The sequence below is a fragment of the Microchirus variegatus genome (genome assembly GCF_963457635.1).
Source record: "Microchirus variegatus genome assembly, chromosome: 19".
In the NCBI taxonomy this organism is placed as follows: Eukaryota; Metazoa; Chordata; class Actinopteri; order Pleuronectiformes; family Soleidae; genus Microchirus; species Microchirus variegatus.
The window spans coordinates 3,533,865-3,678,043 of NC_139820.1; the positions used below are offsets into that span (position 1 = coordinate 3,533,865).

At 42.7% G+C, this 144,179-nt stretch overlaps 4 protein-coding genes across 7 annotated transcripts; 1 reads left to right on the forward strand and 3 right to left on the reverse strand.

Annotated features, from left to right (window-relative positions):
* Nucleotides 1-24,556: 24,556 nt before the first annotated feature.
* Nucleotides 24,557-38,871, reverse strand: tab1 (TGF-beta activated kinase 1/MAP3K7 binding protein 1). Of its 3 annotated transcripts, none has more exons than XM_083906363.1 (11): nucleotides 38,825-38,871; nucleotides 37,291-37,421; nucleotides 36,807-36,960; nucleotides 36,155-36,250; nucleotides 35,483-35,591; nucleotides 31,850-31,966; nucleotides 30,963-31,074; nucleotides 29,555-29,699; nucleotides 29,100-29,313; nucleotides 27,799-27,952; nucleotides 24,557-25,027 (listed from the first exon to the last, which is right to left on the reverse strand). In XM_083906363.1, exons 1-11 carry the CDS (start codon nucleotides 38,855-38,857, stop codon nucleotides 24,799-24,801), a joined length of 1,494 nt encoding a protein of 497 aa, XP_083762489.1. In that variant the 5' UTR covers nucleotides 38,858-38,871; the 3' UTR covers nucleotides 24,557-24,798. The 3 variants fall into 3 exon arrangements, with proteins under 3 accessions (XP_083762489.1, XP_083762488.1, XP_083762487.1); XM_083906362.1 differs by having other exon boundaries at nucleotides 24,557-25,024; nucleotides 35,483-35,603; XM_083906361.1 differs by having other exon boundaries at nucleotides 35,483-35,603.
* Nucleotides 38,872-41,457: 2,586 nt separating this feature from the next.
* Nucleotides 41,458-56,479, reverse strand: syngr1b (synaptogyrin 1b; the record flags this gene model as incomplete). 2 transcript variants are annotated; one of them, XM_083906359.1, is made up of 4 exons in its annotated part: nucleotides 41,458-41,694; nucleotides 43,297-43,442; nucleotides 44,961-45,198; nucleotides 56,378-56,479. In XM_083906359.1, 4 exons carry the CDS (start codon nucleotides 56,477-56,479, stop codon nucleotides 41,458-41,460), a joined length of 723 nt encoding a protein of 240 aa, XP_083762485.1. The 2 variants fall into 2 exon arrangements, with proteins under 2 accessions (XP_083762485.1, XP_083762486.1); XM_083906360.1 differs by lacking the exon at nucleotides 41,458-41,694 and adding an exon at nucleotides 43,072-43,173.
* Nucleotides 56,480-57,408: 929 nt separating this feature from the next.
* On the forward strand, nucleotides 57,409-65,368 carry ift27 (intraflagellar transport 27 homolog (Chlamydomonas)). Its single transcript, XM_083905517.1, has 7 exons — nucleotides 57,409-57,536; nucleotides 58,022-58,095; nucleotides 63,063-63,122; nucleotides 63,375-63,434; nucleotides 63,578-63,695; nucleotides 64,613-64,722; nucleotides 64,858-65,368. The coding sequence occupies exons 1-7, from the start codon at nucleotides 57,503-57,505 to the stop codon at nucleotides 64,960-64,962; spliced, it is 561 nt and encodes a 186-aa protein (XP_083761643.1). The 5' UTR covers nucleotides 57,409-57,502; the 3' UTR covers nucleotides 64,963-65,368.
* An 8,467-nt stretch (nucleotides 65,369-73,835) lies between these two features.
* Nucleotides 73,836-133,650, reverse strand: cacng2b (calcium channel, voltage-dependent, gamma subunit 2b; the record flags this gene model as incomplete). Its single annotated transcript, XM_083905568.1, has 4 exons — nucleotides 133,434-133,650; nucleotides 91,318-91,401; nucleotides 76,569-76,709; nucleotides 73,836-74,359 (listed from the first exon to the last, which is right to left on the reverse strand). Exons 1-4 carry the CDS (start codon nucleotides 133,642-133,644, stop codon nucleotides 73,836-73,838), a joined length of 960 nt encoding a protein of 319 aa, XP_083761694.1. The 5' UTR covers nucleotides 133,645-133,650.
* Nucleotides 133,651-144,179: the final 10,529 nt, after the last annotated feature.

Here is a 144,179-nt window from a genome sequence, read left to right on the forward strand (position 1 = left end):
GGATCATATCTTGATTTTCCAAAAAAATTATTAAAATTATTCCTTAAGAGATATGCAAATATTTTCAACAGATCCTTGTTCAGGGCGATGCCGACTATTAATGTGTAAAATTTCAAGTCATTCCAAGATACTTTTTGTTTTTGAGACTAAACTCAGCTCACTGTCAAAGTGTATCAGGGCAAATGGATAATTTACCTGATTTCAAAAATTCATGAAAATTATTCCTTAAGAGATTTGCGATTTTTATCAACAGATCCTTGTTCAGGGCGACGCCGACTATTACTGTGTAAAATTTCAAGACATTCCGAGATACTTTTTGTTTTTGAGACTAAACTCAGCTCACTGTCAAAAGTGTATCGGGGTAAATGGATAATTTCCTGATATTCAAAAAATCATGAAAATTATTCCTTAAGAGATATGTGATTTTTATCAACGGATCCTTGTTCAGGGCAATGTTGACTATTACTGTGTAAAATTTCAAGTCATTCCGAGATTACTTTTTGATTTTAAGACTAAAGTCAGCTCAAAATGCATCGGGGTAAATGGATCATATCTTGATATTCAAAATAAATCATTAAAATTATTCCTTAAGAGACATGCAAATATTTTCAACAGATCCTTGTTCAGGGCGATGTCGACTATTAATGTGTAAAATTTCAAGTCATTCCGAGATACTTTTTGTTTTTGAGCCGAAACTCAGCTCACTGTCAAAGTGTATCGGGGTAAATGGATAATTTCCTGATTTTCAAAAATTCATGAAAATTTTTCCTTAAGAGATATACAAATTTTTTCAACAGATCCTTGTTCAGGGCGACGCCGACTATTACTGTGTAAAATTTCAAGACATTCCGAGATACTTTTTGTTTTTGAGACTAAACTCAGCTCACTGTCAAAGTGTATCGGGGCAAATGGATAATTTCCTGATTTTCAAAAAATCATGAAAATTATTACTGTGAATACCGCGATATTTTCTTGAATCATGCTCTTTTGCTCAACGCTGGGTCAAGCACAGGTCAGACTCATATTCTCTCGCGGCTAGATTGCGTCTCCCGGGGGGGTGTTGACACCAGGACACGACTGTAAGGTGATGCCAAGGGTGGCCGAGAGAGAGAGAGAGTGCAGGGTATACTCTCTGGAGAAAGAGACGTCCTCAAGGACAGACATCTATTTTGGTCTGGTGGTGAACTCGGCTTTGGCCGCCTGACAAGACCACGACACAGTGCCTTATTTAGAAGAAAGAAAAAAAAAAGGGGGGGGAGCACCCTCCGAAGAGGGAGGAGAAAGAGAGGGGGGAAGGGGGAGGGAAACGGAGACAGAAAAACAGAGGGATGTCGGTCCATTCAAACAACAGGGAGAGAGCTCTTCATCCAATACCCCACATACAACTCACTTTGACCTCCCACAGTAGAAATCCATACTTCATCATCACAACGTCTGCCCTCTAAAGACCCCGAGAGAGAGAGAGACTGAATGTGAACATGTGTGTGAGACTGGAGCTGCTACTGACTGACTGACAAAATACAATCTCAACAGGGCCACAGTATCTCCGCAGTGCACAAGAGTGACAACGTTACGATTGCGTCACTTCCCGTTTCGCTGCAGCTCGACCGATCCATTGTCCGCCCGTCCGCGGCAGCGCAAAACAAACAGAGACGGGACAAGCGTCTTCGTTCACACACTCCCACCGACAGGCAATTTACTGTGTCCAATTAACCCCTGTGTGCTTTGTGGAGGAAACTGGTTATCCACATGCCTGGAATATTGATTTACTGTATTGCACGAGGAAGGTTATATATACATATACAGATATACACATATATACAAATATATACACACACATATATATATATATGTATATATATATGTATATATATATATACACAAATATATATACACATACATACATACACATATATATATAATATATATATATGTGTATATATATTATATATACACATATATACAAATATATATATATATATATATACACAAATATATACACATACATACATATATATATATACAAATATATACACATACATACACATATATATACATATATATATATATATATACATACATACATACATATACACATATATATATATATATATATATATACATATACACACACATATATATATACACACACACATATACATATATATATATATACATACATACATATATATACATACATACACACATATATATATACACATATACACACACACACATATATATATATATATATATATATATATAACCACACACATACACACATATACATATACATATGTATACACACATATATATACACACATATACATATATACACACACATACACATATATATACACACACACGTATATATATATATATATATATATATATATATAAATATAAAAATATATCACCAAATCTGGCAGAAAATGTAAATAAAGACCAATCCAATTTTGTCGTTCTCTGAAAAGGCGAAAAATAATCTTTGAATTATCATGAATTTTTAATGTAGAGTTTGGGAACTTGTTAAGCAAATTAAAAAATGAGGCCCCGACAATTAAAAACTTCTTGCTATCACTGAGGACGAATACATCTGACAGCAAAGGAAATACCAACTCTGTACAAAAAAATTATTATAATTATAAATAAACGATTATAAGTCTCGCTTCAGTAAGTTGGATCATGAATAATTTTTTTAATTATTATTACTTTGTAGCATAATTCGGGGCATAATAGCTAATTTAAATAATAATAATATAATAGTAGGAATATAGCTGCAGCTTTAATGGCAATAACCAAACCGCAAACGTCAGACCGACTGACATGCGATGCGCTTTTATTTTGAAAACAAAACAAAAATCATTGACGCGACTGAATCGCAACGCTTGGTAGAATCATGGTCGATCGTTTTCTCGATTAACCGAGCGATCGTTTGATCACACCTGGAAATGACGATGCTCTCGAATGTCTCGTTTTGTCCACAAACCAAAAATGATTCAGATTTTAATAATTTCTTAGTCAAACAATCGGAAATCGAGTTTTAATCATGAAATAAAAAAGCTTCAAGCACACTTTCAAAAACGTTTGTTAACTCGCGCCGACACAAATCAAATTCACCATCGGCGCAATCGACGGGCGACAGGTCTATAAATATCTACGAAGCGTCGGGGTGGAACGCGGCTGCAGACGCCCAACCGCGCCGTCGCGCATCAACACTTCAGTCGTCAGTCAAAATAGAAGAAGAAGAAGAAAAAAAACTTTATTGTAACCCTGAAATCTGGTTCGTATTAAGCAGAAATAACTGAAGCCACCATTGGGGGGGGGGGGGGGGGAACGCGTGAGCTTTCCGAGTCAAAACGGATCGCCGGAGAGTGCCCTTTCAGTGTTTTCGTCTCGGGCAGCTTGTCAAGCGACAGCAGGTTACCGAGTGGGAAAACTCGAGACTTGTTCATGCACGGTGCCATCAAACGCACCATGGTGCACCCCCACCCCCCCCCCCCAGGCAAGATGGTGGTGGAGGGGTTTTACCAAAACGCGGAAACGTGCATGCGCATGCTCTTTTACCCTTCCCTTCCTACACCGGATGCTTTCAGGTGAGCGTCAAAACTTCTGGGAGGCCAAGGAGTGAAAATATATATAAAGTCGCACAGGTGTTACCGACTCTGACTCGCTCTCCGGGATCTTCACACTGCGCGCAGTTACGAGGGCGCGTCCACGGATGAAAGATCAGAGGTGGAACACGGCTTCATTGCGTCGGGGTTTGGTACGTGCTGCAGTTTTTTTGGGACATCCTGGAGGTCCGGGGGGTGTCCAAAAAAAAATGGTCTGCACTGCAGAGATTAAAAAAGGCATGCTCTTTTCTCTGTATCCAGTGTTTTTTTTTTAATATCTTGTAATTACTGCAGCACTCGCCGGGAGTTTTTATTCGCCTCCCCCCCCCCGTCTCTGCAGCGAGAGCATCTCCCCCCTCTTCCGATCGCCGATTTCCATCGCAATAAAAACGCAATATCGACACCGAGGACATAGAGACGCAGGTACAACGTCATTACCTCTATAGCTGCAAAAAAAAGTGGTGATGGCGTACCACTTTTGTGCGTCCGATACGGACACCGAAGAAATAAATAGCACAACACGACTCAGTCTGACATCCGATCCGGTGATTTTAGACCAGTATCGGGCCGATAACGACACCTCTGATTGGCCAAAGTCTGAATTTTCCCAAAACCTTTACAGTTACAGCTCACAACAATTAACCAGTATCTATACTTGTGTTCCTCTACAGCTGCTGCTGCTGCTGCTGACAGTGAGACCACAACCTTTCGACATCGAGAACCCGACAGGAAGCAAACTATGAGTAAATACCCAGTTTCAGTTGCTCTTTGGTAAAGCAACAGAAAAATCCACCTGCAGTCAACGACCGGTGCTTGGACTTCTGCCGCAGTTTTTAACCGTTTTCTGCGACAACAACAACAATCTCCGCATTGTTAAACGCTCCAACGTGGAACCTCTATCACCCCCCCCTGTGGACTTGTGAGGAACTACCAAAACACTGTCGTCTCTCCCCAATCACACGCACGCTTACATGACAGAAGTAGTACTTTACGAGACAATAGAAAAAGTTTGGGCTCACTTAGAAATGTCCTTATTTTTGAAGGAAAAGCACTTTTTTCGATGTAAATCACTTTAAATGAATCATAAACACACTCTATACATTGTTAATGTGGTAAACGACTATTCTAGCTGCAAACGTCTGGTTTTTAATGGAATACGTACATAGGTGTATAGAGGCCCATTTCCAGTGTTCTAATGCTACATTGTGTTTGCTAATGGCGTTTTGCAACTCTTTTGATGAATAAAAGTGTGACTTTTAACGGAAAACACGAAAAAAATCGCATAGGTGACGCCAAACTTTTGAACGGTAGTGTATGCGGATGTCTTAAAGGGATGGCGTACCACTTTCGAGTGTCCGATACAGCTACCGATATCACAAACTTTGGTCCGAAACGGTCATTTTTAGAGGTTTTTAAACCACGACATGTGAAATCTCCACCTGTGAAACAAATACTCTTCTCCCTTTAAAAGAAGAAATACAACGCGACGCCGTGTGCGATCCGATCCGGTTGATTTTAGACCAGTGTCGGGCCGATACCGACACTGTGTCCTCTCTCTCCCTGTCACAAGTCAGATTTTTCCCAAAGCAAGAAACAAACCCCCCCCCCCCCGGTCCACACACACAATGGCTGGATTCACAAAGTGGTCCGGGCTTTTTTTCAGTGTTGGGAGTTTGGAGTCCTCATCCGCGTTCAGGTGCGTAGGGTTTTCTCTCCGGGTTTTCCTCCAACAAGTCCATAAACATGCAGAGGTGGATTGGACATTCTAAATGAACCATAATGTGAGAATGGTTGTTCCTGGCCAAGGTTGTACCCCCCCGCGGCCTTTCACCCTATGTCAACTTGGGATAGCCTCTTGCGCCCCCCTACGACCCTCAGGAAGTGGGTCAAACCGGTAGATAATGAATAAATGAATGCCTACCTCAGCGTTTTGGACAACACAAGTCCTTTTCTCAATCGTTTTGCGCAAAGCAAATACATCGAACGATCCAAATATAACATTGTAAACTATGTTAATGGAGTAAACGTTTGTTTTTTTTAGTGGGGTTTTGTTTGCATTCGGCTTAACCACGGTGTAAAATCAACAAGTCTGTGATTCTCAGGTATTGCTTTTTCCCAATCTGATAAATTTACATTGGGTATGCGAAAATGTTTTCTTCTCGTCTTGGCCGCCCTGCAGTGGTGTCCACACACACACACACACACACACACACACACACACACATACTGCAGGATATCAGATGCCAGCATCCATCTGCTTATCACAACAAGCTCGGTTTGTGGTCATTTCCTGCCGACTTTTTTTTTTTCCCCCACATTCGCACTTCTGCGCTTCGACCTCGGCGAAAAACACAATTTTCACCTCGCGGGGAAGGCAAAAGTTTGACGGAGCACATTCTGCAGTCGGCAAATAAGCAAAATCACTGCGTTTGACTCGCAAAAGAATATCTAATTTCCTTGTAGGAGGGAGAGAGAGACAGAGAGAAAAAGTCTACAAAACAGGACGTTGTGACAGAGGAAGCAGCAGCGAAACGAGAGAGGAAGAAGGTGCAGAGCTGCATGTGACAGATTGTAATGAGATAACAGTGGTACGGCATTAATCGCTTTTTTTCCACATGAATTAGAATAATCATCGTCTTATTATCGCCCGACTCGAGTGAAAGTGCAAACGCAACCTTCTGCACTTCCTCAAAAAGGTAAAAAAAAAAACAAAGACGAGACAGATACCAACGGTATTACATAACTTCACGAGTACTTCACTTCCTTTCTGGCGAGCTACGCGATTAGAATCGGACAAACTCGTATCTGTGCACGCAAAAACCTCGAGTCTTAAAATATCACGACACCAGATCGCGTTCTTGCTAGGACTCCCAGAAGGTCACAGGGCCCCCGGACGAGGTACTTAAAAGTCTGGACAGATTAAAGACGAGGTCATAGTAAATCGTCTTCCAGATCCTCGGACGCAAAATCGGAAAAACTCTACGAACGCTACGAGGTGAGGGCGGTTAGCAGGGATGTGAATCACGATTCGATTCCGATTCTTAGGCTCATGATTCGATTCAAAATCGATTCTCGGTTCAAAAATTGATACAATGCATAGTGTGTTAAGGCAAATTATGGCATCAAAACAATAGAGTTTGTATAAGATAATGTGATCACACAAAGGCAAACTTAAGACAAAAGTTAACATTTATTAATTCAAAACAAACTAGATAGATAGTGTAAATTCGCCAAAAACGCCTCCGTTTTCGCGTTCAATCCAAAATGGCGGCCTTCCTGTAGGATTCACGGGACACTTGTCATCGACTTTTATTTAGGGCCCAACCTAATGAACGTGTGTATCGAGTTTCGTTCATGTACGTTAAACCGATCAGGAGATGACCTACTAGCACTTTTTTGCATCAGTTTTTAGCCCCTCCCACTTCCAATTTTCAACACTTTTACCCCAAACGACTCTAACACGCAATCGTGTAATAATAATAATAATAAAAAATTCATTAATATAAATAAATAAAAAGTTACTTACTGTACAAAAAAAATTACTTGCATAAATAAAAGCTAAGGCTAGCTGCCTTTTTCTCCCAGAAGTTACAAAAATAAGTCGATTTTTGAAGTTTATGAATCGATTCAGAATCGTGGACGATTAGAATCGCGATACCTAAGTGAATCGATTTCCCCCCCCCACCCCTAGTGGTTAGAACCTACAACATCGCGCCATTTCCCCGCATCCCTTCTCGCGCGCTAGCGGCAGGGCTACTATGTACCACCTGTCATCAGGCCGTCATGTTTTACAGGTGATGATGGCTACGATCTGCCGCCTTCACACAGATTGAGGTAAGCAAGTTGTTTGCGTTTCCACGAGGCAACAAAATCACTCCTCCTCAAACAAACGTCTTGACGTCTTGACAAACAGGAAGAGCGGGAAAACGGGCGAGGCCGTCTGTTGTTTTTGTCGTCGCACCGGTACAAAGTCACCTTAATACGTGGCCATCGCGCCTACCAAGCTACCGCTACAAGCACACACACACACACACACTCTTTCAGACAGATGACTAACTATGACTGGGGGGGCATGGAAACCTGCAAACTCATCCGTTAGCTTAGCAGTTAGCTCCACCCAAGCTATAGATAATGCTTAGTGCATCGCGTAATATTCATTCAAACTTGATTTTTTTCCGGGTTTGAGCGCTCTGTAAACTCGGCGTTTGTGGCCGTCCCTTAAAACACCTTCACGTCATTTTCAAACCTGCGTTTTGTCCTGAGGGAGGAGAGAACGAGCTAGCGCTCGTCGGCCGACTTCCCCCCCCCTCCCGCTTCACTCACTCGCACCTGGTAACCCGGGCCCGGGTGCAGCTACAGTTGCACCGTTGAGCCGCTCTAATGGAGTTATGGCTGATTAATTGCCCTACTCCAGGGCAACATGTCGAGGGAGACACAGAGGCGTGTGTTTACTGTCCTCAGACGGATTCTTTCTTAAGTGTTTATCCACAGTCACAATCTTAATGCGTTTCTCTACAGCCACTGGGCTACAACCCCCCCCCCCCCCATTCATTTGCACTTAACTGCCCATCAATGACCAGCTTACTCAATACACTCACAACCCATCTGGAGTTCAGGATCAATACCTGACCCCGTAGCAGCAGGTCCAGCCCCGTCCGGGGCCAACGCTCTCGTGGGAAATCAAGAAAACGGATTATGCAGGAGGCGGTGCCGGGTTTTGGTTCGACTGTAGGAAAACAGGTTCGGCAGGCAGAAGAAACGAGCCCAGAATCCTGGATCCCGTCACTGCTACGTTAAAACGCTGAACTGCGCAAAACTGTCGGTTGAGTCATGGGCAAAAGATGACTAGCGTCAAAGAATCGTGGTTTGCGTCAAATACCATGACCACAACTCTGTATTTTTTTAACTATATCAGTCCAAGTCGGTGTTTTTCCACCAAGCCACAACCTTCCAATCATGTAGCGGCGCTAACTCACATCTCACGTTGCCTGTGCTAGCATCATAAAGGGGCGCAAAAGGTGGCAAGGACGCAACAACATCGAAATTTTTTTCACATTCACAAGTCACTTTCACACCTATGGTCGTTTTTTTTTAAAAACTTTCCACAAAGTTATAACCTTCCAATTGTGTGGCGGACATTTGCGGCGCTAACTCACATCTCTCGTTGACTGTGCTAGCATCATACAGTGGCGCAAAAGGTGCCACATTGCTCAACACAGATGCTTCCATGGTTCTTCGGATTACCACACATTCACTCAAGGATCGGCAGGCAAAAGAAACGAGCCCAGAATCCAGGATCTGCCTAGCGTACCTAGCCGCACGCTTGCATTCTTACCTACCTCACGTTGCCTGTGCTAGCATCCAAAAAGGGCGGCAAAAGGTGGCAAGGACGCAACAACATCGACATTTTTTCACATTCACAAGTCACGTTCACACCTATGGTCGTTTTTTTTGATAATACGCAAAACTGTCGGTCGAGTCTTGGGCAAAAGATGACTAGCGTCAAAGAATCGTGGCTTGTGTCAAATATTATGACCATTGCCTGTGCTAGCATGAAAAAGTGGCGCAAAAGGTGCCTGCACGCTCAACATGAACAGATGCTACCATGGAACTTCGGTTTACCACACATTCACTCAAGGACTGGGCAGGCAAACGAAACGAGCCCAGAATCCTGGATCCTGTCCGTTCCTAACCGCACGCATTCTTGTATTCTTGCCTGTGCTAGCATCAAAAAAGGCGGCAAAAAACATTCACAAGTCACGTTCAGACCTACGGTTTTATCGTTTCTTTCGAGAACACGAAAAACTCCGTACAGGAAGACCCTAGTTCCGACGGGGGGGTCGCGAACCCCCCGTTCTACGCAAAAGCGCTAACCGAGTCGTATTTAGGCTTTTAAAGACCATATCTTTAGCCCTAACTGTACATGCATGACGGGGTCTGGCGACCCAAGACATGTTTTCAGGCCGCTACGTCGTATCTTCGATGTACTCCGATTTAACGGCCGTCGTAGTCGCAGATCTACTGTAACTGTAACGTCAGAGGCCCCCCCCCCCCCCAAAACAACACAATCTGAACTCTGTAAGGAGACGACAAACCACACACACACACACACACATAATATGTCAATCAACTGACCAGTAGCAAGAGGCCATCTGTTCATTTAAACCCAATCTGCTTTGAAGAGCAACTTCATCATCATCATCATCACACACACACACCCTTGCATTGCAATGGCAAGGGTCCTTCCTGGTCTCCTTTACTCCTCCTCCTCCTCCTCCTCCCTCACCTCCGTATCCCGGAATAGGAGACAACAAAATAATAATAATAAATACACAAACACAAGCACAGGAGCGTCTCCTCTTACCCATCTGTGCTTGTGCGAGATGTTTTCAGAGGTCCATGGTGGATGAGAGAGCCGAGTGTGGTGCAGCGTTATGCCATCGCGTCGGTGATGCTCGGTAATAACCGGTGTCCCCTCTCTCTCTCTCTTCCCCTCTCTCTCTCACTCAGTCATCTTGTAGCGTTTCACCTCCTTCTCCTTCACCTCCTCCTCCTCCTCTTTTCATCAGACGATCGCGGAGGATCCGTGTCCTCCACCTCCTCCACCTCCTCCTTCCTTCTCCTCGCCCCCAGGTTTGATTCTGCAGTTTGTCAACAAAAGCAATCCAATCCACCGGTGCGCAAAAAGAAAAGGATGATGGAGAGAGGAGGTGGTGGTGGTGGTGGTGGTGGTGGGTGTGGGGGGGCTCGATCGCCGCTGTCTGACGTTCCTATTCGCCGTTCCCCCGTCGTGTTTATAAGCCGTTGTCGCCTCCTCCTCCTCCTCCTCCTCCTCCTCCCTCTATCTCTCGCTCTCTGATGCGTCTAGCGCCGTCGCTTCCGTCCTCGCGCTGCATCCGTTCGCTGGGAAATCAAAATAAGACTCTTTTTTTTTTTTACTCCTTTTTCATCCTCCTCCTTCTTCTTCTTCTTCTCGCGATCGGGCTGCACGAAGGAGTAGGACACGAGCGTGTGTGTGTGTGTGTGTGTGTGTGTGTGTGTGTTGGGGAGGGGGGAGGAGCCCCGGGAGAAGAGAGCTCCTCCCCTTTTATGTTGCTTTATCAGAGGCGGAATCAGAGGGGGGTGCGGTGGTTGCAGGGGTGAGGAAGGGGTGGGTGGGGTGGGGGGGGAGGCTCATACACAGAGAGGATTGGTGTTATTATTGCTGCCACTTCACTGACACACTGCTGCTGCTGCTGCTGTTTCTCCCCCCCATTACGCTAAATTTATCCAAACCCCGTTGTGCAGAAGTGAAAACCATGCCGCAACAGAACAAGAACAGCGCCCCCGTGAGGCTGTGGAGCTCACTGCACGGAATCAAATACTAAGAAATGACAAACTGGCACTTGCTGGAAAGAAGCCAGGTAGCAATTAAAGGACCAGCGTATGCACCACATACATATACATATATATATATATATATATATATATATATATATATATATATATATATATATATATATACACACATATGTATATGTGTATATATATACATATATATATATATATATATATATATATATATATATATATATATATATATATATATATATATATATCTATATACACACATATGTATATGTGTATATATACACATATATATACACATACATACATACATACATACATACATATATATATATATATATATATATATATACACATAAATATATATATATATACACATACATACATACATACATATGTATATATACATATATATATATATATATATATATACATATACACACACACACACACACATACATATACATATACATATACATAGATAGAAGGGAACTGCAAGTTTTGCCTAACATGTTCTTCTTCAATTTTGCATCAGAAACATGCTAGGTCTGGCCATTCTTGCGGCACAAGATGGCGGTCTTGTGCCTAAAGTACAAATAAAATGGCTTATTTTACTGCACCAGAAACCGTAAAGTAAACGTAACACACGTTTCTGTAAAATAACCGCCCAATAAATAAATGACACACCTTTAAAATACAAAACCCAATGGTTTTTGAACAGGCTAAGCTAACGTAACCAACGCCAACTCTTAAATCGGCGCGTAACCCCGACAGTTTGTCGACGACGACGTAGCAACAACAGAAACCAAAGTAAACGTAACACAAAACGTACTTGTTATGTTCCATTTCTGTAAAATAACCGCCCAATAAATAAATTACACACTGCACCTTTAAAATACAAACACAATGGTTTTTGAACATGCTAAGCTAACATTCAGACTACGCTAACGTTACCAACACCAACTCTTAAATCTGCGCGCAACCTCATTCTTAGTGGTTTCGTAAGGCCACCATACAGTACGTAGTTCTCTGAAGCGTTCCATTTGTAGTCGGAAATCAGAATTTCCGAGGTCACGCGGCAAAAATTTACAACTCGGTAACTCGTAGCAACCTCGCGCGCCTCAGCGTTTTTGTCTCACAGTAAATCTACGCCGTTTGCGTGCTCCAAATATCGCGGCGAGCTTCGCTAATCGACTGTTTTTTTAGCTAACAATACGAAGTCACTCCCAGCTCCTACTTCCGAGTTCCGACGTATGCACACAGACAACACAGCATGAGCGCAATCTACAGATTCACCATTAGATGTCATTATTTCCCACACACTGGACCCTTTATGCTGTGCACTGGGTGTGGCTCTAACTCTTTTATTCTCAGAACTGCCTCAGTGTGGTCGCTTCTAATGTGTGAACATGTGTGCGGCTAAATGAAAAAAAAAAAGCGAGATGTTTCATGCATTGTGGCCTCGGGCTAAGTTTGGTGAGCAGGAAGGAACAAGAAATTAGAGACTAAAGCTTTGCATCAGATAGTTGAGAAACGTGTATACAAAAGGTCGACTGTGTTTCACTACCTGATCAAGAGCTGCAGTGCTGAGTGTTAGACGGGTATTATTAGCTTAGTTAATAATGTTGAATTAGTGGTTGTGCATGTCGTAATATGGTAATATTTGAAAAACAAACAATGTAATAATAAAAAATAGAGAGATAAAAATGTTTTGGACGACTAAGTATCGTATCATGTTTTTGTCAAAGTTTGGACCAAAAAAATTTGTATCAAAAAAAAATTCAAATTTTGGACGACAAAGTATAGTATGATGTTTTTGTCAAATTTTGAACCAAAAAAATTGTATAAAGAAATTGTCAAATTTTGGACGACATAGTATAGAAATGTCGTTTTTGTCATATTTTGGACGACATATGATGTTTTTGCCAAATTTTGGACCAAAAAATTTGTATCAAAAAAAGCGTCATATTTTGGGCGACATAGTATAATATGTTGTTTTTGTCAAAGTTTGGAACAAAAAATTTGTATAAAAAAAATTGACAAAACAACATAGTATGATGTTTTGTCAAATTTTGGACGACAAAGTATAGTATCATGTTTTTGTCAAAGTTTGGACCAAAAAAATTTGTATCAAATTTTTTTTCAAATTTTGGACGACATAGTATAGAAATGTCGTTTTTGTCATATTTTGGACGACATATGATGTTTTTGCCAAATTTTGGACCAAAAAATTTGTATCAAAAAAAGCGTCATATTTTGGGCGACATAGTATAATATGTTGTTTTTGTCAAAGTTTGGAACAAAAAATTTGTATCAAAAAAATTGTCAAATTTTGGACGACATAGTATAGTATGATGTTTTGTCAAATTTTGGACGACAAAGTATAGTATCATGTTTTTGTCAAAGTTTGGACCAAAAAAATTTGTATCAAATTTTTTTTCAAATTTTGGACAACATAGTATAGTATGATGTTTTTGTCATATTTTGGACACAGTATAGTATGATATTTTTGTCACATTTTGGAGCAAAAAAATGTTCCAAAAAATTTTGGACGACATAGTATATTATGTTGTTTTTATCAAAGTTTGAAACAAAAATGTGTATAAAAATGTTTACGATTTTGGACGACATAGTATAGTATGTCGTTTTTGTAAAATTTTGGACCCAATTTTTTTTTTTTTAAATTGTCACATTTTGTCGTCGGATATGATCAAACAAAGAATAACACCGACGGTTTTAATCCACCCGATTGTCAGACTTGGTTTAACCTTCCTCGATCTTCATAACACAACACATGATACTGATTTAAAACCCCGGCTTAGATCTGTTAACCGAGGAGGAATTATCGGACGGTTAATTGTTTAAGGTCATTAACTTTAAGCTCATTAAGACGAACTGCGATCCCTAAAGCTGCCCATGTGAAACCACACGGACAGTTGGTCAAATCCTCAGTAAGTCGTGAAAATAACTGACAGAAGAGAAAAAAAGTGTGAACATTTGTGTTGTTTTGATGCCCAACGACGCTGTCAAACAACAGACACGAGAGTCGGACAAGGACGTACCGCATAAGAATCAAAACTGAATTAACTAGTTATGTTTTCTGAAGTTAAAAAGGTAGAGCGTTGACATTTCATTTTGCAGAAGTTGAGGATAAAATAATAAGTACGTTACCCGAGAATAAGCGTCTTGTATTTAGACCAGGAGCCTTCAGAGGCCGCCATGTGTTTACAACAGCCCACAATGGACAAGCTAAACATATTTGATGCTAACTGAACGCTACATAGGGTTGTTTGACACACTTGCAAGCACCAAGAAGCTACTGCAGTGTGAAATAACACACCACTGCACACCTGACTCGTTCCGAGAGGCAAACGGGACCAAAACGACCCACTTTTCCAACACACAGTTAAGTCAAGCTAAGGCTGTTGCTCAACTATGACGTTCAACTGGACTACTGTCCTTGTCCTCGGGTACAAGCACTAGTGGGCAGGCGATTTATTGACTTCCTTAATACTCCGCTATGCCCGTATCGGGTGCTAATAGCTCGTTATTAGCCATTCGAGCGCCGTTCCGTGTCTTCCTACCATCCGTGAACTGTAAAATATTCAATTCTTTCAGCTCACGGAGCATAAAATCGGTCTCATCATCAGTCAACCGGGCGTTTTTGTACATTTTTTACGAAGCGATGGACGCGATTGCGTAAACAGAAGTCCAAACATTTTGCACGCTCTGTTGTGGAAACGTCTGCATAGAAGAAACCGTAGTTTTGTTTTTCCCGTAGCTCGTAGAGTAAGACTTAAAATCACCTGAGAAATCATGCACACGTGGAATGAGCTGTATGTGCCTGGACAAGCTCGACTACACACCCCATTCCCTCACATTTTTGCATGAGCATCTACTTTTTTTTTTCTTTTTTTTTTACATTTAAAGCTGCAGCGTGTCTCAGCAAATGTCTGTTACCTGCAAATCATTGTCAAACCACTTCATAAAATTGCAGATTAAGGCTATCAGGAGTACAGTATGTTCACATTGGAGCTTTTAAGACGGTCATCAAACTTTACTAGCTTTTATGCGTCTGTATGAGCCATGAATGTTGATGCTAGGAAATTATGAGCATTATAAGTCGCGCAGTGGCCTCTTTTATGGAGTGTTTACATTTTCATTTTCATAATTAAATACATCATTTGCCTAGATAAATACTGGCATGACACGCAGTTGTTTGAAATAACCGTATGACAAGAGCCTTCAGTAGCCACCTGTGTGAAGCTTGTGCTAGCAGGGGGAAGGCTAACGTGCTAAAAACGGCAACGCTAGCAAGGCAAATTTGAGGATATTTTCGCCGCGTGTCGTCTTTGTTTTGAACGTTAGCGCGCAGCAAACATGTGCGCGTTGGCGTTTTGTGGATGAGGCTTTGTGGAATTTGTCAGCTTATGTTTGTGGTGAGACTGAAGCAAAGCAAACACGTTGCAATGCTAACACGTCAGTGTTTAACTCTATCTCCTGGTCACATCGTAGCTTAGAACGTTGCCTTATGCTAATATTTACTGGCATGACAGGCGTTTGACAAGAGCCTTTAGTAGCCACCTGTGTGAAGCTTGTGCTAGCAGGGGGAAGGCTAACGTGCTAAAAACAGCAACGCTAGCATGGCAAATTTGAGGATATTCGCCGCGTGTCGTCTTTGTTTTGAATGTTTGCGCGCAAACATTTGCTCGTTGGCGTTATGTGGCTGAGGCTTTGTGGAATTTGTCAGCTCACGTTTGTGGTGAGACTGAAGCAAAGCAAACACGTTGCAACGCTAACACGTCAGTGTTTAACTCTTTCTCCTGGTCACATCGTAGCTTAGAACGTTGCCTTATGCTAATATTTACTGACATGACACGCGTTTGTTTGAAATAACCGTATGACAAGAGCCTTCAGTAGCCACCTGTGTGAAGCTTGTGCTAGCAGGGGGAAGGCTAACGTGCTATCGGTAGTATCGGTAGCGCGCAACGCGGATGTAAAAGGGGGTTATTTTCCCACTCTTGCATGAAAATATTCAGTGGGGTGGGGGGATTGGCTTCTCAGATGGCACTGGAGATAAAAAAGTTATACGCGACTTTGATTTGAGTCCAGGGCTCCGGTGACTCGATTTACCTCCGCGGCGGCTACCGAGTCGCCTCGCGAGATAAAATTCCTCACTGACAGATTGACAGGAAATATGGGGGGGGAGGGGGGCGCCGGACATGGACGGTGCGACTGAACTCAAGCTAACCTCGAGAAAGACAGAAGGGACACAATCATATAAGACATTTAAAACATTTTGTTGTGAAATTGTGTCAATTAAAAAACCCGTCATGAACGGGTCAAGGAGCGAGAAATCAAATGCAGAGTGAATGATTGGAAAGGTCATGTGATATTCTGTACTGCACATCTGGTCACAATAGAGTTGTCGCAGCTGTAATTTTACACATTTTTACGTAATTTACACTTTTTTAAAGGACTTATTGTAAAAATCTTTCTACATTGTAAATTGTAATTATCTTTATCTTTACCGTCTGTGACAATGTCAATTTCTGGATCTTATCGTCTGAGCCCTCCAATAAAGTAGTAAAAACGTGCCAAGCAAGTGTGATATGATCTATCGTAGTTTATTGGCTCACTTGAGCGTAAACTCCATTATACGGAAGAGGATTAGGGCCAAATGTCAAACTTTTTTTCCTCAGAATTCTGGCGATTTTTTCATTCTTTTTTTTTGTCCATTAAAAAAGTGCAAATACTAATTAAACAATAATTAGGACCAAACTTAACACTTTTTAATCTGGTTAAATCATCAGAACTAATATTAATCCCAAACATAATCAATTATAAACTGGATCTGCTATGAATTACATAAATTATTAATATGGCATTTCCATTTAAAACAGCTGTTTTGGTGTTTTCAGGGCCGGCCCAAGCCTACATAGGGCCCGAAGCTAATTTAGATTTTGGGCCCCATATGGTTCATGAATGGTAAATAAAATAAATGTATTCAAATATTCAAATAAAATAAACAATTAGTTAAACAATAATGTAACAAGATAAAGATATGAACTTTGCAAATAACTATTATCGTCGCACAAATATCAAATGCTCTAGGGGGCCCCCTGGTGGCTCTGGGTATATTTAATAATATGCCGCTTCAGGCAGATTCCTCCAATGTGTGGCAACGTGTGCCAAAAATGTTTTTGTATGGGAGGCAAATTAGCAAGACAAACACAAAAACAATCATCGAAACAACTTTGAACCTGTTTTGCAGGCGTTAGCGCTGGCTAATAGGGCATTTTTAAATAAATAAATAAATAAATTCACATCAGCAGGGAAATTACTTCTATTTCGGGGACACTTTAAAGGTTTAAAAATCACACGGACGTCGAAATTGCAGAAACAAACAACCCCCATGTTCGTCTCAGATGTCTCACGGTGAACGACTTCATTACACGCTACAGTGAAAATGAACAGAAAGTTGCAGATTAAAGGTCTCAGCCGCGCTAATCCGTCAACTCCCAGAATATCAGTGTCTTGCCTCCTTACACACACACACACACAGCTCTGTGAGAGTAAACGGTAAAACTTCCGTTGCTTACCTTACTTCTTTTGTTTCCTTTTTCCCCCGCGTCTTGTTTTTGTTTTTAAATTCCTCGTGGTAGTCGCGGGGAGTCCAAGTTCCAGCTCCGGTGCTCCTGCTCCCAGGTGACACTAACAAGCTCTACCATCAGAGGTGAGAAGAATCAGGTGAGCATGCAAGCAGAAAAAAAAAAAAATGTGTCCAATTTCCTTGGTGGCAAACTGAACCTGCCTCACCGGTTGTGTGCACCCTAAACACGCCCACAAAGCAAGAGGCAGTGCTGTCAGGGAGTAGGCTTCGTTACCTCTTATCTCACAGTGCAGAACATATATTTTTTAATAGGAATACAAGGAGTTACTTTCACTTTATTATCTCATTCTGATGACTCGGCAGAAAAATAAATAAAAAAACAACCCTTTTTTTTTTTTTTTTTAATGATAAAGGTGACCAAGCCGTTAAAAGCATCAGATTACAAGACCCCCGTTGCCAAGATCAAATGCACTGCCCTGAAACCTGAAGGCACGTGGTGTCGTAAAGGAACTTCATATGGTCCTGTCCTGTCTGTGTCTGTGTCTGTGACAGATCTGGATAATGTGGCACCACATTGCCATCTGATGGACTGGCTAATCCAAGCAGCTGAACTCAAGTCAGCGAAGCAGTGGTAGAATCCATGATGGGCATAAAAATGTTTTTTTTTTCTTCTTTATAGATAACTCTGACAAAATGTGCCCCATTTACACCTGGCATTCAAGGGATAGTTTGAAATGAAATTTGACCCATCATTGGGAGGCCTGCGACGCTCAACACTGTGTGCAGTGCAGGTGCAGTACCAGATGGCAAAAAGTAAGGTCATGCGACTCGAAAGTTGATGAAAATCAGCAAGGAAAACACGGTTCTAGAAGGTTCTAAAATAACGTTCCTTGACTTTATTTGTCTTTTTATTATATATTCTTAGACGTACATGGGCAAGGAACCATGCACGGTACTTTCATTGAAAGGAAAAGGGTCTCTCAGACTCTGGTTCATAAAGGTAACGCAAATGGATCATTTCCACGAATTTCAAAAATTCATAAAAATTATTCGTTAAGAGGTTTGCAAATATTTTCAACGCATCCTTGTTCAGGGCGATGCCGACTATTATGATGGTAAATTTCAAGTCATTCCGAGATACTTTAAATTTCAAAAATTCATTAAAAAATTTAAAAAATCATTAAAAAAATTTAAAAAATCATTAAAAAAAATTAAAAAATCAATAAAAAAATTTAAAAAATCATTAAAAAATTTAAAAAAAAATTCCTTTAAAAATAATAATTTTTTCCGAGATACTTTAAATTTCAAAAATTTGCAAATATTTTCAACGGATCCTTGTTCAAGGCGATGCCGACTATTATGATGGTAATTTTCAAGTCATTCCGAGATACTTTAAATTAAAAAAATTCATAAAAAAATTTAAAAAAACATTAAAAAATTTAAAGAAATTCATTAAAAAATAAAGAAATTAATTCCGAGATACTTTAAATTTCAAAATATTGCAAATATTTTCAACTGATCCTTGTTCAAGGCAATGCCGACTATTATGATGGTAAATTTCAAGTCATTCCGAGATACTTTTTGTTTTCTTGAAGAAAGTCAGCTCACTGTCAAATGCATCAGGGCAAATAGATCATTTCCTGAATTTCAAAAATTCATTAAAATTATTCCTTAATGTTGCGGAGATTTGATTATTAAGTGAGTCGACCAAAGAAGGAGTTTCCTGGAGTCAGAGATTAGTTTAGTTGAAAAGCTTTATTGGAAGCAGCTCAGATCTGAGGAGAACTGAGACCAGAGTTAGGATACTTAAAGGTGCTTCCTCTGCTGATACATGGAGCTGACCTTGGGGAGGACTGCAGTAGCATCTGCCCCATTCCGGTCAGGCTCAGCGAAAACACGAAGAGACGAATTCTGTAGACAACAGTGCTATACCGAGGTCGCTGTGACAACAACAGTTTCAGCAGGCGCCGTCCTGAATTGTTTAGGCTTGTGCTTAGGACTGGGAGCTGATAACTTTAGAGAAGGCCGAATAATGTTTTTCCCTTACACTTGAGAGGTTTGCAAATATTTTCAACGCACCCTTGTTCAAGGTGATGCAGACTATTATGACGGTACATTTCAAGTCATTTTGAGATACTTTTTGTTTTTTTTGAAGAAAGTCAGTTCACTGTCAAAGTGCATCAGGGCAAAAGGATCATTTCCCAAATTTCGAAAATTCATTAAAATTATTCCTTAAGAGGTTTGCAAATATTTTCAAGGCATCCTTGTTCAAGGTGATGCAGACTATTATGACGGTAAATTTCAAGTCATTCCGAGATACTTTTTGTTTTTGAGACTAAAGTCAGCTCACTGTCAAAGTGCATCAGGGCAAATGGATCATTTCCTGAATTTCAAAAATTCATTAAAATTATTCCTTAAGAGGTTTGCAAATATTTTCAACAGATCCTTGTTCAGGGCGATACTGACTATTATTGTGGTAAATTTCAAGTTATCTTTTGCTGCCCATTTATTCTGTAGACCGTTTATGGCTCACAATCTCTCGCTGGATGGGGGTTGAGGTCGGGCCTCTGTGAGGGTTCAGTCAAGTTCTTCCACACCAAACTCAAAACCATAAGTCAAACCACGCCTTTATAGTCGTCTTGTTTTGTTCGCTAGGACGCAGTCATGTTGGAATAGAAAAGAGCCGTTCTCCAAAAAAAAAGTTGGAAGCATTGTCCAAAAGGTCCAATGCTAAGACGAAGCGTTAAGGATGTCCTTCATTGGAGATAAAGAGGTTGAGCCCAAAGCACTGATCAAACACCTGAATTCAATACTTCGCAGGTGTGGCCAAGTACTTTTGTCCATATTGTGCAAGTCTCTGTGTGAGGGAAGGGTTTTTCCTCTCCTTGTAAATGACAAACTGATTCATTCATTTAATGGTTGCGTGGGGTGCTGACATAGGGCGATAGGCGGGGGTACATTCACTCTCAATCTCACGCCTACGGTCAATTTAGAGCGTCCAATTGACCCCATATTGGATGTTTCTGGACTGTGGGAGGAAGCCAGAGAACCCGGAGTGAGGTGTTAAGTACTCCACTTTACCTCTACCAAGGACCTGTGGTGGATTTGCGTACCAGAAATGATTCAAACACTCCTTGTCAACGGCCTCTTTTGTCTTCATAGCCTCATGCGTCAGCTTTATGTTAGCTGAGCTATGTTTGTCTTTATTTGCATAGTAGGTTTGCACTTCAAAGCAAAGCAAGGTATGTCAAGTGCATACACTACTATAAAAAGGCTTATACTCAGGCTATGAAACACAAAATGACGCCTGTGTCTCCGCCTACAAGCGTTTTTAGGGCCCAAAAGCTAAGTTTCAAACTCAATGTACTGCATGTGTCAAATCATTGGAGCGCAGCTGTCAACACATCCAAGGCCTCACGGCAGCCTCACACCCCGAGACCATCCATCACAACGGCAACAACAACAACACAGGGAGGTGGGGTGTGTGTTCTCCTTAACGCCACTTCACTCCAACTCAAGAACTACTCTTTACCTTCCAGCACAAACAGATTCATATCAAATCAGACTTTTCTGTCACGCCGTGCCTTAGCTGCGAGGGCAAGGGATCGCTATAGGTCGCGTTGAGAAACACGACCCCGCCCCCCCCCCGCCCTCTGGGATGTTTGCGAGCGAGCGAGTCAGCCGGGTTTTCCCATTGTGATGATGACCAAAGGAGGTGACATTTCAGAGCTGTCATCGCACAACAATGACACTGTGATACCTTGGTATTTATCATATGTCGGCCCTTAGAGGATATACAAACAGCTTGACGGCGTGCGTGGTTTCTAACCAGGTGACAAAGCAGGTGTAAAGTAGCAGCTAGGGCCACATGGCGTCCAATAGTGTTTCCTTTTTCCACAAACAACCAGGCCACAATAACAATTTTACAGGGCCTTTCTAAGTTTCCTGCCACAGGATCATATTCAAAAGCTGAAATGTGGGTTCTGCTGCCACACTTTGACACGGGAATCACCAGAGGATAAGTGATCACAGACTCTCTGAACGTGCGATTTTTCCCTGAATCCTGCGAGCGCTCGCTTTCGTCGGGGAAGGAAATCCCTCAGCATCTGCTGCCAACTGACACAGAGCCCAAAATGCTCCGAATACTCAACCACGTGTGTTTATTTTCTTCACTTTTTTCTAAAAGGAACCATCAAAGTGTACCCGAAAACCCACTTTACAAGTAGTACAGGTCTAAGCGGGGGGTGGGGGGGTGGAGGGGAGGCACTTAGCAGCATTCCTTGTGTCTGCTTTAGCGGCCGTCGCAATGATGGGAATGTTCCCCGCAGTGCGTAAAAGTGGATTAACGGCGCAATTTGTGGTATTTTTGCACACGCCTACTATTGTGCTAATGTACTTACAGATTAGCGTTAAGATCAGTGAAGCAGGTTAAGCTAGTTCTGGTTAGTAATCATCACCTATATCTGTATTTATATAGCACTTTTCTAGTCTTGGTGACCGCTCAAAGGTGCTAGTAATCTGTAATTCTAAAAAATGTCCTGTCTTCTTCCTTCGTGAACTGATTTTGTGGTTCAAAAGCTACTGTGACATTATAAATAGCAGGAGCAAGCATTCTTCTCTTAGACGGAAGGATGTACGTATGTATGTATTACAACTTAGAGGTCAAAGGACAAAGGGTGAAGGTGACGGTGACCTCCCAAATCACACGTAAAACCATATTCTTGGAATCTTCTAAACACCTCGGAAGAATCCAAAGTTTTGACGTTGACGGATCGCTTCCTTCGCGCCAACAATCGCTCACGTTCTTCCAGCGAGTCCGCACGACCCCCCCCAATTATAGTTTTTCTTGTACTCTGTATTATGAACACAATCTGTCGGAGCTCAAAGTCCTCATGTTCGCCCCATCTGTCAATACCGCGCCACTGTGGTGTCACCGAAAAAACCTCCTCAGTGGTTCTTTCTCGTCATTTACAGCGTTTTCTTATTAGTCAGCAACACGTGTTGTATTAGGCCGACACTTAATAATAGCTTGTTGCCGATAAGTTGCTAGGATTAGACTTTTGTTGTTTTCTTTGCGAAAATAATGAAATAAAACTGTGCAGAAGTACAGCTTGATCATTCTTAAGCCTCATGTAGACATTGTGAATTGTTTGCCATCGACGGTAAATGGAGATGTACTAGAACCCGCGTTATCTGTATGTGATGTTTGAGTCAGACCTCCGCAAACGGGAAGTCTGCGGAATCCTCGCGGTTACATCGGAACAGGTACGACGAGTCACCGTTTAGTCAGAAAAATTCCCAAAAATCGTGCGACTTTTCATGCCCTCACACCCACTCGCCAGTGGACATGAGGTAATTTCTGAAATATGGCACCCTCACACTCCGGAGAGAGGGGATTCTCGCTGTGAAAAGCAAGAGCATGACACTGCGAGGACATAATATGTCTGAGCTGAGCGTGTCATGAGGAAGTTTTAATATTATTAAAACTTCCTCATGACACGCTCAGCCACGTGGACATGAGCTGTTTGGAAGGCAAATAGGTTGTTTGTTTTTCCCCCAAGGACAGGACGAGGCCTCCGCACCTTTAGTAAAATTTAAGTGAGTCACTTATTGGGTCATTGAAAATGGGTCAAGTCAACAGACTGCATATAAAAGTAGACGGACGTAGTCTTTTTGAAAACTAATTCCAGTGAAAACTTGACCAGCGCCTAGTCAAAACTTCACGTCGCGTACAACCAGGACGATATGGCGCTAGCCGTCAATACAGTGCCGTGCTTTATTGTCTATTTTCGTCTAAACGGGAAGAATTTATACGACGGACATCATATTGGATTGAGACCATGAACCCTGTCAGGAAAATAATAATAATGGGAAAGTAAATGGAGTTCTGTTTGCGACCAGCAGAGGCGCTATCTGGTGACATCTGAAGGCCCACGTATTCTCAACAAAAAAAATGGAGCAATACCACCGGAAATTGTGGGGGCGGTATAGCGTCAACGACGATTTGATGATTTCGGATCAAGCACAAAAAGATAACCTCTTCGATCCGAGTATCGCGCAAAGGTCCGTACCAACGGGAAAGACACGCAGATGTATGTAGGGTAGGGATGGAAATAAGATTCGGGACGGACGTAAAACAAACGAAATGAGCCTTTGGACCTAAATTTCAAACTGGAAGTTGGTCGTATTGTCATTACAATTTGGCGGGCGATGATTCTTGACTAATCTTTGACCCATTTCGCCCATTTAGCTTAGCAAAAAAAAACGGTTTGTGGACAAAACAAGGCATTCGAGAACATCGTCATTTCCAGGTTTGACAAACACTGATCTGACTTTTTTGCTGACATTTTACGGACCAAACCAATAATTGACCGATTAATTGATTATGAAAATAATCGTGAGTTGCAGCTTTAGTCAAGTCCACAGAGTACAAAATATTGCCGTACCAACGCGAAAGACACGCAGAGGTATGTTGGGTAGTGATGGAAACGACACTCCCGGGACGGACGTAAAACAAACCAAAATACCGGAGTTTAAATGAGCCTTTGGACCTCAATTTCAAACTGGAAAGTTGAGATTCTTGACTAACCACTTACCCATTTCGCCCGCTTAGCTTAGCTTAGCAAAAAAAAACCCTAAGGCATGCCAAGTTAGAGTGGATTTTGCCGCCAAAAGGCGACGGCATAAATACTCAGCATTCCCCCCCGTACAGTGGAATGTCTCTTAATGTGAACAAAACAAATGACAGGGTGCTTTAAGAAAAAATACCTGTCACTGAGTCTAGACTCTTAGATGACCACCTGTCACCACAGTAGACGTCAAAAACCAGTCTTAGTTTAGTCAAAAATGTTGAGTCATTTTAAGCGATATATTTCATAACATATAAAAAATACTTTCAAAGACATTATTTTATCCCGTTACATGGCCTTACAGGACGTCATTTTTCCTCACCTCTACAAATCGTTAATCTTGATGAGATTCCTACATTTATATATATATATATATATGTATATTTTTTACATGTGACAGAAAAAGGGGCTACAGTCAGGATTACATATATATTCACAACCACCAGCATTTATTACAGAAGATCATTTTCGTGGCCAAGTAGCCACGTCCGTCCCCACGTGTCCTTTGGGTCACTAAGCTCTCGTTATGATACATTAAAAGCCCCCGACCACCTCTTAGAGTCTCTGTTCCCATCACAGTTCCACATCCTCCCTATCACTGGGGTCCCAGTCCTCCTCCCTGGGTGCTCTGGCCGTCGCAGTGGTCACCGCCCCACAGCTGGTAAAACTGAGTGAAGTCCACGTAGGGCGGAACTCTGCCCGTCTCGTCGGGCTGCGCCGCCTGACTGCCTCTCTGGCGGAACAGGCTTCCGTCTCCCGAGCTGGAGCTGGAGCTCTGCGTCTGGGTGTTGGTGGACTGCAGCGTCGCCGTCGGGCTCTGGCTGCTAGAGTAGAGGGTGGAGGGGGAGGAGGAGAAGGGCGGGTGGAGGGGGAGGGCGGAGGGCGGGGAGGACACGGGCATGAGGGTCGGAATCGACGGGCAGACGCCCACGTCCCGGGCGGACAGGCAAAGGAGAGAGGCGGAGAGGGGGGGAGGACGCGGAGGAGCCGGGGTGGTGGTGGAAAGGGAGAAGAGGGAGGTGGAGACGGAGAGAGGAGGAAGAAGAGGGGAAGAAGGGAGTTCAATGACGGGCTGCGGGATGTCACCGGAGCTTAGACAGGAAGCAGGCTGATACATGCTAAAGGAAGACAGCGTATAGGACACGGGACGGATATTGGGGAGGGGGGGGGGACCATGAGGAAGAGAAATGACGATTTGAGTTCTGACAGTGAGTGACAGACAGAAACAGAGCGACAAGAGTCCTTCAGGAAGACGACGAGAGAGTGGAAAGTAATCCTTTGCCGACTGAGTGAAATGTGCACAACTCTGCAGCTACGTTGAAATGACGCCACGTTAGGCTAGCTTGCGCAGTCATATTACGATCACACCACAGCGGTTTACGTCGACTGTGGGCTGTGTGTAAACTAGTGCTGGGCACTAGGTCAACGCACGTTAACGCATGCCGCGTTACCATTTAGCTCCGTTAGCTGCATTAGCTTGTTGAGCGACGCTTATCTGCCTACAGTCGAACTGGAGCGGTCTGTTTATGAAACGAAAAGAGCAGCGCTTACAAATAAACCAGCGTACCTGTGCACTGCGTATGTGTGCCTCTGTTTTTAAAGTTTAGCGTTACTTTAGAGACTCATTTTAACAATAGGGAGTCACGTAAAGATGACGTCACACGCGTTTTTTTCCGGTCAGGGAAACGCATCATGCATTAACGCAGCACTAGTGTAAACACAAACGTTGAATTAATTTTAGTAATGCATGAATGACCACGATAGAAAGGGGAAAAGAAAATCAGGAAGCGCCAAACTACTACAAAAGCACTACTCGCGCTGCCGTAACATGAAATAAATGGACTTAGGCTGATAACCGATGCTAATATCTATGTAAACTATCATTCAAAAGTTGGGGTTCCCTGAGAAATGTCCTTATTACAACAATACAACATTAAATTATACATTGCTAATGTGGTAAACGACTATTCTAGCTGCAAACGTCTGGTTTTTAATGGAATATGTACATAGGTGTATAGAGGCCCATTTCCAGTGTTCTAATGGTACGTTGTGTTTGCTAATGGCGCTAGAAGGCTATTGGATGATTAGAAGACCCTTGTGCAATGATGTTAGCACAGCTGAAAACAGTTTTGCTGGTTCTTTGACAAAATAAAAATCATTATTTCTAATCTTGTCAATGTCTTGACTATATTTTCTATTCATTTTGCAACTCTTTTGATGAATAAAAGTGTGACTTTTAATGGAAAACACAAACAAATTGTATAGGTGAGCCCAAACTTTTCAACGGTAGTGTACATATTTCCCTGCATTTAGCTTCTTTTCCGCAGTGAAACTGACATAGTATTTCGGAGAGGGCGCTAGCATAAATGTCAAGAAGAAGAACGATGCGTTTACGTGTGTTCAGACCCGTCCACATAACGTAACTGGATCACTTAGGAAAAGCATTTGAATGCCATGACAGAACGGGGTCATGGACTCCCCTCGCCGTGACCACACCCTTCCTCCGAATAAAATAACGTGGTTGAGGTCAGGTGTAACGTTTCACGACAACCTGTGCTGTGACGCGCCGTAGCACAACAACAGGAAAATGGGGCTAGTTATTCTTTTCTTTTACGTAAAAGGACGCAGCTGTCATTACATCTCTGTATATGGATATGATACTAGCTAGCTAGCTACTGTGCTAAAGGGGAAAATTCGATACTGACACACTTTTCCAGCTGTCCTAGATCAATTGTGCCGAGTCAATACGGTGAAATTAATCCACAGTTTGTGTGTGTCGAACAATGGGGAAGCAAAGCAAAGTTCACAGAGGAGGAAGTGAAAAATCAAATAAACAAAATAAAACAAATAGCAAGCGTGGAATGGGAGCAGCTAGCTAAAATACCCCCAACAATTAGCTTATCAGTAAGGGAGGAAAGAGGCATGTACACTATATGGACAAAAGTATATGTTATCAAATACATGTACGGTACTTTAACATGGGATTGGTCCCACTTTTGCAGCTTCCACAAGACTTTATTTTAAGATTTTAAAGTGTTTTTAATGGAAATTTGTGTTTAAAGGTGCCATATGTAAGAATGTGGCCAAAAACGGTTACTACATTCAAATTACAGAGGTCTTTTAGGTTTTGTTTTCAGACGCAACTGAAAACAAAAACCTCGGCAGCTGAGACTCTACTGACTGCAATGATTGGTAGACAGGGCTAGGTGGCGCCACATGCCAAAACATGATTTGCAGTCTGCAAAATATTTATTTTTATGCAAATATTTTGGCTGTACTGTTGTTGTTGGCGAGTTCAGTTTGTTATATGAACATTATTCCTGAGTCTCTGTGACATATTAGGAGGATTTTATGGCCAGTTGATTTAGATTTATTACATAATGCACCTTTAATTCATTCTGAAGAGCATCTATGAGGTCAAATACTTTAGTCCATATAGTGTATGTTGGACAGAGGGGAGAGCACGGACGAGTGAAAATGTTCAAGTTGACGACGATGTGTGCACAATGGCATGAGCGTGAAAGTCCAGAACAAACTGAAGAACCGAAGTAAAAGGTGGGAGGAGGAAAAACAAAAACAAACAAATCAGACTCACCCCGGCGTGGGAGTGCCTTCCTCTAAGGTGGAGGCAGTGTTGGTCCCGTTGGTGAGCGTACCTTGGGAGGGCATGACCAGCGAGAGGGTGACGCTGGTTTTACTGGTGCTCTGGCTGTTGGAGTACGGCACAGACACCGGGTAGATACGACCACCTGAGAGGAGAACATGTCATTTATAAAAAGGTATAAAATTAGAAATCACAGCACTCTTGTATTTCCTCTCTCTACAGTATACGTTTAACTGAACTTCATCGGAAATTTTACTATAAATAAGTAAAATTTACTATAACTATAAATGTCAAACCCCTGATTTTCTCAAATAAAAATGACAATTTCACTCAGAATTCAAAGCTTTTATTCTGAAAAGTAAAAGAGGACCTCTTAACTTAGATCTTGCCATGATATCGTATCGTGACTTAGATATTGTGAGGATATTGTATCATGACTTAGATATCACGACGATATCGTATCGTGACTTAGATATCGCAATTATATCGTATCGTGACTTAGATATCGCAATGATATCGTATCGTGACTTGGATATCGCGATGATATCATATCGTGATTTAGATATCAGGACAATATCGTATCTTTACTTAGATATTGTGATGATATCGTATTGCGACTTAGATATCGTGGCGATATCATATCGTGACTTAGATATCGTGGCGATATCGTATCGTGACTTGATATCGTAACTTAGATATAGTAATGATATCGTATCGTGACTTGGACATCGTGACGATATCGCATTGTGACTTAGATATCGTGATGATATCATTGTGACTTAGATATCGTATCATGACTTAGATATCGTGATGATAGCGTATTATGACTTAGATATCGTAATGATATTGTATCGCGACTTAGATAGTGAGATGATAGTGACTTAGATATCACAATGATATCGTATCCTGACTTAGATCGAGATGATATGGTATCGTGACTTAAATATCGTGATATCTTATTGTGACTTAAATACCGTGATGATATCGTATCGTGACTTAGATATCACACGATGATATCGTATATATCATGATGATACCGCATTGTGACTTAGATATCGTGATGATATCGCATTGTGGCTTAGATATTGCGATATCTTATCGTGACTTAGATATCACGATGATATCGTATATATCATGATGATAACGCATTGTGACTTAGATATCGTGATGATATCGTATTATGGCTTAGATATCGCGATGATATCTTATCGTGACTTAAATATCACGATATCGTATATATCCTGATGATATCGTATCGTGACTTAGATATATTGTGTGATGCGTGATCTTACCCTGTGTGGGCGTGAGCGCTCCGTCAGCCAGCGGGTAGTTGAGCGTGCGGATGAGCAGAGTCATGTCCTCGTGCCGGGAACAGTAGGTCGCCCTCTGACGGCCGGACACGTAGACGTCGTGGTGCAGCCTCTTGACGCGCTCCACCACCGACTGAGCCACCGCCTCCAGGCTGGTCTGCAGGGCCAGCTCTGCCGCTACCATGGCAACGATTTCCTACAGTGACAGAAGAGGAGAGCCAGAGGAAAAGCTACATTACCGATGTCAGCGGGCGAGAAGAAGAAACCCCTGCACTTGTATAGTGATATCATGGACCGTGTATATATATATATATATATATGATTCCCACCCATATATATATTGTTTTTTTTGCCTCATGTGGAAAAGAAAAAAGAAAAAATCTGAAGAATGAGTGCTGGGAATGCGGTTGGGCTGCCCTGGACGAATGTGGGCTAACCTGATTGGCCTGTTCGGGGCCGTGGGCGGACTCCAGGGCATTGATGAGACCTTCTGACATGAGCAGCAGGAAGCCCGACACGCTGTCCAAAGACTGGCTGCCGTGAATCTCCGGCTCCGCGATGATTGGTTTGGCCTTGGCCGCGCTGACGGTGGAGGAAGACAAGACGAGACGATTAGATGAGGAGATAAACGAGATAAACATCACCTGACTCATGGATCTGAAGAATTTCCTGCACTCTCTTTGACGGCGTCGAGGATGAAATTGTATATATTCTGCAGTATTGTGTTTCATTAAGCGTCGTCATACGAGGAATAACTATTAGATATACGAGATGGATTCACTTGGCTTAAACAACAGACAGGAAATGAAGACATTGGAGAGAAGGCAGTGGGGGGGGGGGGGGGGGTGGCGGTTCCTAGGATTTCATGAGACTCAGCTGTGGTTAATGTGAGAGCTGGAACAGAGTCACATCTGATATTATGGCCTGCATTCATTGTCCCTGGGCGCACACACACACACAGGTCTAGAGAGATTTGTAATAAATGTGTTTCATTAGCTGCCCCTGAAACACTGCTCTTAAAGCTGCAGTATGTAAGAGCGCTCGGCTGAACAGACAGAACACTTGATTGTTGAGTTTCGTCAACGGTGCGTTCCATTTACATCGGGAGTCGGGGGTTGGAACTAAGAAAAACGGATGCAAATCTATCTCGGGTCAAGCCACGCAGATTTTGTACACAGTTGCAGTGTAGCAACATGTCCACTAGGGGTGGGGGGGTGGGGTGGGCGAAATAATCGATACAGCGGAATATCGCGATATTTTGCGTGCCGATTTTATGATATGATATCGTATCGTGACTGAGACATCTTGATGATATCGTATCGTGACTTAGACATCGTGATGATATCTTTTCGTGACTTAGATATCGTGATGATATCGTATTGTGACTTTGACATTGTAATGACATCGTATCGTGACTTGGACCTTGCGACGATATCCTATCGTAACTTAGATATCATGGCCATAACGTGACTTTGATATCGCAATGATATTGTATCATGACTCAGATATCGTGACTTGAACATCGTGACGATATCCTATCATGACTTAGGTATCGTGACTTGGATATCGCAAATGATATCGTATCATGACTTAGATATCGTGACTTAGATATTGTGATGATATTATATCGTGACTTAGATATCGTGACGATATCATAGATATCGTGATATCGCATCGTGACTTAGATATCGTGACGGTATCATACCGCCGGTGATTCCCACCTCTAAGCCCTTAGTCGTACGTCAAATAAAACAAAGCAAAATTAACAATAACATAGAGGAGGAGGAGTTTCAGGTATTGGGGGAGTGGCTGTATGACGCTTATTTGCGTGAACTGTGGCGTCACCTGAGCAGGTCGATTTCACTGTAGTTGAACTTGACCCGGTAGTCCCCGAGTCTCCTGGTGCTACTCTGTGCCGCGACCTGCCCCGCCTGCCTCACACGAGCCGAATCCACACCTGGAAGAGATAGGGGGGGATGAAACATCATAAAGCGAACAGACCAAACCATCTACAGAGGAAGACGACAGCGAAGATAAGCGACGGAAAAACGCCACTTCCATGTGGATAGCATGCATATGATATCATTAGAAAATAAATGTTTTGGTGTGGGCAGAGTGACGGGGTAGAGGGGAAGACGAGTGCAATAAGTAGAAGAAGGAAGGGGGTGGGGGTGGGTGGATGAAAATATGGGGGGGGGTGGGTCACCTTGTGCTCGGTTAATGGAATTTCATTTCATTTAAATCATTCAGACGGAGAGAGAGAGAGGGCCTGGAAAACCCAAACTGGCGCAGCATCAAGTTTGCTAGAAAAATCAATGCGGCCAATTCCACTTTCTATTTATTGCGGGGGGGGGGGCAAATCACAATGTATGTATTTTCTGCTGCGTACCCCACCCTTCATTACTGGACCATTAGCTCACACTGGCTATTTACCGTGGACAAATCACCCAAAGAGAGAGAGAGGGAGTCTGTGGCAGCTAATCTGCACTAATGGTCGTCTCTCTCTGCTGCCAGGTATAAGGTGTGTGTCTAAATATACTTAAATTTGTCCACTTTAATAAATGGATTTGTACCGGTGTGTATTTATTAGTTAGATTTAAGGTTGCGCATTGGCAAGAATCTGGTCGCTAACAGGAGCTTTGTGCTCTCGGTTACCTTTAAAAAAAATAACGTTTTAATACATAATGAATCGATATTCGTCACTCTTTATAAACCACGGATCTGCGTCTCACCCAGGGCGGCGAGTCTCTGCAGCTCGTCCTCGTTGTCGGTGCTGTGCGGTCGCCCGATCTGGAGAACCTGGTTCTGGCCGTCGCTGCTGGACTTGCACAGCAGCACCCGGTTGGTGCCTGCACAGGAAACAGGAAACAGGAAATGAGAGCATAAGAGCTCAAAAAGGTGTCCATGGGTTTATTTCAAATACATATAAATAAAGAAAAGAAAAAAACATATATACAAGCAAAAATATATAACTTTGATAGGATAAATGTGAAAATAACAAAATTGTTCTTACAGTTTTTGTGCCTTTTAAACTTTTTTTCAAAATAAAAGACTCTGAATTCCGAATGTATTTTGTATTTGTGAAAATAAGCAAATAATGTCATGTATTTTTTTTTATCATTATTATTAATATTATTATAAGTAGTAGTATTATCTGTTTTTTGAATTCATCTACAGGGCCGGATATAAATGCTGGGAGGCCAGTTTTGGCCCCCAGGCCACCAGTTGCTGACCACTGGTTTAAGGAGTTGTACGGTCCTTAATCTGGGGATAATAAGCATCATTATTATAATTATTATTATTATTATTATTATGACAAGAACTAATGACGCTATCAAACAGCCAAAGTGTCTTCCTGTAAAATTCTACTGACATTTTATTGTGAAAAGACGCAAAACGTAGGACTTAAACAGCCATAAACAGCTGTTCAACGATGTCACCTCAGTGATACGTTTAAAAGCCAAATTGGTCCTGATAACCACAGGAAGACACACACGCACATGCTAACGCTAACACACGCACACACACACATATGAAATTATGGCTTGTACGACCTTCACTGTCAAATCCATTTCACATCAGCGCTCGGCTTGCCAGGGCTTTTTTTTTTCTTTCCCAGAGCACACTGATGTTTAAACCTCTATGGGATTCATGTTCTGTCAACTTTGAACTCTTGACCCCCCCCCCCGCCCCCTACAGAGTGTAGAGAACAGTCCCACTTTCTACCTCTATTACTAATTGCTATACACCCCCCCCCCCCCCCCCAACCCTGTTTTATCTCCAGGTCCACGTCCTTGGAAATGAAAAGAAAGGGTGAAGGGAGGATATTTGACCAAAACACTACCTCACATATAGAGCGTGTGGATATAAAAATAATAAATATATATCCAAATGTTCTTGTTTTAAAAGTGCCATATGTAAGAATGTGGCCAAAAACGGTTACTACATTCAAATTCAAAACACCGAGGTCTTTTAGGTTTCGTTTTTTGACGTGACTGGCAACCCGTGGTTGCTCGGCAGCTGAGACTCTACTGACTGCAATGATTGGTAGACGGCGCGGTAGGTGGCGCCACATGCCAAAAACATGATTTCAAAACATAAACGTGATTTGCAGTCTGCAAAATATATTTGTACCACCTACCGCCGTCTACCAATAATTGCAGTCAGTAGAGTCTCAGCTGCCGAGCAGCCACGGGTTGCCAGATACGTCGGAAAACCAAACCTAAAAGACCTCTGTATTTTGAATTTGAATGTAGTAACCGTTTTTGGCCACATTCTTACATATGGTGCCTTTAACACAACCTAAGGAGCACAATTAAGCACAGTTAAGTTGTTACTGGTAAATACAGCTAAAAGTAAGCTATAATATCTTGATTTTAGGGCAAATATAAAGGTTCTTTTTACTTGCCTGTGAACGTTTCTTATCTACAGCAGCTGCGGTCCGGTCAACTTTGATGATTCCTAAGAAGCGATGCCTAAAAATGACTGACTGTGACTCCTCCGGGGGGCGTTTTCTGTCTCCCACGCTCTTATTTTGATGTTCCTCATTTTGAATTGTCCTAGAGGCGAAGGCTGTCGTGTGAAATTCTAAATGACGGATGCATTTTTTGTTTTTCCATTTCAAGTGGGAACATGGAACATAATATACACAGTAACTGTGTTTATGTGGGATTAACAGGGTGAATGTGGTATTTTATGTCATTAAAGCAGAACTACGCAGGATTTTGACCCTAATTTTAGAGCTGGAAATCATGATTATTTTTATTATCGATTAATCAAGTAATCGTTTGGTCCAAAAAATGGCCAAAAAATGCTGAAAAACGTCGATCGGTGTTCGTCAAACCTGGAAATGACAATGTTCTCGGGTTATTTGGAGCATAGGAACCCGAAAATATTCACACTTAAGAAGCAAAATTTTGTTTTAATCCTGAAAAAAAGCTTCAAACTGATTAGTTCAGTAAAAAGTAAAGTTTACTACTCAAAAAAGTATGCATGGATATTTAAATGCCTTCATCTTTCTTTCCTCTGGAAGTGATTCTGCAGGAATTAGCGTTAGCTGCCAAAAAAACAAAACAATGAAACAACGAAATGAGCGGGCTGATCGCCAACGCTGCACCTGTTTTTGGTCTGGGAACGCAGTAATATATGCATAGCACACGTTACACTCGGCGCGAGTCATCGCACCGCTAACGCCCTGCAGCTAGCTAGGGAGGGTAAAAAAAAAAACAATGACTAACGCTGTTACGGTTTGTTTTGAATCGAGACGAGACTCAAACATCTGTCTCTGGAAACCTCAGAAAACAGGACTTTCTGCATAAAAGGGCGGGGGGGGGGGGAGGGAGGGGTGTAAAACATGTGTTTTCTGGTGAGGGCATTTCGTCGTGTGTGTGGTTTAGGCTCAACATCTGAACCATGGCTAATCGTCATTTTGTGGTAACGTCTGGCAAAATAACGAAAAGATTATAGTGCAAAATATTTTTTATTTCACTTGTATTGAGCTGAATAAAACTGTCCAGACGCAGTCATTCCAACAATCCTCCTGATTTTAGGCTGATTTGAACAGATTATCTTTTTCGCCAAATTATCCTGTAGCGTGAGGGTGCTAACGGACGCAATTTTAACGTCATCAAACGCATCAGAGTCTAATAGTGCTGGGCACGTTGATGTGTTAATGGCGCATTAAAGCATTAGTTTCCGTGACGACTGACTGGAAAAAGACGTGTGCGACGTCATGTTTACATGACCGCCCGATTGTTAAAATGAGTGAGAATTCTGGGTTTAAAGTCAGAATTCGGAGTTTAAAGTCAGAATTCTGAGAATAAAGTCAGAATTTGGAGTTTAAAAGTCAGAATTCTGAGAATAAAGTCAGAATTCGGAGTTTAAAGTCAGAATTCTGAGAATAAAGTCAGACTTCTGAGAATAAAGTCAGAATTCTAAGTTTAAAAATCAGAATTCCGAGTTTTAAAATTAGAATTCTGAGAATAAAGTCAGAATTCAGAGGATAAAGTCAGAATTTTGAGTTTAAAGTGAGGATTTTGAGAATAAAGTCAGAATTCTGAGTTTTAAAGTCAGAATCCTGAGTTTTAAAGTCAGAATTAAGTTTAAAGACAGAATTCTGACTTTAAACTCCGTTTTAAAGTCAGAATTCTGAGTTTAATTCTAAGTTTAAAGTCAGAATTCTAAGAATAAAGTCAATATTGAGTTTAAAGACAGAATTCCTCTTCCGTAAAAGCAAGTACTGAAGTGACCACAACTATTTTGGAGCAAACCACTTAAAATAGGGAGCTTAGGCTGAGGAAGTGTCACGTCAATCTCATTATTAACTGGGTAGATTTGACTCTGAACTCTGGTGTGTGTTTTCATACCCAGATTAGCAATGTAGAGCTTGTTGTTGAGGATGAGCGCCACCGCAGCCGTGGCTCCTCCCGACACCTCCTGCTCCAGCTCCTTCAGCCGCTCCTGCACCTTCTGGTTCTGGGGAGAAAGCTGGTGGAATGACACATTCTGAGCAGGCCCGGAAGTTGAGGAAAAGACAACGGGAGGAGAGAAAGTGGGAGTAAGGTGAGTAAGATTAGTCGGTGGATGAGGAGGACGGAGGAGGAGACTCAATTGGAGCGCGGAAAAAGGAAACGAGAGGAAAGATAAAAGAGGAAATGTGAAAGAATAGAGCAACAAAACCAGAGAAAGTGTGCAAAGAGAGGGGAAAACGTGTTCCTAATGAATGCTGCATAGAGAGCGGTTTGTTTTTGGCAGAGCGCCACGATATCAACGCTAGAAAACACTCGGGAGGGAAAAGGATGGAGGGAGGAGGAGGAGAGAAAGAAGAGAGCTGGATCCAACCGAGAGAAGCTTATCTAATGGAACCATATGAACCACTTTGCATGTAACACGCCCGTTCTCCAGTGGTTAAGAATTAGCCCAGGGCGATGCCCAAATCTAACGGTTGCTATGGAAACCAACGGCGAAATCCCAAGTCTTCATTTTCAGCTAAAATTGAGCACGTGTGTGTGTGTGTGTGTGTGTTTGTGTGTGTTTACCTCATTGTGCGGCAGGACGTAGTTGGACAGGTGAGCCTTTTCCGCCAGAGCGTCGTCAATCGTCTCAAAGTAGCTTTTCTCCACCACGTCGAAGGCCTGCGACGACAACGATAGCACGCGTTAGCGCTAATGCTAGTCACTGATTTAAAATGTCATGTTTACATGACCCCCCCGATTGTTAAAATGAGTGAGAATTCTGAGTTTAAAGTCAGAATTTGGAGTTTAAAGTCAGAATTCTGGGTTTTAAAGTCAGAATTCTGAGAATAAAGTCAGAATTGGGAGTTTAAAGTCAGAATTCTGAGAATAAAGTCAGTATTTGTGGTTTAAAGTCAGAATTCGGAGAATAGCCAGAATTCTGAGAATAGCCAGAATTCTGAGAATTAAGTCAGAATTCGGAGTTTTAAAGTCAGAATTTGGAGATTAAAATCAGAATTTGGAGTTTAAAGTCAGAATTCTGAAAATAAAGTCAGAATTCTGAGAATAAAGTCAGAATTGAGTTTAATACCAGAATTCTGACTTTAAACTCAGTTTTAATAGCACGCGTTAGCTAGTGCTAATGCTAGTTACTGATTTAAAATGCTGACGATGCGGTACCGATATCTAGACTTTCAGCTAGCACTGAATTACACAGGAATATAGAATAAACGCAGACCTGAGTAAGGATCCGACGGACGTCGTTGTCCGTGTGACTGGGTTTGAGCTGCCCCAGCAGCAGCTCAGCCGTCAGACACTGGGAGGCAAAGCTGGCCACCCGGTTGCCGTCGTAGCCGTTGAAGACGCCATACAGGAAACAGCCGTCCTCGCTTCTGATTGGTGGGGGGGAAAAAAACACAAGGAAGTTGTTTTTTTATATAGGTCACAGGAGAAAGTAACAGGATTAAGTAATTTAATTCAACCCCTTAATATACTGCCACTTGTACAGTATGCGTCATAATGAATGGAATGAACGTCTGCCGCTACCTGAGCTGTACTTGCAGCAACACGAAGGATAGGATTAGGATAATATATATTTCAGGTAGGTGAGCTACGCCACGTGGACTCAAGGGAGTCATTAATCACCTTCTTACGCAGGAAGACGGAAAAGAAAAACCGGTGATAAATGAGACGCAGCTGTTGATAATAAGTCACTGGCTCACCTGAACCTGAGGTGAGCGTCCTCGTTGGGGTGACCCTGGGTTCCTTTGCCGTCGGGGCTGTACACACAGTTGGGGGCTGTGCCGACCCCACACATCTGGCACAGTGGCAGGTCATCTGTCCAACTCTGATGCTGTCGTGGGTGAGAAACAATAACACGTGTGTGGTGATCTGCAGAGGTGCAGTTTGTGAGGCAGGCAAGGCAGGCAACTGCTTAGATGGGCCCCCTGAGAATTTTTGCTTAGGGCCCCTACAGACTCTAGAATCGCCTCTGCTGCCTATCTGGTAATAACCATAGAATAATTCACTACAAAGCTGCTTTCTTAACCTCTAATAGCAAGAGAATTCCATGTACTTTGAGATAATACACCACTTATCGATTGACCTCTGCTGCCACCCACTGGCTATATTCCACACTGCAGCCTAGGTGTCGATTCTGAATAGATACAAGCACTGGCAAGTAATAATCCATGACTAGTGCACAATTAATGTATTTATTAATTAATTTACATATGCTTGAAGTTCCACTATATCAACATAAATAAAAATTAAGACCATATTTAGTAATTAATTGTACATCCACATATAAATAATGCCAAAAAAAAGCATGAAGAATAAAGTAAAAGTATCAAAAATGACCACTGGGGTTATAATTTAAAGACAGGGCATCTCCACGGGTTGCGAGTGGCAACAAAAAACAGCCAAATTAATATAAAATCCCTTAAAGTATTAACATAAGCACAAATAACAATGTGACAGGAACAATTTAGGGGAAACAAAACACTAGGTGCCAGATAGGCCTCAGACAGGGACACAAAAATGCACAAATTTAATTGATTAACTCTAATATTTTGTTTTTTGTTAAGGAAAACAAATGTGTATCATCAAAATATGATGTCTCGGGTCACATTATAATGATACATGTTATCTTCATATGGCCCAAACTTGCAGTTATAACTTCTTCTTTTTTTGAGATAATGATGATTTATAAAGAATAAGTGCAGCATCTTGTTTTTTTAATTCAACGTTATGAATGTTTTGTTACATTCTTGCTTATAAACGAACATGAATATGGGCCTCGGAAGTGTTGAATTGTGGAGTTTTAATTTACAAACTTAATCATATGCAACCACAGTGTTTGTTTACTATGTGGCTAGTTAGCTAGCAAGTTAGACACTCACACTAACGCACACACGGCTCACACCAGGTGCCAAAGACACGCCGATCAGTGTAAAACGGGTGCTGATTACACTCTCCACTTCATTTTTCTTAAACAATTCTACTTCCTTTGAGAGACAGATCACTGATGAACCGCATCCCTTTGACAGAGCTAACTGCTAGCACTCCTATTGACAAGCTCCACCAAATTAGCATGCAGTGGCATCACAGAAGCGACACGAAACAATAAGTGAAAGACAATAAAACAAGGACGACAAACAAAGCGGAAGACGACGAAAACAACGCCACGCACCGCTTATTGTTTACTTATAACATAGCGTGTTTAGAAAAGTGATAAATTGTTGAGTTTTCACTTACGCTCTGCATTAAATTCCTGCGCTGGGCCGCCATGTTGGACGGGTGCTGCTGCGTTCACTGACTCATCGTAAAGTCCAGCGTCTTGTCCTGCTCTCTCACAGTTCGTTGTTACTCGGGTGGAATTAATGAGAATAACTAAATAATTAGGGAAGTAGCTTTAGCTATTATAAAAGCTGGCGTAATATTCTCGCGCTCCCGTCTAAACGTGTTATCTACTTTATATGTTCTGTGGCGTAGCTCTACAGATGATTCAAAGCGGTCAATGAAGTTTCCTACAGCACTTGAACGCAGCCTCCGTTTTGACTGAAACCGTACTTTTTTCACCGGAAATCGACAAATGTGTGTTCAATTAATTATTTAAGATATTTATAATATACGTTGCATACATATGAATTCACCAATATTCACAAACAGTAAATTAAAGAAAAATAACAACACTTCCGGTGTTTTGCTGCGCTGTCTTTACAGTGGATTTTCTTTGACAACACCGCCACCCTATGGATGTGTTGTGAACTACAATTACAAGCTGATAAAAAGTAATAGAATTTACTGCACACTTTTTATTGAAACAAGAAAACTTAAGAACAAAAACAAAACACACCAATTTTAACTTTATCAGTAGCTTCTTTATTTTTTTTTATTGGTTACAATCGAACACATCAAAAACATACATTTGTACACAATCCTATCGTTTGAATACCGTACCGTAACGTTTTGAAAAACATATATCACAGAACACCCACACGTCTACGCCTACACAGTATAAAGTATATATGTGTGCATATATACTTTCATATTTTGGTCACAATTTTTGTTGCTGTATTTTTATTTCATTTTTTTTCAATAGTAAGTATTATTATTCCAAAATAAAAACATCTCCTGACCCTGAAAGCAACATAACAGATGAGGTGTGGACGACCTCACCATAGATCTTATCACAATAACACTTAATAACAGACCACAGATTTTCTTTCTTTTGTCTTTTTTTTTTTCTTTTATACAGAACTGGCGTAATGCCCTAAAATAAAGCGTAATCTTTTTGTTTAACACTATAATATACTGAATTATAGATTTACATATATTTATAGAGAGATAGATATCATTTACTCTTTAAGAAAATGGAGCGACGCGTTCTTCGATGCCCTAATATGTAAAACGAATGAAATAAGTTGGGGAAATCACAATAGCTAAATAAAGTTGGAGAAGTAGTTTGACCTGATTTCAATTGGAATGCTCCGTTACGATGTCAAATGCTTGGTTTTTAACGTGCTGGGGGGTCGAAATGAGACAAAATTCAATTTCAATATACAGTCATTTCATTCCAGAGATGCCCGTAAAAGAACTGTGATGCTGTGTGTGTGTACATTTTTGCCCTGTGTTCGTTGGATTTCGCTTGGCAGTCAGCACTAAGGCAACATTTGAGGAGAGAAAACAAAGATGGTAGTGGCGGGTAGGGAGGGGGGGGGGGGGGGGGCGGTGGGTTGTGTTCGGGAAAACAACAAAACGATAGACTTCCACACGGCGATAAAAACAAAAATCAGCAACACACTCCCGTTTCACGGTCGAGGGGGATGAGTTGCCCGCGTTGTAATGCGATACTGAAATCCTTTAATGCGCCTCGGAGGGATTCCGTCAGCAAAAAACTTGCGCCTTGTATCTGTTCGCGATCGATATACGATATACGCTTATGTTGTTTAGTCCAATGGATGTTTTAAATAAAGTCCAATAAATTAACTCTGTAGGTATGAGGTGTACCGTCTACACTGGCGTTTCTCAATCCTGGTCCCGGAGACCTCCAACACACTCCCAGGCTCCCCAGGATCAGGATTGGGAAACCCCCCCCCCCGGTCTACACTTGATCAAGGGCATCTGTTGACATCACCGGGTCAAAACTGACACAATACTGCTCCGTTTTAACCCAATGCTAGGCTATGCTAGCTTCAGAAAACACCACGTCCGTGAGACCAATTGGTATTTGCTAGATATGTCAGACATGCTCTAGCTTGATTTAGCTCCGGTAGGGATAACGTCGTCCTACATTTGTGGGTTGGCTTTTGTCGTTAGTGTAATTTCCTTCTTTACACTCTTAGAAATAAGGGGTTCCAAAAGGGTTCTTCTACAAGGGCTGAGGTTCTACTTGGAACCATTTGCTTCTGAAAAACCCTTTCCCGAAAAAAAAAGGGTTTTGCAAGGGTTCCAGTACATATGTTTCCAGTAAGAACCATTTTGATCCAGAGAACCCTTTAAAACCCCTTCTTGGTGGAACCCTCCAAAAGGGTTCTCCTACGAGGACAAGCCGAAGAACCTCATATGGTTCTACTTAGCACTTTTATTTCTCATGAATATACCTTAAAGCGGCACAATGTAGGATTTCAAACCTTCAAATCGCGATTGTTTTCGATGATACGTCAACTTGCGACTGAACTCACGATTGAAGCGCACCCTTTACAGTCTGCAATACATAGACACCAGTGTTTAATGATCCATTTGTAACCGTTTTTTGGGGTAAAAAAAGCAACTGATGACTTGGTTGAGCCAAAGAAACAATAAAAACTGATCGAGATGAAAAAAAAACTTTAGGCAACATCATCCAGAACCCTAACCCAATAGAGATTTCTAACCCCGCCGACATCTCAGTAGTCCTGGCGCTGGTAGCCTCCAGTGCCGTCGAAGCCACCGTCACTGTTGGCCTGGCCTCCTCCTCCTCCTCCTCCTCCTCCTCCTCCTCCTGGGCTTTCCAGGTCATCCCCACCAAAGGCGGTGTAGGGAGCTCCAGCTGCGTCCTGGCTGGGGTCCATGTATTCCTGGGAGAAAAGGGCCGAGTCGGCGCCCAGCTTGTACCTCTGGAAGGCCAGGAAGGACTGGGCCGCCTTGGGTGGATAATCGTCAGGGATGGAGGAAGGCAAAAAAACAAGGGGTTGCATAGATGGTGATGGGAAAAGTGTGGAAGTGGAGATGCAGTGATGTTAAAGCAGGTCGAGAGAAGAGGGAAACAAGAAGGGAAACACTGATTAGTCAAGTCGGAAAAGCTCCTGAAGCATATTAGGCAGCCAAAGTGAGTCACTTAGTCAGAGCAGGTTAGTTCTTTGGAAAGCAGTGCAAAAATATAGGCTATTTTGAGGCTTAACTGCTGAAAAATAAACATGAACCCAAGAAAGTACCCATTATATTTTTTTTGCTTTATTTAACAACGTATGATGAGGCATTTAGGTATTTATGGTGGTCGTACAAAAGATATCGATGGACAGACTTTGTGAGAACAATTTTGATTTGACCTCAGAGTTCTGGGAAGTTTCATGAGTTCGACTCTGTTGCCGACAAATGGACAGATCTACCAGAAGACGCACTTCTGATCGTTTTTATGGAATGAATATTGTATATGGACAAGGAAAATCCAATAAATCCAATAAATAGGTCAGAAACAAGGTTCACCCTTAGAAATAAGGGTGCTTCTACAAGGGCTGAGGTTCTACCTGGAACCATTTGCTTCTGAAAAATCATTTCCTAAAGAAAGGGGTTTTCAAGGGTTCTTGGTAACACTAATGGTTCCAGTAAGAACAATTTTGATCCAGAGAACCCTTTAAAACCCCTTTCCTGAATAAAGGGTTTTAAAAGAGTTCTTGGTGGAACCTTCCAAAAGGCTTCCAAAAAGGGTTCTCCTATGAGGACAAGCCGAAGAACCTGATATGGTTCGACTTTTTTCTTCTAAGAGTGTAGGGCATGTATAGTTGGATGAGAAAATTGTTAGCCAGTAGCAAATTTAGCCTTACATAGCATAATGCTTTTTAAAAGTCAGTCTTTAAATCATTAACAACACTACATACTGTACATGATAGTCACAGTTTAAGGCCAAGAACTCATTGAGCGCATAGCTGTTTTTCCAGTTGTTTGGCTAAGCTATGCTATGCTAACAACCAGCTTCAAACGCACGTAGCTAAATCAATAAATACTCACAAGGTATTGAAACGACATTAAAACAGAGACAACGCCTCCCATCTCAATAAATATGAGCCACAAAGACCAACTGCGATGTAAATCTTCACCTTAATAAACGATAAAGCGGTAGCATGTCATGTAAATACGGACTCTACTCGTTAAAGGGGGTCATGAATTGGAGGGAAAGTTTAAAAACGTAAGAAACAAATATTCCATGGGTGTAATCACAGTGACGAAGTGTCGAGGACCAGCTGTGGAGGTTTTAAAGGCAACGGGGGGGGAGGGTTGGGGGTGATAAGACAGAGTCAGAGTCAGACAAGAGGTTGATGAGGCTGCGGCGGAAACAGCTTGATGTATTCCTCTTCAAATGACACATTCTTAAACTTCTCCATAGAGAAGAGAGCCAGCGCGGCCTGTTGGAACAACATCCACACACTTCATGAGTTGCACGGAACTGCATCCGGATACTGACAGATGCTGCGGCTCCGCTCGATAAATGATGAAATGATTTAAAAAAAAAAAAAAAAAAGGCTTACCCAGGTGAAGATGGAGAAGAAGGAGAAGGTGATGGCTGCCCGGGCGGCGTCGCCTCCCTCCCTCAGTGGGTTCTCGTCGTGATTGGTCACCTGCCACTGGTTGGTCAGGAAGCAGAATCCCACGAACCACATGAAAGACCAGAAAGCTGGAGACAAAATGTCCAAGGAATCGTGTTAAAATAATGCAAGACGACACCTCAAGTGTCGTCTTTTCGCCAACATTGTTTGCCTTCAATTTTTAGGGAATTGGGGCATCTACAATATCTCTAAATCAGAGATTACTGTATGTACACTGTATTAATCATTAAGCACACTGAGATAATATTGATTTTGGGGCTCAATGATATGAAAAGATAGAGCAAGATATACAAGACTGGAGGCAATCCGTTCAAAAAAACAACGGGCCCAGGGTTGACCCCTGTGGAACACCACATGTAATATGAATAGACATCTGTACCTATGTGCTTACTAATTATAAAATAATAATAATAATGGTAATACACTATAGGAGCAGTCTCAAACTGGCGGCCCCCCAATCAATTACATACGGCCCCCCACTTAATATCATGTTATAATGTGTGTAGTGAGGTGATAGAATATAATATGTTTGCTAGCAATGTTTATTATAACCGTAATAATAAGACATTTGGTCAATTATCACATTATTAAATGTATCGTATACAAAATTCAATTACACATATAAATACACTTGTTATAGTCCGAGCCACGAAGATATCTAAGACTGGAGGTAATCCATTCAAAATAACAAAGGGGCCCAGGGTTGACCCCTGTGGAACACCACATGTAAAATGAATAGACATCTGTACCTACACATACGGCCCCCCACTTAATATCATGTTATAATGAAAACATGGCCCACGACCTCACCGTCTATTAAAGACAGTGTGTAGCGAGGTGATAGAATATAATATGTTTGCTAGCAATGTTTATTATAACCGTAATAATAAGACATTTGGTCAATTATCACATTATTAAATGTATCGTATACAAAATTCAATTACACATATAAATACACTTGTTAGGGTCCGAGCCACGAAGATATCTAAGACTGGAGGTAATCCATTCAAAATAACAAAGGGGCCCAGGGTTGACCCCTGTGGAACACCACATGTAAAATGAATAGACATCTGTACCTATGTGCTCACTAATGATAAAATAATAACAATGGTGATACACTATAGGGTTTATACTCTAATTCAACAGCTTCAGAGTCATTGTGATGGTTATATTGCGAGTAACTGATGTTGTTGTAGATAGAGCAAAGCTATAGGAGGTGGTACGAAAACACTGACGGAGAACCTTGTCGGGGGCCCTCATTAAACGGCTCGACATTTCAGCGTCTCGTCGTTATTATGTCTTCACCGCAGTAGCGACGCGGCACTGTCAAAAGAGACACCAAAGCAGTATCTCATCGCCTTGTTAGCCTTAGAAGAAGTCCTCCTCCGCCTATTATCCCTCTCGCCTTCTTTTTGTCGAAACGGTAACCTAATGATGTGCCGTCACTTCGCACAGACTTGAAAAATAAGAGTGTATTAGAGGCTTTTGGATCAACTCGACAACCTGTACGGGATTCAAGTGGAACAGAAATACTCTCGTACAAGTTCCCCAGAAAAAAAAAAAGTAGGTAAAGATCACGGGATTACCCGACACGCCGATGTCTGCGAGCACGGCCCTCTTGCGGTCTTTGACGCTGCTGATCTGCGGGAAGTAGACGTCCAGAGCCAGGAAGGCCATGCAGCAGAGGAAGGCCATGGAGCCCATGAAGACGCCGTAGTTGCAGGCGTTGGGGTTGCTGTTGAAGATGCAGAACTCCTCTTTGCCGCTGGGCCGGTTGATGTAGCCCTCGTTGGCGATGCAGCCGAAGATCACGATGGAGAAGAGCTAGAGAAGGCAAGAAGAAGATAATAATGCACGTTTGATGAATGATTTCTTCGTTATATTGAGCAATTGAACCAGAAAATACTCAGGTTTAAGAAGCTGATAAATCTGATTGAATTTAAAGCGGACCTAGACCGGAAGTTCCAATTAACGCTGTTTTTTTAGTGTGTATCTGCGTCATTACCTTGTTTACGAAGCCCTGAAGGTTCTAAACAAACAGTTCAGCCACTGCTGAGAACGCTGTGTTGTATTGTAATCTCTGGCTCAGCGAGCTCTCTGAAAAAACCCGGTCCGGTTGCGTAAAACAACGGTTCTCCGGAACAGCAGATCGTCCTGCTCCGGGCACTAGTCCGGGAACATCCGTTTGCGTACATTGAACCGCAGAAGAAGAATAACGTCCGTTGGGGAGGTGTTTCACGAGCGACAGTGTCTTCAGACTCTGGGTCTGACTCCGAGTCAAAGTCATACAAGGGACTGCGGCGGGGAGTCGTGACGAAGCTACTTTTAAACACTGTTAAAACAATGTTTTGATAATGAGGAGCAGTGCATCCACCGTTCCAGAGGGGGGAGCTGCGCTTCTGAGAGCGGGTGTGCTGAATATGTCACTTCCGGGTACTGGCCAATCACAAGACTCTGTCTTCTGGGTGTGAGAAAAGAGAGAGATTTCTATCGGCTCGTTTACAGCAACTAGGAGGTTTTTGACCATAAAAACAAGTTAATGTATGTAAGTAGACCTCCATAACTAACATATATGTGCAACAGGACCACTCTGTGTGACCTTTTGTGATAAAATATTGGAGGGACAATTCACCCTCATCACATCTGCATTTGTCTTTTGTTAACAGTCGGTGGCGCCAACGCTCCACTCACGACACAGCGAAGAGGAAGTCATTAAACCACGGGGAGAAAATTGACATTCATTTATCTAAATTTAATGAATTATGCAAAAAAAAAAAAAAATTAAATTATAACAAATGACTGTGATCTAACGATAATGCAATAAAGGTGACAGGCTAATAGTTGTCAGTCAAAAACAGCATCACCCTGGTAATATTCATGACGTGAAGTCACTTGAGCAGATGCTTTCATCCGAAGTGACTCACGAGTGATCGACATATTGAGGTTACAGGAAGCGTTCGGCGTTAACACGACGACAACACAGTGAGACCAGAGATATATGTGTCACATGTGCTTTAACCCAGTTAATGAGTGATTGAAGCGGTCAGAAACCGATTAAGTCTTTGTTGTTTGACTCCATCACATGCTTTGTGCTGTCGTCTTCCATTGCCGTGTGTCGTCACGCCACGGTAGTTGAACTGTTTACGCTGTACTTGTCAATAATTCATCATCTAATTACAAATTACCAGTGTTTTTTTTCCAATAATTCAAACAAACTTTCTGATTTTTCAGCTTCTCAAGTGCGAAAATTTGCTGGTTTCTTTGCTCCGTACACTCTTAGAAATAAGGGTTCCACAGGGATCCTTCTACAAGGGTAGAAGAAAGGGTTTTTCATGGGGTTTCCCAAAGAAAGGGGTTTTTCAAGGGTTCTTGGTAGCACAAATGGTCCGAGTAAGAACCATTTTGATCTTGAGAACCCCTTTAAAACCCGAATCAAAATGGTTCTTGGTGGAACCCTCCAAAAGGGTTCCAGGTGGAACCTTTATAAAAAAGGTTCTACCTGGAGCCAAAAAGAGTTCTCCTATGAGGACAAGCCAAAGAACCTTATATGGTTCTACTTTTTAGCACTTTTATTTCTAAGAATGTACAACAAAGTACAAATCATTAAAAATGGAAAATTTTTCTGGAAATCATTTCCAGGTTTGGTAAACACCAAACAACGTTCTTAAAAATAAGGGTTCCAAACGGGTCCTTCTACAAGGGTAGAAGAAAGGGTTTTTCATGGGGTTTCCCAAAGAAAGGGTTTTTCAAGGGTTCTTGGTAGCACAAATGGTCCGAGTAAGAACCATTTTTGATCTAGAGAACCCCTTTAAAACCCAATCAAAATGGTCCTTGGTGGAACCCTCCAAAGGCCAAAAAGAGTTCTCCTATGAGGACAAGCCAAAGAACCTTATATGGTTCTACTTTTTAGCACTTTTATTTCTAAGAATGTACAACGAAAGTACAAATCATTAAAAATTTAACATTTTGCGGTTGCAGACGTCATTTCCAGGTTTGGTAAACACCAAACAACGTTTTTTTCAACATTTTCTGACATTTTTCGTACTCGATTAATCAAAAAAACAAAAACCCTCTCTACCTCCTTAAGCACCTCCCGCTGCAGTCTGATGGTATATTTAGCCCGACGTGGCTGATTTATGAATAAGAAAACACTTCAGCGGCAACAAAATGTCACGTCTAAACCCCTGCAGGCGAGTTTTCTCATGTCTATTATTTCAAACACTCTGGCCCAGTGGTGCCTTCTGGGAGAAAAAATGATCCTGCTGGCTACCATGTAGTGTGATATCATCCACAGGTTGGTGCTCTATGTTTGTTCGGACGCCGCGGCGGTGAGTGACGGACACACGTGTGTGTGTGTTTGTGTGTGTGTCGACGCACTTCAGAGAGAGTGGATGCTACTAGTGAAGCCTTGGGCTACGGTGAGAGAGAGAGTTTATTCAGCTGCAGTCTCTTTATTTGTGTGACAAAACGACAGAGCCAGAGCCAGACAAAGGAGGGGCAAAAACACACAGCGCCGTATACTTCCACTGACAGCACAGACGGAAGCGTCAGTCATGCGGACGCCGGCGACGGCGTTGGATTTTCCTTTCTTTATTTCACTTCCAAGCCCTTTCGCCGTCTGCTCCGACACATCGTCGTCGCTCGTAAAGTGAGAGCTCGGCGTCGGGGGAGAAGATGCAGGATCGACGCGGAATGGCTGGGATTTTTGAGATTCAACGCGTTCCGAGTTGAAAATCAAGTCATTTTGATGATACGTCTGATCAAATATAAGCAAAAATGCACTTCAGTAACTAGTTTTTGAATGGTGTGTCACTCTGATCTACAGTTTGTCTCTCTCTTCCCAGTGGTATTACATCATATAGTATTTATAATCAAATAAATAATCAATATATTTAATATCAAATGCATGAAACGGGTCACGAAAAAGCAAAACGGAAAAAAACGTTTGGGTGAAAGAAATACGTTTTACTGACTACACTTCAGCATTCGGCATTTCCGAGGTTCAATGAATGCACCTCTAAGCTCAACACGTCGCAAAACATCAATGCAACATGATAATCGATATGCCAGCGCAAATATGGATATGTTAATCATCAAATTAACAAAAATGCATAAATCGCCGACTAATTAGTAATAAATAATCGCGATAAAGCAGAACTATGCAGGATTTTTCCCCCCTAATTTAACAGCGTCTGAGTCAATGTGATGGTTAAATGAACCAGAAGGTCTCACGATGGTCTCTGGACGCCCCCTAGCTAGGTACCCGACTATAATAAAAAGTCAGCGATAGTGTTGTTTTAGACGTTCGTCATGGCAGAATTGGGGGAAGAGGAAATGACCGTCGTACCGTAAGAATTTAAGAATAAGACCTAGAGTTTAAAAACACAAGAGCGTGAAAAACGGTAGGGGGTGGGAACTAAACGAAAGTGGCGAAACTCAACCAGAGTTAACGCTAGGAGTTGGAAAACAAAGTAGGCGCCTTATAGTCCAACTGCAACCACGAGGGACATGAACGTTATTCTCATTATCAATAACTGATTAACGTGTATTTAGTCAGCAATGGCACATACATGCTTATTTTTTATGCTTTTTGATTCGTTTCCCCTTGAGGCGAGATCTTCATCCGCTGTTGACATTTAAAGTCTGAACGGCACACGTTGCACGGCCTTTATGCTCCTTCTTCTTCTTCTTCTTCTTCTTCTGCGGGTTTACGTGGTTAACCACTCCTCAGATAGTAACACCTGCAGTCTTTTTCATTAATCTGGGAGACGATGAAGAGATGGAGGGACGGTGGTCGGAGGGGGACGAGCAGAAGAGCAAAGCGTTGGGGGGGCAGAAAGGGGAATGGAGGCGGTGCTATTTTTAAACCGCCTGCATCATCATCCGCCTGCTCTTTCGTTCTCCCCCCCCCCTCGTCTTCTCCCATCTCCCCTCGTTACCGGGCCCTGCCTCTGCCCACGAGTGTTCTTGAGAAAAATGAATTATACTCTGACACTACACACACACACACACACACACACACAGAGAGTCATCCTCATACAGCTCAAGCACATGAACACACCCCATACTTGGTCCACTGAAGATTCAGGTCAGGAAACGCAGCGTCAATCACGCGTGGGACGCGGGTGGGATGTCGGGACGTTTTACGCCGCTGAACGAAAGCTACGCTAAACGCACACAAACAGTGCACTGAAAGGAAAAGTGGCCCCGAGGGCTTAGAACTAATAATCCTTCCACTTTAGAAAGCACTCCCATTTTCTTTATTTAATTTCATACTTCCAGATATTCTGGACGCGTAGTTCTGTTAGTCGTTCGCGCTCTTGCCTTTGCAGCAAGAAGACCCGAGGGTTTGAGTGTTCCGGTTGGAACAAGGCCCTTTCTTGCAAGGAGTTTGCATGTTCTCCGCCGTGTGTGCTTGGGTTTTCTCCGGGGTTCTCCGGCTTCCTCGGTCCAAAAAACATCCAATATGGGGATTAGGACTGGTGGAACTGTCCAGGGCGTGACCGATCACCCTATATTAGCAACCCCCGCGACCCTCCTGCGAAGGATAAAGTGGTAGAAAATTGGTAGATGGTGTCCTTTTGTTTTGCCAGTTGAGGACAACCCCGAAGTACGGATGGATGTCGGTGTTTTCCGGTATGCTGGTCCAAGCCAAAACAGAAAGTTGGGATATATCCAATAGCCGATGGGAAAACGAGCTTACTTGTCACTTGACAACCCTTAGAGGGACATAGACCATAAAGTACGGCCCACTTGAGTGGACACCAGTGCGAATGACGGACCGATACCTTAGAAAAGAAGCCTGATTCCAAGTGACGTCTAACCCCAACCCCAACCCTAACATGGCCAAATCTCAAAGTATTGTCTCATTGTCTGTATAGAGCAGGTTTACCATCCTGCCAATGTCCAGACATGATAAGACAGTTTCACATGTAGACATCACCGAGTTGTCTTTGGATCCAGAAGGCACGCTGGTAGATTCTGTAACAAGGGCACAGCAGGACCTGCGGGGACGACTAGTTTTAAGTGGCGTGACATACTTTGGTTTTTGGTGATTCTCCCCTGAGAAATAATCTCACCGCTGGGGACTCTCTCGCTCCCTCTACGGTCTGTGCCTCCGATTCCCACCGCTTCCTCCGCACACAAACATCTGCGCTTGAACTAAGGATTGGCTTCGGCGTGACCTGGTTCATTAGGTTTGCGAGCAAAACGTCGTCTTCAGGGTCAGAATAATTGCTGTCACAAGGCGAGGCGGGGAGGCGGGGGCGGGGGGGTAAGCAGATTGAATTACTGACGGTGGAAATCCAGTCGGGTTTGCGAGGAACGTGGAGCTGGTGCTTCACATCCAATGCAACAGTCGTCGATCGAGAATCGAGAAAAACGGCAAAAGCTCACGCAGGAAAAAAAAACTGGTGAACTCTTAAACCCGTTGCACCTAAACATTCCTCACTTGCTTATCAGAGGCATGAAAAGTGAAGCATGTGATACGTTTCACTTTAGAGCCGGCTTCACACCGACCACCATCCACCCACCCCCCCCTCGTCTCGCTGTCGGTACATATGACTTCTTTGGGTGTGTGTGTGTGTGTTTACCGCTCACCCTGGGATCTGCAGACAGATCACAAGGTTCCCAGAGGTGATGAAAGCCAGCACTGTGATGAACACCACGCGGGTTTTCTGATCTTGTGATCGTCAAGAGGGTCACTTAGGAATTCCACGTTGGAAAAAAGCCAATAGCCAGGATTGTGTGCGTGTGTATTGCTTGTGAAAACTAGGTTCATCCATGTGTAAATTTGCAGCATTTTGCCTTATATTTGGGTTTGGGAAACACCGCTCTAGACCAAATGACGTGGGGGCCACACAAGCTTCAATTTTGGGCATCAACAACGCAAAATCTTGAATATTGCACCCGGGCAATTGTCTGCGTTGCCCAACTTGTGGCGACACACCACTCAATGCACAGCAAACAGCCACTAAATGAACCATATCAGTCCAGTCTGGCTCTTTGTGAATGATGTAGCGCGACTGTTGCGTTGTCTCCAAAGCCTTTTGGATCCACAGGTACCACTGCTGCCATTTTTTTTCCTACGTAGAGGCGACGACTGCAGCCTTTATCACAACTCTTTGCATAACCTCAAATTGACTTGAGCAAATTGGGAGCATGTGCGGTCTGCGTTGGTCGAAAAAACGTGTAGGCGCTCGAACGAATCTGCAAAAAAGGTCCACATGGAAGCGAAAAGGTGCAGAGACCCAACAAAGTGATGTTCAATACAAGTCACCAGTGAGTTAACTGGACTTCTTCATAATACAAGACCACTGTGTGTGTGTGTGGGCTTGTCTGCTGCAGAGCTTTGGCCTAGACTGGGGGATACCTGATTGCTACTGTCACCATGGCAGCAGCTGCTCACGTAATAAGTGCGAGAGAGAGAGAGATCTTGATCTTTTCGAAAAAATACATTTCAAGGAGAGACATCGCACCACCAAGGGTATTAATAATAGTGACCTTGAATAATATCTATCCTTGTTGCTGTATAGGCAACAAGTCCAATCGGTGGAAAGGGATTTCTGCCATTTGCAAGCCAAAATGTGATTGATTTACAGGGCTTAATCTGGGCCAGACTTGCTTAAATATTTACCACAGATAACGATAACAGTGGCCGTTTCTCACTTTTCTGTGTCCCGGAACGCAGTTTTAGGATAATTTGAGGCGAGAAATTAGCCGTTTAGAGTCTAAACATGTGCTGCTGTGTGTATATTAAGATATGACGTATTTATAGTTTGACAGCGATGTTGTGGGCGGTGATCAGCTCGGCCTCTGTGGACGCTCGGTGCCCAAAACAATATTTTGTGCAGCTGGAGACGACGCAGAGGCTCTCGATCGATATTTTAATCATCAAATTAGGCCATTGTCGCCGTCAGTTTCACTCGCCGGGCTTCGCTACTCCCTCTTCCACCCTCTTCATCGCACACTGCAACCAGACGGACTGCAAAATCGGAGATAACCCCCCCCCCCCCCCCCCAGACGACCACAAGCACACAAAAGCTGCATTGCACAATGCAAACATGCAGCTCGAGTCTTAAAATAGCGAGCAAACGGCGTCTGAATTCTGACACGTAGGCCCGAAAACAAACTTTTGCTCTCTGTGTGTGTGTGTGTGTAAGTGTTTCACGTGAAGACGACAAGAATGGGCCACACTGCAATCTGTGTGTGTTTGTGTTTGCTCATATCATATAGTTCCAGCTACAGACTCAAACCATGACCCCTTGAATGCTAATCACCGTCATCAGAGCTGACTTTAATACGGTGGACCTACATTACTTATATAAGAGCATTTCAGTAGCGGCTCACGGTAAAATGTCAAGAATCCTGCGGGAAAAGAAAGATCTTATGACCAGAAGGGTGCAGACGAACCTTCTTATCAGGTGGTTGTTTTTAGCATTTTAGCATTTTAGCACTGGTTAGCAAAAGTACAATTTAGGGCTGTAATAATACTGAGGTCATTTTATCCTTTTATCCTTAAATCGCATTCTGCGATTGTCAACTCCTGCTCTAGCACATGAGAGCAAGTGAGATTAATGCAGGGCTGTTATCTGGTGATGCATTCCTTCCTCGTACAATGCGATATTCGATACGCCAGGGGGCAAATATCGATATTTTCATTAACAAATGATAGGGCGATCCAAAGTTAAACAGTTCTTGACAGGAATGAATAATCGGTGCAGGCGAATCTTCGTATCACGACGCACATGTAGCTTAGCGGTGGCTGTTTTTTTGCATGTTAGCATTTAGCACTTTGGAGGGTAGGCAGACACACTGGTTAGCAAAAGTACAATTTAGGGCTGTAATAATACTGAGGTCATTTTATCCTTTTATCCTTAAATCGCATTCTGTGATTGTCAACTCCTTCTCTAGCACATGAGAGCAAGTGAGAGTAATGCAGGGCTGTTATTTGGTGATGCATTCCTTCCTCGTACAATGCGATATATTCGATACGCCAGGGGGCAAACATCGATATTTTCATCAACAAATGATAGGGCGATCCAAAGTTAAACAGTTCTTGCCAGGAATGAATAATCGGTGCAGGCGAACCTTCTTATCACAACGCACATGTAGCTTAACGTTGGCTGTTTTTTTGCATTTTAGCATTTTAGCATTTAGCACTTTGGAGGGTAGGCAGATACACTGGTTAGCAAAAGTACAATTTAGGGCTGTAATAATACTGAGGTCATTTTATCCTTTTTATCCTTAAATCGCATTCTGCGATTGTCAACTCCTTCTCTAGCACATGAGAGCAAGTGAGATTAATGCAGGGCTGTTATTTGGTGATGCATTCCTTCCTCGCACAATGCGATATTCGATACGCCAGGGGGCAAATATCGATATTTTCAATCACAAATGATAGCGCGTTCTAAAGTAAACAGTTCTAGCTAGGAATGAGGGGACATTTGGGTGAGCGTTACCTGGGATACTGTTTTGAGAAAGCTAAATTAAGAGATGCTCCATTCACGTATGTTGTCGGACAGACATCGTGACGCATCGCTATATGATCGTCTTGCAATGTTTTGATAATCACAGAATGAAATAAGCGGTATCGCGGGCAATGTATCGCATATTGTATCGTATCATATCGCGACGGATACCCTGTGATTTCCACCTCTAATAGATGCATAGATAGAAACCTAAAGTTCAATCGCTCCATCTGTCACCGCTATCCTCTCCTAACACACACACACACACACACACACACACACACACACACACACACACACACACACACACACACACACACACACACACACATTATGCTCATTATCACTTCGACATGAAGCCCTCCCTCAGAGGAAGTGGTAGCTGGAGAGTGAGAACCATCCACCACCATTCAGAAACTATTATCTCTCTCTCTCTCTCTCTCTTTCCAAGAATGGCCAATCTCCCTTTCTAACACACACACACACACACACACACACACACACACACACACACACACACACACACACACACACACACACACACACACACACACACACACACACACACACAGAGGGAGAGAGAGCAGACTGAGTATTAGCGCCATCACACAAAACATCACAACTCGGGGCTGTGGCTGTTACTATGGAGACCTGTTGTTGCTCTGGTGACGCCGAAAAGGGCAGGGCATCCGACTTTGGCCCACAAAGACTCATACGTGTGTTAGCGTGGTCACTTTTTAGAGGCTACATTCCTACAAAAGTCTGATTTCATATACAACGATCGACCGTTAAATCAAACGCGTGATGTTTAAGGCGACGGGCGAAACATAAACGCCGAAACAATTGAGCTAATTAAAAAAAATAGCATGTTTTTGAGCATGTGCGATATGTTCATTTCTCAAAAAAAACATGGCTGAGCGTGTGTTCTCATGCACAGGTTGTATTGTAAATAAAAAAGACAGTCGCACGGAATCCCGACAGTCTCCGAATACTACAATTTAGTTTCAAAGCTGCCGGAGCTTCCTCCTGTTGTCAGTGAAACAGTTATTAACGATTAAAGGGTAGATTTTGATGCCGGTGTTTGTTCCTCTAACAGAATAACACGGCGTCAGAAGTCAGGAATCTACCTCCAGCTCATGACTGTGAAGTCTTTCATGGTTCATCGACTTAACCGCATGACTTGTTCTGTGCTAAGAACAGCTACAGGGCGGGGGGGGGGGGTGTTGGGGGGGTTGAACACATTCACTGTTTCACTTCTTTCCGTGATTATGATTTGAGTGAGATTTTTAAGGTTTTAACATTACGTTCGGCACCTACAGCTAATTTGTTTTTTACTGATATGAAGAAGCTTACGTCTTTACCGCCAAATAGTATACGTTTACTCATTAGCAATGACTTTAAGGCGTATGTGGGACCAGTTAGACTTCCCAGTTTAACCAGTGTTGTCACAGGAATCCACCGGCCTCTTAATCTGCTCGGGTTGTTATTTAGGGACACGCACAGATAATCCCAGTGGTACGATGGTACGAAGTGGGTGGATTAAAAAGACCAATTCTCCTTTTGATATTTAACAATGTGAGTTATAGACTATGGTTGTTAGCAGGATTCCAAAGAGAACTGGATGATTTCCCGCTAGCTTGCCCGCTAGCCCGCTAGTTGACTAAATATGCACACGCACCATGCGACTACAGTGTAAACGGAGGCGATCGTGTCGTGAATAATTCAATAATCACGGCACAATTTGCTTTTGCAGTTTCCTGTCCGTAATTTATCTTTAATATTAACAATAAAATCATTTTAAAACCAATATGCGGTTATAAATTGGGATTCGCCAATGCGAAAGTATCGGTATCGATCCGCTACTGGCTTGGGGCCCCCGAGCCTATAGGGGGCCCCAAGCCAGTCGGAGCCTGAGGGCTGTTTTTACTGAAATGTGCAGTGACCAGCCGACCTCCCCGTCCCCCTCAAACAACAATGGGCGATTTGCGATGACATCTCAGTAGGAAACCCCCCCTAAAGGGGCCCCACCTCACGTTAACCTGTGTGAAATGACCAGTATGTATGTTTTTTCAGTTATTTACAGTATTTTTTTATTTTTTTTTAATATATTTATATTGTTTTATAACGTGGGTTCTTTACAGTGTAATGTAATTTTTTTACTACGTTTATATAGTTTTTTTTTAAAGCTATTTACAGTATTTTATTGTTAATTACATGTACATTTTCCCCATACTTTTTAATTACAATCATTTAGAAAAAAAAAATAACATTTTGAAATCATACAGTTTTCATTGGTGTCGGATTATTTCTAACATAATGGTGATGAACACTGGTTGGAAAGGAAGGGCCCCCTGGGAATGTTTTGCTTAGGGCCCCTGCAGACTCTAGAATCGCCCCTGTGCGTCAGACGGTTTTCCTTAGTTGTTACTTAGGGCCCTGATGATGAGGTTCCCTCTCCATCGGCTCGAGAGTGTTTACAAGCATATGCAAATGAGATTGCAATATTGAAATTGAACCATTTGTGCGTCACTCACCCAAGACACTATGCGGAGAATGGTCTGAGGCTGCTGGACGAAGGTGACAGGGTCGAAGGCTCCTCCGGCTTTCCCGGCCCCGTATGCCTGCATCCCCTCCATGGTCCTCCGCCTTCTTCTCCTCTCTCTGGTCCTCCTCTCCTCTCCGCTCCGCTCTTCACTGGATCTGGATCTGCCTCCTCCTCCTCCTGCTGCTGCTGCTGCTGCAACCGATGGATGTCTCCGTGGTCCTGTAGTCTCGCCTCCCGGTTCTTGCTGGTTCCAATTTAACCTCTAAATCAACCCCCCTCTCCGCTTCACGGTCCGGGGCCGAGGAAGCAGCGCTAGCTCGACAGTGTTTTTGGTGATGCCCTCTCTCTCTCCAGCGCAGTAGCCGGTGGTGGTGGAGGCGAACACGTGAACGCGCCGCTGTTGTCACGCCTCAGACAAACAGCGGGGGCGCGCACGCTAAGTAGACGCGCGTGTATAAGACGTAGTCACGCGGCGCTTTCAGGAGGGATTTTGCTCCCCCTTGTTGACAAAAAATCACTCATAATCGCTAAAAACGTGACATGTTTTCGCTAAAACCGCTGTAACAATCCGGTTACACGTTTAAAAAGGCGACACAACAACGATTTTAACGCCACAAAACATGTAAATAAAACGAGCCGGTTTTGAGACGCTAAAGGAGGAAATGCCGCCCTCTGCTGGCATCACCAGGTTGCGGTTATACAATTTGTACCCTCTGTTGTTATTATTATTATATCATGTATCACTACAAACAAACACGCCTCACAAAACGTCACAAAAAGTCGTGTTCCGTGTTATTTTTCCTTATATATCCCACAGGTTGGACAATTCACACGGCGCCTGTCAGACAAACTCTGAGGGGTTAAAACCCCCCCATCTTTTACGTTTACGTCATATCCAAGAGCCAATGGCAGCCCAGCTCTGCGCAGTACGTCGCCGCTGATTGGCCCAATGACACTGCCTCTGCGGCTGGTTGCTAGGAGACGCGATGTGTCCATGTTGCTGAGGCTCAGAAGAAGAAGAAGAAGACGCTGTTTGTTATGGAGCGTATTTAAAGCTTTAATCTTTAATGGAACACGAGAGTTCACGCGTAGTGTGTGGAAGTTAGCGGCCGTGATGGTGAAGCTGAGGGCGAGATGTCTGCTCGTCGGTGAGTTGTTTTTTTTGTGTTTTTGTTTAAAACTTTACTTCTTCCTTTTGCGCCACTTGAGGCTAGCAGTACAGGGATGCTAAAGCTAGCACTTCTGCTACTCCCGTACAGCCTATCGCGACAACTTCATATTAGTTTACGTTGACGTATCGCGAGATTTCATAGTATTCATGATAACAAACTACTGTATGTATTTGCAGGCTCATCGTAGCTTCGTTTTACACCAAACTAATGCTTGTAAACAACGCTGTTGTTACAAGATTGTCTTTTTTTAACCACTATCACTACCGGAAGTGACAATGTAATGAAATTAATTGTTAAGTTTATATAGAATTCACTCTAATCTGACTATGTATTGACCTTATTTAAAATTAGCCATTTTTACATGTAGCATCATCTACTCATAGCTGCATTTCCTGACTTTGTTAATGCTGTTATGGAATTGTCTCTTCCTGTTTTTATGTTTTTTGTGTGTGTGTGTGTAGGAGATGCTGCCGTGGGGAAAAGTGCTCTCTGTCATGTGTTCTCTGGTGCTCTCTTCCAGAAGAACTACAGCATGGTGAGACGGCGCACGTTTAAACACTCTGGTGCAATGCGGGGACAATGCAATCCCAAATCCACTGACGTGCGTGTGCGCAACAATACACGTGCACCACTTTACTTGTAATAAAAACATCCGTAGTCGCATCACACGGCCATCATAACAGAGTCAGAGTCAAAAACACCTGCTTGAGTGAGATGTAGCCACAGGCTTATGCAGTACATTTGCACATTCAGGCGCGAGTAACGGAGGACTGGGATTTAAGCGGCAACTCCTGAAGCTTAAAGGTCACATAGAGTGGTCCTGTTGCACATAAATGTTAGTTATGGAGGTCTACTTACATATATTAACTTGTTTTTATGGTCAAAAACCTCCTAGTTGCTGTAACCTAGCCGATAGAAATCCTCTTTTCTGACAGTGTTTTTCTGCTGCGAGATTTCAGAGTGAACTTTCACCCCCAGAAGACAGAGTCTTGTGATTGGCCAGTACTATCCAGCACATCCGTTCTCAGAAGCGCAGCGCCCCCCTCTGGAACGGCGGATGCACTGCTCCTCATTATCAAAACATTGTTTTAACAGTGTTTAATAATAGCTTCTTCACGACTCCCCGCCGCAGTCCCTTTTATGACTTTAAACCGGAGTCAGACCCAGAGTCAGAAGACACTGTTGCTCGTGAAACACCTCCACAACGGACGTTATTCTTCTTCTGCGGTTCAATGTACCTAACCGGATGTGCCCGGACTAGCGCCCGGAGGAGGACGATCGGTTGTTCAGGAGAACCGCTGCTTACGTAACTATTACGGGATTTTCAGTGATCTCGTTGAGCCCCGAGATTACAATAAAACACAACGTTCTCAGCAATGGCTGAACTGTTTGTTTCGAACCGTCAGGGCTTCATAAACAAGGTAATGACGCAGATACACACCAAAAAAAACAGCGCTAATAGGAACGTCCGGTCTAGTTCCGCTTTAAGTCTGGCTCACTGCCTGCCTGGAATACACAGCAGCATGTCTGGGTGGTAAAAAATCTTGATGAACTTGCAGCGCAGCGTTTATCCAGCATTCAGCTGACAGGTGACAGCAGCGCGTAAATCAGCGAAAAACATGCCGCCTCACTTTGCACATTTTTACCCACTTAGTATTCAGTATTTCAATTACCGTTTGACCCCCAGAGAAGTCAAAGCACTCGGGAGCTCAGCAGCAGGTTCCGTATATCTTTAAGGAATAACGCAGTGCTGGATCAAGGTAAAACAATCATTTTAGAATTCGGTAGCTATTAATGCTAATTTAAAGGTGCATGGTGCAACTTTTGGTGATTGTTGTCGTTGGGTTGTGATTCTGCCTCTGTTTTGTTTGCAAGAACAGAAATAACAGATATAACATTTGTTGTTGTTTATCTGAAAACACGCAAAACTATCAGACCCATCTGAGAGGGAGCGTTTCTGTGTATACACCTGTAGAGCAGGGGTGGGTGGGAGCAAGAAGCAACAGCAAATTGTGCAAAGTGTCTTTGCGTTTTCAGTCTTAGTGTTTTCTGTCACTTCCTGTGTGCAGCAGGGCTCTTGAGCTATGCTTAATCAGGAATGGTGTGCTGGTTTGAGTCCCTGCCAGGTCAAACGGCAGCAGGGTTTCCCAATTTAGAGTGTCCGATTGTTAAGTGGACATCCAGTGTGCTCCTCGTGTTGGTCCCGAGCCTGGATAAATGACAGGCTTGTGTCAAAAATCAGACACCCTAGAGAGGCAGAAGCCAAAAGACGTTAAAAATAATCCTCCTGAGGTCACGACCTTTAGCTTATTCACGATTTTTTTAACTATGCATTAGCTGTTAATCGTCGCTGAATGTCACGACCGTGCGGTGTAGCTGCTTCTCAAGGACCTGCAGAGGTCTCTTTCAGTGAATCCGCCACAGAGAATCACCGAAGTGCAGAACGGCAGAACGTACACCAATTAATGCTGACGCAGAGGAGGCTAATCTGCATTATTTATGCTAATCTGCGTTAGGGAGGGGAACCGTGTCATTAACCCTGACTCTGTGATGTATGGCCCGTGAGTCGATGGGGGCGGGCGTGCACTCGCCGACTGTGTGCGCGTGCATTTTCGTTTTTGCGAGCGGTCGATATATGGACTTGCGAGCAGCTTGTTTTGTTCGTTACATGTACTCCGTTTACTACAAAGCCTTGCAGCTGGTTAGAGTACAGCGCCGGCTGCGGTGAGTACATTGCTGGACAGGAGCCAGGAGAGTGTGTGAGTGTGTGTGTGTGTGTGTGTGTTGTTCCCGCTGTGTCAGCAGTATCGGGGGGGGGGGGGCTTCTGAGGTGACAGCAATGTCGATAATTAATACAGCAGGATTCTGGAAAGCCACCAGAACAGGTACTTAACAAGTGCACACAAGCGCCCGCGGCTCCGGTTTCCACACCCGCAACTCTGTATGTATTCAAAAAATGTAAATAATGCAATTATTACACGCGTAGATCGCGGCTCTGCGTCCGCCAAACACTGCGCTGAAGCTCATTGGAAAGTGCCGGTCATGGTCTCTGCTGTTACCAGGCAACCGCTTCAACACACCTACCTGCAGCTCGCTTCATATTAGCCAAAATATTCCTTCTTTTATAGCCCGATTGACTCACGAGGAAGTCTTTAAACGGCAGCGAGAGCTATAAATTTACGATTTATGTATTATGTAATGAAGCAAGTTGATTGCACATGCTTCTAATGTGATCAGGTAGTGATTATGCAATGAACATTTACCTTATACTGTTAGAAATAAACGTGCTAAGTAGAACCTTATAAGGTTCTTTGGTTTCTCCTCATAGGAGAACCCCTTTTGGCTCCAGGTAGAACCTTTTTATAAACCCCTTTTGGTGGGTTTCACCTTTAAAAGGGGTTTTAAAGGTGTTCCCTGGGTCAAAACGGTTCTTACTGGAACCATTTCTTCGGGAAAGGGGTTTTTCAGAAGCGAATGGTTCCCAGGTAGAACCTCAGCCCTCATAGAAGGAACCCTTATTTCTAAGAGTGTAGAATCACACGACCAGATTCAATGGGTAACGCTGCAATTTTATGAGTTATTGTCAATGCAACCAAATGCACCAAAAGCTATCGTTTTATTTGGAATTAGCCTTGAAGGTGCATTGCTTAGCAATATCTAAGCGGCATAGGCTGAATTTCAGCTCCATCCCACTGCTGCGACGAGAGAAAGTCGCGATGTTTACAGAGTTTACGGTCTTCGTCGCCACTGCTGTTCTTCAACTTTTGATTTTGAAGGCTTTGGGGGGAGGGGGGACGGGTCGATTCCGCTCACGTCCTCCTTTTGAAAATGTCAGACGGCCCGTTAGCGATATTCCGAGCTTATTTGTTACTAATAGGCCCCTCATTGACATTCCAGCGAGACGCTTCCTACGCAGCACACTCGGCTCGTTAGGTCCGCTCAAGCTGAGCGAGACCCCCGACGCAAGCATCCGTTGCACGCGACGAACAATCCGCGTTTGTCAAGTGCTTGTCGAAGTGTGTGTGTGTGTGTGTGTGTGTGTTCAAAATTCATAGGAGCAGTTTCTGTTGCTTTCAAGGTTTTTTTTTTTAAGTCTCTGGCATTTAGCGCGAGCTCGGGAGATCAGATCAATTTAGAGTTTGTTGCTGACGGAGGAAGGAATCTTCTTCAAGGTCACCACTGATCTCGTAGCGCCGGGTGCGGCGCGCGGTGGCTAAAAGGCAGCCTCGCCGCAACCGATCCTGTCCACTTTGGACGTCTTAAGATCTCGTCCTTTGTGGAGGAGGCGCGTCGGGCGACGAGCCCAGATTTAAGCCGTCATCGCTGCCTGACGTCTATCTCTTTTGACGGCTGCATCCTCTGTTTTTTACGCTTCAGTAACGACTCGGCTAAACTTGCGATCTGACTTCCAACACTGACTGTATAGGACGAACGGACGCCTCGAGTCCATTGTTGGCGCCTGAAATCTGCATTCTGCAGCCTACACTACTGTTTTAAAGTTCGGGGTCACTTAGAAATGTCCTTATTTTTGAAGGAAAAGCCATTTTTTTCAATGAATATAACATTAAATGAGTCAGAAATACACTCTTTACATTGTTAAATTGGCAAACTTCTGGTTTTTTAATGCAATATGTACATAGGTGTATAGAGGCCCATTTCCAGTGTTCTAATGCTACATTGTGTTTGCTAATCGTGTTAGAAGGCTATTGGATGATTAGAAAACCCTTGTGCAATCATGCTAGCATAGCTGAAAATCATTATTTCTAATCTTGTCAATGTCTTGACTATATTCTCTATTCGTTTTGCAACTATTTTGAGGAATAAAAGTCTGACTTTTAATGGAAAACACAACAAAAATTGTATAGGTGAGCTCAAACTTTTGAACGGTAGTGTACACCTTTCGGAGTTTAGATCGTCCTCAATGGAGCAAGATTTGTTAAAGGATGTCCCATTAGGTGTATAAATAAACAATAAAGCAGGCTTTAGATTGGTTGATTTATTGTTTCCATGGTTGATCCCTTCCCTTGGTATGACAGGAACACCACAACAACATATCATGTCCTTGAATGCTTCAATTCACGGTCAATGGAGCGCCAACTCGGCAACCAACCACAGCCATATTTTCCATCTCAACATCAGTGTAAACAGAAAATATCCATCGACTCTTTTGATGGACGGACTCAACGGGAAATCGGGGTCTTCGACGTCCTAGAAAGAGCCGGCGATCAAAACAAGATTTCTGCTCGTTTTAGCTTCTTAAATGTGAATATTTCCTTCGTTTCTTTGCTCCGCGTAACAAAGAAATCGTCAAAAATGAATCATTTCGGTTCGTGGACAAAACGAGAACATCGTCATTTCCAGGTTTGACAAACACTGATCATCGTTTTTTTAACATTTTTTGACATTTTATGGACCAAACGTTTCATCGATTGATGTGTAACAATATCAAATATGGAGTTTTGTGATCATTTCACAACGTCTATTTTCGTCTCTGTTTGCCAGACGACTGGAGCGGAGCTGCTGTTGAAATGCGTGAACGTCCCGGAGACCGGCGACAGCGTGGTGAGTCCAAGCCTTTTTCGTTGTTTTTTTTCCCACCACGTCATGTCGATTGTGAGGGTAAATTATGCAACCGACCGCGGCGCAAAGATCGACCAAATCTTGGACGTCTTCACGTTTGACGCCGTTAGCGTCTCATCTGTATTCTGTCGGGGGGGGGGGGGGGGAACGTTCCTGGTCTTCTCCAGAAAAGAGAGAGTTTCAAACCTGTAACTGGACCAAATCTCCATGTGTAACACCGCTTTCACCCCTCAGGAGCTCTACATCATTGACTCTGCGGGGAAGGAGACATTAGCGGAGGCCTGCGAGAAGACGGTGAGACGAGTGAATTTGCACCGTCCAGGGTGGTCCGTCGTCAACGTTTTTAAAGTGCAAAATTTGCTGATGTAATAGGGAAGTTTTGTCAGAGAAGTTTAAAAAAAAAAAAAAAAAAAAAAAGTGTTCTCTCTATTCCACAGTGGGGCGAGCCGTCGCTCGTGTGCCTGGTTTTCGACCTGACCAGCGAGCAGTCGTTTGCCAACTGCGGCCGATGGATGGAGCGAGTGCAAGCCCACTGTCGGGGGCTCCATGTTCCAGGTAAAACACAGTTTTATTGACCCGTTTGGTCCAGAAAATGTCCAGAAAGTGGTTTCTGAAACCAAAAACTCGTCTTTTTGACACGGTGGAGAGCAAAGAAAACCAGAAAGAAACAGCTACACGCTAAAGCTAGCACTTTTTTTTTCAATGAATATAACATTAAATGAATCAGAAATGCACTCTATACATCGTTAATGTGGTAAACTGTCTATTCAAGCTGCAAACGTCTGTTTTTTAATGGAATATGTACATAGGTGTATAGAGGCCCATTTCCAGTGTTCTAATGGTACATTGTGTTCGCTAAATGCGCTAGCAGGCTATTGGATGATTAGAAAATCATTGTGCAATGACGTTAGCACAGCTGAAAACAGTTTTATTTTGAATAATAATCATTATTTCCAATCTTGTCAATGTCTCGACTATATTTGCTATTCATTTTGCAACTCTTTTGATGAATAAAAGTGTGACTTTTAATGGAAAACAAACAAAAATGTTACGGGTGACCCCAAATTTTTGAACGGTGGCGTAGGAAAAAGAAATCTTTTTGATAAAAAGAACCTTTTTTTTCCCCCCATTAAAACGAACCATAAACCAATAATTTATAATTTATGTAAAAATCCGATACACACACACACACACACACACACACACACACACACACTGTAAAAGTGTCAATAATAAAAAAAAATCATCAGCAGCAGTGTTTCACCTGAGTCATGTTGTGGGCAGTTTATTTCCTTCCTTTATGTTACACAGTTGGATAATTGTGTCTTTCTCGAAATAGCTGGAGAAAAAAAATGACTCAGCACAAAACGTGTTGCTAACGCCGTCATCGTTTTTTTTTGAAAAGTCTAAAAACAACAAACGCTTTCCCTGGATCTCGATTATTGTGTTTTTAACGCCAATGTGTGTTTCAGGCGTCCTGGTGGGCAACAAGTCCGACCTGTCCCCCAGGAGAGAAGTGGAAGCATCCGTGGCCCAGGAATGGGCCCAGAGCCACGGGCTGGACTACCACGAGACATCGGCCGTGAGTTCGATTTTTCGTCGTCGCGCTGTCCCCGAGACGAGAGATCGCGGACGGTTACCCGTTTCCACATTGGCAGGAGCAGCTACGGCCACATTAATCATTCACGTGTGTGTGTTCTTGTTTGTCTCCTCGCAGAGGGAGATGGAAAACTGCGACGCGCCGCTCGTTAGCTTAGCGCGGGCCTTCCAGTCGCTCTATCACGAACGCCGGGAGGCCGTCCAGAACCTGAGTCCAGCCTGAACCTCTGCTCACACACACAAACACTGATTTATTAACCAGTAGGATATAGGCACAGTGTTATATTCAGGAATCATTTTTGGAGTCAGTAGCTACACTAGCGTTCAAAAGTTTGGGCTCACCTGTACACTTTTTTGTTGTGTTTTCCGTCAAAACTCACACTTTTATTCATGAAAAGAGTTGAAAAATTAATAGAAAATATAGTCGAGACAATTTTCAAGGGTTTTCTAATCGTCCAATAGCCTTCTAACGCCATTAGCAAACACAACGTAGCATTAGCATATGGAAATTTATACACCTATGTACATATTCCATTAAAAACCAGACGTTTGCAGCTAGAATAGTAACGTTTACTATGAATAAAAGCCTGTACGAAACCTACTATAGGCCTACGATCTATAAGTAACCTTATGGATGATACATTTAAGATATTTTTTTTTTACTTCCTGCGACAGAGACTGATGAATAAAGCTGGTTTTCTTCGACAGTCGACGCTTTGGTTGTCTTTTTTCTTTCTCTGTGCCGCGGTTCGTCCGCTGACTCCAGGTCAGTGGGATGAAACCTCCTCTCCTTCTCCATCGGCTCCAGTCAGACGCAACGGGGATTTAAAATCTCATTAAAAGCATCACATTCAATGTGACAAAGCCTTTTGTGTTATCTGAGGATATATGTAGAACACGACAAAGAAGGAACTTAGTCGGCAAACTTTCAAATGTAATGAGCATCTTTGCAGAATCTGTATTTAACAACTTGTAACTGTTATTGCGGCGGCGGTTTTTCTACTCCTTGAGTGGGTGATCATAATTATAGCAATTAAGAACTCTGTTGTTCCGGTTCTCTGTGTCCGTATTGTTATTATCTTTGTACTGCGTGTGTGTGTGTGTGTGTGTGTGTGTTATTCCCTCCGGCATAAGGAAACAGAATCCGAAATAATAATAACAGTATTGTCTGTCACATTGTGTGTGCGGCTCGCTTTGTTTTTTTTTTTTTTACATCTGTTCCCTTTATTCCTGCATTTTAAATGCGTGTAATGAACGTGTCGTCGTTAAATATATCGGTTTCCCGTCTTAGCGCTAAATCAAAAGCTGGAGGATATTTCCTGAGCAGCCACAACTTAAAAAAAAACCCCAGTGTGACGTCAGTAAAATTGCCATTTTGAAGCTTGGAGTTAGCTTGTTCGCTACTAGCCCGCTATGCTACTGCTGTATACACGCAGACGCTCCCTCAGTTCATGAAGACGGTGAAAACAGAGGCAGAAACGTCATTAAAATATATTTAAAAAACCACTGTGACGTCAGTAAAACTGCCATTTTGAAGCTTAGCGTTAGCATTTCCGCTACTAGCCCGCTGTGCTACTGCTGTATACACACAGACGCTCCCTCAGTTCATGAAGACGGTGAAAACAGAGGCAGAAACATCATTAAAACATTAAAAAACCACACTGTGAAGTCAGTAAAACTGCCATTTTGAGGCTTAGAGCTAGCTTGTCCGCTACTAGCCCGCTGTGCTACAGCGGTATACACACAAACGCTCCCTTAGTTCATGAAGACGGTGAAAACAGAGGCAGAAACATCACATTTTCTGCTTTAATTATGTATTTTTATATGATTAATTGTGCTGGTATTCATATTTAAAGGGCCAGTGCGTAGGATTTACTAGCATCTAGGGGGCAGTGTATTCAGTATCACCACCGAAATCCCAATTTTAATTGGATTCCTATTTATTATTGAACTCCTTTTGTTACTTAATCAATTCATTTTTGGAATATTTTCACTTAAAACACACATTTTGCCCTGATTTAAAGGAGATTTTCAAGGTTTTGTGTTTGCAGGGTTACTATTTTCTTATTTATGAGGGGAAAAAAGCATAATGAATTGTTATTACATCATTCAAATACGAGTTTTATTACAGTTTTAATCAGAAAATCCTGGTAGCTCTATAAGGAAAACAGTTTTTGTTCTTTTCGTAATAAAAACCATGGACGTGTGTGACACAAGTGCTGGAAAATGACACTTTCTATGCTTTCTATTCGTCTGAAATGGAGGATCCAGCCTCGGGAATATCACTTAATAATAACACCACAGGATCTAGACAGAGAGAGTGTGTGTGTGTGTGTGTGTGTGTGTGTGTGTGTGTGTGTGTGTGTGTGTGTGTGTGTGTGTGTGGGCTGCTGCTTATTGCTTTGCAGGGTACTTTTTTATTTTAATTTCCACAGATATTGAAACTGGCCATATCTGATATGACAAAGATGATATATTATATAATGTTTCAGTGGCTTTTCTGATATGCTCAGTCATTGGTACGGTCTGAAAACACATAAATCTCAGGCTTTTCCTACTTATTAGTCATATTATTCATTAGTTTAGACCTGTCGCACCGACGTCTGCTGTTCACCTTTCAGCCACAAGAGAGGGCACAAGTGGTCAACCAACTTAGGAGTGTTACATGCTCTCACTGGTCACTTTATTAGGTACACAAAATAATAAAGTGTCAGAAGTGGGGTCTTCTTCTCCTATGCCGTGCATTCAGACGAGATGTCCAATATCCATACTGTGCCCTTGTATCTCTTATATAATAGTGTGTTTTTGTTGTACTGTACAATGAAGTAAGTAATAGTTCTATTTTAGACACCTGCAATATCACTTTGAGCCACAGATTATCCTCTGAAACTGGCAGTTTGAAGGTTGATTCTTATTAGTTTGGTACATTTGCAGGCTGGAGCTGCTGCATTGAAATTCTCCTCACGTGACAGCAGCAATCCTGAAATACTAATTATAAACGCTTGGATGAAGCAGATTAATTCACACTGGATTATTTATGAATGTCACGCAGTCGTATGTAGAAAAAAAAAAAATACACATTTTAGTGTGTGTGGTGATCAGCCAGCGACTTCAATTTAACCATATTTTACTGCAGTGCTCCTCCGAACACTGTACTTGGACCAATCCAACTTTATTGATAAAGCACTTTAAAGACAACACAGGCTGTGAACCTGGTCCAAATGAGGCAGAACCTCCATTATGGATAAAAATTTTCCAGAATGAATGGAAGTCAATGGAATGTCCTTGAAAGGATAGCGACACAAACCTGTGTGTGTGATTGTGTGTGAATGTGTGTGTGTACACATTGCTTGTCCCATAGCCCCTAACTGTCCGTGACCCAAAAAGCTTCGCTAATTGCAGGTGAGGGAGAACACAGCAGCTGTTCCACCCCCTCCCAAAAAAAAAATCCCACCCCCTTGTGTTTGGAATGTAGCGTGACACAAATCAGCCAAAATGCCCTCAAGCTAACCGACACAACAAACAAACAAGAGCTATGTTCGCTAAATTGTAATTGTTATATATGCATCTGAAAACAGCCTCTGTCAAGCAATACTATCAGACCTGACTGAGAGCATTTCCTTGCAAGATATTGTCCAAAAAAAAGACGGTGCGTCACGAAGCGCAAAAACTAAAACATCAGCAATCACGACCATCACTCCACCATCATAATCCTGCATTAAACATGAGACTCTACCTCCAGCAGTTGCCTAGCTTAGCTTTGGGAAAACAGCTAGCCTGGCTTCGTCCATGAGAAAAAGAACCATTTAATAAAATTTGCTGACTCGCGCCATTAAAGCTCATGAATTAACATATCCAATTAGTTTAATCAATACATAAGCAAAAAGTGCAAAAAGGACACTTTGTTGTTTTATGGGAGGGGGGTTTTATGTGCCAGACTATTTCTTGGCCCGCTTTCGGGAGCAGAAACATCCTTCAGTCACTGCACGTCGACGAAACGGCGACTCCTCCGAGCCAAAGGAAGTAGCAGCTTCTCCTCGTTTTTTCTTCTCCAGTTCTTCTCTCATCTCCACATGGTGTGCATCATCTATTTACAACTCCCTCCTTCAACTTCCTTTCAAAAAACTGATGTTTGAGTCTCAAAATGCGGATTTTTCTCAACATATTTTGGTGCAGAGTCACAAACTGTGGATAGTATTCGTATTTTTGTCGGTTTTTTTTGGAGGTTTCGGTTCCCTCAAATGTGAGGGAAGTTGTTAAAGCAGTAGTCGGTTTGTTGTTTGTACACGGGAGAGTACATGGATTAGCAAAAAACAACAAGTAAGCACTAGCGTAAACAAGGTTTTTCAGTCGAGTGACTGCAGGACCAGGAAGTATATATAGGCTGAGGCTGAGTTGATGGGTGAATTGGGTGCAGGTGTGCTACCAACGCAGGTGATCTGACTGCATGCTGGAGGTGGAAGGAGGAAGAGGAGGGGGCGATAAGCCAGAGGCAATGACAATAGATTTGTTTTTACATGTCGTTTAAATGCCGATTAGCATGGAAATAGATTTGTGTCACAGATAAAATAAAACATAGATTTAACACTGGAGAAAATTGTATTTTATATTTCTTGAAATGATTTGTTGTCTGCGCCATTGTTTTTTTTGCGATTCTGACCATGCATCGGCGGGACCTTAGGAAGCTGCCTGCTGATTGGCTACTGTTTTGGAGCGACAGCTCAATGGACCAGGAAGTAGTCACGGTATTGGTGTCGCGCTGTCCGTCCAAAGAACAAATGAGGGAGCACAGAGAACAAATGAGGGAGCGCAAAGAACAAGTGAGAGAGCGTAAAGAACAAATGAGGGAGCGAAAAGAACAAATGAGGGAGTGAAAAGAACAAATGAGGGAGCAAAGAGAACAAATAAGGAAGCGCAAAGAACAAGTGAGAGAGCGTGAAGAACAAATAAGGGAGTGAAAAGAACAAATGAGGGAGTGCAGAAAAAAGTGAGGGAGCACAAAGAACAAATGAGGGAGCGCAGAGAACAAATAAGGGAGCGCAAATAACAAGTGAGGGAGCGTAAAGAAAAAATGAGGGAGCAAAGAGAACAAATAAGGGAGCGCAAAGAACAAATAAGGGAGCGCAAATAACAAATGAGGGAGCACAGAGAACAAATAAGGGAGCGCAAAGAACAAATTAGGGAGCACAAATAACAAGTGAGGGAGCGCAGAGAAGAAATAAGAGAGCGCAAAGAAAGAGTGAGGGAGCGCAAAAAAAATCAGGGAGCGCAAAGAACAAATAAGGGAGCTCAAATAACAAATGAGGGAGCACAGAGAACAAATAAGAGAGCGCAAAAAAGAGTGAGGGAGCGTAAAGAACAGGAGTGAAAAGAACAAATTCCTTTGTCTTTGTCCCTTTTAGTCATGAGTCCATTTCATGTTTTACACAAAGCACTAAAAAAAACCAAATGCGCCTTTATCTAAACTGTCTCAGATTGGCCAGGGTTTGGCGTTATGATGTAATGATGCATCATTTTAAGTGTCAACTTTCAGTGTTTTCTCAATCCTGCTCCTCAGGGGATTAGACAAAGACTGATTTCAATGTAAATTTAAAGTTACCACATGTACGATTTACGGCGCTAACGCAGATTGCTGTGGACGATTTATGAACGTCGGTGACCTCTCGATAGATACTGCAATACCTCCACGCCAGAAGAGGGCGATGTCATACTTTTGAATCAGGCTGAACGACTCCTCCTCCTCTTCTTCCCTCCCTCACTCGCCTCTCTTCAGTGATCACAGCAGCACTGCAGAGAGACATGCCAGCCACTTTGATCATTGCACCAGGGGAGGAGAGAGAGCGAGAGGAAGGGAGGGAAGGAAGGAAGGAAGGAAGGATAGAAGGAGAGACAGAGCATCATGCAGCAGATGTTGAAGAATTTAGCTCTTTTATTCCTCGGCTGATGGAACGTCAGGTCAGGGGCTGAGACACAGGTGGAGAGAGAGAGAGGTCAATATTAATAATGACCAATAATGACTTATTTAATGAGTAAATAAAGGAGTGAATGAATGACAATAAATATCCACCACCACAGATAAGACACCGACATGTGTACGACACACAGCGTTCGCACCCTGAGGAAAATCCTGCCCGTGCTGCAACGAAGTGGTGCATTTTTAACCACTATTAACCCCTGGAAGATGAAGCAGTCGTGGTGCATGGGTCACGCCAAAAAAAAACATACCTGTGTGCTGTCGTCGTTAGCGCCTTGCTTCTTTTCCAACCGAGTTTTGGGTCCAAAGAGAGAGAGGAAACGGTAACCATGGAAACGCACTTTACAGGTTATAGGATGAAGAAACTGGAACTGTGGATGTAAAATCCATTTATTACAGCGCTAGAGACGACGAGCTAGCGAAATTAGCCCGCAAAGCTAACGAAAAGGGTGGAACTTACCTCCAATACGTCTTTCTCTTCTGTGGACGTGTGAGTACTTCTCACATTTGGCATGAAGTTAATGCTATTTGTCGTCCCTTATGTTAAAATATACCACATTTTAGCACAGGTTCATGGTGCATTCTCACCGAAAACAAAGTGGAATTTGCATGTCGTTTACATGCGGATTAGCATGGAATTAGATGTGTCGGTATTTTCCACACAACACTTTTTAAGAAGCAAATAAACTGCACTCCCTGATTTGCTCTTTACACAGTGTTTTTTTTTGTTTGTTTGTGATTCTGACCAAGCATGGGCGGGCCTTAGGAAGCTGCCTTCTGATTGGCTACTGAGTTAGTACTGAGTAGTCACGTCCGGAATCCCCGTCCGTCCAAAGAACAAATGAGGGAGTGCAGAGAAGAAGTGAATGAGTGCAAAGAACAAGTGAGGAAGCGCAGAGAACAAACAAGGGAGTGCAGAGAACAAATGAGGGAGCGCAAAAAAACAATCAGGGAGTGCAAAAAACTAATGATAGAGCGCAAAAAACAAATCAGGGAGGACAAAAAACAAATGAGGGAGCGCAAAGAACAAATAAGGGAGCACAAAAACAAATAAGGGAGTGCAAAGAACAAATAAGGGAGCACAAAAACAAATAAGGAAGTGCAAAGAACAAATAAGGGAGCGCAAAGAACAAAAAAGGGAGTGCAAAGAACAAATAAGGGAGTGCAAAGAACAAATAAGGGAGCGCAAAGAACAAATAAGGGAGTGCAAAGAACAAATAAGGGAGCGTAAAGAACAAATAAGAGAGCACTAATAACAAATGAGGGAGCGCAAAAAACAAATAAGGGAGCGCAAAGAACAAATAAGGGAGTGCAAAGAACAAATAAGGGAGCGCAAAGAACAAATAAGGGAGCGCAAAAAACATATAAGGGAGCGCAAAGAACAAATGAGGGAGTGCAAAGAACAAATAAGGGAGCGCAAAAAACATATAAGGGAGCGCAAAGAACAAATAAGGGAGCGCAAAAAACATATAAGGGAGCGCAAAGAACTAATGAGGGAGTGCGAAGTGTTTTTTCAAACAATAAAATAAGATATTCTCGTTTGGTTAAACCAAGATTTTGTTTGCTTCTTAAAAAAGTGTACACACTGAACACACAATGAGAACATTCAAACATTTGTGTTTTTAGACCACACACACACACACACACACACACACACACACACACACACACACACACACACACACACACACACACACACACACACACACACACACATAACACACACACACACGACACCACAACGACTCGTTCTGTTCCCTACGGGGGGGTTCGAGTTTTATTTGTCATCAGGATCGATGCATCCAAGTTCAGAATCATTCAGTTTTGGCACCTTGAAAGACATTACGCTTTTTTTGTTTGTTTGTTTGTTTGTTTTTTTTCCTTTTTTTAAATTCTCATTTACAACAACACAACGCAAAAAAAACACCCCCCCCCCTCCCCTCAAAGAACAAGAAAAACAAAAGACAGGAAAAATAAAGAGTAAGACTAAGGCTGTGTGAGAGTTCAAAGGACCCGGGGGGTGAAATAAAAGAATAAAAAAAATAAAAATAGGCAAAGATGAGAATTTCTTCTGTTTTAACGAAAAAGAAAAAAAGAAGGTAACGTTTTCTCCAAAGATTGTTCTTTAAGTTTCAAGCGTAATGAAGCCCCGATTAGCCGCTCAAAACTCAACAAAAAGAAGAATATATTGAAATAGACACAGTACTGTAACATTAAGTTCTAGTTTGTCGCTCCCACTGGTATCATTGTTCAGTTTGTTCAAAAAAAAAAAAAAAAAAAAAAACACAGGTTCCTTAAAAGCAGATTGGATGATTTTTGATTCGCATGCATGTAAATTCTTAATTCTTGTTTTTTTTGTGTGTGTGTGTGTGTGTGTTGTTTTTGGAGTCAGTTAGCTTCACCTTGCTGGTTGGTTAGCCACGTAGCTCGCGTGCACTACTCGGGGGTCTTTGGTAAGTAGTGACGCGGTCGCAGTCGCAGTCCACACACACACAGTCCTTATCCTCGGATTACCCAGAGTTCCCTCTTCGCTCGGTCGGGCGAGAAAAAAAACAACTAAAGAAAAAAAAAAAAAAAAAAAAAAAAACTTGAGGTCAAGTTTTCAGCTTTTAACAAAGATGGCCAGAGTTTCCACGGAAAGGCCAAAAAACATCTTTCTCGTTGTTGTTGTTGTTGTTGTTGTAAAAGAACGTTTTAATGTGTCTAAAACTAATCAGTTTATCAAGTAGAGCGGCCGTGTCACGTGACGGATCCGCCATCTTGGTTCAGTTTCAGTTGTCCTTTTTTCGCCGATAATATTTTTTTGCGCCAGGGAAGTCTCGTCATGATTTTATTAACATATATATTCATATATTTATATATAATCAATACATATATTAACTTATGTGTGTGTGTGTGTTGCTGGCTCCTCCCCCTCAAATCTTTATAAACGTGTTCAAAACTTGTTAAACAATGGTAGATGGGAAAATCATGCATTTTTTTTTTTTTTTTAAATACTCAGATCATCGTTTTCCCCCTCTCTCCATCTCGTCGTTTTGCCGCCTTCAGCTCCGCCCCCACATTTCCTGTCGCGTGATCTATTTTTTCCCGCCGTGTCCGAGAGAAGAGAACCTCCGCCAGTTTCATACGGGCGTGGTGCGCCGGTTGGCGCCGCTGCCTGAGTCTTTCAGGTCCTTCTGGATGCAGTTGTGCACCTGCAGGAAGTTGTGGTCCCTCTCCGTGGAGTTGTAGGTGGCCGTCGGCGTGCCCGTCTGGCCCTTGGGCAGCGTGTACATGGACAGCTCGGTGGACGGCAGCGCCCCGAACGCCTTCAGGCCCACCGGCGACGCCTCGCGGGAGTGCGACGGGTCGGTGGAGCGGGACGAGGAGCGTGAGCGGCGCCGGTAGCGGTAGCGGTAGCTGGGGATGCGCGTGATGGCCGCGCCCTGGAGGTAGTCGGCGGCGCGCGCGCCCACGCGCAGCTCCCGGTGCCGGTCGATGAACATGTGCACGGCGAGCACGCCCACCATCTCGGCCATGATGAAGGAGAGGGCGCCGAAGTAGAAGGACCAGCCGTACGAGTAGCTGTTCTTCTTGGAGTCGCTCTTGGAAGGGTCGCCGGCGTTGGCGGATATGTACACGATAATCCCGATGATGTTGCTCAGGCCTGTGACGGGGGAAACAACAGCGGGATTAAATGACAAAGTCACCGCGATTCAATCTGGAATACGCAACATATACTACCGCTCAAAAGTTTGGGGTCACTTAGAAATGTCCTTATTTTTGAAGGAAAAGCACTTTTTTTCAATGAATATAACATTAAATTACTCAGAAATACACTCTATACATTGTTAATGTGTTAAACGTCTGGTTTTTAATGTACATAGGTGTATAGAGGCCCATTTCCAGTGTTCTAATGGTACATTGTGTTTGCTAATGGCGTTAGAAGGCTATTGGATGATTAGAAAACCCTTGAAAACCCTTGTGCAATGATGTTAGCACAGCTGAAAACTGTTTTATCTGGAATAAAAATCATTATTTCTCATCTTGTCAATGTCTTTACTATATTTTCTATTCGCTTTGCAACTCTTTTGATGAATAAAAGTCTGACTTTTAACGGAAAACCTGGAAAAATGTGTATAGGTGAGCCCAAACCTTTTGAACGGTAGTGTATATTTGTTATCACGAGTGCTGTGCACGTCGGTTAACGGTTAGCATTAACCGCGCAACGCGTTTCCATGACGAAAGCTAAACTTCAAAAACAGAGGCTACACTAGTTATTTGTTGTTGTTAATAAACAGGCCGCTCCGGTTCGACTGTAGGCGTGCTAACTGGCGCTAAAGGAGCTAACGCAGCTAATGGCGCTAACGCAGCTAGGGGAGCTAACGGAGCTAACTGGTAAACGGTGCCTGGACTTTGGCGTCGCCGCACGTAAACGTGACGGCGCGCGGGTCTTTTTTCGGTCAGTCGTCATGGAAACTTGTCACGCGTTCACGTTGACGCCGTTATTACCGATCGATAATTCCGTTATAACCTTTCGGCAACGTGTAAGTCATGTGATCTGAGAGATTTAAAGCCTTTGGTCCAATCTGACCAGTGATGGGACAGAGAAAGGACGCTGCTACAGGGAATCGGTCCGTATTTATAAAGTCTTGATCACCGCTCAAAGCTGCTTTTCACCCACAATTCTTCCTGTTCCCCTTAATCTCAACTGTTCCACCTCAACTTTTTTCCTCCACAAGAGGCACAACTGCGCCAATAAGCGAAAAAACAACAGCAAAAATGCACAAAGAGCCAGCGAGGCAGTTCTGAGGTGTGAGTTCTGCTCAGGCCTGATTGAGATGGATCAGATCAGAAGAGTATCAGGGACACCTTATTTTTAGAGCGTAATCCCAGTGGCCTCCTCTTAGCCTAGCAACAGGGCAAGAGAGAGAGAGAGAGAGAGAGACAGCGAGGAAGAGAGAGAGAGAACTGGATCTCTCACTTTTGACTCAGAGGGGAACTATAGTTATTTAGCGTGGCACAGTAGGCCGTGGCCTAGAACCACGGTACAAACGGCACAAAAAAAAAAAAAAAACCTCACCAAAGTGCTCTGACATAATGGAAACCTGCGCTATCTTTGTCTGCCTATCGCCTCGTCCTGAGGGGAACGTTGAACCCTACACACACACACATTCTTGTACTTGCTGCGTACTGAGGACCGGGTATAAGTGCTGATAAAGTGAGGACCGGCATTTCCACTTTATAAACACAATTACAAATGTCTACTTCACGAATGACATATATATAAAGAACTACTAGGTGCAGTACCATAAAATGTCTGCAGGTGGCAAAAAGCGTGTGAAACAGCAGGGCTGGACAACAGGTTTTTGTACCAAATTGTGGACCAGTATAGCATGTTTACAACCTCAGGAAGTGATTTCAATAAAAACAAAGTGAGGACCCGGCCAAAATGTCTTCACTTCTTAAAAAAAATGACCTCACGTTGTTGTTTAAAAACCCTCACTGATCCTTAGTATTCTGCAAGTACAAGAACACACACTCACACCTCATATTATATATATATATATATGTTCACTTTTACTTTTGCATTTACACCATAAGAGACGGAAATGTTTCTTTTTTGTCACATGTCTTAATTGCTGTCAAATTTTCACAATAAAACATAGATGCAATTTGACATTTAAAACAAATCTTACTCACCAATTTTTGACTATTTTTGAAAAAAAACCAATACAAAATGCATCAAAATCATGCATTAAATCCAGAGTGTGCAAGTAAATGTGCCTTTTTGACCAGGAAATAGAGTTAAAAGACAGGAACCCTAACTGTCCTGATCCTGAGTCAGAGTCGGTGGACGTCGGTCGTGACCGTACCTGCGGAGACGAAGAGGATGCCCGAGCTGAGGATGATGTTGTGGCGCGACTTGTAGAACTCGCTGGCGGCGATGCACAGGCCGCCCATGAAGAGCAGGATCACGCTCATGATGGGGAAGATGCTGGAGGCTCGCACGGCGCCTGCGTGGGAAATATATGTGCAATCAATAAATGGACGGAAGATGAAGTCATTAGCCTAAATATGTTTGCTTAAATTATAAAGGGCGTTAAAGCATTTCTAAAGCAAGTCAACTTTATTCCAATACACTCTTAGAAATAGAAGTACTAAGGAGAATTCTTTTTGGCTCCCTTTTGGAGGGTTCCACCAAGAACCCTTTTAAAACCCTTTATCTTTATGTTTTTCAGAAGCAAATGGTTCCAGGTAGAACCTCAGCCCTCGTAGAAGGACCCTTATTTGTAGAACACGTTTAAAAAACAACAACATAAATGGTATACAACATAAAATCAATAACAGTAGAATTAAAACAGTAAAATATTAGACATAATAAAATAGTAAAAAAAAAAAAGTGTGACTATTTTTATCCTGAAGTGACGGCCTAGGAGAAGAGCGTGCCAATTCTTGGGATAAAGGACATTTTTGGAATGAGCGGAAAAGTTGCTGAGGCATCTTCTCCATGATCCAGAAACATCTGTTGTGTTGCTTTCATTTACTCGGTCTCGACAGCTACAGTACGTGTGTGTGTGTGTGTGTGTGTGTGTGTGTGTTTTCGCGCCGAATGCGACACATATTTTTCACACGATGAGAAGAAAAAAAATTCTCCTTGTCGCTTGCTTCGAGGGGGCACTTGATTTGAAATGAGTCTGAAGTTGTAAAAAAGTAACTTCACTTCAATAGTGGACCCATTGTCCTATAGATAGAGGGAGATATCAACACAGATGATACAACACAAGAAAAGCGATAAAGATAAAAATAACATTTTTAAAAAAGGTGAGAGGACAACAGGTCTCAGAGAAGCTGCGAACTGTGCCGTTCTCTCACTTTTTTTTTTTTTTTGTTGCTTTAAGCAGAGTTGAAAAGGAAGGATTTTTGACTCTGACTTCCTGGATGTGGGAATGTGGGATGTGGGTCTTTGTAAACTTGCCACATGTGCTTCGTGTCAGTCGTATATACCATGCTGGAAAATATCAATAATGCTAAAATACATCTAACTGAGCAGAACGTGTAGTGCATGTGCTGGATAACTGAGCCCACTGGGATGAAATGTTCGAAAAGTTATATTCTGGGTTGTTCTGCTGCACTTACACTACTGTTCAAAAGTTTGGGGTCACTTAGAAATGTCCTTATTTTTTAAGGAAAATCATTTTTTTCAATGAATATAACATTAAATGAATCAGAAATACACTCTATACATTGCTAATGTGGTAAACGACTATTCTAGCTGCAAACGTCTGGTTTTTAATGAAATATGTACATAGGTGTATAGAGGCCCATTTCCAGTGTTCTAATGGTACATTGTGTTTGCTAATGGCGTTAGAAGGCTATTGGATGATTAGAAAACCCTTGTGCAATGATGTTAGCACAGCTGAAAACAGAATAAAAATCATTATTTCTTATCTTGTCAATGTCTTGACTATATTTTCTATTCTAAGTTTGACTTTTAACAGAAAACACAAGAAGAATTGTATAGGTGACCCCAAACTTTTGAGCGGTTATGTAGATATAGCGTGAAAATAAATAAACCGCTGGATTTTGTCGACTACTACTTCACTTATTTGTTACAGTTTTGTACAAAGTCAAGTTTGAGCCTAGTTTTGGGTGGATGGAGGGAACAGCCATGCATATACACTCTTAGAAATAAGGGTTCCAAAAGGGTCCTTCTACAAGGGCTGAGGTTCTACCTGGAACCATTTGCTTTCCCGAAGAAAGGGTTTTTCAAGGGTTCTTGGTGACGATAATGGTTCCAGTAAGAACCATTTTGATCCAGAGAACCCTTTAAATCCCCTTTCCTCAATAAAGGGTTTTTCAAGGGTTCTTGGTAACACTAATGGTTCCAGTAAGAACCATTTTGACCCAGAGAACCCTTTAAAACCCCTTTCCTGAATAAAGGGTTTTAAAAGGGTTCTTGGTGGAACCCTCCAAAAGGGTTCTCCTTTGAGGACTAGCGGAAGAACCTTATATGGTTCTACTTAGCACTTTCTAAGAGTGTAGGGTTCAGGTCAGGGTTTAAACTCACAAAAAAAACCAACCAAAAACGCCAGAATACTGGTCAGTTTCAGGTCGAGTTTGGACAAAAGAACACCACTTATGAATAAATAAATACATTGGTTGGAATCACATAATTACATATATGTGTTAAAACAAAACAAGGAGTTTGAAGAAATAACAATGTATCCTGGTTATAAATGTGGTAAATGTGTTGCTCTCCAACATTATATGTTAATAACACTGTCATAGCATGCAAAAATCGCTATATTTGGACTAAAAAACATTAATCTGGGAGACGATATGCTAACGCCAGACTGAGTTTGAGTGGGGAAACCCGGGTCTTCTTGCTGCAAAGGCAAAGGGTGCGAACCACTACACCAACCGCGTGGCCCCCAGGTGACGCGATTGGTTCCATTTTTTAGTCGATTCTGAAGTTTGCCAAGAGAGAAATTTCAACTTGTTCTTCATGAAAATGCAACTGAGAAACGCAGCTTAGCAGCGGATTAACGACTGACTGTGTTCATGCGCTGCTGTTCCATCAAAACCCACGTATCCTGTTCAGTTGGAGGGAAACTGAGCTTGTAAAAAAAATAAAAAATAAAAAAAACAAAGCGGGCCAACTGTCTGCTAATGCTCAGCATGTAAGTGATTTGTAATAATGTTTCTCTATGTTTCCCCTGTTGGATCTGCAGAGTTATTAGTTTACTGGTGCTATTTTAAATTAGAAAAGAGAATTAGGGAAGGCTTAAAGAGCACACACACACACACACACACACACACACACACACACACACACACACACACACACACACACACACACACTGAAACTATTACCCAGAGGAGTAGGGAAGAAGATAATGACGATAATGGCACAGTTGCTGATGATGGCCCTGTTAACCATATATATATATATATATATATATATATATACATATATACTGTAACTAGGCATTAGCTGATGTTTCATCTCATAAATGCCATATACAGGCAGGTGACATTAAGCTAATGGCTCCAGGCCAAAGTGTTAAATTAGATCTCGTTTTTATGATTATTTCTCTCTCTGAATGACATCCTCGTATGTGAATAAATGCACAAAAAAACAAACATGGCTGTTTCCTTCTTTTACTTCCCCTCGTTTCTTGCTGCTGCTCTGTTTTTCTGCTGCAGTACAGTGTGTTGTGTACACTGTGTGTATGTGTGTGTGTGTGTAGCCGGCTGACTTATGGTTTCATTAGCCGCAACAGAGGAGAGCCTTGTAATTGTGGCTGAATTATAGAGGTGGGGGTGGACATCTTCACGGGAACACCCTGGGGTTCACCCACCCACACATCTACACACACACACACACACTACAGTAAAGTGCAGCAACAACAACCAACCCCCCCCCCCCATCCCCCCCCCCACACCATTACTTTGTCATAGGTTTATAAGCTGGAGCCTCAACAAGCAACAAAGTGAACACACTCATCGATCAGCTTCCCACCCACTCGCTCGCTCTATCTGCTGCTCCAGAGTGGGGTGTTTCCTATACGCACTGTACACTACCCACACAGGAGCAATCTGCTCTCTCTCTCTCTCACACACACACACACACACACACACACACACACACACACACACACACACACACACACACACACACACACACACACACATCCACATTCATTTAAGTCCTGGCGTGCAAACACACGCACATTTTTCCCGCCCACGTGGGAGGGCCCAGCAGCAAAGTACGTTGGTAGTGGGAACTTGGCAAAAAACGGCGAAAGGGAATAACTTTAGCGCACGGCTAACAAACGCGTTGACCAAAGGGGTCGTACCTACGTTCCACCGGGTCCTATGTTCCCCGTTTTTTTCCAAAAAAGGGTCCTATGTTCCCCACTTTGTATGTGACAGGGGAATATGGGACCCTTTTTTTTGAAAAAGGTTAGGGTTAGGGTTAGGGTTAGGGTTAGTGAAAGGGTCCTATGTTCCCCGGTCACATACAAATCGGGGAACATAGGTACGGTCCCTTGACCAAACACGTCGAAAGAGAAGAACGCCAGGCAGATGTGTACGCCTGTGTGTGCACGTACGTTCGTGTCTGAGTATGTGTAGTACGCGCACTTCGTGATTCCACCTGAAAATAGCCGCCGCGCGTGACGTGCGTGCGAGCGAGCGGAACGACGTATGACCGATGCTGAGGTGACGTCGTCCGCGCCGTCTCCTAGCCGTCACGATTTGCCCGAGATTTGGCATTATAGTCCGAGGATCCGCTGGTCCGATTATAGCAACGGTAAGGCGGCGTGTTGCTTCCACATCCGAGTGCTCAGAGGGAATCAGGACAAAGAGCAGCAAAGACATTGTTGGCTGTTTTGTGGACGAAGAAAGACATGAGGTTAAAGGTCAGTCGTGCAGAGTATACGTAAAGGTGTTCTCGGCCACAATTCTGAGCCACCTGGACTTCTATTGATCAAAATCAGATCTTCTTGAAGGTACAATTCCAAAATCGGGTGGGTGTAAGGGTGAAGGAGCAAAGTGGGTCAACTTTCGCCATTTGAAATCCAGGTCATTCCTGTTTCCTACCAGGATGATAGTATCGAAGGCCACGAAGGAAAAGGCCTTATGACGTCGTTCCCTAGGCGTTCCAAAAGGAGAGCAGAAGCAAAGGCGTCTTCAGTTGATGGTGCAGGCAAACCGGTGTGAATCAAAGCTGCCAAAGAGGGCAGGCAGGCCTGATCCTGGTCCGGATTCCTGCGAGCTGGTCTGCGCGTACTTTACCAAGAACACTGTCTGGTCCTGCAGCTTTTTCCGAAGGGTTAAAAGCCTCCTCAGCCTCTTGTTCGGCGTAGACCGAGTGGGCGACTGGTTTGGAAGTCTGTGGTGGTTGTGGGTGGTTTTGTTGGAGCGTTCTCTGCAGCTTTGATAATAAAGTCTTCTCGCCATGTTGTACTGGTTCCCTGTTCCCGTGATTTGAAGGCAGTGTCGCAGGCTCTCTGGAGCGACTGAACCTCCATGGTCATCCGGGGTTTTTTGGTTGGATTATGGAGTTCTTCAACAGTTTAGTCCCTCTGTACGTCTGCGGCTCCAGATGTTCGAATATATCCCACTGTGTACGAGCGAAACAGACCTGCAGCTGGGATACTGCTCCCTCAGGCCAGGATTTTATAGCTTTTATGGCTGCCTTGGATCTTCTCCTAAGGCGGAGGTTGTATGCTGGGGCAAGGAACAGTTGTTGATGGTCTGACATGCCCCCAGTGGTGTCGGGGTCTTGCTCTGGGGTGTGCATGCTTTGAGTTTGAGTGTACATGGTAATGGTCTCTGGCGGGACACTTCACGAAACACAGTCTTTAAGCAAGCTTTATTTGCTTTGTCCGTTTATGATGTCACGCAGCTGAGAGACGGCTATATGGTGACATTAGCATCAAGTGGAATATAAACAGCGGCGATAATCACCGCTGTGAGCTCTCTGGGCGGATAAAACGGCCTGCACATGACAGTCATTAGCTCTCGGTTATGAGAGCAATGGGTGTAAATCACTTTTGCTGTTGGTGGTGCCCGGTGCATTGTGTACGTTGACGCTAAGACCTCAGTGCAGTGTCCAGGATGGAGCCAGGTTTCATCACAAATTCGCTTATTTTCCACCATCAGCAGCTCAAACTTGGATGGATCTTGTGTTGGTGAGGAAGATACTTTGGTAGGGATTGTGTTTGTGAGGCAATCTCCTTAGCCTAGCAAGAAGGGAGAGCCCGGGGAGGAGGTCTTGCTAAGTCTACTTCTATGTTGCGAAACCACTGGAAAACCCTTGTAGCATCGGATCGACATGCAAGTCCAACATTCTCAATCAACTGTGCGTGGGGCGAATGAGTAAGTGCCCGATCCCACATACTTCACCACACATCCTCACATAAACCAGGGCTACCAACATCACCAGAAAACACATCATACATCCTACAATCCTAACATATCAATGCAACAAAAAGCTATGGTTAGCTGGGTTGGTGTTAGCTATGACGGATATAGCGAGTTTAGTTTGTGCAATTTATGCTTTTGCTCAAAAACTACCAGAATTGGGTATTTGGCAACTTTGCACTCCCATAGGATGAGTATACCAACACTGTGTACATATCCACATGAGGGTTATGGGTGCCAATCCCAGCTGACATAGGGCGAAACGCGGGGTAATAAACCCTTGACAGAGCCCGATCTAACCACGACACCAACCTTTTGGCTTCACTTATTATGTATACTATGTGTGTTTGATGGTCCCGGTCAGCGTTCCACAGAATTCCATTATGTCACTGCAGGTACTCGTAAGTTCAGAAGAACAACGATGCTTGATGCTTGTCTTTATTTTATTATTTTCAAGCCAATTACAGCCAGCAACGGAGCTGCTGGCCAACATCTAATCCCATTCAACAACACACACTTGTTCACACACTCATACAAAGACACACACACAGAGGCTTGTGCAGCGATTCTACCGATCCTGACAAGGTCAGCACATACGCCACACTGTGGCCAATATACGGCCACAGTGTGGGTAAAGTTCAAATTTACCCACAAAACTACCAAACTACACTCCAATAGTAGTAATAGCAACAGAAATTAAACCACCAAGACCCCAACAACGCCCTCACTAAACGCTGCGATGCAACCCATATCAGCATGGGGTTTCAAGGACGGCGAGAGTTCAGACGTGATGGGCAGTTGTGCTATACATCAAAACGTGGCTTATGTAGGACATCGCAGAGTCTCAGGTGGATGCTGGGATGTCCTTGGACCGTCATCATCATCCTCGTCTCTTTTGTGCAGAACAGCCTGCAGCTTCCGTTGTAGGCCATCGCGAGCTTCGCCCAAATCTGACGGCCTCCAAAAGAACCGGCGTCAACGTCCGTCCGTACACGTATTTACGCACCTAATCTGTCCCTGAACGTGTCTTCGGATCCCGACACAGATCCACGGCCGCGTTTTAACACGGATGACGAGATTTCTTTTCTTTTCCTAGTCATTGTTCATGTTTATGGGCAGGGGAAGAGGTGATGTAATGCTACTTTTATTAGACAGACTGACAATCACCTGTTTTTTTTTTTATTGGACTGCTGCATTTTGTGATGTGTTGATGAAGTGTTAATGTTCTCATCCTGCCAGTTTGCACTTGGATCTAAGCAGCTTGTGATTTGGCATAATTTTTAAGTCTTTTTTTTCTTCTTCTTTTCTAAATGTGCAACTCCAAAAATGCTCCAAAAGCGTCACAAAAGAATAGAAGAAGAAGAAGAAGAAGGCAGGGATTGTGCTGGATGTTTCTCAAATTACAAATAAGTCCAAAGTAAGAGGGCTTGAAGGACACCGGAGGACAATTAGACGTGGTCCAAAATACCAGAAAACAACATCAGGGTAAAGACAAGTGTTTCAATAACTGGAAAAAACGTTATTTAGCATATTTAAAACAATTGTTTTCTCACAAAAGTTGGTGAGCAACCTCAGACGATACAACTGCAACTGATCCACTGGATATTAGCCATGCTGACATGCTCCTTCTTTATAAATCGGACAGTTTTCAGTGCGGGAAGTGAGATATGAAGTGTCAAAAGTCAAAATAAAAAAAATAAAAATAAATCAGGGTTCAACAGATCAGCAAATCTTCAGATGTACGAAAAACTTGTGCTCAAAGTTAAACGTTGAAAAAAAAAAAGCTCCCACTCTGTGTTCATTTCCTGCGAGTGGGCAGTCGTCTAAATGTAAATATAACCGGAGACATAAAGAGCTTTTATGTTCGAAACTAAAACTAAAGTGGAAAACAAATATCGACGTGAATGTGAAGTGTTCTTAATGTTAGCGGAGGAGTCGGGTTTCTTATTCTGCACAGACTGTTTCTCTGGAGGTCGAGCGGTCGACGTCACTGGGGGGCGATTTTGATCATTTTTGTCTCTTCAAATGCATCGTTTGCTCCAAACAATGTGGATCTGAGGATCTGAGGAGGTTGTTTCCTTGCTAAGAATGAGGGTTTAGCTCAAATGCACACAAACTCCAGACTCTACACATGGTCCAACCTGTGTCTGGATGCTGCTCTGTTTCTAACTGACTTCTACCTCTAAATCCTAGGAACTTTTCTTAATCTGTAAAAGGCAGACGTTTTTACTCGCTGTATTGGTTTGTAAAAGGTCCCATATTATACCCTATTTCTCCAAGTTGACCTAGTTCCCTGGTGTCCTAATGAATGTCATGCTTTGGTCAAAATACCATAAGGATGAAGCACCACAACAGATCTATCAGCCTGCCAAAATAGCCCTGTTCAGAAGTCGCTCGCTCGTTTTAGTAGTATCTCTTTAGGTCCACCTTAAAGGTAAAAAAGTAAAACTAAACTTAAGGGACAGGAAATGACATCAGCCACAGAGGCTACTGGGAGCTAACAGCAGTTAGCATTTGGAAAAGTGATCGTTTGCAGGCTCTAGCAGGCACAACATATATAACATGTATCCACTGGACAGATAAATCCTCTGAGGATGGAAGTTTGTGTAGAACTCTGTGCTGCACTGTGGAGCCAAGAATAGAACTTTTGGCAGACTTCGAAACGCGATACGGTCATTTGGGTTTCGGACGCGAGCCTCGCTCATATTCTGTCACTAAGTACGAAGAAGAACGCTAGAAGAATTTGTAGAAGTTTGTGTAGCACTCTGCGCTGCACTGTGGCGCCAAGAATATAGCTTTTCACGGATTTTTCTGAGACTTCTGGTTTTCGGATTGCCGAAAATTGTTGAAGATTGTTCTCACATGTTTTTTTACGGACAAAGGGGAGCTCCGCGAGACAACAATTCCAGGAATTTAGCTCATTGTGACGTAACAACGAGTTTTCGTACAACATTGCGTGTTTTATCTCCTGTACGTAGACTGAGGAAGACCACAAAAACATGAGTGAGTCGTCTTTTTTGCACACTTTGGTGATTCAAGAATACTAAATATAAGATTTTGCATAATAAGGGACCTTGAAAGGAACCGCGAGGAACCGTCTGATTTCATGTATTTACATGTCAAGAAAAGTCTTTTTACATGGATAGCATTGAACGACGTCAATGCAAACCATTTGATTTAGTTCAAGTCAATTAATACAACTAAATCTGTGTGTGGCTGATTGTACAACTACTGCAGGAGGAAGGCTGACTGACGACTCGGCCCTTACATAACCACATGTACACATTCAAACCAGAGAGGTGGGTGATGGCTCAGAAAATGAGAGAGAGAGTGTGAGATCGAAAGGGGCCCTTGGGGAACGAGATAAAGAGCGAGGGAGAAGGAGAGAGAAAATGAAAATCTAAACCGAATGACGACGTCCATCCTTTATCAAATGTTGCCGTTTCGGTCGTTGTAAATTGGCGTCGGTGTCGGCGGAGTGTTTCGTCGCGTGAATCATATACGCGCTGCTGCGCGGTCCAGTTCATCCACGTTTGAGGATCTTTCCCCCCCCCACTGAAATTGACGAGCTGCTCTATTTCCCCCCCCCGACGCGAGTGCGATCGCTGTAATCATGGAGCGCTCGGAAAGTGCAGCTCCACAGATCTACGACCCACTGCTGCACTGCACCGTTTGGTGGACACACAAACACAGAATGTTGCAGCAGGTGTCGTCCGTTTTGCTGCTACAACAGGTTCTGTCACGTCAACTCCGGACTTTTTGGAGCAATTATTGTGTTTTAAAAAGGACTATAAAGACTATAAATCTCGCAGTGAAAGCAACTTTTATTTTGCCTCTATAGAGCTCGATGCGTCTCATCTCTTCTATACGTCCAAATTGGTGTTAATAACGTCTTCAGGAGCGGGTGTTTGTACCGTAATGAACATCGCTTTGTTGCCTGAGGACAACTTGGAAGTAAGAATATACTGAAAAGCCACCAGGGGGTGTGATTGCTGATTAGAAAAAATTACCTCTGCTCGTTTCAGGTTGTCATTCAATACCACATGATGTCCATTAGGGTTAGGGTTAGGGTTATAATAATGTTCTCATTAGGGTTAGCTAGGGTTATGGTTAGCTGACCCAAGAAGTTCAAGGCTTCAAAAACTCAGGATCTCAGATTCTTTGAGCTGCACATCAACAGAGGTTCAATTCACTTGTAACTATTGGTTTATTAAGGTACGAGCACAAGACCCTATCGAAACTCAAGGAGTTATTTAGTTTTTCGGTTGTTTTTTTTCAGACAATAGTAAGTTTTCCTTTACCTTGTCCGTCTATCAATCAATATATCAAGGAGATCTTCTACTTCCAATTTTTCCCCACATCGGACTTGGTGATAAGTCTGAAAGTGGTTCGGGGAATGTGCGTCAAAAAATGGAAGTGGGAGGGGCTAAAAACTGACGAAAAAAAACTTCTAGTAGGTTCATCTACTGTTGGGTTTAACTGTGCTGTACATGAACGAAACTTGGTACAACCGTTTGTTAGGTTGGGACGGTCAAAAAAGTCGGTATAGACCTTCCCGTGAATCCTACAGGAAGGTCGCCATCTTGGATGTCATCATAGGAGAACCCTTTTTGGCTCCGGGTAGAAACTTTTTATAAAGGTTCAACCTGGAACCCTTTTGAAGGGTTCCACCAAGAACCCTTTTAAAACCCTTTATTCGGGAAATGGGTTTTAAAGGGTTCTCGGAACCATTAGTGTTACCAAGAACCCTTGAAAAACCCTTTCTTAGGGAAAAAGGCTTTTCAGAAGCAAATGGTAGAACATCAGCCTTTGTAGAAGAACCCTTTTGGAACCCTTATTTCTAAGAGTGTACCACGTTATCCTCACTGTTGTAACCCCGATCAGTCACTTTATGGAAGCTCACATGATAGCCAGTAATAGTCAGGATCTCACATTTTAAAAAAAAAAAATGTGTGTGAGACAATGTAAAAAAGTCTGAAGCAGAGGAGAGAGAGCGAGAGAGAGAGAGAGAGCGAAGCCTTCGACAAAACAAACGTTGCATCATTTTTTCCGTCTGTCACAACGTGTCACCATCCACACTTTTACGTTGTCGGGTAAAATTTGAGTCACTTAGCCGACACTACCACTTCGCTCCCGCGATTTAGAGGGACGGAGCGGGAGCAGAACACGCTTTGGTGATGCCATATCGCTGAGGGATTATGGTAAACACACACACGGATAGAGAGAAAAAACCCAAGCAAAGGAGTGCAAGAGTCAGTGCATTTGTGCGTTTACATGCTGCAGTCCATAAAAGCGGTGCTCGGGCAAAAAAACCCAAAAACAAACAGAAGAGGAACAGAAGGGCAATTTGTGCAAATGCTCTCCGTCTCGTACACTTAAGTACCTGACACAGCAATGTTAGATCATCAAATACATACACACTGAGTGTGTGTGTAGATATCCAAGAGCCCCCCCCCCCCCCCCCCCCAATTAAAACACAACAATCTCGGCTAAACTGAACGGCAAGACGGGAAGGAATCGCTCTCTACAGGCAATTAAGATCGGTTAAAAAGACAATGCTGCCAATAAGTCTATGGTTTCCTTTGCTATGACTCTGTTGCTGTACATAACTGTGTCCTCGCAGGGTGACTTGATCTTTAATTACCTTTGAACATGGACACTGTGTTTTTTGATACAGATGGGTACAAAAGAATAGGTTGCTCCAGAATCTGGACATTTGTTGTATAAAAATGGTAGTATGCCGTCCAAAATTGGTCAAAAACGTCATTGTATAGTATGTCGTCCAAAAATGGTCAAAAACGTCATCGTATAATATGTCGTCCAAAAATGGTCAAAAACGTCATAGTATAGTATGTCATCCAAAAATGGTCAAAAACGTCATAGTATGGTATGTCGTCCAAAAATGGTCAAAAACGTCACAGTGTAGTATGTCATCCAAAAATGGTCAAAAACGTCATAGTATAGTATGTCGTCCAAAAATGGTCAAAAACGTCATAGTATAGTATGTCGTCCAAAAATGGTCAAAAACGTCATAGTATGTCGTCCAAACTTGGTCAAAAACGTCATAGTATGTTGTCCAAAAACGGTCAAAAACGTCATAGTATAGTACGTCGTCCAAAATTGGTAAAAAACGTCATAGTATAGTATGTCGTCCAAATTTGGTAAAAAAAAAAAAGTCATAGTATAGTATGTACAAAAATGGTAAAAAATGTCATAGTATAGCATGTCGTCCAAAATTTGTCAAAAACGTCATAGTATAGTATGTCGTCCAAAAATGGTAAAAAACGCCATAGTATAGTACGTCGTCAAAAACGTCATAGTATAGTATGTCGTCCAAAAATTGTCAAAAACGTCATAGTATGTCATCCAAAAACGGTCAAAAACGTCATAGTATAGTATGTCGTCCAAAATTGGTCAAAAACGTCATAGTATGTCGTCCAAAAACGGTCAAAAACGTCATAGTATGTCGTCCAAAATTGGTCAAAAACGTCATAGTATGTCGTCCAAAATCAGTCAAAAACGTCATAGTATAGTATGTCGTCCAAAAATGGTCAAAAACGTCATAGTATAGTATGTCGTCCAAAAATGGTCAAAAACGTCATAGTATAGTATGTCGTCATGTTATTGCTTCAGACTTTTGGTCATTTATTTAGCATTTTTCCACCCTGAGACAGTGTCCCAACTGAAGTTAAATGATCTCAAATGTGACAAAAAGAACCGGTGGTGACCCTTAACTGTGACCCCAGCTATTAATGAAACATTAATCTTCATCTCAGCAGCTTTGGTCCATTCATACAATTTGTCGACTGTCTCTTTCGGTCCAAAAAACTGGCAACTATACTCTTTCTGTGGGTTTATGGATGTGTGCGGGATACCCGAGCGTCCATCAATCAATGTCTTTAGTCTGCCAAGGATTATTTGTCAGACTGGGTCCATTTTTGGCATCAAGAAAAGTACGGGTTTTGGGATTGTCCTGAGTCCTGGTGCTTTTTTACCAAACTAGCTTAAAACTTTCTTCAAAATCACTAAATTGACCCAACTCCTCACATTTTAAAATGCTCTCGAACCCCGTCGCCTCCATCCAGCAGCTGCCAGACGCACATGCAGGCCTCGGTGGAGACAGACGGATGGATGGATGGATGGATGGATGGATGGAAATCAAGAGGGAGCAGGCAGGCAACGGGATGGGTGGAAGGAAGGAATGAACGAAGGAGAGGGAGAGGTGTGACCCATATAGGAGAGCCGGGGAGTATTTATAGAAGAAAGTGTCCTAATTGGCAAGCCGCTGGGAGAGCAACAGCGACTGCACTGCTCCCCGAACTCCTTGTCCTTCACCTTCTCAACCTTCTCTTCTCCTTGTCGTTTTGCTCTCCTTTGTCTCCTCCTCCTCCTCGTTCCTCTGACTCCAACCTTCAATTTTTTTTTGGTGCTCTAACTTCTCGCTGTCCTCCTCGACCCCCGTCCCTTCTTCTTAAACCCTCCAAATCTCACACTCCGAGCGTTAACAGGTGAGAGTTTCCATGTGGTCGAGTTAATGCATCACATTTTTCTGTTAACGCTAAGTGTGATGATGATTTAAAGGTGCATTATGTAATAAATCTAAAACAACTGGCCATAAAATCCTCCTTATATGTCACAGAGACTCAGGAATAATGTTCATATAACAAACTGAACTCACCAACAACAACAGTACAGACAAAATATTTGCATAACATTTTTTTTTTTTGCAGACTGCAAATCACGTTTATGTTTTGATAGCACGTTTTGGCATGTGGCGCCACCTACTGCCGTCTACCAGTCATTGCAGTCAGTAGAGTCTCAGCTGCCAAGCAACCACGGGTTGCCAGTTACGTCAGAAAACGGAACCCAAAAGACCTCGGTATTTTGAATTTGAATGTAGTAACCGTTTTTGACCATATTCTTGAAATTAATTCAGCATCTAAATGTCTAGTACTGGAATATAACTACACTCTTAGAAATAAGGGTTCCAAAAGGGTCCTTCTACAAGTGCTGAGGTTCTACCATTTGCTTCTAAAAAAACCCTTTCCCGAAGAAAGGGTTTTTCAAGGGTTCTTGGTAACACTAATGGTTCCGAGAACCCTTTAAAACCCCTTTCCCCGATAAAGGGTTTTGGAAGGGTTCTTGGTGGAACCCTCCAAAAGGGTTCCAGGTAGAACCTTTATAAAAAAGGTTCTACCTGGAGCCAAAAAGGGTTATCCTATGAGTACAAGCCGAAGAACCTTATATAGTTCTACTTAGCACTTTGAGTGTAGACAATGGGTAACAACAGTGAGGATAACATGGTACACTCTTAGAAATAAGGGTTCCAAAAGGGTCCTTCTACAAGGGCTGAGGTTCTACCTGGAACCATTTGCTTCTGAAAAACCCTGAAGAAAGGCTTTTTTCAAGGGTTCTTGGTGACACTAATGGTTCCAGTAAGAACCATTTTGATCCAGAAAACCCTTTAAAAGCCTTTTCCTGAATAAAGGGTGTTAAAAAGGGTTCTTGGTGGAACCCTCCAAAAGGGGGCCAAAAAGAGTTCTCCTATGAAGAACCTTATATGGTTCTACTTAGCACATCTATTTCTAAGAGTGTACTGTTTTAGACACAGTGTGACAGTGGTGTTTAGGTGTAAATAAAACAGTACAGTTAATATTTAGTTTTAAAGTTTAAAATGATGGTTTGACTCACGCAGGAAGTACTCAGAAGCGTCCGCCTCGTAGTCGGCATCCTCGGGGAAGTGATCTATCTGCTTACACATGCCTTTAAAGGAACCTGGAGAAAGACGAGAGAGCGTTAGAGTTCAGTTAAACATTTTAGTTTTTGATGGTTAAAGCTGCTTGGAGAGCCGGAAAAGAAGCAAAACGAAACTTAAGGGACAGGAAATGACAAAATCATTGATCATTTGCAGGCTCTAGCAGGCACATTGTTGTCATATATAACATGTATCCACTGGACAGATAAATCCTCCGAGGCTGGAAGTTTGCGTAGAACTCTGCGCTGCACTGTGGAGCCAAGAACAGAACGTTTCGCGGACTTCGTAGACTTCCGGTTTTTCGGATACCGTTGCCTTCGCCAGCACTCTCGCGTGTTTTGCGGACAAAGCGGAGCTAAGTTCCTGGAATTTAGCGCATTGTGGCGTCCAAATGAGTGCGGAAATCAGCATCGCATGTTTTTGGGACCACAAAAACATGAGTGAGTCATCTTTTTTCACACTTTGCCGACTAATAGGACCTCCAGAGTGCCAAATGTAAGGAATTAAATGATTAAGAAGTTGATTTTGCATAATATGTATAACCCCATTTCAAAGACCCTTAACTATGCTTTATATGCGTTATAGTGGGAGGGAATGCAGAAAGACAATAGTTTGTGTATCTCATTGTGTGTGTGTGTGTTTAGCCTGGTTCAGCTCCAGTGCTAACCTCCCAAACCACCGCCATTAAATGGGCTCTTGTTAATTGGGAGTTTGAAGGACCAAACACCCGTTTCCCTGCTTTAAGATGGGCATTAGTTATGCACACACACACACACTCTCACACACTCACATACTGCAGCAACAGCTTCATTGTGTGAGAACTCTCACTGCTACGTTGTCAGATATTTTTGCGTTTTTTACACCACGACCACGGGAGGAAAAAAAAAAGAAAAAGAAAAAAAGAAAAGAGAGCAATTTTACACCAAAGCCTGTCACATAAAAAAAAAGAGATGAAACAACGAAAAAAACGGTGACAGGACTCCACGAACACAAAGTCTCTCCTTCATATTTTATACACCTTTAATACACCTCGGCAAACTGCTCGGGCAAAACAATGTGTTTTTCCCCCGTCAGGTCGACTTTGATAGATACATGAAAGACGCTGTAAAGACGCGCGGCTCGGAAAACCTTTCAGCACGCGCCGGGGGAAACGCTTTCATCGTTTCATCATTTTCCACCGAAGTGAAACAAGTGGAAAAAAAAGGGTAAAATAAACCTGAATTTCTGTACAGAAATGACGCGAATTAAGTGTTTGATGAGGTCTCTAAATTCACCTGAAGGAGCACGAACCCACTGAGGCTTTAGCGTCATCAACGTGACACCGTTTTTTTTTGTTCACGCAATTTTGGCCACATTTAACTCATCTAGGACTTGTGTAACCGAGTTTGACGCGGCTAGCTCAAACGTGCTAGGACGTGTTCGTTCAAATGCGTAGACGAGCCTAGACATTTTGGTTATTCCAAAATGGCCGACTTCTGGGTGGGCGGAGCTAATATAAGCATATTAGAAATTTGTTTGGAATCATGAGAGCGACAAGTGTACCAAGTTTGGTTAAAACCAGAACAACTATGTGCTACTTAGAGACACACACAAAAAATGTAGCATTTAACACAATTGTTGTTTTTCCAAAATGGCTGACTTCTGGGTGGGCGGAGCCAATAGAAATGGATTAGAATTTTTTTTGGAATCATGAGAGCGACAAGTGTACCAAGTTTGGTTTAATTCTGAACAACTATGTGCTACTTAGAGACACACAAAAAAAATGTAGCATTTAACACAATTGTTGTTTTTCCAAAATGGCCGACTTCTGGGCGGGCGGAGCCAATAGAAATAGATTGGAAATTTGTTTGGAATCATGAGAGCGACAAGTGTACCAAGTTTGGTTTAAACCGGAACAACTATGTGCGACTTAGACACACAAATAAAAAATGTAGCATTTAACGCAATTTTGGCCACTTTTAACTCGTCTAGAACACATGTACCGAGTTTGACGCGGCTAGCTCAAACGTGCTAGGACGAGTTCGTTCAAATGTGTAGACGAGCCTAGACATTTTTGTTTTTCCAAAATGGCCGACTTCTGGGTGGGCGGAGCCAATAGAAATAGATTAATTATTCATGGGTAATTACTTCTCTTTTTCTGAAGTTTTAGACTTTAAAAAAATGGAAAAAATATTCACTTGTTAGCCTCTGTCACGCGTTAATATGCTAAACTGTTAGCTTTTAGCATAGCACGTGTGCTAAAACGCAATTCCTCAAACACGTCTTTCCCAACCATCAAACACACACACACACAAATGTAGCTACAGTATGATTAAAAAAAACAACATTTAAAATGGAGTCTGCGCTGGTTGCTAGGCGATGTGCAAAGACACCGCGGTTGCCGCCGCCGCCGCCGCCTCGACTTTAATAACACGTCTGTGTGCTCTCGCCGTGTTGGTGTCGCTCTTAATATATTGTTTTGAGCGCCGCTGTCGCCGCGAGAACGTCCCACATGATGTCAAACACGTCCATTCACACTCGTCTTCCTTACTCTCTTCCTCCATCACTGTTCTTTCTCTCTCTCTCTCTCCCTCACACTCTCCCTCTCTCTACCTCCAACGTATGCCCACCCACGCTGCAGCACAAGCACATGTAATGTGGAATTGTGTTTTCGCTTCTCCCATCTCACTCTATCACTCACCGCCCTCCGTCTCTTTGTCTTTGTCTGTCACACATGAGTCCACATCCCCGTTTGAACACCTCTCTTCTCCTCTCTGTTCGTCCACAATTCAAATTCATGAACCGCGTTCTTTTCTTGACTGGGAATAAACCTGCTCATTAGATTATGTCATCATCAGCTGGGATATAAGGAGCTCTCTACTTACTTACGACGTCAAAAGACGTGTCTTAAGTGAGTAGAGAATATCCTTTCATAACGTTCATCATTAACTTGTGTTGAACGCGTGCACCGAGTTTGACGCGGCTAGCTCAAACGTGCTAGGAGCTACGAGTTTGTTCAAACGCGCGGACTAGCCATTTTGGTTTTTTCAAAATGGCCGACTTCTGGGTGGGCGGAGCTAATAGAAGCATATTAGAAATATGTTTGGAATCATGAGAGCGACTAGTGTAACACATTTGGTTTAAACCGGAACAACTATGTGAGACGTAGACACACAAATCAAAAATGTAGCATTTAACACAATTGTTGTTTTTCCAAAATGGCCGACTCCTGGGTGGGCGGTGCTAATAGAAGTAGATTAGAAATTTGTTTGGAATCATGAGAGCGACTAGTGTATCAAGTTTGGTTTAAACCGGAAACAACTATGTGCGATTTAGACACACAAATCAAAAATGTAGCATTTACTAATCTAGAACATATGTACCGGGTTTGACTCGGCTAGCTTAAATTTGGTTTAATCCGGAACAACTGTGTGCGACCTAGACACACAAATGAAAAATTTTGCATTTAACGCAATTTTGGCCTTATTTAACTCATCTGGAACACATGGACTGAGTTTGACGAGGCTAGCTCAAACATGCTAGGACGAGTTTGTTCAAATAGACGAGCCTAGACATTTTTGTTTTTCCAAAATGGCCGACTTCTGGAGTTAATAGAAGTAGATTAGAAATTTGTTTGGAATCATGAGAGCAACAAGTGTACCAAGTTTGGTTTAAACCGGACCAACTATGTGCGACTTAGTCACGATAGAACAAAATCCCAAATTTAGCATTTAACACAATTTTAGCCACCTTTTCTCACGTCAAAAATTCCTAAAAAAGCCTGAAAACACTCACCGAAGTTCCATCCCGATCCGACGACTTTTGTTTAACCATGACTCGACTTCTGGGGGCGCTATAGAGCCCTGGGGGCTACGAATAATAGTGGCGTATCATGTGCTCAAACCACAGCGTGAGAGCGTTTTAGCGCTCGTCTGTACAACACAGCACCTGATGCTCCCATTGTCAACATGAGTCCAGCTGATTCTTCCACATTCGAAACACAGAAACAGATAAACACACACACACACAAAAACACAGGTGTCACTAATTAAATTAACGACGGCTGAATTCCATTCGGCTGCTTTTTTTAAATGTTATGTCTTTGTAGCAGCGCTGTCGTCAATATGATTAGCAACACCTGTCACAAGTCAAGTAGTTTGCGGTGATTAAAAAGTGGGCGTGTTTATCTAACACACTCACACACACACTCAGACACACACACACTGGTGTTTACGTTTCTCATGATTTTCTCACTCGCTAACCGCTAACTCCAGCTTGTTGGGAAGATTCGATTAGCTATTTTGAGTGTGTTTTCACTAATTAAAACAAGATCTGTGACTTTTGAGCTTCTTAAATGTGAATATTTTCCTCATCTGAGTCCTTTTGGTTTTCAAGAACATCATCAACAAGCAGAAAATAAGAGTTAGCTGCAGCCCAAATACTGTAGCTAGGTTGGTTAGCCTAACCCTTACCCTCAGGCTGGCTTTACACGACAACACACAAAAATATTGAGCCTTTCGTTTAGATGGCGATTGCATTTTTGGGGCTTAAAAACGCAAAAAAAAATGAACCAATTTTTCTATTAGCTTTGTGGGCAAAGCTAATAGAAGCATATTAGAAATGTGTCATTTTCCAAGTTCGGTCAACAACAAAGAACATTTTCGGACGTTTTTTTTTTACGTTTTATAGACCAAACAAGCAGAAAATAAGAGTTAGCTGCAGCCCAAATAGCTAGGTTGGTTAGCCTAACCCTAACCCTAACCCTCAGGTTGGCTTTACACGGCAAATATTGAGCCTTTCGTTTAGCGTTCCTGTCGAGGGTTGAAAACGCAAAATTGCGCTCTGAGCTGCTCACGCTAGCTATCCTCGCGTCCATGTGCGGAACAGCCAAACAAACAGCTTTTGCGTCACCTTGCGCACGCAGATTTGCTAGATTCGTCTAAACGCGGAATAAAAAGTGGGAACGCAACGCCGTTTTTCGCGGTTTGTGTTAGAGATCGTTGTCGTGTAAAGCTAGCCTCTGACTACTCTGCCGACAGATAACGGCAACATCCCGTTATCTGTCCGTGAACGGGTCGTAGTACGACGAACGAATCGCTAACACGCGCAAAAAAAAGCCAATCCTGTTACAACTCGTTAATATTTAACAAGAAAATAAACTGATCCGTTTATCGTCGCTCGTTGCGTTCATTGCTCTTTGGGGAATCGAACACAGGACGGATCGATCTTTGCGGTGGCTGTTTCAAACCAAACTGAAAACTCCTCCGTCCTCCCTTCCCTTCCCTTCCCTTCCCTTCCCTTCCCTTCCCTTCCCTTCTTCTCCGCTGTCGTAATAATGAGGTGTCACTCTTCCAAATTGGCGCTGTTAAATTATACATCACGCTTAAACACGGAACAGACACTATTATTCCGAGACCAGCCGACACCTCGGGGGTCAGGGACGATCTCCGTCGCCCACTTATCCGCCGCGGCGAGAGGAGCCAGCCGCGGTGATTTATACCATTAACGGTGAGACGCCGGGTGACCCGTCCTACTGTCGGGTGACCGCTCCTCCACTGATCTTATTGCTGTAAGAGAGTGACAAAACATTAGCTACGCTAGCTTTTTATGAACTATTAACACCGTGACCCGCTCGCCGAGGAAGTCGCCGCGGATGTGCGTGACAATAAGAGCCGCAAATTACATAACGCCCTCGTCTGAACCGGCGCCGCCGTGGTTATGCAAATGCGCGCTGCTATTGTGTCTTTGTTCTAGAAACTGAGACAACGGCTGCCTACGAGCTCAGTTCAATCTGTTACACGTGCGTGTTTTTTAAAAGCGTAGAAAGAACAATTTCATAATCACAGTGACGGGTCGCTGACCTGTAATAGGTCCACAACAACCCGGCATAATAGCTAATGACCGCCGTAGCGTCGAACCGCCAGAGTAAACGCTGACCCGAGCTTCACTTAACCGTGTTTACAATTGAACGTCAGGGACGCGGTCATTAAATGAGTGGATTGGTGCCAATCCTGGCTCATACAGGGCAAAGCAGAGGTGGAAAGGGACCAATATTTTGATCAAATTTAGTCAAAGTTTAAAATTAAAAAGTAAAAGTTGCTTTTTTTTAACAAGGTTGGGATTCTTGGGGTACGTTCATGTATCAGTAATGTATGTTTAACACATGATGTATCAGTCAACATGGGTCAAAGGTCGCAAATTAACTTTACTCACTCAGGGACCTGAATTAATGCCAATTCACCTGTCCTCAACATTCACCTGTCCTCATCGTTCACCTGTCCCCATCACTCACCTGCCCTCACCATTCATTCACCTATCCTCATTGTTCACCTGTCCTCATCATTCACCTGTCCTCATTGTTCACCTGTCCTCATCATTCACCTGTCCTTATCACTCACCTGTCCTCATCATTCATTCACCTTTACTAATCATTCACCTGTCCTATCCTCATCGTTCACCTGTCCTCATCATTCACCTGTCCTCATTGTTCACCTGTCCTGTCCTCATCATACATCTGTCCTCATCACTCACCTGTCCTCATAGTTCACCTGTCCTCATCACTCACCTGTCCTCACCATTCAATCATTCACCTATCCTCGTTGTTCACCTGTCCTCATCATTCACCTGTCCCCATCCTTCACCTGTCCTCATCGTTCACCTTCCCTGTCATTTATTCACTAACCTGTCCTCAGCATTCACTCACCTGTCCTCATCATTAACCTGTCCTCACCATTCATTCACCTATCCTTATGTTCACCTGACCTAATCATTCATTCACCTGTCCTCATCATTCATCTGTCTTCACTATTCATTCACCTGCGCTTACCATTCATTCACCTGTCCTCATCATTCACCTGTCCTCATTGTTCACCTGTCCTGTCCTCATCATACATCTTTCCTCATCACTCACCTGTCCTCACCATTCAATCATTCACCTATCCTCGTTGTTCACCTGTCCTCATCATTCACCTGTCCCCATCATTCACCTGTCCTCATCGTTCACCTTCCCTGTCATTTATTCACTAACCTGTCCTCAGCATTCACTCACCTGTCCTCATCATTCATCTGTCTTCACTATTCATTCACCTGCCCATACCATTCATTCACCTTTCCTCATCATTCACCTGTCCTTATTACTCACCTGTCCTCATAGTTCACCTGTCCTTATCACTCACCTGTCCTCATCATTCACCTGTCCTCATCGTTCACCTTCCCTGTCACTCATTCACTCACCTGTCCTCAGCATTCACTCACCTGTCCTCATCATTCACCTGTCCTCATCGTTCACCTTCCCTGTCACTCATTCACTCACCTGTCCTCACCATTCATTCACCTATCCTTATGTTCACCTGACCTAATCATTCATTCACCTGTCCTCATCATTCATCTGTTTTCACTATTCATTCACCTGCGCTTACCATTCATTCACCTGTCCTCATCATTCATTCACCTGTCCTCATCGTTCACCTAAATAAACTAAAATGGGATGTAAAATATCAAGACCCATATAAGGAATTGCTTTTTCAAGAGTGCCCCGTGTGCATCGTCTATCGTCACCTCGTCCTATGCATTTCTTTGTTGTTGTCCGTGACTCAGTGTCTAGATCGGTGCGACTATATTCATTTATTCCATTTACTGAGATATACAATAATTGTGATTCCTGCAAACACACACACACACACACACACACATTACCACATCCAAAACTGACACGGATGCTCTCGCCGTCTGCAGAAGAAGAAAAAAAAAGGCGCTGCTGCCTTAATTAATCGACCTCATTGTGAGCTGTGTTTCATTTTAATCTTTGAACCCCGACAGCACAATTCATTGTCACACAATTTCAGAGCACATTCGACAATAGAGAGGCCTATTAAAGATAATCGTAATAAACGCAGAACTCCATTCTCGACCCATTTGCTCTAACTAATTTAGAGTAAGCAATTACTTTTCTTAGCAGGCCTGCACATGTGTGCACACACAACATACTAATTAGTTTGATTATAGTTAGCAAAGAATGGAATCTACTTTTGGAAAAAAAGGAGTAAGACTCCAAAACTGTGTTGTCCACGTGGCACAAAATAGGAAAGCAGCTAAATGGTTGGTTAATTGCAATTTGGCAGGACATGTGTGGTCGGGGTGGACGACGCCTCAGAGGAATGGACCGTCCCATTGCCAGGTGTTAAGACTTTCATTCCAAATGAGCTCATCACAGCTCAGATTTCCCACTGGGTCGAAACGCGTCGAAGAGAAAGTGTCGTAGATTGCAAAAAAAAAGAATATAGGACAGGTTATGAATTAAATGGGGGAAATGAATGAGGGAAAAAAAAGCCCTGAACAGAGGACAAAAGGTGGCGATGTAGCAGTATTTGTTGTCCAATCAGAGGACAGACACACAACCATACAAAATAATCTCTAAAGTAATGTTAAAAAGTCCAGAAACAACAGAGACACGGTGGCGGTGAAAATCTTCAAAATGTGCAAAAAAACATAATTGCACACACAGGCAAAAAAATCTCACAAGAGACGGATGAATCATATCACGGAGGAGGGGCAGCAGACAGCAATCACAACAAAGGGAAATAAGACAAAAAAAAGACAAAGACACAGGAAGTAAAACTAGAGCTGAAACTAATGAGACGCGAGGAAAACATCAAAGCAGAGGAAACAACGTTACCAACTTCAGAAACTGCAAAAAAACAACTCAAACTAAATCAAATTAATATCATCCAGAACCTGTGGTAAGAGGTCAAAGATTGACTTGAGCTTTCCCTGAAGTCCAAGTAAAGTATGTCCCTGAAAAGGTCTGCAAATGTCTCTGTTTGGACATTTTCACCCCTTTTCCTAACACAATATATAATATCAGGTCCTTTTGTGTATTTAAATTAGGATGTCTAGACTCAACTCGCACCTAACGACAACATCTGCAGGATAACTCTGTGGGAGTCGCCCACCTGTAGACAAAGGGGTGTGAAAGCACGGCCGGGAGGGGCAGACCCCTTCCCAGACAAGGAGATCTGAAAAGGGATGTTGCCCAGGAATAAATGTTTAGGAGTCACTTTGCTCTGGGTCTTTCTCCAGCTACGACCACTCGTGTGTAGATTGACCTTCCACAAACACCAGCTGAGTTGGTCAAATATCACAACGTCTGGATTCAATTTCACAGAAGTTCATATTCCAAAAACATCTGTGTAGACATCGGGTCACATTATTTCTTTACACTTTCGAGATGATGCCGTTAAGACCTGGTATTAACATCCTTCCTTAAAGAGGAACTTTGCAAGTCTCTGGTCGTTTTATCTCCACCTCTGCAGTTACATTATTTTTACGACACCATTGTAAACATCCACCAATCCATCCACTGTCTTCCGCTCTATCCTCACTGTCGTCAAAAAACATCTTGAATTCTTGAATTTGAGGACACCACAATCCGAGGAAGGTTTGAGAAAGTTTGAGACTATGGGCCAATTCCAATTCCTATCTTAACCCTCAATCTTAACCCTAAAGCTCAACCCTTAATCTTAACTGGGCCTCAAAACCAAGTGTTGAGGGTTATTTTGTCACTTAGAAATGGGAAATCTCAATATTGAGGGTGATACAGCCCTTAAACTTAGCCCTCAACTGAATTTTTCTGAGAATCAGGACAGCACTTGCACTAGATTGAGATTGAGGGTTAAAATTGAGGGTTAAGTAGGTGTATGGTCAATCAATCAAACAAACAAACTAACAAGCTAACAAACAAACTAACTAACAGACTAACAAGCTAACGAACTAACAAACAAACCAAAACCGGGAAAATTAATAACGTCCAAATAAATCAATGGTCAAACTAAAATATTAACAAACATACAAACCAACTAACACACTAACAAACAAACTAGCTAACAAACTAACAAACAAACTAGCTAGAAAACTAACAAACCAACAAACAAACTAGCTAGAAAACTAACAAACTAGCTAACAAACTAGCCAACAAACAAACAAACTAGTTAACAAACAAACACACTAGCTAACAAACTAACAAACAAACACACTGGCTAACAAACTAACAAACAAACTAGCTAACAAACAAACCAACAAACTAACACGCTAACAAACAAACCAACAAACAAATTAGCTAACAAACTAACAAACAAACTAGCTAACAACTAACAAACAAACTAGCTAGAAAACTAACAAACAAACTAGCTAACAAACAAACAAACTAGTTAACAAACTAAAAAACAAACTAACAAACAAACTAGCTAACAAGCGACCAACCGACACAAGTAATGCGGACATTGCATTCATACGTTCAGCCTCGTATTGCAGCAGCATGATTGCACACTGTTGACATCTGTTCAATCAGACCTGGTTAAAAAAATAAAACGTGATATCAGGGTGTATTAAAGGAATAAAGAGTGACTGAAGCCAGATCTGACCACATGTGAACAGAAACAATACCTCACGACATAAATTGCCTGCTACAGGAATCCTCGGTTTAACGAGGACGCCTCGTCTTCCTGTTGTTGCAGACTTAGAATAACACTGTGAGTTTATCATACAGTTGAACAGAGGGAACACAATAAAAAAAATAAATAAAAAAACTACTTCCACTTGTTGTGCTCGGTACCATATGGAGCAGGAGCCGGTGATCATTACACATAAAACCTGCTTGGTTTTCTGGCTTTTTAGTCGTGTATTTGCTCAGAGGGAAGAAAAAAAAGTGCTGAATCGTACAAAAACCCCGTCTTGTTGAAAACGAAGCCACTTACACGTAGCAAATATAGGTTAATATGCCGTCGAGTTCCCACCACGCGTTCTTAATCTGTGTGTTCTAACAGATTTGGATCAAAGGCAAAAAAATCTCATCAGTAAAAGTCGTCTTGACTTATAATGTAAGAGGCGAGTTTGTGAAGTGGATAAAAAGGGAAGTTGTTGTTGTTTTCTCGCTTGTTTTGGGGGAAAAAAAATGGAAAAATCCGCATCACTGTGACAAGAACAATTCAATTAAAACGCGGGATAATCCTCGTCTCACATCTTCATGATCCAGTGAAGTTAAATGTGTCGCGTCTACCACTAACTTCAAAATCCAGACGTTTATTGGCAAAGGATCATTGTTTTGTATTTCGATTTCTGACGAATGAAAGTTTCCTTTTTCGTCTGGCGCTCAGATTGACGCCTTCACATCTTCTCCCACTGTGTGTGTGTGTGTGTGTGTGTGTGTGTGCGAGTTTCACAGATGTAATTGGCTACCGGAGAATCGTGACACCCGTGATTTATAGTGCGACGTAATAGTTCTGAATTTACTGGAACTGCAGTGCTGTGAAACGTATAGATTTTTACTCTGCAGAAGGTAAAAAAAATAAAATAAAATAAAATAAAAATCCACGTTTTGATGAGTTTCACCTGTTCTCCCTCGTCTCCCTTGTGTATTTATCTCTATTTGGCTGCTGAAATGTTCGAAACCGTAACACCGGACAAGAGCGTCCAGACGCAGTAACCTGACACAAATGCACTCGTAGCTGGAAATAAACTTTGTTGTTTTGTTTGTTTGTCGGGGAACAGGATTGTGGTGGAGATCTAAGCTCGTGCAGACTGAAATAAAAAGTTCATCCATGCATCCCAGAACACAGATGATGCTAAAAAGGCCAGACAGACAGAGGAGTTTATTCAAGGGAGAAGAATCTGCCATATTTGGATATATATCTTCATACACTCTTAGAAATAAGGGTTCCAAAAGGGTTCCTTCTACAAGTGCTGAGGTTCTACCTGGAACCCTTTCCAGAAGAAAGGGTTTTTTGACACTAATGGTTCCAGTAAGAAGCATTTTGATCCAGGGAACCCTTTGAAAGCCCTTTCTTGAATAAAGGGTTTTAAAAGGGTTCTTGGTGGAACACTCCAAAAGGCTTCCTTCATAAAAAGGTTCTACCAGGAGCCAAAAAGGGTTCTCCTATGAGGACAAGCCGAAGAACCTTATATGGTTCTACTTAGCACTCTTATTTCCAAGGGTTTACACTCTTAGAAATAAGGGTTCCAAAAGGGTCCTTCAACAATGGCTGAGGTTCTAGCAGGAACCATTTGCTTCTGAAAAACCCTGAAGAAAGGCTTTTTTCAAGGGTTCTTACTGACACTAATGGTTCCAGTAAGAACCATTTTGATCCAGAGAACCCTTTAGAAGCCCTTTCTTGAATAAAGGGTTTTAAAAGGGCTCTTGGTGGGACCCTCCAAAAGGCTTCCAGGTGGAACCTTCATAAAAAGGTTCTACCTGGAGCCAAAAAGGGTTCTCCTATGAGGACAAGCCGACAAACCTTATATGGTTCTACTTAGCACTCTTATTTCCAAGGGTTTACACTCTTAGAAATAAGGGTTCCAAAAGTGTCCTTCTACAAGGGCTGAGGTTCTACCAGGAACCATTTGCTTCTGAAAAACCCTTTCCCAAAGAAAGGGTTTTTCAAGGGTTCTTGGTGACACCTAATGGTTCCAGTAAGAAGCAATTTGATCCAGAGAAATCTTTAGAAGCCCTTTCTTGAAAGGGGTTTTTAAAAGGGCTCTTGGTGGAACTCTCCAAAAGGCTTCCAGGTGGAACCTTCATAAAAAGGGTCCTTCAACAAGGGCTGAGGTTCTACCAGGAACCATTTGCTTCTGAAAAACCCTTTTCCCAAAGAAAGGGTTTTTCAAGGGTTCTTGGAGACACTAATGGTTCCAGGAAGAAGCATTTTGATCCAGAGAACCCTTTATATGCTCTTTCTTGAAAGGGGGTTTTAAAAGGGCTCTTGGTGGAACCCTCCAAAAGGCTTCCAGGTGGAACCTTCATAAAAAGGTTCTACCTTGAGCCAAAAAGGGTTCTCCTATGAGGACAAAGAACCTTATATGGTTCTACTTCAAAGCAGCAATTGAAGGTTCATCTTCTGCTTTGACCAAAACTCGATGACCGTTTGAATCAGGTGTTTTGCACAGTGTTCCCTGAAGACCAGGGTTGGGAAACAATGACCTAAACGGTTGAATAACCAGACGCCAGATACGGAAAAGTGAGAGTTATCTTGGAAAAACTCACTAATACAGCCCATAAAATCCAAATAAACCCAGGCAGCCTCATCATCGTAGTGTTGGGCATACGAGGCTTAACTGAAAGGATCTTCCAGTTTCTCTTCGCTGAGGCAAAATACAATCATCAACAACCACAAAAAAAGTACTAAAAGTGAGTATTTTTGGGTTCCTTCGCTCCTCTTCCCTAGTTTTCCCCTTTACCTTCTTTCAAAAAACTTTCCTCCCCACTCCGATGCATTCATCTCGTGCCAAACGACGACTGAATGGAGGTGTAAAGGAACGGAGAGAGAGCGAAGGGAAGGGAAGGGAAGAGATGTGACAGACGAGGAAAGAGGCTGGCTGATCAATGAGGCAAACAGTCGGCTGCTCGTGTACAAAGTGACACCAGACTGCTACAGTATGTGGAGCAGCACCTTGCCCTCCTTCCGCAGTTCTACCCACCCCCAAAAAACCCCCCTCTCCGTTACGACAAAAGTGTCTGAGCCTCGCCGTGATGTGAGCTCAGATTTGGATTTTATATCGTTATTTTTCGCTGGGGAAAACTTGCTCGAGTGTGTGACTTTTCAGTCGTGCGCTACGGAGCTACTTTGGATGGATTGCGTGCATCATTTAGAGCCCTTTTTACGTAGTTCTTCGTATTCTGGATATCCTATACGCTCGTACTACACATGTAGAACAAAAGTAGTACAACAATTGTCAATTATTCCCCTTTTTTTAACTCATCAAAAGTCAAATCAAATGTACGTTTAGGTAAACCCTGGGAAACATCCTGTGCAGAAAGGCTTCTGGGGTCAAGACTCAAAGTTGCACCATCCTGACGTTTTAAACCCTGCAGCATTGTTTTTATTTCATAAAAAAGGATATTTCCAAGCCAGGGATAAAACAATTTCACATTATTATTATTATTATTAGTTCATATTAATACATTAATAATTAATATGCATGTAAATTGTGTGAAGTAGTTTAGGTTCAGATACGTGAGATCTCACGTATCTGTGATTTGCAGGAATGCGTGAATATAGTACATTATTGTCATTTTTGTCATAAATAAGTGATTCATGTACATTTGTGTGTAACATTAATGTTATTATTTATGCCATTTGAAAACCTCGGCTTTGTCAAACAACACTATCAGACCTGACTGAGGGAGCGTTTGTGTGTATACAGCAGCAGCGCAGGATGTGCCAAGCTGGACAAGAAGCATGTTATCGTTTTATTTTGAGCAGTCGGAACCACTTCCTGAAACTTTTTCCGTGTTTTAATTCTTCGGGGTTTTTTTGTCATACCGTCTCACTTTACTAGCGCCATGTTTCTGTTGCCGCACGCCAGTGACACAAGACCTAAATACTGCTATACGGTAAAAACACAGATGACAACGATGCACGACAGGACACGAGGGCGAGTTTGTAAGCACTTACGCGCAATGCGATCCAGAGGAGGACGAGTAGAATGTTATTTATATCATTTGAAAACCTCGGATTTGTCAAACAACACTATCAGACCTGACCGAGGGAGCGTTTGTGTGTATACAGCAGCAGCGCAGGGATGTGCCAAGCTGGACAAGAAGCATGTTATCCGTGTATTTTGAGCAGCAGGAATCACTTCCTGAAATGGTGTTTTACTTATTTGTGTTTTTTTGTCATACGGTCTCACTTTACTAGCGCAATGATTCTGTTGCCGCACAACAGTGACACAAGACCTAAATACTGCTATACGGTAAAAACACAGACGGCAACGATGCACGACAGGACACGAGGGCGAGTTTGTTCGCACTTACGCGCGACGCGATCTAGAGGAGGACGAGTAGGATGTTATTTATATCATTTGAAAACCTCGGGTTTGTCAAACAACACTATCAGACCTGACTGAGGGAGCGTTTGTGTGTATACAGCAGCAGTGCAGGGAAGTGCCAAGAAGGACAAGAAGCATGTTATCCGTGTATTTTGAGCAGTAGGAACCACTTCCTGAAACTTTTTACGAGTTTTAATTCTTCGTGTTTTTTTTGTCATACCGTCTCACTTTACTAGCGCAATGCTACTGTTGCCGCACAACAGTAACACAAAATCTAAATACTGCTATACGGTAAAAACACAGACGGCAACGATGCACGACAGGACACGAGGGCGAGTTTGTACGCACTTATGCGCGACGCGATCCAGAGGAGGACAAGTAGAATGTTATTTATATCATTTGAAAACCTCGGATTTGTCAAACAACACTATCAGACCTGACTGAGGGAGCGTTTGTGTGTATACAGCAGCAGTGCAGGGAAGTGCCAAGAAGGACAAGAAGCATGTTATTGTTGTATTTTGAGCAGTCGGAACCACTTCCTGAAACTTTTTCCGTGTTTTAATTCTTCGTGTTTTTTTGTCATACCGTCTCACTTTACTAGCGCAATGTTTCTGTTGCCGCACAACAGTGACACAGAAGACCTAAATACTGCTATGTAAACAGCATTTGTTTACATGTATGTTTCTGTATTTTGAAGTTATGCGCGACAGGACATCGGGGTGAGTTTGTACTCACTGACGAGATATGATTTCGAGGAGGACGAGTAGAATAAGGAGCTGCCGGTGGTCGTGATGTGATGTCACGCGTTAAAACATCGCAATCGCTGACCAGCGAAAGTGCAAAACGGGTTAAAAATCCAGCCACCGGGTCACAAAAGGTTAAGAATTGACGCGCAAAACAGGAAAGATATTGGGTCAATGAGCAATTGGGGTCTGAATCACTCTTTTCCATACGCTTGTCTTTGAGGAGGAGGTGTTAGGGGGGGAAATGTGGAGCACTGACCCAATATCTAATGGAAAGAGAAGGATGAAGAGAGGGATGTGGAGCAACAGAGATGGAGAAGGAGGGAGAGGAGGGCAGAGGTGAAGTCAGATGGGAGACGGGAAAAGAATGGTGACGGTGGTGGTGGTGGTGGTGGTGGGGGGGGGTGGATGGGGGAGAGGTGAGGCTGAGAGGACAGACAATGAATTCACAAGAAGAAGATTTCTTAAACTATAAATCACAAAGATTCTTCTCCCTCTCTCATTTATTACAGATCTATTAAGTCATCGCACATCGAGGAGCCGAGCAAATTCACTCGGACGTTCGTTCGTGTCGTCAATCAAATTAGGAGGATGTTTTTAATATAGTTGTTATTTTTTATCCATAATTTAACATCATTTCATTATATTTGTTATAATTCACAGTTTAATGGCCGGCATAAATACATAAATACATAAATAAATTAGGGGAAAATCAATGGGTCACCTGAAAATGTCTTCAGCCTCATTAAACCGAAATGGCTCAAAATCCTCAGCTATCACTCTTAGCTTTTCACAAATGACATTTTTTACACTCGTAACACCGTGTATAACCACCGCCTCATCTGTCCCACACGAAGACGAATCAAATTATGTGTATTATTCATACCAGAAAAGGTCAATATTACATTGTCAATCTGTAAAAATGTAGATTTGTTTGTGGAAAGGTGGTCAAGGTTGGATGAGAGATTGCATTACTGCTGATTCCAAACTTCTTAAATGTGAGTTTGCGCTGTTCTCATCGTTATATGTTACTGTTATACATCGGTCATTCTCAGAGACCATTGGTTGCCCTGATTACTGGAGCTCAACATTAGCATCAGCCTCATACGTAAATGATACGAGACAATAGTTTGAAACCGATTCCTCAACAACGAAATGTTTTTATACCCAATTTTCTAAAATCCTCATCAATCACCGTATCACCCCGAGATCTTCTCAACACAAGTTAAGTCCCATCTTCTAACCCATCGATTTAATCGGAACGTCTCGCGAACCTCGTGATAACCGATCACAACACTGTTCGGTCTCCGGTGGTCGAGGCGATGCAGTGAAAGTTCTGCTTTTTCACCTTCTTCAGAAGCCCCCCCCCCCCTCAAAAAAAACATATTTAAATGCCTAATAACAACATCCACGTTGCATTTAAATCAAATAAAGTTCAGACCTCTTAGAAATAAAAGTGCTAAGAAGAACCATATAAGGTTCTTCGGCTTGGCCTCATAGGAGAACCCTTTTTGGCTCCTGGTAGAACCTTTTTATGAAGGAAGCCTTTTGGAGGGTTCCACCAAGAACCCTTTGAAAACCCTTTATTCAAGAAAGGGCTTTCAAAGGGTTCCCTGGATCAAAATGGTTCTTACTGGAACCATTAGTGTCACCAAGAACCCTTGGAAAAACCCTTTCTTCTGGAAAGGGTTCCAGGTAGAACCGACAAAATCTTCTTTGTGTACTAACAATGTATATACAGCGTACATGAGGGATATTTGTGTGTCTGCGATCCACAGGGAGGATGTGTTCACAGGTTTGGCTACAACCGAAACCAATGGAGAGTAACCACCAGGAGCTCTGTGTGTTTTTAATGTGTGTGTGTGTGTGTGTGTGTGGTCCCATTAGTGTAAAGGGTGGTAGTGGGGGGATGTTGGGCGGGGGGGGGTGGGGGGGGGGGGGGGGGGGTGGTGGGGTGATGTGTTGCTATGACTCATCCACTGCATGGGCCTCTGGCTCTATCTCGCTCTCCCTGCATAGCAACGGACTGTGCAAAAAAAAGCTGATATAGGTCCATAGCAACCAGTGCCGATAGTGTGGAGGCCTGTAAACACTCTATCAACACAACACAGGGATCCGGGGAAATTGCACATATATACACAGTATAAGACATGCTATGTGCACATTTTTGTTGGAAATGGCGACCAAAGAGATGGAAGTCAATGCAAAACCTCCACTCTATCAATAATAATGAGCTCCAATAATCAATATACATTACATCCCGACAATGGCTCAGGAGCATTGTGTGCAATGTGTACCATTTGAGTCACTTCCATCTCATAGATTTGCCCGATGGCGACAAAGTTAACTCACAGCTGATGAAACTTCTCGCCCTTCATTTACCTAAAGGATCATTTCCAGGTGTAAATAATCAAATTCCACTTAGTTTCTGCTGGTTCACTGTCACGCCGTCCAATTTCCACCCCTTAAAATTTCCAACTCGGTTTGGAGTGCACGAAGGTGGCTAACCTACGTCACATGTTGACAATTCTACCGGTGGATCCGGGCCGTTGCGTTGCCTGTTGCGTTGGCCGTGTTTGTGTGTCTCCGTCCTCGTAAAAAACGCTATATCACGAATGTGATTGAAATCTGACAAGTCCGGGGTATTCGTGTTCAAGTCAACGTACGGTACGCGCATCCAAAACACTGGCAAAACTACCTAGATGTAGCAGAGCGAGCTAGCTAGCGGCTATTTGCAGAGTGAGAGTTAGCCCGTCATGCAGCTCTACATGATGGGCATACTCTCTTGAAGCACTCAGCAAATAGCCGCTAGCTAGCTAGTTATCTAGTTAGCTAGCTAGTTAGCTGGCTCGCTGAATTCACAAAGAATCATGGGTAATTTCATCTTCCACTTCGTTTTAAGCCCAAATCAGAGCTCACTACATTATGAGGGTTCATTATAAGGGCAAAATCGCCCCTTTAGGGTTAGGGGAGGTATTGGGACGAGGCCTTAAGGCCACATTATACTTCTCCGACTGCGTAATGCGGTATCCGTCTGCGTCACCACGTAGACCACTCGAGCCTTTATACTTCTGCGTCATGGTGACGGATACGCGCTGCAATTTCCCGCCCGATCAGTAGGGGTCGCTGCGCAAGGTTGTTGTGCTTTTGGCTACAGTGAGCAATGGCGTCCGAGGGAGAAAGACTGTTGTTGTTGAAACAGTGGCCGTTTCTCACTTTTCTGTGTCCCGGAACGCAGTTTTAAGATAATTTGAGGCGAGAAATTGGCCATTTAGAGTCTAAACATGTGCTGTGTGTGTTAAGATATGACGTATTTATAGTTCGGCAGCGGCGTTATCGGCGGGGATCAGCTCCGCCGTCTGTGGACGCTCGGTGCTCACTGTGAGCCGGCACAGAGCAGCTTCGCTCGGCCTGTCCTGAGGACCAATCACAGCTCTTGCCGTCTCCGTTGTCCCTTGACGGAGTGACGGACACTTAAAACATATTTCGTGCAGTCGGAGACGACGCAGAGACTCTACAACAGGTTCTGTGTCGACGCAGAGGACTCTGCGTAGCCTACGCAGAGCACTTTATGCAGGAGTATGAATTGGGCTTTACACTTACATGAACTGAATAGAGCCATTGTCAGTGTGAATCCCAACACCTGTGCTTCACCGGCTAAACCATGTATGCAAAAGGGAAACCCCGTTGCCTCATCCACTGTGAATGAATACTGTCAAACTTCCCCCTCAGGCCTGTACGACGTGTCACACTCTACACATCTGCGCGTCCACAGATGTCTTTCTGTGGTCGGTGTGTGTGACAGAATGTCGCCCTCCGTAGTGTACCCGTATCCTTGGCAGCTGACTGTTTCGCGCGCGTGTGATCCGTACGGCGAGCGCGATACTTTCCAGTCGAGTTGGCGACACGGTCAAAAGAGACAACAAAGAAGAAGAAGAAGAAGATGGCAGCCAAGGTGACAAAAATGGATAGACTGAGATGCAAAGCCTTGTTTCCATTGAGTGCAATTTTTCCGTTTGGTACAGTCCTACTGTTCCATTTTTGGGCACGTTTTCCTTTGCGGTACCAAAGTTAAATGTTTACGCCAAATGTCGTAAATTGACGACCACAAACCAAGCAGGAGTTCTGGTCCAACAACAGAATTGTGTCCCTTGTGTTTGAGAAACAGAAGAAACAACCAATTTCAAAATAAAAGCATGAAAATTTTATATTTTTTGTTAAAAAATGCTTTCCAACAAAGTCTTTTTGCGTCACCTGTCGCTAGTTCAATAAAAAACAAAGACAACTCCCATGATCCCATGCTGCTTCATGACAACATCAAATTATACATAAATAATATGATATTGTTTTTAAGGACTTCTTGCTAACGTAGTATTACACCACAGACCCCCATTACCTTTTATTAGGTAATTTAATATTATATTTAAGGTGAATACCAGATTAACTATTTAGTATAAGGTAGAAAATAGTAGAATATAACCTACTAATATTAAGCTAAGGTAGTTTTCATTATCTGATTTTGCTTGATTCTGAGGACAGCTACTGGAAGTCCTCCTTTGTTGTCTGTTTCTGTCACATTCGACGTCATCGTTGGTTGGTGTTGTCGTAATCTACGTAATCTGGGTGTGCAGTCCATTCCGGTAGCTGTGATTTCTCACCGTCTTTTGGATAATTTAGCAATTTTTTTGAGCGTCATCTCAAGCTAATTTTTCCATTTTGTTAGCATCTTCTTGTGTCGTTTGAACCAAAAATGTGACCCCGATAACTAGGTGGACTGGGAGGTGTGCTACAGGAAGCATCAGCTTGTCTAACTCTAACCCTAACCCCGGTTTTCTTGCTGCAAAGGCTAATTACGTGCTATGATGGTCATTATTTACAATCATCACCTTCTACTTCTACCTCTTTTGTTTTGCAAAGATCAGCAGTTGGGGGGAAAAAATAGATGAAGAAGGTGCAGGAACTGTGTGGATGACGCTTCAACCCCCCCCCCCCCGCGCAGCCATCTCCACCTGCACATTACTCACGCTACACAAAGACTTTTTGTGGCCGGCGCTAATTTATCAACAAGAGCGACAAGCTCACGACCGAAGGCTTCTTCGAAGGCTTCTTCTGAGCCTCAGAGCACAGGTGAGGTAAGGTAAGCGTTTTTTGTGTTGCCTTTATCATCGAGTTATTCTTGCGTCACACCTGCTTCGCTGTACTTTTTGTTTTTTTGGACAAAACGGCAACGTAAAGACGGACAACGGAAACCTTTCAATTTCATGTCAGCAGGCTGGGAAACGGGTCAAAATAAAAAAAATGTACTGAATCACATTTTCATAATTTTTTCTCCTTCTAAAGATGGTTTCTGACATAATCTCCGTTTAGAATAATCACCTTTTTGGTCCTTTGTTTTGTCTCGTATGAACCTTCTGTTGGGTTTCAATTCTTGCTGTCTTGCCTTCCCCCACCCTGATGCGATTCACCTGTGTCTCATCAGTTCCACCTGTCGTTGATCAGCCCTGGTGTATTTAGTCTCTCTGTGTGTGTGTGTGTGAGCCTTTGTTGGTTTGGGTTCAGTCAATGCCACTGTGTTTGGGGGGTTCGTTATATTCTGGTTAATGTTTCCTTATAATTCTGCTACTGTTTTAGATCATTCTTTGTAGCCCTTCATTTGTGTAAACCGTCACAAACAAGGCTCGCTTTGCTTTACAAAGGCCGCCGTCTTGTTTCTGCAACAGCACAAAACCAGCCAAAATGTGCATTTTGAAGCGGAAACTTCCAATACAAATGCAAAAAAACATGCTTTTTTTTTAGTATGCAAATGCCACCGTAGTAGTCGTAGACACATTTTGTCCACATTCATGAGTGCGCAAAGACGCTCAATCTGTCCTCGGAATGAATTAGTGACGTCTTCCGCAACCAACTGACGTCATATATATATATATATTTTTTTTTATTATTATTTGCGGCCACCACTACAATATTAAAGGTGCCATATGTAAGAATGTGGTCAAAAACGGTTGCTACATTCAAACTCAAAATACCGAGGTCTTTTTAGGTTTCGTATTCTGACGTAACTGGCAACCCGTGGTTGCTCGGCAGCTGAGGCGCTACCGACTGCAATGATTGGCAGACGGCGGTAGGTGGCGCCACATGCCAAAACATGATTTGCAGTCTGCAAATTTTTTTTATGCAAATATTTTGTCTGTACTGTTGTTGTCGGCGAGTTCAGTTTGTTATATGAACATTATTCCTGAGTCTCTGTGACATATTAGGAGGATTTTATGGCCAGTTGATTTAAAAGGTATGAACACTCTTAAGAAGTACTATCTACGGTCTGCCTCGCGTTTACGTTCCGACGATGGTGATGGATGGGCAAAAAAGAAGCGCTGGCCACCGATGGTTCCCCCCCCCCCCGTGGTCATAAAGCGTCCACTGTCGCATCCCTTCGTCCTGCTGTGTCAACAACAACAACAACAGCGTTAACCGTCGCCTCACCTCGCATCTCGTTACAGTTGTTGCTCTGGTTGCAGATGTTGTTGTTGTTGTTGTTGTTGTTGTTGTTGTTTTTGCGAAGCCTTCTTCTCACACATCCACACTACTGCTCCCTCCTCTTCCTACACTCCTTCACAGATGTTGTTTGGCACATGTCAACCTCCTCATCTCCTTCCTCTCCATCACACCTCGGTCCCTACATCTGCTCTTCGCTCACTTCTGCTTTATTTCAAATGTTCTGGCGTCTGATAAGATATAGAAAGTCCTTGTTGTTTCTGAGTCGGTGGGTTGTTTTTTTTTGTCAGTGTCATATGCTCGCAGGATTAAACACAGTAGCACATACTGTCTCGCAATCTGGGGAAGTGTGTGTGTGTCTGTGTGTGTGTGTGTGTGTGGATGAAAGTGTGTTCAAGTGTGTGGGAGGATATTATGTTAATGTCCTGGCTTCGGAAAAAAATTAATGCCAGCGTTTGAAGATCATTTTTCCTTGGGTTTTTTTTTTTTAAAGGGATGCTGGTTTGAGTTCAGGTCCAACAAGAGAATCGTGTCCCAATTGAAAGGCTGGAGAAGTTGTGACAAATTGTTTAAAGGGGGGAAGTCGTGGATGTTTGGTGGGAAAACAGGACACCGATTTCAAAATAAAAGCATGTAAATGCTACGTTTTGGTTGGAGTGTACTTTTAATCACCCAAAAAATGTATTCCAACTAGCGCTGGGCGCGTTGACGGCATCAACGTTAGCATGGCGCGTTTCCATGACGACGTCATGTTTGCGTGACTCGTAATTGTTAAAATGAGTCTCTAAAGTAACGCTAAACAGAGGCACACATACGTAGAACACAGGTACGCTAGTTAGTTGTAGCGCTGCTCTTTTCATAAACAGGACCACTCCAGTTCCACTGTAGGCGCGCTAACGGCGCTAAAGGAGCTAATGCAGCTAACGGAGCTAACCGGTAAACGGGGCTTGGACTCCGGCGACGCGGCACGTAAACATGAGGTCGCGCGCGTCTTTTTCCGCTCAGTCGTCATGGAAACGCGTCATATTAACGCGCCCAGCACTATTTTTCTGCCGCCGCTATAACTTCCACTTGCTAGCTCTATAAAAACGAGAAAACTAAAACGGATGAATACATAAATAATAGAACCCTAGAGCTAGCAAGAGTGCTAGCTCTATAAAAACAAGACTCTAGTAACTCCCATGATCCCTTGCTGCTTCCTGACAACATCAAATCACAAACTGTGCCCTTTTTTTTAAATTAAAACATTAACAATACATACATTTTATGATAAAAAAATATTATTTTTGAAGGACTTCTTGCTAACAGAGTATTACACCACCGACTAAAATACCTTTTACTAGCTAAGTTAATACTATTTCAATAATATTTAAGGTAAAATACCAGATTAACTATGTAGAGATGGCAGAAAATAACCTACTAATATTCAGCTAAAGTAGTTTTCATGCTTGATTTTTAATTGAGGTGTAAATATTACAAATAAAATGCAGTTTCTCGGACATTACTGTTCACGTTTAATTAGAAATGAATGCGCGTCAAGTGCAAAATGATGTCGAATTAGACAGAAATCCAAATGTCACTTATCTGCTAAGTTGGGACAAGTGTGCCAGGTTCTGTCTGTGCACATCCATAGTACTTATACCTTATCTGTGTGTGTGTGTGTGTTAGATACAGGTGACTGTGCTTTGTTGCGAAACACCTCTGCCAAGAAGCAGCAGGGACCGACGGACAGTCGGGCAGGCGGCATAAGCTCAATGAAAACATGGCTGCCAGCAGGGACACGAGGAGAAACGCAGCTTTCAGCAGCTTAACAAAACAGCTCACCTCCAATAAACATGGAGCGACAAAAATGACAACATTTGAGTTCCACCGCAAACATTATATTTCTGTGATTTATTCCAAAATGTACTTTTTTTTCCCCCCATCTGTGCCGAGATAGACAAAAAAGTATAAGCAAGACATCACCGTGTAGCACGGAGACGGGCGTTTGTCATTACTTTTGACGTTTTATGGACTAAAAAAAACGTCGATTGAATAATCAATAGAATAATCAGCCTTGAAACGGACGCGGAGAGTCAGCAAAAAACTACACGTAAACAAAACCCACGGGAGATTGAAGACGATCCGGGCGCGTGTGTGTGTGTGTGTGTGTGTGTGTGTGTGTGTGTGAGAACACACTCGAAACACGACGACTGAAAAAACACGGACGTTTTTTTGGGGGGGAAAAAGACGCTCGTTCAGTTTCTCGCTGAGAAATTGGATGATAGGATAGATATTGATCACTTTCATCTGTTTTCATTGTACGGTCAGCAGCAGCGACCGCTTTACTTTAGCATTGGAGATTTCTCAAGCTAACGCAAAAGTGCCTGATGTGTATGTTTTCTCTCGAGTGGCCATCAGGGGGCAGCAGCATTAAAGATTGTGCTTAAAAGTGTAACTTTTACATGATCTACAAAAATGTGTTCATTTGTACCTGGTACTTGTTTTAGTACCTGCTCTGGTGAGGTTCCAAGCGAGCCGATACTAAAATCGCGCAACGTCCGACACAAGCCGAACAAAGCCGAACTGTAGATCAGTTAAAAAGACGTAAAAATCCCTAAAAAGTGCGTTAATCGCCAACATTTAGCTAAAGGAAATGTCTTAAATATCAATATTTATCAAAGGAGTCTGGTGTTTTTCGTATTTCAGTATTCCAGCTATATTTTAAATGAACTGATTCCAATGATTCAGTTACACCCCAAAAACAATTGCTTTTAGTTAGCATCAGTTAGCGTTAGCGTGTTTGTGTCGCGCGCATCAAAACAACGTCACAGCCTTTTCATGCAGCGGCGATACGATGACTCCAACGAGCCAAAAAATAGACAGAGGGCAGATGGTTTATTATTATTATTATTATGGTTCTACTTGGCACTTTTATTTCTAAGAGTGTAGGTAACGCCGTGAAAAGCTAGCAACAGCTAGCAGGCTACGCACCCTTCTTCTTCCTCTTTTGGTGTTTTTGGCGTCTGTACGGCTGTGGATTGAGCCATTTTTGTGCTCTAGCTTGGTGGAACCCTAGCAACCTGGAGCCAAAAAGGGTTCTCCTATGAGGACAAGCCGGGGGAACCTTATATGGTTCTACTTGGCACTTTTATTTCTAAGAGTGTAGGTAATGCCGTGAAAAGCTAGCAACAGCTAGCAGGCTACGCACACCTCTTCTTCCTCTTTTGGTGTTTTTGGCGTCTGTACGGCTGTGGATTGAACCATTTTTGTGCTCTAGCTTGGTGGAACCCTTCCAACCTGGAGCCAAAAAAGGGTTCTCCTATGAGGACAAGCCGGAGAACCTTATATAATGGTTCTACTTAGCACTTTTATTTCTTGTTGAATTTCCGTCAAAAGAGCCACTTCCTCCCCATGAAGTGATATAAGGAGCGTCTTCACGGGGGCGCCACAACAATCGCCATGACAACAATGATTACTCACCCCCCCCCCCCCCCCTCACCCAAAAATAAACAAGTGAAACAACAATGAATAACAGTCTGATCAGGCTCAAAGCACTGAAGGTGTGATTATGCTGCTGCTTCACTATCTTTATGTAAAGCATCTCTTTCTTTCTTTCTTTCTTTCTTTCTCTCAGTGCTTTAGGCAGAATGATTAATTTGTGACTATTGATTCCTTGAGAATGTGGGAGGGATTGAAAGAGAGAGAGAGAGAGGGAGGAGGGAGGAGGGAGGAGGGAGCATCCAGTATTCTGAGTAGCGCCTCGCTGCAGCTCTCTCGCCTCCGGTCCTTCATTTAAGAAAAAAAAAAGAAAAAGGCCAATGGGTGCAGCGTTTGGATTCGCCGCATCACCTCTGTTCATCCCTCCTCCTCCTCCTCCTCCTCCTCTTCTTCTTCTTCGTATCCCTTCTTCCTTGTCCTTCAATCCTGTTTCTCACACATTGTCTTTTGCCGTTTAAAAAAATCTGTGAATATTCAAAACAAGCGCCCCCCCCCCCCCTCCTTATATGTTCATCGTCGTCATTTAGAATCGTAAATATCTTTAGCTGTGTCGCTTTAAAACACGCGCTAAACGAGTAGCAGAGGAAACTTTAACTGCAAAATAAGTCTCATTTAGAGTAAGACAAAGATGCTTTTATTTTGAAATGACAAATATCAATATCATCAATGTAATTTTCTACTCATTCATTCACAAGCGTGTTTGACTGGTGTTATATATGTATATGTATATGTATATGTATATATATATATATATATATATATATACATATACATATATATATATATATGTATATATGAGTTTACACTCTTAGAATTAAGTGTGCTAAGTAGAACCATATAAGGTTCTTCGGCTTGTCCTCATAGGAGAACCCTTTTTGTCTCCAGGTAGAACCTTTTTTTATAAAGGTTCCACCAGGAACCCTTTTGGAGGGTTCCACCAAGAACCCTTTTAAAACCCTTTATTCAGGAAAGGGGTTTTAAAGGGTTCTCTGGATCAAAATGGTTCTCACTGGTACCATTAGTGTCACCAAGAACCCCTTGAAAAACCCTTTCTTCAGGAAAGGGTTTTTCAGAAGCAAATGGTTCCAGGTAGAACCTCAGCACTTGTAGAAGAACCCTTTTGGAACCCTTATTTCTAAGAGTGTAAACTCTTGGAAATAAAAGTGCTAAGTAGAACCATATAAGGTTCTTTGGCTTGTCCTCATAGGAGAACCCTTTTTGTCTCCAGGTAGAACCTTGTTATAAAGGTTCTACCAAGAACCCTTTTAAAACCCTTCATTCAGGAAAGGGGTTTTAAAGGGTTCTCTGGATTAAAATGGTTCTCACTGGTACCATTAGTGTTACCAAGAACCCCTTGAAAAACCCTTTCTTCGGGAAAGGGTTCTTCAGAAGCAAATGGTTCCAGGTAGAACCTCAGCCCTTGTAGAAGGGACTGATCTATAAGTAGATCAGTCTTGTTAAAGCTGCCCCTGAGACCGACCTACTGTAGATATGGTCCGATGTCCCCCATTGATCTGAGAATGAATTAATCCGAAATGCGAAAATACCAAATTATGGTCCGTTTTAATCTCTACAGGCTCAGTTCGTCTCTGTACGACGGCTTTCACTCGACGACTCGCGACACTGAAATGAGAGAGGATAAGAAGGATTAAGTGAGGGGGGAAACACCCGCTAAATGCTAATTATAGCGATCGCTATACCTACTTTGCCCTCTCCACTCTGAAGGCGCTAGCGCTCGCCCTGCGGAGACGAGGGCTATAGCGGGGAGAATAAACCCCCCCAAAAAACGGCAACTGAGGCATTTTAGAAGAAAAAATAAAATAAAAATTGACAGTCGGGATAGCAAGAGGCCGGCTTCTGCACAATTTATGGCACTGTCAGTTTAAAACAATGGCTGCTCCTGAAGGACCGACATGCAGGAACAAACATTTTTCATTATTACGAAAAAGTAACATCAACTGTCAACGGTCTCCTCTTTGTTCCCACTGTGCGTCTGGAATCAGTGTCAGTTACAATCTGCTCAATAAGACATATACATATATATATAAAAGCCAGAAGTCTCTTTTGTCACACTCGTAAAGGACCCTTTAGTATTTAAAGCGATAATTCAGGGTATATTTGACGGCAGGTTTCGAACCACACTTCAAAAAAAACCCTCAACTATCCATTGCAGTCAAAAAAAAAACAATTTACACCAGGTTTTTCGGGCGGTATCAGTCTCGACGTGAACATTTCGTGGCGCTAACAAGTCCGCGGTACGAGTTTTCGAAGGGCGTTCGTTGAATACGCGTTGGGAAGCGCGGATTTATTCATTTAGCATAATGTTCCCGACGGAACCGGCATCAGTCGATGTCTGTTAGGGTTAGGTTTGAGGTTAGCGTTAGCGTTAGCATTAGCATTCCGTAAAGCTTTCGATTTCGGGATTTCGGAACCTAGGTGTGTAACCAGGGCCTAACCAGACCATGCTAATTCTACAACTGCAGATTAAAATGGTTTCATGTCTAAATGTCTAAAAATGTTGCTTTAAGCGAGCAGCTTAGCGCGGAAATCCACGACATTAGCGCTTATCCTGACCTGTCGCCACTGCCGTCGCCGGGCAGATGTATAAAAAAAATAAGAAGGAAGTGGACAAACATGGGTCAATAAAGGGTATTTTCATTTAACCTTTGCCTATACTTAGTTCTGTCCCCATAGCCTTACTTACACACACACACACACACAGTTTTCCGGAAGCTCAGAGTTCAGGACGTAATCGGTAACTATAGCTGCATTGTTTGGCTAAAAATGACTTCAAGACGAGGCGCGGTGAAAGTTTCCAAACCTGAGATCCTACACGCTGTCGTCTTTCCCTTCCTGTTTGTTTGAGATTACGTTAAAAAAACGCTGAATGGAAATAGCTGAAAGGTCACTTTTTGTCTGAAATGTGGCCTCGACGAGTATTGCATATCTGACCTTTATAATATGTTCCGCTTTAAAAGTGCGTCTTTTAAAAGAGATAACGAATAGAATGAACATCAGATTAATTCAATATTAGCTCTATCACACACACTTGTGAGGACACGTCATAGACATACAACCTTAGCTAGCCCCTTACGCTAACATTAGCTATCACAATGGAGTGCCTGACCCCTGACCTTTAACCCTAAAACCAGACCTTTACCCTGGAAAAAGCCCGGAAAAAAAATGTCTCCACAAGGTCCAAAATGACCTCACAAAAATATAAATACATATAAGTACAGTATATAAACTGTCACACAAAGAAACAGTCCACTATACATATATGCAGTACGTATATGTATGTGTACATATACGTACGTATATGTATATGTATCATTTCAAGATGGCCGAGAACGATTTTACGGTCGTGACGCGTTAACAGCCCCTCTGTTTACGTTTCAGTTTTGGAGATACTGACACACACACACACACACACACACAAACTGACACACACACACACACACACACATGCTCCACACACACACACTGGGGCTCCCTGGTCATTCCCCACTCCTGATGTCTGCAGGATTAGGGAGCAGTCGGTTTTTGTCAGCACCTCTCCCACCAGGCGTTAAACAGACTGTGTGGAGGTGCCAACAGCTCTCTGCTATGCTGCTGCGCCGCACACACACACACACACACACACACACACACACACACACACACACACACGTTATACTATACTGTAATACAAAGAAGGTGACACTCTTGTTACTATTGTAAAAAAAAAACACGCCGGACTCCACTGTGAAACGCAACACTTTTGTCATATCGTCGTAGTAATCGCTACTGCTTTCCTGTCCTGATTCATGTGCTTTTATAACATAATAATGATGTTTTTATCATGCAATGAGTTTGTTAGGAGTGCAATTTTAGTACGGAGTTACTTATTCTCCATTTTGCACTGGGTAAAAACACACTTTCACCAAAGTTTAAACTGTTTTTTTTTAGCACAAGAATGGTCTTAATCGAATCCTAGTCCGTTAGCCTCGGAAAGTCCGGTTCCTTTGGGGAGGTGCGAACGCGCAACTGAACTCTGACGCGTCACCCGAGGACGCGAACTCTATTCGGCCTAAAAGCGTAGGTCCAAATGTTTGAAGCGGACTACAACGACACCGGGAAGTGTGGGTAAACTCTTAGAAATAAGGGTTCCGAAAGGGTCCTGAGGTTCTACCTGGAACCATTTTCTTCTGAAAAACCCTTTCCCGAAGGAAAGCTATTTCAAGGGTTCTTGGTAACACTAATGTTTCCAGTATGAACCATTTTGCTAACCAGAATGCACCAGAATGCTAACCCTAACCCTAACCCTTACTTTGTATGGCCTCATTACACACCTATGTCCCGAAAGCCCTACATAATACAAAATGCTAACCCTAATCCTAACCCTAAAGCCCTACATAATACAGAATGCTAACCCTAACCCTAAAGCCCTACATAATACAGAATGCTAACCCTAACCCTAAAGCCCTACATAATACAGAATGCTAACCCTAACCCTAAAGCCCTACATAATACAGAATGCTAACCCTAACCCTAAAGCCTTACATAATACAGAATGCTAACCCTAACCCCTACAGAATACAGAATGCTAACCCTAACACTAACCATAATAGACATCGACTAATGCCTGGTCCGTCGGCCATGTTATGCTGGGGATAAATCCGCGCTTCGTATGGCTAATTTCGCCCACAGCGCCGGTCGGAACAGGGCAAGGAGGTCATACCTCATAGTGCACAGGTGTCAAACTGGCGGGGCCATATGCGGGCCCCCCAATCGATGACATGCGCCCGACCCCCCCCCCATTTAATATCATGTTATAATGAAAACATGGCCCACGACTTCACCTCACGTCTATTCTGAGGTGACAGAATATAATGTCATATATTTTTGTTAGCGACGTTAGCAAACCCTTGCCCGTTTTGGCCAATTTCGACTGTTCGCCATGATACAGGAAGTGCCCTATAACTTCGGCACAGATTGAGTTCCACCAAATTTCCCAAAACTTGGGGTGAGACCATGGCCTAAACTCAACAGGAAGTCGGCCTTTTTGAATTTTGGCGCCCATTTTGGCAATTTGCACCCTACGTAAAATGAGCTCGACACATCGTAAAGTGTTTTTTTTTCACTTTTTGTTCTCTAGGCTAGCCCCCTATTGACCACACTAGACGCTCATTGGCCCCCAGGTCATTTGACTTTGACACCCCTGTCGTAGTGCCTTCGGAACATAGGGATGACGAAACGTAGGGCTGTCCCCCATAGTGCTTGTGTGTGAAGCAAGTGACTTTAGCGGACCGCTAACAGCCCCGTCCTGTTGCGTAACCGTGTTAGTAAAGACACTTAAGCATCAACACGCGCGACAGGACGACAACATTGTCGCCACAGCAGCAGCGGCGTCCAAGAGCCATTTCGTGGATTAACACGGAAAGGCTTTTTTTTTTTTTTTTTTTATTACTCTGCAGACATGGAACATATTAAAGAATTAGATTTAGAGGACAGAGTCGTATAAAGTGTAGGAAAAAACGCTGACTGCCAACAGATTCAAAAAAAAAAAGAAAAAAGGCCTGTACTGGCAAGGACGTGAAGGACACTCTGTGTTTTATATCAGCGGTAAACAAAAAAAATATACTTAATTTTTGCTTGGATTTTGTGAACTCTTAATAGATTTTTTTACACTTATTAAAATACGGGAATATCTGTAAGAACATAATCTTTTCTTGGCATATGACGACAATCGTAGTCTACAGTGCAAGTGAGGATCTAGAAACTAATTTTTGAAGCCTCCAGAATCAAAGAATTTTGGGTGCCACCACTTTTTAGGTTTGGACGTTCACCTCAACCAGGTTCTTATTGGACGGCATCAGCTGCCGATTTAACGTATATTTTCCGCTAAATTGGACCCAAAATTCTGAAAATTGGCATTGGCAGAAGACGTGTAACTAACGATGGATACTACTAAGTTATCATGGACGTGTTTACTGTATACACGTCTAAATGTTGTATAAAAGACACTGAGCCAGCTAGCTGATTCATGCTAGCTGAAGATGCTAGCTAGCCTCAGCTGTGGAGGGTATTGAAAACGCCAATCTTCAGATGTTTTCTGTCGTTTAATGACAGAAAAGTGCTCGTCAATGTTTTAACCGTGATCCTATATATGATATAGCAGAGCGATAAAAGCCGCTATGTCCTTGTAGCTACCTCTAAAGCCTGTTTCCAACACGTATGCATGCTTCAGCGCTGCATGTAAATGTCTTCTGTGTGTGTGTGTGTGTGTGTGATTGATGTCCCTCCCATGGTGCAGAGCCGAGTGTGTGTCAGTCCCAGGTGGTGTGTGTGTGTCTGTGTGTCTGTGTGTGTGCGAGTGCTCGTAAACAGGCCTCTGTGATTGAGAGGCCGCGATGCCTGACAGGTGGCCTTGTGCTGCCAACAGAGCGCTGAATCGCTACGGTTCTGTCGCGTCGTGGTCGTGCGGTCGCTCATACCAGCTGCAAATAGAACCGAGGGGGGGGGGGGGGGAGTAAACAACTGCATTAATTAGTTAATGAGGAGTCGCGGTCATCGGGGATTTAACCGTTATACTGGGTGAAATAGCGTCATGAGAATGATGTCTCTTCAATGTATACTGTAAATAAAAAAATAACGGCAAATTCAATTTCTTCCTCTCAGAGCTGGAGCTGCCAAACACCAGGTCCTTTTGTGTATTCAAATTGCACCTAAATACCCTAGATACCCGCCATAATCAAAGGGGTGTGAAAACACGGCCTGGAGGGGCAGACCCCTGCAACAGACAAAGGGATGTTCCCTTGGTACAAAAGTTTAGCAGGTCTCAAACTCAAGTGAGCATTGAGTCTGGTCAGTAGAGCATCGGTCAATTCTATAATAGCGATATTTTTCATGGTGTTTCACAGAATTTTCAAAACAAATTAGCCTGCGCTAACGTTTCCGAGCCGGAACCAACGTCACCAATGGTCCGTACGCTGATTCTAACCTAAATACAACATGAGAAACAACAAGAAAAGGGGAGTTGTAGTTGAGCGACAACAAAAACCAAAACCCGGCACCGGAATGAAAAATGGCTTCACCTCGCCGATCCGATCTGATTTAACTAATCCTTTCATGTGTGAACGATTCCGGGGTGTCAATAGCGAGTTAAACGCTTTTCATTAAATGTGATGTATTTTTTATTTTTTTTATTTTTAATTTAATCGTGCAAATAAATACTTTTTACATCGCAGTTCACCCCCCCCCCCCCGAGGTTATACTGTTTAAAATTCACAGCTTTGGAGGAGGCTACGTTCTTCATCTCACAGGGGTCGATACTCACACACACACACACACACACACACACAGTCATTGACCTGGCACATAGTGATATACGTAGTGGTCGCCTATCCTGCATATACTCACTGATTATATTCAGGGGTTTTCATTTTTGGAAACACGTATGGTGGATTACACACACACACACACACACACACACACACACAATCTTCACCACAAATCAAGTTGAGGGTCACTGCTACACGTGCACATAGTAAATCTATAATACATATACTGCATATGAGCATATATTAGTACACCTTGCACACTAGATACTACATTTTTTTTTTATTCTGACTGTTTTTAAGATAATTGGGACACTAAAACTTATATTTTAAGTCCAATCCAACTTTATTTATAAAGCACTTGAAGCTGAGACCAAGTGCTAGCTAATACACATAAGAACAGACAATACAACACTGTTAAAATACTGTAGTATTAGTAGTAGTAGAATAAAACTGTGGGAAAAAAGGTATAATAATAAGAGTAAAAGATTCACTGTTAATCTTCAAGGATTAGGTTTTTGATGACTTATACCCCTGCTGGTAAAAAGCAAACATGCAATTTCTGCAAAAAAAACAATCATAAAAGCAAAAAAAACACCACCACATTTCCATATTAATATTAGAAAAACACGTCACCGTAGAAGCCCCATATAGGGACGATGTTAGTTATACTTAAAGGTGCCATATGTAAGAATGTGGCCAAAAACGGTCACTACATTTCAAATTCAAAATACCGAGGTCTTTTGGATTTTTTCTGACGTAACTGGCAACCCGTGGTTGCTCGGCAGCTGAGACTCTACTGACTGCAATGATTGGTAGACGGCGGTAGGTGGCGCCACATGCAAAAAAAACATGATTTCAAAACATAAACGTGATTTGCAGTCTGCAAAATATTTTTTTTAATGCAAATATTTTGTCTGCACTGTTGTTGTTGGTGAGTTCAGTTTGTTATATGAACATTATTCCTGAGTCTCTGTGACATATTAGGAGGATTTTTTACATAATGCACCTTTAAACTGACAGTTGAGAATTTGTGAGGGAAGGGGGGGGGAATTAATTAATCTAAGGGACAATTTTAAACCGTCGAGGACACCGGCTTCTGTCGATACAAGGCCTCGGCTGCTGCTCAGAAGGAAATGATTAAAACGGTTCAGGTGTCTTCCTCAGAGTGATGCAAGCTAAAAAAAAATTGAACACATAGACACACAGCACACACACACACACACACACACACACACAACGAAACCTCATTCTCAGAAACATATCTCCTGTCACATGCGCCTCGCTCGCTTTTTTTCAAAAACCCGCCGCGATGGAGATTAATCGCAGCGTTTAAAGCCCCGCTGAGCTCCACCTGTCAAGGCTGCAGGACCCCAGGGCGGCGGCGGCGGCGATGGCGGCGGCGGCGGCGAAACGAAAGAAAAAAAAAAGGCAAGGCGTCCTGGGGCAAGATCCATCATCGGACGTCCAACAGGACAGGCTGCATCTCTGGAGCCAGGCCTCCGAACGCTGGACCACCGACGCGGGGGCCATCCGTCCTGGATGACAGGCCCCGCTGTGTGAATCCAACTGGAGCAGACCTGATCGCTGCTGGACGGACAGGCGTCCATGAGCCCAAACGTACACGTTCTCCTTGTTTTAGTGCATCGCTCTGATTTTTAAAAGGGATTAATCTGTTTATTTTAAAGGTGCATTATGTAATAAATCTAAAGCAACTGGCCGTAAAAATCCTCCTAATATGTCAAAGAGACTCAGGAATAATGTTCATATAACAAACTGAACTCACCAACAACAACAGTACAGATAAAGTATTTGCATTATACATTTTTTTTTGCAGACTGCAAATCATGTTTTGGCATGTGGCGCCACCTACCGCCGTCCACCAATCATTGCAGTCAGTAGAGTCTCGGCAGTTAAGTCAAAAAATTAAAACCTAAAAGACCTAGGTATTTTGAATTCGAATGTAGTAACCGTTTTTGGCCACATTCTTACATATGGCGCCTTTAAGGACAAAACGAAAAAAAAAAAGCTATTGCTGGGCACCAGGTTAGCGCACGACGCGTTTCCATGGAGACTGAAAAAGATGCGCGTGATGTCGTGTTTACGTGCCGCGACACCGGAGTCCAGGCACCGTTCACCAGTTAACTCCGTTAGCTCCGTTAGCTGCATTAGTTGCATTAGCTCCTTTATCGCCGTTAGCGCGCCTACAGTCGAACCGGAGCGGTTTGTTTATTAAACTAAAAGAGCTACAAATAACCAGCGTAGCCGTGCAATTGCGTATGCGTGCCTCCGTTTTTAAAGTTTAGCGTCACTTTAGGGACTCAGTTTAACAATCGGGAGTCACGTAAACATGACGTCACGCCGCTAGCGCGTTAACGCGCACTAGTAAAAACACATTTTTAACTCCTATTTAAACCCTTTTTAAACACCTTGCATATCACAAACGACACGTTTGAGCAAGCCCACTTTGCGTTATCGCAATTTTACGCGCCGGTTTATGTGCTATCGGAAAAGCTACGAGATGCACGTCAAAGCCAACGTGACGTTATTATACGGTGATTTCACTCGCGCTGTTGGAGGCAGGAAGTTGGAGAATCAGCGTCGCTTCTTTGTCGCCAGAGAGAAGAGAGTCGGAAAAATGCTTGTACATAGTTTTTGGACACTGAGGGGAAAAAATATATATTTTTTATACTGTTAAAAAGCTCATTTAATTGTTAATACACATAAAACATGCAGTAAAATTGTAAATAACTGCCAGATATCGGAAGTTATGCTGGAAAAATGGCCATTTCCTGGTCCTTTTATGGTTAAAATAAGCAAAAACAAACACACAGACTGACATTTTGTATAATAAGTGGTAAATATGCAATAAGGAATGAACATTACAATGTAAAGGTTAATGAATGAACACCGGTCCTTCACGATGTCTTCTGCACTCACTGAGGTGTACGGATGCTCCTTCTATTATTCAGTTGGACTAGAATAAACACCAGAGTGTCAGAATTATACTGGAATAAAGTAGAATAAAGCTTTAGTAAGTGAGTAAAAAACTCAATATACAAAACAGCTTTAAGAACCTCAGTGGTCTTGAACTGTTTATATGACAGGGAAACAACAGAAGCTCGGCGTTTCCCCCCGTTTTTTTTTAAATAAGTCATGAAGCTGCTTTTGTTTTAAACGCTCTCCAGGAGCGGCGGCGGCGGCGGCGGCACTTTGACGTCTGAGGTTTGACAGCATGCCGTGACCTGTCATTCACTTCTATTACAGTATCACCAACAGCACGCCCACAGAGCGCCGCTGGATGCCGACTGTTTGCCAGCACTCCACGCAGAGGCAGAACAATGGCTCCTGGTTTTTCCCTTTTACCCTGCTCCATCACACGTCCTTTAACGCTTTTATTACGGGGGGGACTATACGACATGAATGGTTAAAAACTCCTTAGTCAGAGATGTGCTACAGATGCTCAGGCTGTAGTTTGTGTCCATATATATAAGCAAAAAGTACTCAAAAAGTATTAAAATTGGAATGAATTTATGAAATTCGCAAAATATGCCACAGTTCAAAGCTCATTCGGCTCGTTTTTAGGAACAAAAATGGCCTATTTTTGTGACGTCTGCACAATTATTATAACTGCGATATAAACCCAATCGCAACTTTGACTCAACGGCACCAATTTTTTTAAAGCCTGTATATGTGACCTATAAACACACACACACACACACACACATACAAGCCCCCAGGATGTCCATATAAGGAGTTGCAATCCGACGGTCACTTATAAGTTGGTAGTTTATTTTGAAGGAACCTCTAAAGTCATATAAGTATATATTTTATTTAATAATAGATCAGATAACGTCTTAACTACCGCACGCGGACATCTTGTCGACTACATACCATTTTTTATTCATATACTTTTATTTAGAGTATATTTACATATATATACACGTATATATGTGTGTATATGTACATATATATGTGTATATGTATATATATGTATATATATGTATATATGTGTATATGTATATATATGTGTATATATATGTATGTATATGTATATGTATGTATATATATGTGTATATGTGTATATATATGTGTATATGTGTATATATATGTGTGTATATGTATATATATGTGTGTATATGTGTATATATATGTGTATATATGTATATATATGTGTATATATATATATGTATATATATGTGTATATGTATATATATGTATATATGTAAATATATATATATATATGGCCAAGATATTAGTTGCTTGCATCGGAAAACATCGTTTTGTTTTTGTAATCTGACATAATTAGTTCCTTCCTGTCAGTTTCAGATAAAAAAAACAAAGAGGTTCTGTTGACGGGCTAGCATGGCCAAGCTAACGGCTAATTAGCATAATTAATGTCACGGGCCCGAGCTTGACGCGACCGAACGCGCCGCGACGCCGACATAAACAGTCGCTACACTCGCTCGCCGCTATGGTGACCGCGGAGACAACAGTCGTACGCGGTTGACGTGTGACGCTAAAAGCCGGGGGGGGTAAGATAGGTTAGCAAGAACGTAGGTCTGTGTGTTAAAGATAGCACAGAATGCCTGAGGGGGTGTGACAGCAAAGCAAAAGCAGAGCTCGTTCTCCTTCTTCTTCTCTGTGTTCTCTCTGCACCAACGCAGCTCGAAAAAGCGACTGAGGCCGAAAGCTTGCAGAAAAGAGCTGCATCTCTCTCTCTCTCTCTCTCTCTCTCTCTCTCGCTCTTCGAATCTTTTCCGATTGCCAAGGACGCCGAGCGAGCTTTCAGAGTGTGAAAAGTAAAGCCACTTAGCAAGAGGGGGGGGGGGGGGGAATAAGCACCTCACATGTGAGCGAGTTGGCCCGGGAAATAATGTGCCGGGGCGATTTTTGACATCATTTCGCAAAAACCTCGGGCCAAGATTTGACGTTTTTGTTCTCGTCTTCGGGGGGAAAACAGACGTAGATCCAGCAGATAAACGCGCGTGAATCTGTCCTCGACGCGGTCACGTGGTCGAGGACCATCGCAGGTACGCCGGCTGTTCTCACGCCCACGAGCGATGTGCATGCAACAAGCTGTTTTTTTTTTTTTTTGCACTAAAGGTAAAAGTAAAACACTCGCGTGGGTTGACGTTGCAGACGTTGTACCGGAACTATCAGACCCTGCTATTGACGATCGTACACAGTGTTTTCCGATTAAAATGCATCCTGGAATTCGTCTTCTGTAGTTACGTAAGATCGGATCAGGCTTTCGACTGACACTGATGCCCTGTTTGGTCAAAACGAGAGGGGACTTTTCTTGAGGTTTAATAGCCAGTGAAGTATCTAAATCTCGCATATTGGCGTATTTTTAGGTTGTGGACGACTACGCATGAAGCTAACGCCAACATCTCTGAAGGCCAACACACAATTTGTGTAATGATAGCGAAGGAATCAAGCATGCGACTGACCGAGGACATGGGTTTGGGATGTGTTGAGTTCTCTCTGGCTCAGTTATATTTGGACAGAAAAAGCTTGCTCTAGTTTACACCCAACATGAGATTACATCCATCCGTCCATTATCTACCGCTTTATCCTCCCCATCTCATATAGGGCGATAGGCGGGGTACACCCTGGACAGTTCGCCCCTCACACCTATGGTCAATTTAGAGTGACCGATTCACCCTAAACCCCAAATCTGCATGTTCTTGTACTGTGGGAGGAAGCCCGGAAGAACCCGTAGAAAACCCCCCCACACACACGGGGAGAACATGCAAACTCCTTGCAGAAAGGCCCAGGTTCCAAACGGCGCTCGAACCCAGGGAACCCGGGGTCATCTTGCCGCCAAAGTGAGATCGCTAACCACTAGTGGGTCCTCAATGAGATTACATAAAAAGCAAACTGTACACTTTTAGAAATAAGGGTTCCAAAAGGTTCCTTCTACAAGGGCTGAGGTTCTACCTGGAACCATTTGCTTCTGCTTTCCTGGAGAATGGGTTTTTCAAGGGTTCTTGGTAACACTAATGGTTCCAGTAAGAAGCATTTTCATCCAGAGAACCCTTTAAAACCCCTTTCATGAATAAAGGTTTTCAAAAGGGTTCTTGGTGGAACCTTTATAAAAAGGCACTTTTATTTCCAAGAGTTTACACTCTAAGAAATAACGGTTCCAAAAGGGTTCTTCTACAAGGGCTGAGGTTCTACCTGGAACCATTTGCTTCTGAAAAACCCTTTCCTGAAGAAAGGATTTTTCAAGGGTTCTTGTTAACACTAATGGTTCCAGTAAGAACCATTTTGATCCAGGGAACCCTTTAAAACCCCTTTCCCGAATAAAGGGTTTCTTGGTGGAACCCTCCAAAAGGTTTCCATGTTCTACATGGAGCCAAAAAGGGTTCTTCCTAGTTATTTCTAAGAGTGTAGACGCAACATCGATCGCACCAGGCGTTGGGAACTGTGTGATGCGAGCATTAGCTTCGATAGCTTAACTCACTCAAAACTGGAAAAATGTTGTTGAGTTGTGTAACGTAGAGTTATTCTCTGTCTTTGTACGACTCAATCTTTAATTACACAACAGTTTATCATGATAATTATCAATACTGACTGATCTGGACACCCTTTGCTTTTTAGGTTCTGAGAAAACAAGCCAAGGCCTGGCCTTTTCACCTCCACAGATAGGTCAATGGGTTAGCGACGTAGCCAGAGGCAAGAGCTCGAGCAGCATCAGCAAAAAAGCAAAGAGAGAGAAATGTGTAAAATCAATTGTCAAATCAAATGCACCCACTCGGCAACCTGTGCACAACTCGTGCTGTAAGTGTAGTACAGGGCTATTGTGTGCTGTACAGTGAGATGACATCAAAGTCTGCGCGCGTTTGAACCGAAACGCATCAAACGCGGGCGCGTCGGTAATTCGCTCAGAAAATGAATTTGGTCGTAGCAGTGGCATGTGCTTTGGGGGAAATCTGTTCCAATAACTGTGAAAGATGAAATGTGTTTGATGCAGATTTTTTTTCCTCGAACGGACGGCACAACACAACACACGGAGTGCGTTTTTTCAATCTGTTCGAGCAGCCGTATATTAACACGCGAGCTAGTTACTGTCGCAGAATCGGTCACGTACCGGGAATAAGTCATGTGGTGAAAGAAAGGAGGCCAAGATTTAGTGGACGGGAGAAGCTGAGGGGGGGAAAAAATGATATCTTTCTTTCTTTTTGGGGCGGACAGTGATGGCATCTTTCGTCACCTGATATTCACACAGGTGTCTGTCTGTCTGTTGCAGTGTTTCAGCTTCACCTGCACCGTGTGGTAACCTGTGGTTTAAAGGCGCCATACGTAAGGATGTGGCCAAAAACTACTGTTACTACATTCAAATTCAAAATACCGAGGTACTTTAGGTTTCTGTAACATAACTGGCAACCCGTGGTTGCTCGGCAGCTGAGACTCTACTGACTGCAATGACTGGTAGACGGCGGTAGGTGGCGCCACATGCCAAAACATGATTTCAAAACATAAACATGATTTGCAGTCTGCAAAATATTTTTTTCAATGCAAATATTTTGGCTGTGCTATTGTATGTTGTGACATAGTAGGAGGATTTTATGGTCAGTTGCTTTAGATTTATTACATAATGCACCTTTAACCTGTGAATATCAAGCGTCATAAATTGCAAAAAGATCTGCAACCAAACACAGCAGAGAAGCTAGCTAAATCTTACCAAAATATCAAGATCAAGTCAACGGGTAGCATAGCAGGAGACAATGAGCATATTTGTATGAATTGAAAGCAGAATTTAAATACCAAGTGTTTTTGCCTGAACTCTGCTAATTAGCAGAAACTTTAGCTAGCGCGATGTAAGGCTTAGCCTTAGCTCCTGCTAGGAGACGATGAGCATATTTGTATGAATTGAACGGTTGTATTCACGTCTCAGACACGTAATAGGACGGTCATTCCACAATGGTTCCTCTTGATACAGAATTTAAATGACACGTGTCTTACTTGAACTCAGCTGATTAGCAGAAACTTTAGCTAGCGCTCCTGCTAGGAGACAATGAGCATATTTGTATGAATTGAACGGTTGTATTCACGTCTCAGACACGTAATAGGACGGTCATTCCACAATGGTTCCTCTTGATACAGAATTTAAATGACACGTGTCTTACTTGAACTCAGCTGATTAGCAGAAACTTTAGCTAGCGCTCCTGCTAGGAGACAATGAGCATATTTTTATGAATTGAAAGGTTGTATTCACGTCTCGGACGAGTAAGGACGTCCATTCGACGCTGGTTCCTCCTGACAGAGGATTTAAATGCCATGTGTTTTGCTTGAACTCGGCTAAGAAGTGGACACTTTAGCTAGCGTGTCGCAGGGCTTAGCCTTAGCTCTGCTACTGGACCGTCAGCACCGATGCGGATTAGACGACTTGGATGGGAATTGTGCTACACGTTGCGCTAATGTTGCGTCCACGTTCATGCTTGGAGGAGAACGCAACGGGGATCACGCAAAAATACGTGAGTAAAAACAATAGGTAGGCGTGTTGTACAAGAGGGACCGTGCCGGTTTTACAAGAGCTGTGGTTCAGGAAGTATAAAGTCATAGTTGCCGTAAAATAAATATTCATTTGAAGACAAAAACAAAGTATGAAAACGAGAGAAGAGTGGAGGAACTACTGCGAATGAACCCTTTCCAAACAACTTCAAAGAACCTCTCCGTTACATAAACCACGGTTGACAGTCCGCTATCTCGTAGTTCGGCGGTGCGTCGACCTTGGACCGTGCGCGGGGGGGGCGGTAATTTAAAGCTCCAGACCGATATTTTATATGGGTCTAAGTCAGAATCTAGACTTCTGGGACGGCGATACGGCATGGATCTCGAGTAGATCTGCTTTCTATTCTATAGTACGACCAAAAGTCTGAGGATGAAGTGGTCAACGTTTCTGTGTCATGTTTTAGTCACAACACTGAAACGTCTAAATGCAAAGAAGTGGAACGATAGATAGATAGATAGATAGATAGATAGATAGATAGATAGATAGATAGATAGATAGATAGATAGATAGATAGATAGATAGATAGATAGAGTGAGTGTGGGCACGTGAGCATATGTGTAGGCATGTGAGAGTGCGTCTGTGTGTGGGCGTGTAGGAATCGATCCGTGCTCGAGTGAGCCATCGCCGCCCTACCTTTGCACGTGCATACAGTACATATACAGCACATATATATATATACGCGACCGCGCGATCACGCTCACCTTCCAGGCAGCAGGTCCTCCAGAGGCCCGAGTGCGTCATCACCTCCTCGTTCTTCTTGCTGGTCTCGTTCTCGTTGGTGCTCTTGATCTTGCAGACGCCGCGCGAGTACAGCCAGTAGTCTGTGCCCACGGCGATGGTCATGAGGCTGAAGGCGGCGAAGGCCCCCACCGTGGTCAGCAGCATCTGAACCCCGCGGTCAAACACGCCCATGTTGCCGCATTCCACGAAAGGGGGGCCCCCTTTCCTCTTGATGTACAGGAAGTAAATATTTGTGAGTTTGCGTCGCCACGCCAGCTCGGAAAACGGGGGGTGGGCGGCGGCGGCGGAGGCGGGCGGGCGGCTGTAGCGGGGGGCCGCTGGGGGGGCGGGGGAGTTAGGGGAGCTCGGGGGGAATCGTATGGTTGGTTCTGGGTGGGGGGGTCGACAAGGAGGAGAAAAAATGGACGTTTTTGGGGGTCTGCTTGGCCGTTTCACGAGGGGTCAAACGGATTTCTCAGCTGCAAAAGGTTTCTAAGTTCTAGTTCTCAAGAGGCAGAAGTAGAAGTCGCCCTGCTCTGGAAAAAAAACCTAAAAAACATTGACCTAAAAAACACAAGCTTCTAGCAGATCCTCTCCAGAGACCTGGTCTGGGATCTGGGCCTACTTTTGTCGGAGTTGGAAGGCGTCTAAACGTCAAACTCTGAACGAGGCCAAAGAGGACGAGAAGATGGAGGACTCCTCTTCTCTGTGGGGTCGCCTGGATTTCAGAGTCGTGGTTACGTTTTACGATTTTTTTTTTTACAATCCTCACAGCTTGGACGGCGATGTACGGAATGATCGGCGCTTGATTTTGCTGTTTTCCCCCCCCCCCCTGTCGTTCGCTTCCTCTCGCACAAACTTTCGCCTCGCACACACACCTGTATGTGGAACGAGCGCACGCATGCACGCGCCGTCACTTTAATTCATACTGAAAAGGACGGGGGATGGCAACACATGTCGGGTTGTGGGGGTGGAGACGCACAGTTGTGGCGGCCTGATTTCTTTATATATTAAAAAAAACGGCCCCAAATAAAGAAGGAAAATGCAGCGGCAGGGCAAACCCCCCCCCCCCCCACCCTCCACCCCCTCCAAAAACAAGACGATGACACAGTTCAAGAATGAGGTCTGACTACCAAGGTGACGTTTCAGGCATTTTTCTGTACTCTTAGGGAAAAAGGTGAGGGTGAGGGGGGTGAGACAGGCAAAGACAGACAGGCAAGCAGGGCCCTGAATATGTGGGGGGGGGGGGGGAACAAACAAAAACAAGGACTGGATGTGCTCAAAAGAAAATTTTAAAAAAGGAATCAAACCAGCAGAATCAAGCGCTCCCCCAAAACCAAGGGCAGAGTGATCATAAATAATCAGCCGGTACCATGACTTCCATGAACACCAGCCATTCCTTAGGAGATTAAAAAAAAAAACAGGGGGAATAAACCAACCAGGGACGATCAACCCCTCTCCAAAATAATACTTAACAAAAAAAAAAAAAAAAAAAAAGCCAAAGAGAGAGAGAGAGAGAGAGGGAAAAAAAATAATAATTTACAAGAAATCAAACGACAGCCTGCTTAGTTTTTTCCCTTTTTCCTAAAATTCCGATCCCCAGTTTCCATATGTGGTCCCTAGACCTTTCTCCAGCGACGGAGGAATGCTGCTGTAGCGGGGGGACACGGACACGGACACGGAGAGCGGCACCGACGGCACAGCGGCGCGGACAGAGGGGCGCATCCAGGCGGAGGAGGAGGAGGAGGAGGAGGAGGAGGAGGAGGAGAGGCCGAGCATCACCGTGTCATGCAGCCGTGGAAGGACGCGCAGGGACGGGATGGGGTTGTTGGGGAGGGGATGGAGGAGGACAGGAGCTTCCCTGGAGCGTCACAGCAGTCGCAGCTTCTGCCTCCAAACGCGAAGAAAAAAAAAAAAAAAAAAAAATCCTAGGCGCTTCTGTGACGGTCAGATGGAGCGCACGGAGCGCGCGCTGTCATCACATGGAAACCATCAGAAATCATTAAAGACAAGGATTTTCCTTATTGGTTTTTCTTCTTCTTCTTCTTTTTTGGGAGTAATTAAGGCTGAGAGGAGGAAGGAATTCTGTGCGCAGCAAAAAAAAAACCCCACAAAAAAAATAGAATATAAAATCTTTAAAGACGCGGGCAACACACTCACACACACGCACGCACACAATCCTCGGTTCCCTCGTTTTTCCCCCCTCTTCGCAGAGCTGAGATAGAAGCGGAGAGAGGAGGAGGAGGAGGAGGGGTGGAAGCAGAGGATGAAAAAAAATCCACACAAACAGAGAGAGAGAGAGAGAGAGAGAGAGAGAGAGATGCTCCATGCGCAGAAGCAGCAGCAGCAGCAGCAGCAATTTACGCAAAAACAAGCGCACTGCAATAAAAAAAAAAGAAAAAGAAAAAAACGTCCCTTTCAACAAGTCAGAATGTGATTTAAATCTCCCCAGAAAACAAAAGTGGACCAAAAGTTGTGTTTCAGACAAATAGAAGTATATATTCTATTGTTAGAATGGAAAGAAATCGGGGGACGTCTCAAATGATGCATAATATAACGTTTAATTTTCCAATTAAAGATCCGTGTTGATCCAAGACCCTGCTGCTCACCCGCGTCTGCCAGAGAATAAATTAGAACATGGAGAAATAAACAGAAATCTTTAATTTATGCGTTTGCGTTTGTGTTGGCTGACTCGTCAAAGTTTCAGTGCCTGAACACACAAGAGCCACAGAAAAAAGAGATAATAATAATAATAATAATAATAATAAAGTCCATGTTTTCACAGTGGGATGTGATGGAGGTTTGTGCAACAAGTATTGTAAAGTATATAAAACCTGAATGTAGACATGACTCCATACAGTATGTTTCTTTAGTTTTTACGTGAAAATACACAAACTACATTCACATCACTTTGATATCATATGGAAAAACTTACTATACTTGCATATTTAAATAAAAGGTTTGGTTTGGGGCTTGTAAATGCCACCTCTTATAGGTTAGTTACTTAGTTATTGGTCGCCTTTTTTACCAGGTCCTAAAAGTCCTGTAGGAGTGGCTGTTTTTTTTTATTTACCAGGACCTAAAAGTCTTTCAGATGTGGCCTTTTTTTTACCAGGTGCTAAAGGGCTTTTAAGGGTGGCTGTTTTTACCAGGTCCTAAAAGTCCTTGAAGAGTGGCCTTTTTTTTTTTTTTTTTACCAGGACCTAAAAGTATTTTAGGGGTGGCCTTTTCTTACCAGGTCCTAAAGGTCCTTTAGGAGTGGCCTTATTTTTACCAGGACCTAAAAGTCCTTTAAGTCTGGCCTTTTTTTCTAGGTCCTGAAGGTCCTTTAGGGGTGGCCTTTTCTTACCAGGTCCTAAAAGTCCTTGAGGAGTGGCCTTTTTTTACCAGGTCCTAAAAGTCCTTCAGGGGTGGCCTTTTCTTACCAGGTCCTAAAAGTCCTTGAGGAGTGGCCTTTTTTTACCAGGACCTAAAAGTCCTTCAGTAGTGGCATTTTTTATTTACCAGGACCTAAAAGTCTTTTAGGGATGGCCTTTTCTTACCAGGTCCTAAAAGTCCTTGAAGAGTGGCCTTTTTTTCTAGGTCCTGAAGGTCCTTTAGGAGTGGCCTTTTTTTTACCAGGACCTAAAAGTTCTTTAAGGGTGGCCTTTTTTCTAGGTCCTGAAGGTCCTTTAGGAGTGGCCTTTTCTTACCAGGTCCTAAAAGTCCTTGAGGAGTGGCCTTTTTTTTACCAGGTCCTAAAAGTCCTTTAGGGGTGGCCTTTTCCTACCAGGTCCTAAAGGTCCTTTAGGAGTGGCCTTTTTTACCAGGACCTAAATGTATTTTAGGGGTGGCGTTTTTTACCAGGTCCTAAAGGTCATTTAGGGGTGGCCTTTTTTTTTTTACCAGGTCCTAAAAGTCCCTTGAAACATCCCTGTATCCTTTTGCGTCAACCAGCTCTGTAGCTGATCGCCACTTCCTTCGTAGAAAATAGGATAAAAACCATTTTTCTGACAGGGATCAATAAGGTGTCACATTATTATTATTATCATCAGCAGCTGGGTTATTATTTTCCGTTTTTTCATTTCCTGCACGGTGAGGTGAGGATATGAGACACAAATGATGAGTGTGGGGGGGGGGGTGAGTGTAAAACACCTGACCGAGCGGTTATGTTACCAGGGGCTCGGACGGCTCCAGCAGAAATAGATGGGTTAGGTTGTAAAGCTCAGTGATCCGTGCTCTGTATGTTTGACTCTGTCATATGTCTCATATCCCCCCGTCGCCTCGCAGGAGAGACGATGACTCTCACACTGTCACAGCCACTGGATTATACTTCACATTACATTTAGGGTTGGTATTTTCACGGGGGTTTGGCCCAGGATATGGAAACAGATGCGTGTTATGGACACACATAAAAAAACATACAAGACGCCCCATATTTCATGAATGATCTTGTCTTCGATATATATATATATGTATATATATATATATATGCACATTATATACCTTTTTCCTGAGTTCTGTCCTGATTAGATGGCTCTTCGATGCTGTTCCTGTTGCATTTATGGCCTGTTGTTGTTGTTGTTGTTGTTGTTGGTTGTTGTGCAGGCCTATGGCCTATCTGTGGGTCCTGAGCCACTCTTTGGGAGTCTTTCTGGTCTTAATCACTATAGTTTTAGGTTTTCTTTCAACACAACGTGACGTACATTGAAGCAAATCGTGATCATCCCATTTATGGGTGAATCGTCTATTGTCTCGTCTGGTTTGGAAAAAAACCAACACAGTGTTGCTATAAATGCAGCGGAAATGGGTCATCCTGGGTTGAAGAGGAGGTTGAGTGAAGAAGAAGAAAAAAAAAATGTGACACAGTTTGAATGCAACAGCCTACTTTCATTTAGTTTCACACACTTTTCCCCGATGTGAATTAATGACTTGCGTGTTATCTTAAAGCTGTAGTAATAAAAACTAACCTCTGTCAGGGACGACAGGAGTGTATAGGCGAGTTAAACCACAGTCAATCAAGACAGTCAGAGTAAGTTTGACCATTTACAGTCGCACTTGTGGAAACTACAAATAAACAAGACCAAAGAAAAAATTGAATATGTTGTAATATATTATCTTTAATATTAAACAAATCGACATTTTTAGATTATCAACGGTTATCGATGAGAAAGAACTACACTTAATACAGGAAGTGACCAAATGGGAAGTGACATCACTGTATAAATAGAAAAATATTTTAAATTTACTATTGTAAATTGTGATTTTGCCCATTTTTCCCAGAATACCTTTTAATATCTGGCAGTTATTTACATTTTACTGCTGTTCTATTGAGAAAAAAGACTGTAGTTGTACATGAACACCATATTTTGCATGTTACATTTGAAATGTGAACAGTATAACACATATTTAAAATTATTCCTTAAGAGGTTTGTGAATATTTTCAACGGATCCTTGTTCAGGGCAATGCCGACTATTATGATGGTAAATTTCAAGTCATTCCGAGATACTTTTTGTTTTTGAGACTAAAGTCAGCTCACTGTCAAAGTGCATCAGGGCAAATGCACCATTTCCTGTATTTCAAAAATTCATAAAAATTATTCCTTATGAGGTAGGCGAATATTTTCAACAGATCCTTGTTCAGGGCGATGCCAACTATTGCTGTGTAACATTTCAAGTCATTCCGAGATACTTTTGGTTTTTGAGAATAAAGTCAGCTCACAAATAAAACATATTTTAACATAAAAATGTTAATCAGGTTATTTTTATTTTTAAATTTTTTATGTTAACCGGGGGTTAACATAAAAAATAACAACTGATTTGAAGACAACACAGACGTTTTTTTTAATGTCATTATGATGCTACTACACTCTTGGCCAGGCCTCCCTTGCAAAACAGATCTGTTAATCTCAATGGGACCAGCCTGGTTTTAAATAAAGGTTAAATAAAAATAAAAATGTTCATGCAGCATCTTAGTAGAACAGCCAATCAGAGCGCGCGCTCTCTCTCTATCTGAACCATCTGCAATTGGTCAACGTCTCTTGTTATGGGCCAAATTTCGCCCCCAAGGCTGGAAAAACAAAGTCTTGAGGATTAATGACACCAGAAAGATGTTGCGTACTGTAGCTTTAAACCCATTTTTTAAGGTCAAAAATCACACAGGTTGGGAAACGCGGGAAAAAGCTTTGTGATCTGAGTCCCCTTGAATACTTTAAGGTATTATGATCCTGTCATTTTGAGAGAGAGAGAGAGCGAGAGCCGATTTTACATATCTCAAAATTTAGTGACGCAAATCCGTTAGCCTAATAGCATCTCGCACACCGAGTGAATTCCAATCGCCGTGACAACACAGTGGATCTGAGGAGCGCGGAACCGACAAAAAAAAAAAAACAAAGACCATGAAAGAGAGGAGAGACGGAGCGGCGGGGATGGAGTGGGAGGAGGAAGAAGAAAGTGAGAGCGGAAGAAAAAAAAGAAAGACAAGAGAGGAAGAGAGGGAACAGTTTGCCATGTTGGCCGCCCTCCCTCCCTCCCTCCCTCCCTCCTCCTCCTCATCCTCCTCCTCCTCCTCCGAGGTCTAGAGGACATGTTTAACATTCTACTCTGCTCCTCCTCCTCCTCTCATCCAGCCACAGCCTCAAGTCTCTGCTGCACTGTGGTTACTGATGGCCAGTGACGAGAGGGGAGGCACAGAAAAATCCCTTCATCATGACCGGCATAGCATCGTCGCTGCTGCATTGTTGCACTTACAGTTACAGTTTGAGTCCATAATTGTGTCATTTTTTGGGGTTTAAAGCTTTTTTTCAAAAAATGTCATTTTCTTCACCTCACAGTCAAAGTGCATCAGGGCAAATGTATTATTTCCTGAATTTCAAAAATTCCCAAAAATTATTCCTGGTTTGCAAATATTTTCAACAGTTCCTTGTTCAGGGCGATGCCTACTATTATGATGGTAAATTTCAAGTCATTCCAAGATACTTTTTGTTTTTGAGACTAAAGTCAGTTCACTGTCAAAGTGCATCAGGGCAAGTGGATCATTTCCTCAGTTTCAAAAATTCATAAAAAATATTCCTTAAGAGGTTTGCGATTATTTTCAACGGATCCTTGTTCAGGGCGATGTCGCCTATTGCTGTGGCAAATTTCAAGTCATTCCGAGATACTTTTTGTTTTGAAGAAGAGTCAGCTCATTTCCTGAATTTCAAAAATTAATTAAAATTATTCCTTAAGAGGTTTGCAAATATTTTCAACGGATCCTTGTTCAGGGCGATGTCGCCTATTGCTGTGGCAAATTTGAAGGCATTTCGATATACTTTTTGTTTTTGAGAAGAAAGTCAGTTCACTGTCAAAATGCATCAGGGCAAGTGGATAATTTCCTGAGTTTCAAAAATTCATAAAAAATATTCCTTGAGAGGTTTGCGAATATTTTCAACGGATCCTTTTTCAGGGCGATGTCTACTATTGCTGTGGCAAATTTCAAGTCATTCTGAGATACTTTTTTTTTTATGAAGAAAGTCCGCTCATTTACTGAATTTCAAAAATTCATTAAAATTATTCCCTAAGAGGTTTGTGAATATATTCAATGGATCCTTATTCAGGGCGATGCTGACTATTATGATGGTAAATTTCAAGGCATTTTGAGATACTTTTTGTTTTTGAGAAGAAAGTCAGTTCACTATCAAAGTGCATCAGGGCAAGTGGATAATTTCCTCAGTTTCAAAAATTCATAAAAAATATTCCTTAAGAGGTTTGCGAATATTTTCAACGGATCCTTGTTCAGGGCTATGTCGCCTATTGCTGTGGCAAATTTCAAGTGAATCTGAGATACTTTTTTTTTATGAAGAAAATCTGTCAAAGTGCATCAGGGCAAATGGATCATTTCATGAGTTTCAAAAATTCATAAAAAATATTCCTTAAGAGTTTTGCAAATATTTTCAACGGATCCTTGTTTAGGGCGATGCCGACTATTATGATGGTAAATTTCAAGTCATTCTGAGATACTTTTTGTTTTTAAAAAGAAAACCAGCTCACTGTCAAAGTGCATCAGGGCAAATGGATAATTTAAGCAATACAGTAAAACAATGATCTCCCATGCTACGCTAACGCCACAGAAAAAAAGGTTAATTTACCACTTACATCAAGCCTTATGTGTTATTTAGGCTAAAACCTCTTTCTCCTATTTTACGTCACTTTCTTTATTCACCTCTAACCCAACAATCCATCTTTCTTTGTCACAAGTTCCTTCTCTGTCCTCCCCTCGCCCCCTCCATGCCCGAGGGTGACCCAGGGTGTCCTGTTCTTCTTCTTCTTCTTCTTCTTCTCCGTGCTCTGGTTTTTTTGCGAGCTTTCCAGCCTGCATGAATGATTCCGCGTTACCTGCTGCAACCTGGCCTACTTTTTGGAAAAAAAAGTTCCCACCCCTGCTGTGCTCCAGCGCCACCAGCAAAGTCACAGTCAGACAGAATGAGCCGGTGAGCTGTTGAATTAGGGATGTGGAGGGAGGAAGAGAGGCAGATAAGTGCCCGGGGGGGGGGGAGATTTTTTTTCTCAAAGCTCTTCAGTCATTGACCGAACTGGGGTTCTTTCAGGTTGTATTCAGTGGGAAAACGACGTCGAGATTTCTCGCCAGAGGTGATCTCGTGTTTCCTGAGGCCACATCTGTTTGTCCACATCTTGAAGGTGTTTTTGGAGAGAATTTAAAAAAAATTTCTCCAAGTTAAGCTAGTTCCCCTGGTGTCCTAATGAACATGTCTGTGACATGCTTTGGTCAAAATACCGTAAGGACGAAGCACCACAGCAGTTCAATCACCCTGAACAAAACAGCCCCGTTCAGAACGCTCGGTTTAGTGGTATCTCTTTAGGTCCACCTTAAATGTCCACCTTAAAAAAAAAAAAGTAAAACAGGAAATGAAATCAGCCACAGAGGCTCCTGGGCGCTAACAGCAGTTAGCATTTTGGAAAAGTGATCATTTGCAGGCTCTAGCAGTCACATTGCCGTCATATATAACATGACAGATAAATCCTCCGAGGCTGGAAGTTTGTGTAGAACTCTGTGCTGCACTGTGGAGCCAAGAATAGAACTTTTTCGCCAACTTGGATTACGGACAAAGCGGGAGCTCCGGCGAGACTACGATTCCAGGAATTTAGTGCGTTGCGACGTCCCAATGAGTGCGGAAGTCAACGCCATCTCCTGTACTTAGACAAAAACAGTGCCATATGTAAGAATGTGGCCAAAAACGGTTACTACATTCAAATTCAAAAATGCCGAGGTCTTTTAGGTTTTCCGTTTTCTGACGTAACTGGCAACCCGTGGTTGCTCGGCAGCTGAGACTCTACTGACAATGCTTTGGTGGACGGCGGTAGGTGGCGCCACATGAAGCCAAAACATGATTTTAAAACATAAACATAATTTGCAGTCTGCAAAATATATATATATTTTTAATGCAAATATTTTGTCTGTACTGTTGTTGTTGGTGAGTTCAGTTTGTTATATGAACATTATTCCTGAGTCTCTGTGACAAATTAGGAGGATTTTATGACCGAGTCAGTCGTCGGACAATACGTACGTCGTCGTCATTAAGCCACAGATACAGTTTAAATAAGCAGATTAGTGCGGGGGATGAGCGCAGTGAAAGGAAAGAGGGTGAGACGGGCTAATTGCATGTGGATTTTTTTCCCAGTCCTCTGAGGGTTTTGTCTCCCACTGTTGCAGAGGTGAACTTCACTCTCTCCTCTGGTCTCCTGGGTGAGAGAGGAAGGTCTCGGGCTGGTCCCGCCTCTTCAGAAGCCAGTGTTAATGCGGGGGTTACGTCTCTCTGCCGCTTATTTTCAATTGATTTCTCATAAAATGTTGTGTTTTAAATGGTAATTGGCCTTTATTTTTACTAGTATTTCCACATTTTCCCACATTAATCATGTAATTGTACCTGCATTTAATTATACATTCAAAAATACGGTTCTATTGTGAAGAAAAAATGAAACAAATGGTGAAAAAAATAAATAAAGTGAGGAACATGAGGATGATGAGAGAGCAAAATTCTCTTCTTGGGATTATTTTATTTATTTTCCACTTTTATAGTTTTATTTTTAATTCAGAAATTAACATTATCGATAGAAGAATGTATGCATGTATAAATATAGAAGCAAATACAGAAACACACACAACACTAAATGTGTATATATATATATATGTGTATGTATATATATGTGTGTATATATATATATATGTGTATGTATATATATGTGTGTATATATATAAATATTTATATACATATATGTGTGTATGTATATATATATACATAAATGTGTATATATATATATGTATATATGTATATGTATATATATATGCATATATATATATACATATATATACACATACGTATATATATATTATTATATCTGAAATAGAACAGAAATGTGTTTATGTTCAGAGGTAACACACTACGGCTTTAGCACGCTAGGAGTTGCATTCATGGGACATTGTTTAATGCTGTTGTAAGTCATGTAGTTCTTAATAATCAAATCAATTTTAATACTTTATATGTAACTCATAGATATCACATAGATAAAATGGCATGTACCATCAGGCCAATTAACGTTTTTCTGGATCTAAACGTCATCGTCATCCGAAAAAATGGCCGATTTGGGCTCCAGTCTAAAACAAGGCCTAACTGATGCTGAGATACCACTGCAGCGAGCGTGGATTGAATGCATCCGCCATGCAGATGTGTCCGTACATATATTTAGGGACA

What these genes read in the sequence shown, in the direction of transcription:
- ift27 (XM_083905517.1), top strand. Translation starts at nt 57,503, where the DNA reads ATGGTGAAGCTGAGGGCGAGATGTCTGCTCGTCG. An exon ending in CGGAGACCGGCGACAGCGTG is followed by an intron (nt 63,123 to 63,374) that starts GTGAGTCCAAGC and finishes TTCACCCCTCAG; the next exon opens with GAGCTCTACATCATTGACTC. An exon ending in CGGAGGCCTGCGAGAAGACG is followed by an intron (nt 63,435 to 63,577) that starts GTGAGACGAGTG and finishes TCTATTCCACAG; the next exon opens with TGGGGCGAGCCGTCGCTCGT.
- tab1 (XM_083906361.1), bottom strand. Translation starts at nt 38,857, where the DNA reads ATGGCGGCCCAGCGCAGGAATTTAATGCAGAGC. An exon ending in GCAGGAATTTAATGCAGAGC is followed by an intron (nt 37,422 to 38,824) that starts GTAAGTGAAAAC and finishes CACCCACGACAG; the next exon opens with CATCAGAGTTGGACAGATGA. An exon ending in GCAGAGACTCGCCGCCCTGG is followed by an intron (nt 31,075 to 31,849) that starts GTGAGACGCAGA and finishes TATCTCTTCCAG; the next exon opens with GTGTGGATTCGGCTCGTGTG.